Source organism: Hemiscyllium ocellatum, chromosome 44, assembly GCF_020745735.1.
Source record: "Hemiscyllium ocellatum isolate sHemOce1 chromosome 44, sHemOce1.pat.X.cur, whole genome shotgun sequence".
NCBI classification, from domain to species: domain Eukaryota; kingdom Metazoa; phylum Chordata; class Chondrichthyes; order Orectolobiformes; family Hemiscylliidae; genus Hemiscyllium; species Hemiscyllium ocellatum.
This window is the reverse complement of record NC_083444.1, coordinates 17,870,369-18,012,829: the sequence shown is the minus strand read 5'-3', so window position 1 is coordinate 18,012,829 and position 142,461 is coordinate 17,870,369. Positions and strand designations below refer to the sequence as shown.

General features: G+C 51.2%; 1 protein-coding gene across 1 annotated transcript; it reads left to right on the top strand.

Annotated features, from left to right (window-relative positions):
• The first annotated feature begins 53,541 nt into the window (after window positions 1-53,541).
• LOC132835334 (solute carrier family 2, facilitated glucose transporter member 4-like) lies at window positions 53,542-121,472 on the top strand. The gene is made up of 11 exons (XM_060854777.1): window positions 53,542-53,801; window positions 73,341-73,436; window positions 77,798-77,973; window positions 93,645-93,769; window positions 93,895-94,010; window positions 97,887-98,049; window positions 98,719-98,906; window positions 107,918-108,022; window positions 109,281-109,382; window positions 117,488-117,691; window positions 121,092-121,472. Exons 1-11 carry the CDS (start codon window positions 53,763-53,765, stop codon window positions 121,296-121,298), a joined length of 1,521 nt encoding a protein of 506 aa, XP_060710760.1. The 5' UTR covers window positions 53,542-53,762; the 3' UTR covers window positions 121,299-121,472.
• Window positions 121,473-142,461: the final 20,989 nt, after the last annotated feature.

The following is a 142,461-nucleotide window of genomic DNA, read 5'->3' as shown; positions in this document are numbered from 1 at the left end:
TGACATTTGATGTTGTCCACCCCGGTCCAACACCAGAACCTCTACATCATCTGTAATTCATCCTCTTGGTGACTCACATCCCCCTGCGTCCCAGAGCCCTGCAACCTCCCACCATTTTGTTCATGCACCTTTTTAAAATTCTTTCTGACAAAGCTGACCCTAAATGTCAATACTGAGAACAATCACAGAAGAACTCTGTACACTCTAGAGCACATGCGTTGGATTCAAAAGAAATACACACACACAATTCCAGTTCATCCCGGGTAAAGTCCACTGCATCCTGATGCGCAGAGCTTATTTTGTGATGCTAAAGCGAGCGTTTCGGATCCTAGCCACCTTACACAACAGCTTCCATCTAATCAAGGCTAAGTGATAAACTGATTATTTTAATGTAACTGACTCCAGAGGATTCTGTATTTTGAAAAGGTTCTAACGAGAGTTTAAGCAGCCTTTTAAAATAATCTACCACTGTACTTTAACCTTTTCTTTTGTTTAAGCCCTGCTTGAGTTTGAAGCCAATACACACTCCATTCAAGAGTTACAATTCCCTGGTTGTCAAATGCATGTAGCTTTTCTAGTATTCAATGTCTGTTATATTGGAGTCATGGAGTCATAGAGATGTACAGCATGAAAACAGACCCGTCGGTCCAACTCGTCCATATCGACCAGATATCCTGACTTAATATAGTCCCATTTGTCAGCATTTGGCCCATATCCCTCCAAATCCTTCCGATTCATACACCCATCCAGATGCCTTTTAAATGTTGCAATTGTACCAGCCTCCACCACTTCCTCTGACAGCTCATTCCATACTCTCTATGTGAAAAAGTTGTCCCTTAGGCCCCTTTTAAATCTTTCCCCTCTGACCTTAAATCTACGCCTTTTAGTTCTGGACTCCCCCACCCCAGGGAAAAGACCCTGCCTGTTTATTCTATCCATTCCCCTCAAGATTTTGTAAACCTCTATAAGGTCACCCCTCAGCCTCCAATGCTCCAGGCAAAACAGCCCCAGCCTATTCAGCCTCTCCCTGTAGCTCAAACCCTCCAACCCTGGCAAAATCCTTGTAAATCTTTTCTGAACCCTTTCAAGTTTTACAACGTCTTTCCGACAGGAGGGAGGGAGGGTGGGGAGTAGGATTCATGGAAACAAGATGTAATTAACTGCAGACAGAAACGTTACAGAGAGGGTAGCTGTCAGACACCTGACTGCAATTGGCTCTTTTGGCTTGGGAGGACTGGGAATGACGTGGGTGAGATTAGCAAAGGTCATGCGTAATCCTCTTTTGGTCTTTGTGAAAATGACAGAGATATTAACTCAATGAACCCAGATAGAATTACAGGGCAGCAAACTATCCAGTCATTAGAGCCCTTAGCTTTAACCCTTTCAACGTGTGGGACATGTCCTTCCCCTCCTCACTTACAAAGTCAATTGCAGCTCAGTGGGTGACATTGTAGTTTCTTCAGAAAGAAGCTCATGAATTCAATCCCCACTCCAGACCTGGAGTAGGGCAGAAATCCAGGCTGAGACTCGAATGCAGAGTGGGGGGAGAGAGCAGTGCAGTGCTAGACAACCAGTGCTGAGGGAGTGCCGCACTGTCAGAGGGTCAATACTGAGGGAGTGTCGCACAGTCGGAGGGTCAGTGCTGAGGGAGTGCCGCACTTTCAGAGGGTCAATACTGAGGGAGCACCACAGTCGGGGGGTCAGTGCTGGCGGAGTGGTCTCGCACAGTCGGAAGGTCATTTATTTAATTCCCAAATTCAGTAACAGTGACTGAGGCAGAGACACAGAGGGTCAGTGCTGAGGGAGTGCCACTCAGTCATAGGGTCAGTGCTGAGGGAGTGTCACTCTGTCATAGGGTCAGTGCTGAGGGAGTGTCACTCTGTCATAGGGTCGGTGCTGAGGGAGTGTCACTCTGTCATAGGGTCAGTGCTGAGGGAGTGTCACTCTGTCAGAGGGTCAGTGCTGAGGGAGTGTCACTCTGTCATAGGGTCAGTGCTGAGGGAGTGTCACTCTGTCATAGGGTCAGTGCTGAGGGAGTGTCACTCTGTCATAGGGTCAGTGCTGAGGGAGTGTCACTCTGTCAGAGGGTCAGTGCTGAGGGAGTGTCACTCTGTCATAGGGTCAGTGCTGAGGGAGTGTCACTCTGTCAGAGGGTCAGTGCTGAGGGAGTGTCACTCTGTCATAGGGTCAGTGCTGAGGGAGTGTCACTCTGTCATAGGGTCAGTGCTGAGGGAGTGTCACTCTGTCATAGGGTCAGTGCTGAGGGAGTGTCACTCTGTCAGAGGGTCAGTGCTGAGGGAGTGCTGCACTGTCGGAGGGTCAGTGCTGAGGGAGTGCTGCACTGTCGGAGGGTCAGTGCTGAGGGAGTGCTGCACTGTCGGAGGGTCAGTGCTGAGGGAGTGCTGCACTGTCGGAGGGTCAGTGCTGAGGGAGTGCTGCACTGTCGGAGGGTCAGTGCTGAGGGAGTGCTGCACTGTCAGACGGTCAGTGCTGAGGGAGTGCACACTGTCAGAGGGTCAAAACTGAGGGAGTGGCGCAGTCTGAGGGTCAGTGCTGAGTGAGTGCCGCACTGTCAGAGTGTCAATACTGAGGGAGGACCACACTGTCGGGGGTCAGTGCTGGCGGAGTGGTCTCGCACACTCGGAAGGTCATTTATTTAATTCCCAAATTCAGTAACAGTGACTGAGGCAGAGACATAGAGGTCAGTGCTGAGGGAGTGTCACTCTGTCATAGGGTCAGTGCTGAGGGAGTGTCACTCTGTCATAGGGTCAGTGCTGAGGGAGTGTCACTCTGTCATAGGGTCGGTGCTGAGGGAGTGTCACTCTGTCATAGGGTCAGTGCTGAGGGAGTGTCACTCTGTCATAGGGTCAGTGCTGAGGGAGTGTCACTCTGTCAGAGGGTCAGTGCTGAGGGAGTGTCACTCTGTCATAGGGTCAGTGCTGAGGGAGTGTCACTCTGTCATAGGGTCAGTGCTGAGGGAGTGTCACTCTGTCATAGGGTCAGTGCTGAGGGAGTGTCACTCTGTCATAGGGTCAGTGCTGAGGGAGTGTCACTCTGTCAGAGGGTCAGTGCTGAGGGAGTGTCACTCTGTCATAGGGTCAGTGCTGAGGGAGTGTCACTCTGTCAGAGGGTCAGTGCTGAGGGAGTGTCACTCTGTCATAGGGTCAGTGCTGAGGGAGTGTCACTCTGTCATAGGGTCAGTGCTGAGGGAGTGTCACTCTGTCAGAGGGTCAGTGCTGAGGGAGTGTCACTCTGTCATAGGGTCAGTGCTGAGGGAGTGTCACTCTGTCATAGGGTCAGTGCTGAGGGAGTGTCACTCTGTCAGAGGGTCAGTGCTGAGGGAGTGTCACTCTGTCATAGGGTCAGTGCTGAGGGAGTGTCACTCTGTCATAGGGTCAGTGCTGAGGGAGTGTCACTCTGTCAGAGGGTCAGTGCTGAGGGAGTGTCACTCTGTCATAGGGTCAGTGCTGAGGGAGTGTCACTCTGTCATAGGGTCAGTGCTGAGGGAGTGTCACTCTGTCAGAGGGTCAGTGCTGAGGGAGTGTCACTCTGTCAGAGGGTCAGTGCTGAGGGAGTGTCACTCTGTCATAGGGTCAGTGCTGAGGGAGTGCCACACTGCCAGAGGGTCAGTTCTGAGGGAGTGCTGAACTATCGGAGGGTCAATGCTGAACGAGTGATGAACTGTCAGAGGGTCAGTACTGAGGGAGTGCCGCACTGCCAGAGGGTCAGTACTGAGGGAGTGCGACATTGTCAGAGGGTCAGTACTGGGGGTGTGCTGCACTGTCAGAGGGTTAGTGCTGTGCGAGTGTTACACTGTCAGAAGGTCAGGGCATAGGGAGTGCCGCACTGTCAGAGAGTCAGTGCTGAGGGAGTGTTGCACTGTCAGAGAGTCAGGGCTGAGGGAGTGCTGCACTGTCAGAGAGTCAGTGCTGAGGGAGTGCACACTGTCAGAGGGTCACTGCTGAGGGAGTCCCACACTGTCAGAGGGTCAGTTCTGAGGGAGTCCCGCACTGTCGGAGGGTCAGTGCTGCGTGTGTGCTGCACTGTCGGAGGGTCAGTGCTGAGGGAGTGCTGCATTGTCAGAGAGCCAGTGCTGTGGGAGTGCTGCACTGTCAGAGGGTCAGTACTGAGGGAGTGCCGCACTGTCCGAGGGCCAGTAATGAGGGAGTGCCGCACTGTCACAGGGTCAGTCCTGTGGGAGTGCCGTCCAGTCAGAGAGTCAGTACTGAGGTAGTGCCGCACTGTCAGAGGGTCAGTGCTGAAGGAGTGCCGCACTGTCAGAGAGGCAGTGCTGAGGGAGTGCCACACTGTCAGAAGGTCAGTGCTGAGGAGTGCCGCACTGTCAGAGAGTCAGTGCTGAGGGAGTGCTGCACTGTCGCAGGGTCAGTGCTGCGTGTGTGCTGCACTGTCAGAAGGTCAGTGCTGACGGAGTGCTGCATTGTCGGAGTATCAGTGTTGAGGCAGTGCCGCACTGTCGGAAGGGCAGTGCTGAGGGATTGCTGCATGGTCAGAAGGTCAGTGATGAGGGAGTCCCGCACTGTCAGAGAGTCACTGCTGAGGGAGTGCCACACTGTCAGATGGTCAGTGCTGAGGGAGTGCCACACTGTCAGAGGGTCAGTGCTGAGGGAGTGCCGCACTGTCAGAGGGTCAGTGCTGAGGGAGTGCTGCACTGTCGGAGAGTCAGTGCTGAGGGAGTGCCGCACTGTCGGAGGGTCAGTGCTGAGGGAGTGCTGCTTGTCGGAGGGTCAGTGCTGAGTGTGTGCTGCATGTCAGAGGATCAGTGCTGAGGCAGTGCCGCACTGTCGGAAGGGCAGTACTGAGGGAGTGCTGCATGGTCGGTGGGTCAGTGCTTAGGCAGTGTGGCATATTCGGAGTGCCAGTGCTGAGGCAGTGCCGCACTGTCGGAAGGGCAGTGCTGAGTGAGTGCTGCATGGTCAGAGGGTCAGTGCTGAGGGAGTGCCGCAAAGTCAGAGGGTTAATGCTGTGCGAGTGGTACACTGTCAGAGGGTCAGTGCTGAGGGAGTGCTGCACTGTCAGAGAGTCACTGTTGAGGGAGTGCCACACTGTCATAGGGTCAGTGCTGAGGGAGTGTCACTCTGTCATAGGGTCAGTGCTGAGGGAGTGTCACTCTGTCATAGGGTCAGTGCTGAGGGAGTGTCACTCTGTCAGAGGGTCAGTGCTGAGGGAGTGTCACTCTGTCAGAGGGTCAGTGCTGAGGGAGTGTCACTCTGTCATAGGGTCAGTGCTGAGGGAGTGTCACTCTGTCAGAGGGTCAGTGCTGAGGGAGTGTCACTCTGTCAGAGGGTCAGTGCTGAGGGAGTGTCACTCTGTCATAGGGTCAGTGCTGAGGGAGTGTCACTCTGTCATAGGGTCGGTGCTGAGGGAGTGTCACTCTGTCATAGGGTCAGTGCTGAGGGAGTGTCACTCTGTCAGAGGGTCAGTGCTGAGGGAGTGTCACTCTGTCATAGGGTCAGTGCTGAGGGAGTGTCACTCTGTCATAGGGTCAGTGCTGAGGGAGTGCCACACTGCCAGAGGGTCAGTTCTGAGGGAGTGCTGAACTATCGGAGGGTCAATGCTGAACGAGTGATGAACTGTCAGAGGGTCAGTACTGAGGGAGAGCCGCACTGCCAGAGGGTCAGTACTGAGGGAGTGCGACATTGTCAGAGGGTCAGTACTGGGGGTGTGCTGCACTGTCAGAGGGTTAGTGCTGTGCGAGTGTTACACTGTCAGAAGGTCAGGGCATAGGGAGTGCCGCACTGTCAGAGAGTCAGTGCTGAGGGAGTGTTGCACTGTCAGAGAGTCAGGGCTGAGGGAGTGCTGCACTGTCAGAGAGTCAGTGCTGAGGGAGTGCACACTGTCAGAGGGTCACTGCTGAGGGAGTCCCACACTGTCAGAGGGTCAGTTCTGAGGGAGTCCCGCACTGTCGGAGGGTCAGTGCTGCGTGTGTGCTGCACTGTCGGAGGGTCAGTGCTGAGGGAGTGCTGCATTGTCAGAGAGCCAGTGCTGTGGGAGTGCTGCACTGTCAGAGGGTCAGTACTGAGGGAGTGCCGCACTGTCCGAGGGCCAGTAATGAGGGAGTGCCGCACTGTCACAGGGTCAGTCCTGTGGGAGTGCCGTCCAGTCAGAGAGTCAGTACTGAGGTAGTGCCGCACTGTCAGAGGGTCAGTGCTGAAGGAGTGCCGCACTGTCAGAGAGGCAGTGCTGAGGGAGTGCCACACTGTCAGAAGGTCAGTGCTGAGGAGTGCCGCACTGTCAGAGAGTCAGTGCTGAGGGAGTGCTGCACTGTCGCAGGGTCAGTGCTGCGTGTGTGCTGCACTGTCAGAAGGTCAGTGCTGACGGAGTGCTGCATTGTCGGAGTATCAGTGTTGAGGCAGTGCCGCACTGTCGGAAGGGCAGTGCTGAGGGATTGCTGCATGGTCAGAAGGTCAGTGATGAGGGAGTCCCGCACTGTCAGAGAGTCACTGCTGAGGGAGTGCCACACTGTCAGATGGTCAGTGCTGAGGGAGTGCCACACTGTCAGAGGGTCAGTGCTGAGGGAGTGCCGCACTGTCAGAGGGTCAGTGCTGAGGGAGTGCTGCACTGTCGGAGAGTCAGTGCTGAGGGAGTGCCGCACTGTCGGAGGGTCAGTGCTGAGGGAGTGCTGCTTGTCGGAGGGTCAGTGCTGAGTGTGTGCTGCATGTCAGAGGATCAGTGCTGAGGCAGTGCCGCACTGTCGGAAGGGCAGTACTGAGGGAGTGCTGCATGGTCGGTGGGTCAGTGCTTAGGCAGTGTGGCATATTCGGAGTGCCAGTGCTGAGGCAGTGCCGCACTGTCGGAAGGGCAGTGCTGAGTGAGTGCTGCATGGTCAGAGGGTCAGTGCTGAGGGAGTGCCGCAAAGTCAGAGGGTTAATGCTGTGCGAGTGGTACACTGTCAGAGGGTCAGTGCTGAGGGAGTGCTGCACTGTCAGAGAGTCACTGTTGAGGGAGTGCCACACTGTCAGAGGGTTAGTGCAGAGGGAGTGCCACACTGTCAGAGGGTCAGTGCTGAGGGACTGCCGCACTGTCAGAGAGTCAGTGCTGAGGGAGTGCCGCACTGTCAGAGGGTCAGTGCTGCGTGTGTGCTGCACTGTCAGAGGATCAGTGCTGAGGCAGTGCCGCACTGTTGGAAGGGCAGTGCTGAGGGATTGCTGCACTGTCAGAGGGTCAGTGCTGAGGCAGTGTGGCATTGTCGGAGAGCCAGTGCTGCGCTGTCAGAGGATCAGTGCTGACACAGTGCCGCACTGTCGGAAGGGCAGTGCCGAGGGAGTGCCGCACTGTCAGTCGGTTAGTGCTGAACGAATGCTACACTGTCAGAGGGTCAGTGCTGGGGGAGTGCTGCACTGTCAGAGAGTCAGTGCTGAGGGAGTGCAGCACTGACAGAGGGTCACTGCTGAGGGAGTGTCGCACTGTCACAGGGTCAGTGCTGAGGGAGTGCTGCACTGTCAGAGAGTCACTGCTGATGGAGTGCCGCACTGTCAGAGGGTCAGTGCAGAGGGAGTGCCACACTGTCAGAGGGTCAGTGCTGAGGGACTGCCGCACTGTCAGAGAGTCAGTGCTGAGGGAGTGCCACACTGTCAGAGGGTCAGTGCTGAGGGAGTGCCACACTGTCAGAGAGTCAGTGCTGAGGTAGTGCTGCACTGTCGGAGGGTCAGTGCTGCGTGTGTGCTGCACTGTCAGAAGGTCAGGGCTGACGGAGTGCTGCACTGTCGGAGGGTCAGTGCTGCGTGTGTGCTGCACTGTCAGAAGGTCAGGGCTGACGGAGTGCTGCATTGTCGGAGGATCAGTGTTGAGGCAGTGCCGCACTGTCGGAAGGGCAGTGCTGAGGGATTGCCACACTGTCAGAGGGTCAGTGCTGAGGGAGTGCCGCACTGTCGGAGATTCAGTGCTGAGGGAGTGCTGCACTGTCGGAGGGTCAGTGCTGAGGGAGTGCCGCATGTCGGAGGGTCAGTGCTGAGTGTGTGCTGCATGTCAGAGGATCAGTGCTGAGGCAGTGCCGCACTGTCGGAAGGGCAGTGCTGAGGGAGTGCTGCATGGTCGGAGGGTCAGTGCTTAGGCAGTGTGGCATTTTCGGAGTGCCAGTGCTGAGGGAGTGCCGCACTGTCACAGGGTCAGTGCTGAGGCAGTGCCGCACTGTCACAGGGTCAGTGCTGTGGGAGTGCCGCCCTGTCAGAGGGTCAGTGCTGAGGAAGTGCCGCACTGTCAGAGGGTCAGTGCTGAAGGAGTGCCGCAGTGTCAAAGAGGCAGTGCTGAGGGAGTGCCACACTGTCAGAAGGTCAGTGCTGAGGAGTGCCGCACTGTCAGAGGGTCAGTGCTGAGGGAGTGCCACACTGTCAGAGGGTCAGTGCTGAGGGAGTGCCGCACTGTCAGAGGGTCAGTGCTGAGGGAGTGCTGCACTGTCGGAGGGTCAGTGCTGCGTGTGTGCTGCACTGTCAGAAGGTCAGTGCTGACGGAGTGCTGCATTGTCGGAGGATCAGTGTTGAGGCAGTGCCGCACTGTCGGAAGGGCAGTGCTGAGGGATTGCTGCATGGTCAGAGGGTCAGTGATGAGGGAGTCCCGCACTGTCAGAGAGTCACTGCTGAGGGAGTGCCACACTGTCAGAGGGTCAGTGCTGAGGGAGTGCCACACTGTCAGAGGGTCAGTGCTGAGGGAGTGCCACACTGTCAGAGGGTCAGTGCTGAGGGAGTGCCGCACTGTCGGAGGGTCAGTGATGCGTGTGTGCTGCACTGTCAGAAGGTCAGGGCTGACGGAGTGCTGCACTGTCGGAGGGTCAGTGCTGCGTGTGTGCTGCACTGTCAGAAGGTCAGGGCTGACGGAGTGCTGCATTGTCGGAGGATCAGTGTTGAGGCAGTGCCGCACTATCGGAAGGGCAGTGCTGAGGGATTGCCACACTGTCAGAGGGTCAGTGCTGAGGGAGTGCCACACTGTCAGAGGGTCAGTGCTGAGGGAGTGCAGCACTGTCGGAGAGTCAGTGCTGAGGGAGTGCCGCATGTCGGAGGGTCAGTGCTGAGTGTGTGCTGCATGTCAGAGGATCAGTGCTGAGGCAGTGCCGCACTGTCGGAAGGGCAGTGCTGAGGGAGTGCTGCATGGTCGGAGGGTCAGTGCTTAGGCAGTGTGGCATTTTCGGAGTGTCAGTGCTGAGGGAGTGCCGCACTGTCACAGGGTCAGTGCTGAGGCAGTGCCGCACTGTCACAGGGTTAGTACTGTGGGAGTGCCGCCCTGTCAGAGGGTCAGTGCTGAGGAAGTGCCGCACTGTCAGAGGGTCAGTGCTGAAGGAGTGCCGCAGTGTCAGAGAGTCAGTGCTGAGGGAGTGCTGCACTGTCGGAGGGTCAGTGCTGCGTGTGTGCTGCACTGTCAGAAGGTCAGTGCTGACGGAGTGCTGCATTGTCGGAGTATCAGTGTTGAGGCAGTGCCGCACTGTCGGAAGGGCAGTGCTGAGGGATTGCTGCATGGTCAGAGGGTCAGTGATGAGGGAGTCCCGCACTGTCAGAGAGTCACTGCTGAGGGAGTGCCACACTGTCAGAGGGTCAGTGCTGAGGGAGTGCCACACTGTCAGAGGGTCAGTGCTGAGGGAGTGCCACACTGTCAGAGGGTCAGTGCTGCGTGTGTGCTGCACTGTCAGAAGGTCAGTGCTGACGGAGTGCTGCATTGTCGGAGTATCAGTGTTGAGGCAGTGCCGCACTGTCGGAAGGGCAGTGCTGAGGGATTGCTGCATGGTCAGAGGGTCAGTGATGAGGGAGTCCCGCACTGTCAGAGTGTCACTGCTGAGGGAGTGCCACACTGTCAGAGGGTCAGTGCTGAGGGAGTGCCGCACTGTCAGAGGGTCAGTGCTGAGGAGTGCCGCACTGTCAGAGAGTCAGTGCTGAGGGAGTGCTGCACTGTCAGAGGGTCAGTGCTGCGTGTGTGCTGCACTGTCAGAAGGTCAGTGCTGACGGAGTGCTGCATTGTCGGAGTATCAGTGTTGAGGCAGTGCCGCACTGTCGGAAGGGCAGTGCTGAGGGATTGCTGCATGGTCAGAGGGTCAGTGATGAGGGAGTCCCGCACTGTCAGAGAGTCACTGCTGAGGGAGTGCCACACTGTCAGAGGGTCAGTGCTGAGGGAGTGCCACACTGTCAGAGGGTCAGTGCTGAGGGAGTGCCACACTGTCAGAGGGTCAGTGCTGAGGGAGTGCCGCACTGTCGGAGGGTCAGTGCTGAGGGAGTGCTGCTTGTCGGAGGGTCAGTGCTAAGTGTGTGCTGCATGTCAGAGGATCAGTGCTGAGGCAGTGCCGCACTGTCGGAAGGGCAGTGCTGAGGGAGTGCTGCATGGTCGGTGGGTCAGTGCTTAGGCAGTGTGGCATATTCGGAGTGCCAGTGCTGAGGGAGTGCTGCACTGTCAGAGAGTCAGTGCTGAGGCAGTGCCGCACTGTCGGAAGGGCAGTGCTGAGTGAGTGCTGCATGGTCAGAGGGTCAGTGCTGAGGGAGTGCCGCAAAGTCAGAGGGTTAATGCTGTGCGAGTGGTACACTGAGGGTCAGTGCTGAGGGAGTGCTGCACTGTCAGAGAGTCACTGCTGAGGGAGTGCCACACTGTCAGAGGGTTAGTGCAGAGGGAGTGCCACACTGTCAGAGGGTCAGTGCTGAGGGACTGCCGCACTGTCAGAGAGTCAGTGCTGAGGGAGTGCCGCACTGTCAGAGGGTCAGTGCTGCGTGTGTGCTGCACTGTCAGAAGGTCAGGGCTGACGGAGTGCTGCACTGTCGGAGGGTCAGTGCTGCGTGTGTGCTGCACTGTCAGAAGGCCAGGGCTGACGGAGTGCTGCATTGTCGGAGGATCAGTGTTGAGGCAGTGCCGCACTGTGGGAAGGGCAGTGCTGAGGGAGTGCCACACTGTCAGAGGGTCAGTGCTGAGGGAGTGCCACACTGTCAGAGGGTCAGTGCTGAGGGAGTGCCACACTGTCAGAGGGTCAGTGCTGAGGGAGTGCTGCTTGTCGGAGGGTCAGTGCTGAGTGTGTGCTGCATGTCAGAGGATCAGTGCTGAGGCAGTGCCGCACTGTCGGAAGGGCAGTGCTGAGGGAGTGCTGCATGGTCGGTGGGTCAGTGCTTAGGCAGTGTGGCATATTCGGAGTGCCAGTGCTGAGGGAGTGCTGCACTGTCAGAGAGTCAGTGCTGAGGCAGTGCCGCACTGTCGGAAGGGCAGTGCTGAGTGAGTGCTGCATGGTCAGAGGGTCAGTGCTGAGGGAGTGCCGCAAAGTCAGAGGGTTAATGCTGTGCGAGTGGTACACTGTCAGAGGGTCAGTGCTGAGGGAGTGCTGCACTGTCAGATAGTCACTGCTGAGGGAGTGCCACACTGTCAGAGGGTTAGTGCAGAGGGAGTGCCACACTGTCAGAGGGTCAGTGCTGAGGGAGTGCCACACTGTCAGAGGGTCAGTGCTGAGGGAGTGCCACACTGTCAGAGGGTCAGTGCTGAGGGAGTGCCGCACTGTCAGAGGGTCAGTGCTGAGGGAGTGCCACACTGTCAGAGGGTCAGTGCTGAGGGAGTGCCACACTGTCAGAGGGTCAGTGCTGAGGGAGTGCCGCACTGTCGGAGGGTCAGTGCTGAGGGAGTGCTGCTTGTCGGAGGGTCAGTGCTGCGTGTGTGCTGCACTGTCAGAAGGTCAGTGCTGACGGAGTGCTGCATTGTCGGAGTATCAGTGCTGAGGCAGTGCCGCACTGTCGGAAGGGCAGTGCTGAGGGATTGCTGCATGGTCAGAGGGTCAGTGATGAGGGAGTCCCGCACTGTCAGAGAGTCACTGCTGAGGGAGTGCCACACTGTCAGAGGGTCAGTGCTGAGGGAGTGCCACACTGTCAGAGGGTCAGTGCTGAGGGAGTGCCACACTGTCAGAGGGTCAGTGCTGAGGGAGTGCCGCACTGTCGGAGGGTCAGTGCTGAGGGAGTGCTGCTTGTCGGAGGGTCAGTGCTGAGTGTGTGCTGCATGTCAGAGGATCAGTGCTGAGGCAGTGCCGCACTGTCGGAAGGGCAGTGCTGAGGGAGTGCTGCATGGTCGGTGGGTCAGTGCTTAGGCAGTGTGGCATATTCGGAGTGCCAGTGCTGAGGGAGTGCTGCACTGTCAGAGAGTCAGTGCTGAGGCAGTGCCGCACTGTCGGAAGGGCAGTGCTGAGTGAGTGCTGCATGGTCAGAGGGTCAGTGCTGAGGGAGTGCCGCAAAGTCAGAGGGTTAATGCTGTGCGAGTGGTACACTGTCAGAGGGTCAGTGCTGAGGGAGTGCTGCACTGTCAGAGAGTCACTGCTGAGGGAGTGCCACACTGTCAGAGGGTTAGTGCAGAGGGAGTGCCACACTGTCAGAGGGTCAGTGCTGAGGGACTGCCGCACTGTCAGAGAGTCAGTGCTGAGGGAGTGCCGCACTGTCAGAGGGTCAGTGCTGCGTGTGTGCTGCACTGTCAGAAGGTCAGGGCTGACGGAGTGCTGCACTGTCGGAGGGTCAGTGCTGCGTGTGTGCTGCACTGTCAGAAGGTCAGGGCTGACGGAGTGCTGCATTGTCGTAGGATCAGTGTTGAGGCAGTGCCGCACTGTCGGAAGGGCAGTGCTGAGGGAGTGCCACACTGTCAGAGGGTCAGTGCTGAGGGAGTGCCACACTGTCAGAGGGTCAGTGCTGAGGGAGTGCCGCACTGTCAGAGGGTCAGTGCTGAGGGAGTGCCACACTGTCAGAGGGTCAGTGCTGAGGGAGTGCCACACTGTCAGAGGGTCAGTGCTGAGGGAGTGCCGCACTGTCGGAGGGTCAGTGCTGAGGGAGTGCTGCTTGTCGGAGGGTCAGTGCTGCGTGTGTGCTGCACTGTCAGAAGGTCAGTGCTGACGGAGTGCTGCATTGTCGGAGTATCAGTGCTGAGGCAGTGCCGCACTGTCGGAAGGGCAGTGCTGAGGGATTGCTGCATGGTCAGAGGGTCAGTGATGAGGGAGTCCCGCACTGTCAGAGAGTCACTGCTGAGGGAGTGCCACACTGTCAGAGGGTCAGTGCTGAGGGAGTGCCACACTGTCAGAGGGTCAGTGCTGAGGGAGTGCCACACTGTCAGAGGGTCAGTGCTGAGGGAGTGCCGCACTGTCGGAGGGTCAGTGCTGAGGGAGTGCTGCTTGTCGGAGGGTCAGTGCTGAGTGTGTGCTGCATGTCAGAGGATCAGTGCTGAGGCAGTGCCGCACTGTCGGAAGGGCAGTGCTGAGGGAGTGCTGCATGGTCGGTGGGTCAGTGCTTAGGCAGTGTGGCATATTCGGAGTGCCAGTGCTGAGGGAGTCCTGCACTGTCAGAGAGTCAGTGCTGAGGCAGTGCCGCACTGTCGGAAGGGCAGTGCTGAGTGAGTGCTGCATGGTCAGAGGGTCAGTGCTGAGGGAGTGCCGCAAAGTCAGAGGGTTAATGCTGTGCGAGTGGTACACTGTCAGAGGGTCAGTGCTGAGGGAGTGCTGCACTGTCAGAGAGTCACTGCTGAGGGAGTGCCACACTGTCAGAGGGTTAGTGCAGAGGGAGTGCCACACTGTCAGAGGGTCAGTGCTGAGGGACTGCCGCACTGTCAGAGAGTCAGTGCTGAGGGAGTGCCGCACTGTCAGAGGGTCAGTGCTGCGTGTGTGCTGCACTGTCAGAAGGTCAGGGCTGACGGAGTGCTGCACTGTCGGAGGGTCAGTGCTGCGTGTGTGCTGCACTGTCAGAAGGTCAGGGCTGACGGAGTGCTGCATTGTCGGAGGATCAGTGTTGAGGCAGTGCCGCACTGTCGGAAGGGCAGTGCTGAGGGAGTGCCACACTGTCAGAGGGTCAGTGCTGAGGGAGTGCCACACTGTCAGAGGGTCAGTGCTGAGGGAGTGCCACACTGTCGGAGGGTCAGTGCTGAGGGAGTGCTGCTTGTCGGAGGGTCAGTGCTGAGTGTGTGCTGCATGTCAGAGGATCAGTGCTGAGGCAGTGCCGCACTGTCGGAAGGGCAGTGCTGAGGGAGTGCTGCATGGTCGGTGGGTCAGTGCTTAGGCAGTGTGGCATATTCGGAGTGCCAGTGCTGAGGGAGTGCTGCACTGTCAGAGAGTCAGTGCTGAGGCAGTGCCGCACTGTCGGAAGGGCAGTGCTGAGTGAGTGCTGCATGGTCAGAGGGTCAGTGCTGAGGGAGTGCCGCAAAGTCAGAGGGTTAATGCTGTGCGAGTGGTACACTGTCAGAGGGTCAGTGCTGAGGGAGTGCTGCACTGTCAGATAGTCACTGCTGAGGGAGTGCCACACTGTCAGAGGGTTAGTGCAGAGGGAGTGCCACACTGTCAGAGGGTCAGTGCTGAGGGACTGCCGCACTGTCAGAGAGTCAGTGCTGAGGGAGTGCCGCACTGTCAGAGGGTCAGTGCTGCGTGTGTGCTGCACTGTCAGAAGGTCAGGGCTGACGGAGTGCTGCACTGTCGGAGGGTCAGTGCTGCGTGTGTGCTGCACTGTCAGAAGGTCAGGGCTGACGGAGTGCTGCATTGTCGTAGGATCAGTGTTGAGGCAGTGCCGCACTGTCGGAAGGGCAGTGCTGAGGGAGTGCCACACTGTCAGAGGGTCAGTGCTGAGGGAGTGCCACACTGTCAGAGGGTCAGTGCTGAGGGAGTGCCGCACTGTCAGAGGGTCAGTGCTGAGGGAGTGCCACACTGTCAGAGGGTCAGTGCTGAGGGAGTGCCACACTGTCAGAGGGTCAGTGCTGAGGGAGTGCCGCACTGTCGGAGGGTCAGTGCTGAGGGAGTGCTGCTTGTCGGAGGGTCAGTGCTGAGTGTGTGCTGCATGTCAGAGGATCAGTCCTGAGGCATGCCGCACTGTCGGAAGGGCAGTGCTGAGGGAGTGCTGCATGGTCGGTGGGTCAGTGCTTAGGCAGTGTGGCATATTCGGAGTGCCAGTGCTGAGGGAGTCCTGCACTGTCAGAGAGTCAGTGCTGAGGCAGTGCCGCACTGTCGGAAGGGCAGTGCTGAGTGAGTGCTGCATGGTCAGAGGGTCAGTGCTGAGGGAGTGCCGCAAAATCAGAGGGTTAATGCTGTGCGAGTGGTACACTGTCAGAGGGCCAGTGCTGAGGGAGTGCTGCACTGTCAGAGAGTCACTGCTGAGGGAGTGCCACACTGTCAGAGGGTTAGTGCAGAGGGAGTGCCACACTGTCAGAGGGTCAGTGCTGAGGGACTGCCGCACTGTCAGAGAGTCAGTGCTGAGGGAGTGCCGCACTGTCAGAGGGTCAGTGCTGCGTGTGTGCTGCACTGTCAGAAGGTCAGGGCTGACGGAGTGCTGCACTGTCGGAGGGTCAGTGCTGCGTGTGTGCTGCACTGTCAGAAGGTCAGGGCTGACGGAGTGCTGCATTGTCGGAGGATCAGTGTTGAGGCAGTGCCGCACTGTCGGAAGGGCAGTGCTGAGGGATTGCTGAATGGTCAGAGGGTCAGTGATGAGGGAGTCCCGCACTGTCAGAGAGTCACTGCTGAGGGAGTGCCACACTGTCAGAGGGTCAGTGCTGAGGGAGTGCCACACTGTCAGAGGGTCAGTGCTGAGGGAGTGCCACACTGTCAGAGGGTCAGTGCTGAGGGAGTGCTGCTTGTCGGAGGGTCAGTGCTGAGTGTGTGCTGCATGTCAGAGGATCAGTGCTGAGGCAGTGCCGCACTGTCAGAAGGGCAGTGCTGAGGGAGTGCTGCATGGTCGGTGGGTCAGTGCTTCGGCAGTGTGGCATATTCGGAGTGCCAGTGCTGAGGGAGTGCTGCACTGTCAGAGAGTCAGTGCTGAGGCAGTGCCGCACTGTCGGAAGGGCAGTGCTGAGTGAGTGCTGCATGGTCAGAGGGTCAGTGCTGAGGGAGTGCCGCAAAGTCAGAGGGTTAATGCTGTGCGAGTGGTACACTGTCAGAGGGTCAGTGCTGTGGGAGTGCCGCACTGTCAGAGAGTCACTGCTGAGGGAGTGCCACACTGTCAGAGGGTTAGTGCAGAGGGAGTGCCACACTGTCAGAGGGTCAGTGCTGAGGGACTGCCGCACTGTCAGAGAGTCAGTGCTGAGGGAGTGCCGCACTGTCAGAGGGTCAGTGCTGCGTGTGTGCTGCACTGTCAGAGGATCAGTGCTGAGGCAGTGCCGCACTGTTGGAAGGGCAGTGCTGAGGGATTGCTGCACTGTCAGAGGGTCAGTGCTGAGGCAGTGTGGCATTGTCGGAGAGCCAGTGCTGAGGGAGTGCTGCGCTGTCAGAGGATCAGTGCTGACACAGTGCCGCACTGTCGGAAGGGCAGTGCTGAGGGAGTGCTACATGGTCGGAGGGTCAGTGCTGAGGGAGTGCCGCACTGTCAGTCGGTTAGTGCTGAACGAATGCTACACTGTCAGAGGGTCAGTGCTGGGGGAGTGCTGCACTGTCAGAGAGTCAGTGCTGAGGGAGTGCAGCACTGACAGAGGGTCACTGCTGAGGGAGTGTCGCACTGTCACAGGGTCAGTGCTGAGGGAGTGCTGCACTGTCAGAGAGTCACTGCTGATGGAGTGCCGCACTGTCAGAGGGTCAGTGCAGAGGGAGTGCCACACTGTCAGAGGGTCAGTGCTGAGGGACTGCCGCACTGTCATAGAGTCAGTGCTGAGGGAGTGCCGCACTGTCAGAGGGTCAGTGCTGCGTGTGTGCTGCACTGTCAGAGAGTCAGTGCTGAGGGAGTGCCACACTGTCAGAGGGTCAGTGCTGAGGGAGTGCCGCACTGTCAGAGAGTCAGTGCTGAGGGAGTGCTGCACTGTCGGAGGGTCAGTGCTGCGTGTGTGCTGCACTGTCAGAAGGTCAGGGCTGACGGAGTGCTGCATTGTCGGAGGAACAGTGTTGAGGCAGTGCCGCACTGTCGGAAGGGCAGTGCTGAGGGATTGCCACACTGTCAGAGGGTCAGTGCTGAGGGAGTGCCACACTGTCAGAGGGTCAGTGCTGAGGGAGTGCCGCACTGTCGGAGAGTCAGTGCTGAGGGAGTGCCGCACTGTCGGAGGGTCAGAGCTGAGGGAGTGCCGCATGTCGGAAGGTCAGTGCTGAGTGTGTGCTGCATGTCAGAGGATCAGTGCTGAGAGAGTGCCGCACTGTCGGAAGGGCAGTGCTGAGGGAGTGCTGCATGGTCGGAGGGTCAGTGCTTAGGCAGTGTGGCATTTTCGGAGTGCCAGTGCTGAGGGAGTGCCGCACTGTCAGAGGGTCAGTACTGAGAGAGTGCTGCACTGTCGGAGAGTCAGTGCTGAAGGAGAGCTGCACTGTCTGAAAGTCAGTGCTGATGGAGTGCCGCAATATCAGGGAGTCAGTGCTGAGGGAGTGCCGCAATGTCACAGGGTCAGTACTGTGGGAGTGCCGCACTGTCACAGGGTCAGTACTGTGGGAGTGCCGCCCTGTCAGAGGGTCAGTGCTGAGAAAGTGCCGCAACTTCGGAGGGTCAGTGCTGAGGAAGTGCTGCAATGTCGGAGGGTCAGTGCTGAGGGAGTGCCACACTGTCAGAGGGTCAGTACTGAGAGAGTGCTGCACTGTCGGAGAGTCAGTGCTGAAGGAGAGCTGCACTGTCTGAAAGTCAGTGCTGATGGAGTGCCGCAATATCAGGGAGTCAGTGCTGAGGGAGTGCCGCAATGTCACAGGGTCAGTACTGTGGGAGTGCCGCACTGTCACAGGGTCAGTACTGTGGGAGTGCCGCCCTGTCAGAGGGTCAGTGCTGAGGAAGTGCCGCAACTTCGGAGGGTCAGTGCTGAGGAAGTGCCGCAATGTAGGAGGGTCAGTGCTGAGGGAATGCCACACTGTCAGTGGGTCTATGCTGAGGGAGTGCTGCACTGTCAGAGAGTCAGTGCTGAGGTAGTGCCGCACTGTCAGAGGGTCAGTGCTGAAGGAGTGCCGCACTGTCAGAGAGTCAGTGCTGAGGGAGTGCCACACTGTCAGAGGTTCAGTGCTGAGGGACTGCCGCACTGTCAGAGAGTCAGTGCTGAGGGAGTGCCGCACTGTCGGAGGGTCAGTTCTGCGTGTGTGCTGCACTGTCAGAGGATCAGTACTGAGGCAGTGCCGCATTGTCGGAAGGGTAGTGCTGAGGGAATGCTGCATGGTCGGAGGGTCAGTGCTGAGGCAGTGTGGCATTGTCGGAGAGCCAGTGCTGAGGGAGTGCTGTGCTGTCAGAGGATCAGTGCTGAGGGAGTGCCACACTGTCAGAGGGTCTGTGCTGAGGGAGTGCTGCATGGTCGGAGGGTCAGTGCTGAGGGAGTGCCGCACTGTCAGATGGTCAGTGCTGAGTGAGTGCCGCACTGTCAGATGGTCAGTGCTGAGGGAGTGCCGCACTGTCAGAGGGTCAGTGCTGAGGAAGTGCGGAATGTCGGACGGTCAGGGCTGCATGTGTGCTGCACTGTCAGAGGGTCAGTGCTGAGGGTGTGCCGCACTGTCAGAGGGTCAGTGCTGAGGGAGTGCCACACTGTCAGAGAGTCACTGCTGAGGGTGTGCCGCACTGTCAGAGGGTCAGTGCTGAGGGAGTGCCACACTGTCAGAGAGTCAATGCTGAGGGAGTGCCGCACAGTCGGAGGGTCAGTGCTGCATGTGTGCTGCACTGTCAGAGGGTCAGTGCTGACGGAGTGCTGCATTGTCGGAGACCCAGTGCTGAGTGAGTGCTGCACTGTCAGAGAATCAGTGCTGAGGCAGTGCCGCACTGTCGGAAGGGCAGTGCTGAGTGAGTGCTGCACTGTCAGAGGATCAGTGCTGAGGCAGTGCCGCACTGTTGGAAGGGCAGTGCTGAGGGAGTGCTGCACTGTCAGATGGTTAGTGCTGTGCGAGTGCTACACTGTCAGAGGGTCAGTGCTGAGGCAGTGCTGCACTGTCAGAGAGTAAGTGCTGAGGGTTTGCCACACTGTCGGAGGGTCAGTGCTGAGGGAGTGCTGCACTGTCGGAATGTCAGTGCTGAGGGAGTGCTGTGTTTTCAGAGGGAGAATACTGAGGGAACGCCGCACTGTCAGATGGTCAGTGCTGAGGGAGTGCCGCACTGTCAGAGGGTCAGTGCTGAGGGAGTGCCGCACTGTCAGATGGTCAGTGCTGAGGGAGTGCCGCACTGTCAGAGGGTCAGTGCTGAGGGAGTGCTGCACTGTCAGAGGGTCAGTGTTGTGGGAGTGCTGCACTGTCAGAGAGTCAGGGCTGAGGGAGTGCCGAACAGTCAGAGGGTCAGTGCTGAGGGAGTGCTGCACTGTCAGATGGTCAGTGCTGAGGCAGTGCCGCACTGTCAGAAGGTCAGTGCTGAGGGAGTGCTGCACTGTCAGAGGGTCAGTGTTGTGGGAGTGCTGCACTGTCAGAGAGTCAGGGCTGAGGGAGTGCCGCACTGTCGGAAGGGCAGTGCTGAATGAGTGCTGCACTGTCAGATGGTTAATGCTGTGCGAGTGCTATACTGTCAGAGGGTCAGTGCTGAGGGAGTGCTGCACTGTCAGAGAGTCAGTGTTGAGGGAGTGCTGCACTGTCAGAGAGTCAGTGTTGAGGGAGTGCTGCACTGTCAGAGAGTCAGTGCTGAGGGTTTGCCACACTGTCGGAGGGTCAGTGCTGAGGGAGTGCTGCACTGTCAGAGGATCAGTGCTGAGGCAGTGCCACACTGTCGGAAGGTTAGTGCTGAGGGAGTGCTGTGTTTTCAGAGGGAGAATACTGAGGGAACGCCGCACTGTCAGATGGTCAGTGCTGAGGGAGTGCTGCACTGTCAGATGGTCAGTGCTGAGGGAGTGCCGCACTGTCAGAGGGTCAGTGTTGTGGGAGTGCTGCACTGTCAGAGAGTCAGGGCTGAGGGAGTGCCGAACAGTCAGAGGGTCACTGCTGAGGGAGTGCCGCACTGCCAGTGGGTCAGTTCTAAGGGAGTGCCGCACTGCCAGCGGGTCATTGCTGAACGAGTGATGTATTGTCAGAGGGTCAGTACTGAGGGAGTGCCGCACTGTCACAGAGTCAGTATTGAGAGAGTGCCACACTGCCAAAGGGTCTGAACTGAGGGAGTGCCACACTGTCACAGGGTCAATACTGAAGGAGCACCTTACGGACGGAAGGCCATTTATTTAATTCCCAAACTCAGTAACAGTGACTGAGGCAGAGACACGATATTTAAATCCCTAACTCAGTCACATTGAATGGGGCAGGGAGACTATTTAATTCACTGACTCAGTAATACTGACTGTAGCAGTGATGCTGCATTTAACTCAAAAACTTGGTCAAACTAACTGAGGTAGAGACACTTTATTGAATTCTGAGAGAGTGCTGCACTGTCAGAGGGTCAGTGCTGAGGGAGTGCTGCACTGTCAGAGAGTCAGTGTTGAGGGAGTGCTGCAATGTCAGAGAGTCAATGTTGAGGGAGTGCTGCACTGTCAGAGAGTCAGTGCTGAGGGTTTGCTACACTGTCGGAGGGTCAGTGCTGAGGGAGTGCTGCACTGTCAGAGGAACAGTGCTGAGGGAGTGCTGTGTTTTCAGAGGGAGAATACTGAGGGAACGTCGCACTGTCAGATGGTCAGTGTTGTGGGAGTGCTGCACTGTCAGAGAGTCAGTGCTGATGGAGTGTTTCACTGTCCCAGGGTCAGTGATGAGGGTGTGCCGCTCTGTCAGAGATGCAATACTGAGGGAGTGACGGACTGTCAGAGGGTCAAAACTACGGGAGTGATGCATTGTTAGAGGGTCAGTACTGAGGGGGCACTGCACTGTCGGAGGGTCAGTGCTGAGGGAATGGCGCAGTGTCGGAGGGTCAATGCTGAGGGAGCGCTGCACTGCCGGAGGGTCAGTGATGAGGAAGCGGTGTACTGTCGGAGGGTGAGTGCTGTGGGAGTGCTGAACTTTCAGATGGTCAATGGTGAAGGAGTGTCAATATGTCAGAGGGTCAGTACTGAGGGAGCGCTGAACTGTCGGAAGGTCAGTGCTGAGGGAGTGCCGCACTGTCGGAGGGTCAGTGCTGAGGGAGTGCTGCAGTGTTGGATGGTCAGTGCTGAGCGAGTGCCGAACAGTCGGGGGGTCAGTGCTGAAGGAGTACTGCACTGCCTCAGTACTGACTCTCTGACAGTGCTGCAATCCCTCAGCACTGACACTCCGATACTGCAGCATTCCCTCAGTACTGACCCTCTGAGGGAGTGCTGCACTGTCAGTGGGTCAGTGCTGAGGGAGTGCCACACTGTCGGAGGTCAGTGCTGAAGGAGTGCTGAACTGTTGTAGGGTCAGTGCTGAAGGAGTGCTGCACTCTCAGAGGGTAAGTACTGACTGAGTGCCACACTGCCAGAGGGTCAGAACTGAGGGAGTGCCGCACTGTCACAGGGTCAATACTGAGGGATCACCTCACTGACAGAAGGCATTTATTTAATTCCCAAACTCAGTAACAGTGACTGAGGCAGAGACACGATACTTAAATCCCTAACTCAGTCACATTGAATGGGGCAGGGAGACTATTTAATTCTCTGACTCAGTAATACTGACTGTAGCAGTGATGCTGCATTTAACTCAAAAACTCAGTCAAACTAACTGAGGTAGAGACGCTTTATTGAATACTGAGGAAGTGCCGCACTGTCAGAGTGTCAGTGCTGAGGGAGTGCCACACTGTCAGAGGGTCAGTGCTGAGGTAGTGACGCACTGTCAGAGTGTCAGTGCTGAAGGAGTGCCGCACTGTCAGAGAGTCCGCGCTGAGGGAGTGCCGCACTGTCAGATGGTCATCTGAGGGAGTGCCGCACTGTCAGAGTGTCAGTGCTGAGGGAGTGCTGCACTGTCAGTGGATCAGTGTTGTGGGAGTGCTCACTGTCAGAGAGTCGGGCTGAGGGAATGTTGCACTGTCCCAGGGTCAGTACTGTGGGAGTGCTGCCCTGTCAGAGGGTCAGTGCTGAGAAAGTGCCGCAACTTCGGAGGGTCAGTGCTGAGGAAGTGCTGCAATGTCGGAGGGTCAGTGCTGAGGGAGTGCCACACTGTCAGAGGGTCAGTACTGAGAGAGTGCTGCACTGTCGGAGAGTCAGTGCTGAAGGAGAGCTGCACTGTCTGAAAGTCAGTGCTGATGGAGTGCCGCAATATCAGGGAGTCAGTGCTGAGGGAGTGCCGCAATGTCACAGGGTCAGTACTGTGGGAGTGCCGCACTGTCACAGGGTCAGTACTGTGGGAGTGCCGCCCTGTCAGAGGGTCAGTGCTGAGGAAGTGCCGCAACTTCGGAGGGTCAGTGCTGAGGAAGTGCCGCAATGTAGGAGGGTCAGTGCTGAGGGAATGCCACACTGTCAGTGGGTCTATGCTGAGGGAGTGCTGCACTGTCAGAGAGTCAGTGCTGAGGTAGTGCCGCACTGTCAGAGGGTCAGTGCTGAAGGAGTGCCGCACTGTCAGAGAGTCAGTGCTGAGGGAGTGCCACACTGTCAGAGGGTCAGTGCTGAGGGACAGCCGCACTGTCAGAGAGTCAGTGCTGAGGGAGTGCCGCACTGTCGGAGGGTCAGTTCTGCGTGTGTGCTGCACTGTCAGAGGATCAGTACTGAGGCAGTGCCGCATTGTCGGAAGGGTAGTGCTGAGGGAATGCTGCATGGTCGGAGGGTCAGTGCTGAGGCAGTGTGGCATTGTCGGAGAGCCAGTGCTGAGGGAGTGCTGCGCTGTCAGAGGATCAGTGCTGAGGGAGTGCCACACTGTCAGAGGGTCTGTGCTGAGGGAGTGCTGCATGGTCGGAGGGTCAGTGCTGAGGGAGTGCCGCACTGTCAGAGAGTCAGTGCTGAGTGAGTGCCGCACTGTCAGATGGTCAGTGCTGAGGGAGTGCCGCACTGTCAGAGGGTCAGTGCTGAGGAAGTGCGGAATGTCGGACGGTCAGGGCTGCATGTGTGCTGCACTGTCAGAGGGTCAGTGCTGAAGGAGTGCTGCACTGTCAGAGAGTCACTGCTGAGGGTGTGCCGCACTGTCAGAGGGTCAGTGCTGAGGGAGTGCCACACTGTCAGAGAGTCAATGCTGAGGGAGTGCCGCACAGTCGGAGGGTCAGTGCTGCATGTGTGCTGCACTGTCAGAGGGTCAGTGCTGACGGAGTGCTGCATTGCCGGAGACCCAGTGCTGAGTGAGTGCTGCACTGTCAGAGAATCAGTGCTGAGGCAGTGCCGCACTGTCGGAAGGGCAGTGCTGAGTGAGTGCTGCACTGTCAGAGGATCAGTGCTGAGGCAGTGCCGCACTGTTGGAAGGGCAGTGCTGAGGGAGTGCTGCACTGTCAGATGGTTAGTGCTGTGCGAGTGCTACACTGTCAGAGGGTCAGTGCTGAGGCAGTGCTGCACTGTCAGAGAGTAAGTGCTGAGGGTTTGCCACACTGTCGGAGGGTCAGTGCTGAGGGAGTGCTGCACTGTCGGAATGTCAGTGCTGAGGGAGTGCTGTGTTTTCAGACGGAGAATACTGAGGGAACGCCGCACTGTCAGATGGTCAGTGCTGAGGGAGTGCCGCACTGTCAGAGGGTCAGTGCTGAGGGAGTGCCGCACTGTCAGATGGTCAGTGCTGAGGGAGTGCCGCACTGTCAGAGGGTCAGTGCTGAGGGAGTGCTGCACTGTCAGAGGGTCAGTGTTGTGGGAGTGCTGCACTGTCAGAGAGTCAGGGCTGAGGGAGTGCCGAACAGTCAGAGGGTCAGTGCTGAGGGAGTGCTGCACTGTCAGATGGTCAGTGCTGAAGCAGTGCCGCACTGTCAGAAGGTCAGTGCTGAGGGAGTGCTGCACTGTCAGAGGGTCAGTGTTGTGGGAGTGCTGCACTGTCAGAGAGTCAGGGCTGAGGGAGTGCCGCACTGTCGGAAGGGCAGTGCTGAATGAGTGCTGCACTGTCAGATGGTTAATGCTGTGCGAGTGCTATACTGTCAGAGGGTCAGTGCTGAGGGAGTGCTGCACTGTCAGAGAGTCAGTGTTGAGGGAGTGCTGCACTGTCAGAGAGTCAGTGTTGAGGGAGTGCTGCACTGTCAGAGAGTCAGTGCTGAGGGTTTGCCACACTGTCGGAGGGTCAGTGCTGAGGGAGTGCTGCACTGTCAGAGGATCAGTGCTGAGGCAGTGCCACACTGTCGGAAGGTTAGTGCTGAGGGAGTGCTGTGTTTTCAGAGGGAGAATACTGAGGGAACGCCGCACTGTCAGATGGTCAGTGCTGAGGGAGTGCCGCACTGTCAGATGGTCAGTGCTGAGGGAGTGCCGCACTGTCAGAGGGTCAGTGTTGTGGGAGTGCTGCACTGTCAGAGAGTCAGGGCTGAGGGAGTGCCGAACAGTCAGAGGGTCACTGCTGAGGGAGTGCTGCACTGCCAGTGGGTCAGTTCTAAGGGAGTGCCGCACTGCCAGCGGGTCATTGCTGAACGAGTGATGTATTGTCAGAGGGTCAGTATTGAGGGAGTGCCGCACTGTCACAGAGTCAGTATTGAGAGAGTGCCACACTGCCAAAGGGTCTGAACTGAGGGAGTGCCACACTGTCACAGGGTCAATACTGAAGGAGCACCTTACGGACGGAAGGCCATTTATTTAATTCCCAAACTCAGTAACAGTGACTGAGGCAGAGACACGATATTTAAATCCCTAACTCAGTCACATTGAATGGGGCAGGGAGACTATTTAATTCACTGACTCAGTAATACTGACTGTAGCAGTGATGCTGCATTTAACTCAAAAACTTGGTCAAACTAACTGAGGTAGAGACACTTGATTGAATACTGAGAGAGTGCTGTCCTGTCAGAGGGTCAGTGCTGAGGGAGTGCTGCACTGTCAGAGAGTCAGTGTTGAGGGAGTGCTGCAATGTCAGAGAGTCAATGTTGAGGGAGTGCTGCACTGTCAGAGAGTCAGTGCTGAGGGTTTGCTACACTGTCGGAGGGTCAGTGCTGAGGGAGTGCTGCACTGTCAGAGGAACAGTGCTGAGGGAGTGCTGTGTTTTCAGAGGGAGAATACTGAGGGAACGTCGCACTGTCAGATGGTCAGTGTTGTGGGAGTGCTGCACTGTCAGAGAGTCAGTGCTGATGGAGTGTTTCACTGTCCCAGGGTCAGTGATGAGGGTGTGCCGCTCTGTCAGAGATGCAATACTGAGGGAGTGACGGACTGTCAGAGGGTCAAAACTACGGGAGTGATGCATTGTTAGAGGGTCAGTACTGAGGGGTCACTGCACTGTCGGAGGGTCAGTGCTGAGGGAATGGCGCAGTGTCGGAGGGTCAATGCTGAGGGAGCGCTGCACTGCCGGAGGGTCAGTGATGAGGAAGCGGTGTACTGTCGGAGGGTGAGTGCTGTGGGAGTGCTGAACTTTCAGATGGTCAATGGTGAAGGAGTGTCAATATGTCAGAGGGTCAGTACTGAGGGAGCGCTGAACTGTCGGAAGGTCAGTGCTGAGGGAGTGCCGCACTGTCGGAGGGTCAGTGCTGAGGGAGTGCTGCAGTGTTGGATGGTCAGTGCTGAGCGAGTGCCGAACAGTCGGGGGGTCAGTGCTGAAGGAGTACTGCACTGCCTCAGTACTGACTCTCTGACAGTGCTGCAATCCCTCAGCACTGACACTCCGATACTGCAGCATTCCCTCAGTACTGACCCTCTGAGGGAGTGCTGCACTGTCAGTGGGTCAGTGCTGAGGGAGTGCCACACTGTCGGAGGTCAGTGCTGAAGGAGTGCTGAACTGTTGTAGGGTCAGTGCTGAAGGAGTGCTGCACTCTCAGAGGGTAAGTACTGACTGAGTGCCACACTGCCAGAGGGTCAGAACTGAGGGAGTGCCGCACTGTCACAGGGTCAATACTGAGGGATCACCTCACTGACAGAAGGCATTTATTTAATTCCCAAACTCAGTAACAGTGACTGAGGCAGAGACACGATATTTAAATCCCTAACTCAGTCACATTGAATGGGGCAGGGAGACTATTTAATTCTCTGACTCAGTAATACTGACTGTAGCAGTGATGCTGCATTTAACTCAAAAACTCAGTCAAACTAACTGAGGTAGAGACGCTTTATTGAATACTGAGGAAGTGCCGCACTGTCAGAGTGTCAGTGCTGAGGGAGTGCCACACTGTCAGAGGGTCAGTGCTGAGGTAGTGACGCACTGTCAGAGTGTCAGTGCTGAAGGAGTGCCGCACTGTCAGAGAGTCAGTGCTGAGGGAGTGCCACACTGTCAGAGTGTCAGTGCTGAGGGAGTCCCGCACTGTCGGAGGGTCAGTGCTGCGTGTGTGCTGCACTGTCAGAGGGTCAGTGCTGAGGGAGTGCTGCACTGTCGGATAGCCAGTGCTGAGGGAGTGCTGCACTGTCAGAGGATCAGTGCTGAGGCAGTGCCGCACTGTCCGAGGGCCAGTAATGAGGGAGTGCCGCACTGTCACAGGGTCAGTACTGTGGGAGTGCTGTCCTGTCAGAGGGTCAGTGCTGAGGGAGTGTCGCACTGTCAGGCGGTCAGTGCTGAGGAAGTGCTGCAATGTCGGAGGGTCAGTGCTGAGGAAGTGCCGCAATGTAGGAGGGTCAGTGCTGAGGGAATGCCACACTGTCAGTGGGTCTATGCTGAGGGAGTGCTGCACTGTCAGAGAGTCAGTGCTGAGGTAGTGCCGCACTGTCAGAGGGTCAGTGCTGAAGGAGTGCCGCACTGTCAGAGAGTCAGTGCTGAGGGAGTGCCACACTGTCAGAGGGTCAGTTCTGCATGTGTGCTGCACTGTCAGAGGATCAGTACTGAGGCAGTGCCGCACTGTCGGAAGGGTAGTGCTGAGGGAATGCTGCACTGTCGGAGGGTCAGTTCTGCGTGTGTGCTGCACTTTCAGAGGATCAGTACTGAGGCAGTGCCGCACTGTCGGAAGGGTAGTGCTGAGGGAATGCTGCATGGTCGGAGGGTCAGTGCTGAGGCAGTGTGGCATTGTCGGAGAGCCAGTGCTGAGGGAGTGCTGCACTGTCAGAGGATCAGTGCTGAGGGAGTGCCGCACTGTCAGAGGGTCTGTGCTGAGGGAGTGCTGCATGGTCGGAGGGTCAGTGTTGAGGGAGTGCCGCACTGTCAGAGAGTCAGTGCTGAGGGAGTGTCGCACTGTCAGAGGGTCAGTGCTGAGGAAGTGCGGAATGTCGGACGGTCAGGGCTGCATGTGTGCTGCACTGTCAGAGGGTCAGTGCTGACGGAGTGCTGCACTGTCAGAGGGTCGGTGCTGAAGGAGTGCTGCACTGTCAGAGAGTAACTGCTGAGGGAGTGCCGCACTGTCAGAGGGTCAGTGCTGAGGCAGTGCCACACTGTCAGAGAGTCAATGCTGAGGGAGTGCCGCACTGTCGGAAGGGCAGTGCTGAGGGAGTGCTGCACTGTCAGATGGTTAGTGCTGAGGGAGTGCTGCACTGTCAGAGAGTAAGTGCTGAGGGGTTGCCACACTGTCGGAAGGTCAGTGCTGAGGGAGTGCTGCACTGTCGGAATGTCAGTGCTGAGGGAGTGCTGTGTTTTCAGAGGGAGAATACTGAGGGAACGCCGCACTGTCAGATGGTCAGTGCTGAGGGAGTGCCGCACTGTCAGATGGTCAGTGCTGAGGGAGTGCCGCACTGTCAGATGGTCAGTGCTGAGGGAGTGCCGCACTGTCGGAAGGGCAGTGCTGAATGAGTGCTGCACTGTCAGATGGTTAATGCTGTGCGAGTGCTACACTGTCAGAGGGTCAGTGCTGAGGGAGTGCTGCACTGTCAGAGAGTCAGTGTTGAGGGAGTGCTGCACTGTCAGAGAGTCAGTGTTGAGGGAGTGCTGCACTGTCAGAGAGTCAGTGCTGAGGGTTTGCCACACTGTCGGAGGGTCAGTGCTGAGGGAGTGCTGCACTGTCAGAGGATCAGTGCTGAGGCAGTGCCACACTGTCGGAATGTCAGTGCTGAGGGAGTGCTGTGTTTTCAGAGGGAGAATACTGAGGGAACGCCGCACTGTCAGATGGTCAGTGCTGAGGGAGTGCCGCACTGTCAGAGGGTCAGTGCTGAGGGAGTGCCACACTGTCAGATGGTCAGTGCTGAGGGAGTGCCGCACTGTCAGAGGGTCAGTGCTGAAGGAGTGCTGCACTGTCAGAGGGTCAGTGTTGTGGGAGTGCTGCACTGTCAGAGGGTCAGTGCTGAGGGAGTGCCATACTGTCAGATGGTCAGTGCTGAGGGAGTGCCACACTGTCAGAGGTCAGTGCTGACGGAGTGCTGAACTGTCGGAGGGTCAGTGCTGATGGAGTGCTGCACTCTCAGAGGGTCAGTACTGACGGAGTGCCACACTGCCAGAGGGTCAGTGCTGAGTGAGTGCCGCACTGTCAGAGTGTCAATACTGAGGGAGGACCACACTGTCGGGGGTCAGTGCTGGCGGAGTGGTCTCGCACACTCGGAAGGTCATTCATTTAATTCACAAGTTCAGTAACAGTGACTGAGGCAGAGACACAGAGGTCAGTGCTGAGGGAGTGTCACTCTGTCATAGGGTCAGTGCTGAGGGAGTGTCACTCTGTCATAGGGTCAGTGCTGAGGGAGTGTCACTCTGTCATAGGGTCAGTGCTGAGGGAGTGCCACACTGCCAGAGGGTCAGTTCTGAGGGAGTGCCGCACTGCCAGAGGGTCAGTTCTGAGGGAGTGCCGCACTGCCAGAGGGTCAATGCTGAACGAGTGATGTATTGTCAGAGGGTCAGTGCTGAGGGGGTGCCGCACTGTCACAGAGTCAGTATTGAGGGAGTGCCACACTGCCAGAGGGTCAGAACTGAGGGAGTGCCGCACTGTCACAGGGTCAATACTGAAGGAGCACCTTACGGACGGAAGGCCATTTATTTAATTCCCAAACTCAGTAACAGTGACTGAGGCAGAGACACGATATTTAAATCCCTAACTCAGTCACATTGAATGGGGCAGGGAGACTATTTAATTCACTGACTCAGTAATACTGACTGTAGCAGTGATGCTGCATTTAACTCAAAAACTTGGTCAAACTAACTGAGGTAGAGACACTTTATTGAATTCTGAGAGAGTGCTGTGCTGTCAGAGGGTCAGTGCTGAGGGAGTGCTGCACTGTCAGAGGGTCAGTGTTGAGGGAGTGCTGCACTGTCAGAGAGTCAATGTTGAGGGAGTGCTGCACTGTCAGAGAGTCAGTGCTGAGGGTTTGCCACACTGTCGGAGGGTCAGTGCTGAGGGAGTGCTGCACTGTCAGAGGAACAGTGCTGAGGCAGTGCCACACTGTCGGAAGGTCAGTGCTGAAGGAGTGCTGCACTGTTGGAGTGTCAGTGCTGAGGGAGTGCTGTGTTTTCAGAGGGAGAATACTAAGGGAACGTCGCACTGTCAGAGGGTCAGTGCTGAGGGAGTGCCGCACTGTCAGATGGTCAGTGCTGAGGGAGTGCTGCACTGTCAGGGGTCAGTGCTGAGGGAGTGCGGCACTGTCAGAGGAACAGTGCTGAGGGAACGTCGCACTGTCAGATGGTCAGTGCTGAGGGAGTGCTGCACTGTCAGAGAGTCAGGGCTGATGGAGTGTTTCACTGTCCCAGGGACAGTGATAAGGGTGTGCCGCTCTGTCAAAGATGCAATACTGAGGGAGTGACGGACTGTCAGAGGGTCAAAACTACGGGAGTGATGCATTGTTAGAGGGTCAGTACTGAGGGGGCACTGCACTGTCGGAGGGTCAGTGCTGAGGGAATGGCGCAGTGTCGGAGGGTCAATGCTGAGGGAGCGCTGCACTGCCGGAGGGTCAGTGATGAGGAAGCGGTGTACTGTCGGAGGGTGAGTGCTGTGGGAGTGCTGAACTTTCAGATGGTCAATGGTGAAGGAGTGTCACTCTGTCAGAGGGTCAGTACTGAGGGAGCGCTGAACTGTCGGAAGGTCAGTGCTGAGGGAGTGCCACACTGTCGGAGGGTCAGTGCTGAGGGAGTGCTGCAGTGTTGGATGGTCAGTGCTGAGCGAGTGCCGAACTGTCGGGGGGTCAGTGCTGAAGGAGTACTGCACTGCCTCAGTACTGACTCTCTGACAGTGCTGCAATCCCTCAGCACTGACACTCCGATACTGCAGCATTCCCTCAGCACTGACCCTCTGAAGGAGTGCTGCACTGTCAGTGGGTCAGTGCTGAGGGAGTGCCACACTGTCGGAGGTCAGTGCTGAAGGAGTGCTGAACTGTTGGAGGGTCAGTGCTGAAGGAGTGCTGCACTCTCAGAGGGTAAGTACTGACGGAATGCCACACTGCCAGATGGTCAGAACTGAGGGAGTGCCGCACTGTCACAGGGTCAATACTGAGGGATCACCTCACTGACAGAAGGCATTTATTTAATTCCCAAACTCAGTAACAGTGACTGAGGCAGAGACACGATACTTAAATCCCTAACTCAGTCACATTGAATGGGGCAGGGAGACTATTTAATTCTCTGACTCAGTAATACTGACTGTAGCAGTGATGCTGCATTTAACTCAAAAACTCAGTCAAACTAACTGAGGTAGAGACGCTTTATTGAATACTGAGGAAGTGCCACACTGTCAGAGTGTCAGTGCTGAGGGAGTGCCACACTGTCAGAGGGTCAGTGCTGAGGTAGTGCCACACTGTCAGAGTGTCAGTGCTGAGGGAGTCACGCACTGTCGGAGGGTCAGTGCTGCGTGTGTGCTGCACTGTCAGAGGGTCAGTGCTGAGGGAGTGCTGCACTGTCGGATTGCCAGTGCTGAGGGAGTGCTGCACTGTCAAAGGATCAGTGCTGAGGCAGTGCCGCACTGTCCGAGGGCCAGTAATGAGGGAGTGCCGCACTGTCACAGGGTCAGTACTGTGGGAGTGCCGTCCTGTCAGAGGGTCAGTGCTGAGGTAGTGCCGCACTGTCAGAGGGTCAGTGCTGAAGGAGTGCCGCACTGTCAGAGAGTCAGTGCTGAGGTACTGCCGCACTGTCAGAGGGTCAGTTCTGCGTGTGTGCTGCACTGTCAGAGGATCAGTACTGAGGCAGTGCCGCACTGTCGGAAGGGTAGTGCTGAGGGAATGCTGCACTGTCGGAGGGTCAGTTCTGCGTGTGTGCTGCACTGTCAGAGGATCAGTACTGAGGCAGTGCCGCACTGTCGGAAGGGTAGTGCTGAGGGAATGCTGCATGGTCGGAGGGTCAGTGCTGAGGCAGTGTGGCATTGTCGGAGAGCCAGTGCTGAGGGAGTGCTGCACTGTCAGAGGATCAGTGCTGAGGGAGTGCCGCACTGTCAGAGGTTCTGTGCTGAGGGAGTACTGCATGGTCGGAGGGTCAGTGCTGAGGGAGTGCCGCACTGTCAGAGAGTCAGTGCTGAGGGAGTGTCGCACTGTCAGAGGGTCAGTGCTGAGGAAGTGCGGAATGTCGGACGGTCAGGGCTGCATGTGTGCTGCACTGTCAGAGGGTCAGTGCTGACGGAGTGCTGCACTGTCAGAGGGTCGGTGCTGAAGGAGTGCTGCACTGTCAGAGAGTCACTGCTGAGGGAGTGCCGCACTGTCAGAGGGTCAGTGCTGAGGGAGTGCCACACTGTCAGAGAGTCAATGCTGAGGGAGTGCCGCACTGTCGGAAGGGCAGTGCTGAGGGAGTGCTGCACTGTCAGATGGTTAGTGCTGTGTGAGTGCTACACTGTCAGAGGGTCAGTGCTGAGGGAGTGCTGCACTGTCAGAGGGTCAGTGCTGAGGGAGTGCCGTACTGTCAGATGGTCAGTGCTGAGGGAGTGCCACACTGTCAGAGGTCAGTGCTGACGGAGTGCTGAACTGTCGGAGGGTCAGTGCTGATGGAGTGCTGCACTCTCAGAGGGTCAGTACTGACGGAGTGCCACACTGCCAGAGGGTCAGTGCTGAGTGAGTGCCGCACTCTCAGAGTGTCAATACTGAGGGAGGACCACACTGTCGGGGGTCAGTGCTGGCGGAGTGGTCTCGCACACTCGGAAGGTCATTTATTTAATTCCCAAATTCAGTAACAGTGACTGAGGCAGAGACATAGAGGTCAGTGCTGAGGGAGTGTCACTCTGTCATAGGGTCAGTGCTGAGGGAGTGTCACTCTGTCATAGGGTCAGTGCTGAGGGAGTGCCACACTGCCAGAGGGTCAGTGCTGAGGGAGTGTCACTCTGTCATAGGGTCAGTGCTGAGGGAGTGTCACTCTGTCATAGGGTCAGTGCTGAGGGAGTGCCACACTGCCAGAGGGTCAGTGCTGAGGGAGTGTCACTCTGTCATAGGGTCAGTGCTGAGGGAGTGTCACTCTGTCATAGGGTCAGTGCTGAGGGAGTGCCACACTGCCAGAGGGTCAGTTCTGAGGGCGTGCCACACTGTCACAGGGTCTATACTGAAGGAGCACCTTACGGACGGAAGGCCATTTATTTAATTCCCAAACTCAGTAACAGTGACTGAGGCAGAGACACGATATTTAAATATCTAACTCAGTCACATTGAATGAGGCAGGGAGACTATTTAATTCTCTGACTCAGTAATACTGACTGTAGCAGTGATGCTGCATTTAACTCAAAAACTTGGTCAAACTAACTGAGGTAGAGACACTTTATTGAATTCTGAGAGAGTGCTGTCCTGTCAGAGGGTCAGTGCAGAGGGAGTGCTGCACTGTCAGAGGGTCAGTGTTGAGGGAGTGCTGCACTGTCAGAGAGTCAATGTTGAGGGAGTGCTGCACTGTCAGAGAGTCAGTGCTGAGGGTTTGCCACACTGTCGGAGGGTCAGTGCTGAGGGAGTGCTGCACTGTCAGAGGAACAGTGCTGAGGCAGTGCCACACTGTCGGAAGGTCAGTGCTGAAGGAGTGCTGCACTGTTGGAGTGTCAGTGCTGAGGGAGTGCTGTGTTTTCAGAGGGAGAATACTGAGGGAACGTCGCACTGTCAGATGGTCAGTGCTGAGGGAGTGCCGCACTGTCAGGTGGTCAGTGCTGAGGGAGTGCTGCACTGTCAGGGGTCAGTGCTGTGGGAGTGCGGCACTGTCAGAGGAACAGTGCTGAGGGAACGTCGCACTGTCAGATGGTCAGTGCTGAGGGAGTGCTGCACTGTCAGATGGTCAGTGTTGTGGGAGTGCTGCACTGTCAGAGAGTTAGGGCTGTTGGAGTGTTTCACTGTCCCAGGGACAGTGATAAGGGTGTGCCGCTCTGTCAGAGATGCAATACTGAGGGAGTGACGGACTGTCAGAGGGTCAAAACTACGGGAGTGATGCATTGTTAGAGGGTCAGTACTGAGGGGTCACTGCACTGTCGGAGGGTCAGTGCTGAGGGAATGGCGCAGTGTCGGAGGGTCAATGCTGAGGGAGCGCTGCACTGCCGGAGGGTCAGTGATGAGGAAGCGGTGTACTGTCGGAGGGTGAGTGCTGTGGGAGTGCTGAACTTTCAGATGGTCAATGGTGAAGGGGTGTCACTCTGTCAGAGGGTCAGTACTGAGGGAGCGCTGAACTGTCGGAAGGTCAGTGCTGAGGGAGTGCCGCACTGTCGGAGGGTCAGTGCTGAGGGAGTGCTGCAGTGTTGGATGGTCAGTGCTGAACGAGTGCCAAACTGTCGGGGGGTCAGTGCTGAAGGAGTACTGCACTGCCTCAGTACTGACTCTCTGACAGTGCTGCAATCCCTCAGCACTGACACTCCGATAGTGCAGCATTCCCTCAGCACTGACCCTCTGAGGGAGTGCTGCACTGTCAGTGGGTCAGTGCTGAGGGAGTGCTGAACTGTTGGAGGGTCAGTGCTGAAGGAGTGCTGCACTCTCAGAGGGTAACTACTGACGGAATGCCACACTGCCAGAGGGTCAGAACTGAGGGAGTGCCGCACTGTCACAGGGTCAATACTGAGGGATCACCTCACTGACAGAAGGCATTTATTTAATTCCCAAACTCAGTAACAGTGACTGAGGCAGAGAGACTATATTTAAATCCCTAACTCAGTCACATTGAATGGGGCAGGGAGACTATTTAATTCTCTGACTCAGTAATAAACTGTAGCAGTGATGCTGCATTTAACTCAAAAACTCAGTCAAACTAACTGAGGTAGAGACGCTTTATTGAATACTGAGGAAGTGCCACACTGTCAGAGTGTCAGTGCTGAGGGAGTGCCACACTGTCAGAGTGTCAGTGCTGAGGGAGTCACGCACTGTCGGAGGGTCAGTGCTGCGTGTGTGCTGCACTGTCAGAGGGTCAGTGCTGAGGGAGTGCTGCACTGTCGGATTGCCAGTAATGAGGGAGTGCCGCACTGTCACAGGGTCAGTACTGTGGGAGTGCCGTCCTGTCAGAGGGTCAGTGCTGAGAGAGTGTCGCACTGTCAGGCGGTCAGTGCTGAGGAAGTGCTGCAATGTCGGAGGGTCAGTGCTGAGGAAGTGCCGCAATGTAGGAGGGTCAGTGCTGAGGGAACACCACACTGTCAGTGGGTCTATGCTGAGGGAGTGCTGCACTGTCAGAGAGTCAGTGCTGAGGTACTGCCGCACTGTCAGAGGGTCAGTGCTGAAAGAGTGCCGCACTGTCAGAGAGTCAGTGCTGAGGGACTGCCGCACTGTCAGAGAGTCAGTGCTGAGGGAGTGCCGCACTGTCGGAGGGTCAGTTCTGCGTGTGTGCTGCACTGTCAGAGGATCAGTACTGAGGCAGTGCCGCACTGTCAGAAAGGTAGTGCTGAGGGAATGCTGCATGGTCGGAGGGTCAGTGCTGAGGCAGTGTGGCATTGTCGGAGAGCCAGTGCTGAGGGAATGCTGCGCTGTCAGAGGATCAGTGCTGAGGGAGTGCCACACTGTCAGAGGGTCTGTGCTGAGGGAGTGCTGCATGGTCGGAGGGTCAGTGCTGAGGGACTGCCGCACTGTCAGATGGTCAGTGCTGAGGGAGTGCCGCACTGTCAGAGGGTCAGTGCTGAGGAAGTGCGGAATGTCGGACGGTCAGGGCTACATGTGTGCTGCACTGTCAGAGGGTCAGTGCTGACGGAGTGCTGCACTGTCAGAGGGTCGGTGCTGAAGGAGTGCTGCACTGTCAGAGAGTCACTGCTGAGGGAGTGCCGCACTGTCAGAGGGTCAGTGCTGAGGGAGTGCCACACTGTCAGAGAGTCAATGCTGAGGGAGTGCCGCACAGTCGGAGGGTCAATGCTGCATATGTGCTGCACTGTCAGAGGGTCAGTGCTGACGGAGTGCTGCATTGTCAGAGACCCAGTGCTGAGTGAGTGCTGCACTGTCAGAGAATCAGTGCTGAGGCAGTGCCGCACTGTCGGAAGGGCAGTGCTGAGTGAGTGCTGCACTGTCAGAGGATCAGTGCTGAGGCAGTGCCGCACTGTCGGAAGGGCAGTGCTGAGGGAGTGCTGCACTGTCAGATGGTTAGTGCTGTGTGAGTGCTACACTGTCAGAGGGTCAGTGCTGAGGCAGTGCTGCACTGTCAGAGAGTAAGTGCTGAGGGTTTGCCACACTGTCGGAGGGTCAGTGCTGAGGGAACGCTGCACTGTCAGATGGTCAGTGCTGAGGGAGTGCCGCACTGTCAGATGGTCAGTGCTGAGGGAGTGCTGCACTGTCAGAAGGTCAGTGTTGTGAGAGTGCTGCACTGTCAGAGAGTCAGGGCTGAGGGAGTGCCGCACTGTCGGAAGGGCAGTGCTGAATGAGTGCTGCACTGTCAAATGGTTAATGCTGTGCGAGTGCTACACTGTCAGAGGGTCAGTGCTGAGGGAGTGCTGCACTGTCAGAGAGTCAGTGTTGAGGGAGTGCTGCACTGTCAGAGAGTCAGTGCTGAGGGTTTGCCACACTGTCGGAGGGTCAGTGCTGAGGGAGTGCTGCACTGTCAGAGGATCAGTGCTGAGGCAGTGCCACACTGTCGGAATGTCAGTGCTGAGGGAGTGCTGTGTTTTCAGAGGGAGAATACTGAGGGAACGCCGCACTGTCAGATGGTCAGTGCTGAGGGAGTGCCACACTGTCAGAGGGTCAGTGCTGAGGGAGTGCTGCACTGTCAGAGGGTCAGTGTTGTGGGAGTTCTGCACTGTCAGAGAGTCAGGGCTGAGGGAGTGCCGAACAGTCAGAGGGTCACTGCTGAGGGAGTGCTGCACTGTCAGTGGGTCAGTGCTGAGGGAGTGCCACACTGTCAGAGGGTCAATGCTGAACGAGTGTTGAACTGTTGGAGGGTCAGTGCTGAAGGAGTGCTGCACTCTCAGAGGGTAAGTACTGACTGAGTGCCACACTGCCAGAGGGTCAGAACTGAGGGAGTGGCGCACTGTCACAGGGTCAATACTGAAGGAGCACCTCACTGGCGGAAGGCCATTTATTTAATTCCCAAACTCAGTAACAGTGACTGAGGCAGAGACACGATATTTAAATCCCTAACTCAGTCACATTGAATGGGGCAGGGAGACTATTTAATTCACTGACTCAGTAATAGACTGTAGCAGTGATGCTGCATTTAACTCAAAAACTCAGTCAAACTAACTGAGGTAGAGACATTTTATTAAATTCTGAGGGAGTGCTGTGCTGTCAGAGGGTCAGTACTGAGAGAGTGCTGCACTTTCGGACGGTCAGTGCTGAGGGTTTGCCGCACTGTCGGAGGGTCAGTGCTGAGGGAGTGCTGCACTGTCAGAGGATCAGTGCTGAGGCAGTGCCACACTGTCGGAAGGTCAGTGCTGAGTGAGTGCTGCACTGTCGGAGTGTCAGTGCTGAGGGAGTGCTGTGTTTTCAGAGGGAGAATACTGAGGGAACGCCGCACTGTCAGATGGTCAGTGCTGAGGGAGTGCCGCACTGTCAGAGGGTCAGTGTTGTGGGAGTGCTGCACTGTCAGAGAGTCAGGGCTGAGGGAGTGTCGAACAGTCGGAGGGTCAGTGCTGAGGGATTGCCGCACTGCCTCAGTACTGACTCTCTGACAGTGCAGCACTCCCTCAGCACTGACTCTCTGAGGGAGTGCTGCACTGTCAGTGGGTCAGTGCTGAGGGAGTGCCACACTGTCAGAGGTCCGTGCTGAAGGAGTGCTGAACTGTCGGAGGGTCAGTGCTGAAGGAGTGCTGCACTCTCAGGGGGTCAGTACTGACGGAGTGCCACACTGCCAGAGGGTCTGTGCTGAGTGAGTGCCGCACTGTCAGAGTGCCAATTTTTTTTTATTTCAAAAATATGCTTTATTCGTAAATAGTCATAAAATAATTTGATACACTGTACATTACGTAATGCCATACATATGGTCACATTAACATACACAGCTTAGAATTTTCCTTTTTTACATACAGGTCTGTGCATTTCTCGCTCCTATGCCCATATATTGAGCTGAGGCGTCAGCAGAGCCCTAATGACTGCATGGGCCCCCTGTTCTTCTTTAGACAGGCAGATGTTACACAGTGGTCTTTCCCCACCGCGCCTTGGCGGCAGCTGCCCCAAGCTTCAGCGCGTCCCTCAACACGTAGTCCTGGATCTTGGAATGTGCCAGTCTGCAACACTCAGTCGGGGGCAACTCCTTCAGCTGGAAGATCAACAGGTTTCGGACCACCCAGAGAGCGTCCTTCACCGAGTTGATGATCCTCCAGGCGCAGTTGATGTTCGTCTCGGTGTGCGTCCCAGGGACGAACCTCGACAAATACCACTGCATTCCTCTCCAGACTTCCTCTGCATAGGCACATTCCAGAAGGAGGTGTGTGACAGTCTCTTCCCCCCCCGCAGCCGCTTCGAGGGCAGCGTGCGGTGCGGCTGAGAGTCCGGGCGTGCATAAAGGATCTCACAGGCAGAGCCCTTCTCACCACCAGCCAAGCCATGTCTTGGTGCTTGTTGGAAAGTTCTGGCGATGAGGCATTCTGCCAAATTGCTTTGATAGTCTGCTCAGGGAACAGCTCAATAGGATCCGCCCTCCCCTTTTCCCGAAGGGTCTCGAGGACACTACGTGCTGACCACTTCCTGATGGACTTGTGGTCAAAGGTGTTTTTCTTCAGAAATTTCTCCACGAAGGACAGGTGGTACGGAACGGTCCAACTACTCGGAGCGTTCCGCGGCAGCGAGGCCAGGCCCATCCTTCACAACACCGGGGACAGGTAGAACCTCAGTACGTAGTGACACTTGGTGTTTGCGTACCGGGGATCCACGCACAGCTTGATGCAGCCACACACAAAGGTGGCCATCAGGGCGAGGGTGGCATTGGGAGTGTTTTCCCCCCATTGCACTGGTCTTTGTACTGCGAGTCCCTTCGGACCCGGTCCATCTTTGATCTCCACATGAAGTGGAAGATGGCCCGGGTGACTGTGGCAGCGCAGGTTCTGGGGATAGGCCAGACCTGTGCCACATACAACAATACTGAGAGTACCTCGGACCTGAAGACCAGGTTTTTTCCCGCGATGGAAAGCGACCGTTGCTCCCATCTGCCTAGTTTCTGTCTCATCTTCCTGATCCGCTCCTCCCAGGTCTTGGCGCACGCCCCAGCACCCCCGAACCAAATACCCAGCACCTTCAGGTTGTCGGTCCTGATGGTGAAGGGGATCGAGGATTGGTCGGCCCAGTTCCTGAAGAGCACGGCCTCGCTCTTGCCTTGGTTTACCTTGACCCCCAAGGCCTGTTCGAACTGGTCGCAGATGCACAGGAGTCTGTGCACGGACAGCGGATCCGAGCAGAAAACGGCGATGTCATCCATGTACAGGGAGGCCTTAACCTGCAGGCCTCCGCTGCCAGGAATAGTCACCCCCCTCAGGCTCGCATCCTTCCTGATGGACTCGGGAAATGGCTCTCTGCAGCACACAAACAAGGCAGGAGAGAGAGGGCAGCCCTGCCTGACTCCAGATCTGACTGGGAAGCTATCTGATTCCCACCCATTGATTGAGACTGCACTGACAATGTTGGTGTAGAGCAGTCTGATCCAATTGCAGATTCCCTCCCCAAAGCCCATTTTGGAGAGAACATCTCTCATATACCTGTGTGATATCCTGTCAAAGGCTTTCTCCTGGTCCAGGCTGATCAGGCAGGCGTCCAACCCTCTGTCCTGCACGTAGGCGATCGTATCCCTGAGGAGTGCGAGACTCTCAGCGATCTTCCTGCACGGCACAGCACAGGTTTGGTCAGGGTGAATCACCGACCCCAGAGCAGACCTGACCCGGTTGGCGATGACCTTTGACAAGATTTTGTAGTCTGTGTGTAACAGTGAGATCGGTTTCCAATTTCTAAGTTCATCCCTCTCCCCCTTCTGCTTGTAGATGAGGGTGATGATGCCTTTCCTCATGGATTCACTCATGGTACCTGCCCGAAGCATACTGACATACACCTCCAGCAGGTCCTGGCCAATCAAGTCCCACAGAGCGGAATAGAGCTCGACCGGTAAGCCGTCGCTTCCGGGAGTTTTATTCTTTTCGAAGGACTCGAGGGCCTTGGTCAGCTCGTCCAGAGATAGCGGCTGGTCCAGCCTCTCGCGTGTTCCATCCTCTGGGACATCCGTGATAGAGGACAGGAACGACTGGGAGGCCGCGCTGTCGGTCGGCTTCGCGTCATACAGACTGGCATAGAAGGATTTACTGATCCTCATGACGTCAGCCTGAGATGACGTTATCGAGCCGTCTTCTTCCTTCAGGCTGCCGAGCACAGAGCTCTCTTTGTGCACCTTCTGGAAGAAGAAACGTGAGCACGTCTCGTCCTGCTCCACCGAGCGGACCCTGGACCGGAAGATTATCTTGGAGGCCTCCAAGGCAAAGAGCGAGGCTTGCTGGCCCTTCACCTCCTTGAGGTCCTCCGTGACATCGGCCCCCATCGTCTGCAGTCAGAGGGTCAATACTGAGGGAGCACCACACTGTCAGGGGGCCAGTGCTGATGGAGTGTCTCGCACAGTCGGAAGGTCAGTTATTTAATTCCCAAGTTCAGTAACAGTGACTGAGGCAGAGACATAGAGGGTCAGTGCTGAAGGAGTGTCACTCTGTCAGAGGGTCAGTTCTGAGGGAGTGCTGCACTGTAGGAGGGTCAGTTCTGAGGGAGTGCTGCACTGTAGGAGGGTCAGTGCTGAGGGAGCGCTGAACTGTGAGGGGGGGTCAGTCTTGAGGGAGTGTCGCACTGTGAGAGGGTCAGTGCTGAGGGAGCACTGCACTGTCAGAGGGTCAGTGCTGAGGGAGTGCCACACTGCCAGAGGGTCAGTACTGAGGGAGCACCTCACTGACGGAAGGCCATTTATTTAGTTCCCAAACTCAGTAACAGTGACTGAGGCAGAGACACGATATTTAAATCCCTAACTCAGTCACATTGAATGGGGCAGGGAGACTATTTAAATCACTGACTCAGTAATACTGACTGTAGCAGTGATGCTGCATTTAACTCAAAAATTCAGTCAAACTAACTGAGGCAGAGACACTTTATTGAATTCTGAGGGAGTGCTGTGCTGTCAGAGGGTCACTACTGAGGGAGTGCTGCACTTTCGGAGGGTCAGTGCTGAGGGTTTGCCGCACTGTTGGAGGATCAGTGCTGAGAGAGTGCCACATTGTCAGAGGGTCAGTACTGTGAGAGTGCTGCACTGTCAGAGGGTCAGTACTGAGAGAGTGCCGCATTGTCAGAAGATCAGTACTGAGGGAGTGCTGCACTGTCAGAGGGTCAGTGCTGAGGGAGTGCCACACTGTCAGAGGGTCAGTGCTGAGGGAGTGAGGCACTGTCGGACAGTCAGTGCTGAACGAATGCTGCACTATAGGAGCGTCAGTGCTGAGGGAGTGCTGCACGTCAGAGGATCACTGTTGAGGGATTGCCGCATTATCAGAGAGCCAATGCTAAGGGAGCACCGTAGTGTCGGACGGTCAGTGCTGAGGGAGTGTCATTGCGTCAGAGATTCAATACTGAGGGAGTGACACACTATCAGAGGGTCAAAATGGAGGGAGAGATGCACTGTCAGAGAGTCAGTGCTGAGGGAGTACTGCACTCTCAGAGGGTCAGTGCTGAGGGAGTGCCGCACTGTCGGAGGGTCAGTGCTGAGGGAGTGCCGCACTGTTGGAGGGTCAGTACTGAGGGAGTACTGCACTCTTGAAGGGGCAGTGCTGAGGGAGTGCCGCACTGTCAGAGGGTTAGTACAGCAGAAGTGCTGCACTGTTGGAGGGTCAGTGCTGAGGGAGTGCAGCACTGTCAAAATTCCTGAAGAAGGGCTCATGCCTGAAACGTCGATTCTCCTGCTCCTTGGAAGCTGCCTGACCTGCTGCGCTTTTCCAGCAACACATTTTCAACTCTGTCAGAGTAAATATAGAGGGAGTCAGAGAGTTGGTGCTGAGGGAGTGTCGGTAACTACCTCCTTCTTCTATTCTAGGATCTTGATGGTAGAGGTGGAAGTGTTCCAGATGCCTTCTAAACAGCCTTACGTACCAGTCCTGTGACCTCGAGGGATCTGCAGATACACCCACAAAGGTCCTTCATTTCCTGTGCACCATTGAGTATTCTCCCATTTCCCTTTACCTTTTTCAGTTCCTCCAATCACGCCCACCTCAACGTGTGAGAGAGCAGAATAAAGCTGAGGTAAACAGTCAAGTTACCACGGTCCCACTCTCTCATGAGTGACAGGTGGTGAGTTTAGCCTCAGTGTCCACGTGCCTTGGGCGATGGGAGAGGATGAAAAGATGGCCCTTTCTTGGTAACTTTAGCCGGCTGAATTGGAATGACTTTTGATGCCGCAGTTGAGGCAGGAATTGGAGAGCGGTGCGGGGTGGGGGGAAGTGGGCTCCTGCTTTGAAAATGGGGCATAAATAACGGGCCGACATCACAGCACATGTCACAGGGGTGGAAAGACGCCAACAGGTGAGGTGGAGAGTCAACCATTCTCACCATCAAACTCTGTCCTGTGGCCAGACCCGAGAGATGGCAGTGAAACAGAGTCAAGGCTGGGCTTTGGTCTGCGGCCAGCCTACCTCCCCACCACTGAAATAGACCTCCCCTTTGTCAGGCCTATATTTAGTCGGAGTGTAACTTATCCGTGTCACATGCCTGTCAGCTAGCACAGTGACCTTGATAACCGAGGCAGAGGCAAAGGTTAATTGGGACCCCCTGATGTGTTTGGAAACGGTCCCCTCGAAGTGGGGGTTTGGGATTGGGGTGGTGGGTGGTTGGAGTGCTCCACTCGGAGGGGGTGCGCATCCCCGGGCGCTGCGTCACCAAACCATCCAGGCTCCGGCCTGAATCAGGTGACCCGTTAACAGGGCGAAGGCACCCGCTGTCAGAGATGCCGCCCCCGGGTTTCAGGGTCTTGGGGTCGTACAACACGGAAACAGACCCTTCGGTCCATCTTGTCCGTGCCCAACAAGTTTCCCAAACCAAACTAGTCCCAGTTGCCTGCGGTTTGGCCCAGACCCCTCTAAACCTTTCCTAATCATCTACCTGTCCAAATGTCTCTGAAATGTTCCACCTGCATTGACCACTTCCTCTGGCATTTCACAGACAAAGCTCGAGAGAGCAGAATAGGGCTGAGGCAAAAGGACAAGTCGCCACTTGTTCATTGGAGACAGATGACTGGTGGTGAGTTTTAACCCGAGAGTCCCAATGCCTCAGCTCTCGGGCCTCTCTTAAAGCTTTCTCCCCTTAACTTGAACATACCCCCGCCAGTTCCGAACTCCCTTCCCCCAGGGAGAAGACCTTTAGTCTTTTCCTTATCCATGGCCCTCATGAATTTATAAACTTCTACAAGGTCACCCCTCAACCTCCTACACTCCAGGGGGAATAGGTTCCCAGCCTCCCTTGTTGCTGCAATAAAGCAACAAGGAGGGTCATTGCTGAGGGAGTGCTGCACTGTCGGAGGGTCAGTGCTGAGGCAGTGCCACACTGTCAGAGGGTCAGTGCTGAGGGAGTGCAGCACTCCCTCAACACTGACCCTCCGACAGTGTGGCACTCCCTCAGCACTGATCCTCTGACAGTGCAGCACTCCCTCAGCACTGACCCTCCGACAGTGTGGCACTCCCTCAGCACTGATCCTCCGACAGTGCAGCACTCCCTCAGCACTGACCCTCCGACAGTGCAGCACTCCCTCAGCACTGACCCTCCGACAGTGTGGCACTGCCTCAGCACTGATCCTCCGAAAGTGCAGCACTCCCTCAGCAATGACCCTTCCCCCTCAACTGTTACATGGTCAGTCCTTCCTAGTAAATTGCCAAGGGAATCCAAGAAGGATTTATTTTTAGATATACTAGATTCTCCACAGAGTGGAAACAGGCCCTTCAGCCCACACCAACCCTCCGAAGAGCAACCCACCCCCCTCTGACCAATGCACCTAAAACTACAGGCAATTGAGCACAGCCAATTCACCCTGACCGGCACATCTTTGTGACTGTGGGAGGAAACCCACGCAAACACAGGGAGAATGTGCAAACTCCACACAGTCGCCTGAGGCTGGAATCAAACCCGCGACCCTGATGCTGTGAGGCAGCCATGCTAACCACTGAGCAACCATCTCAAGTTGACTGAAGGGATATGTCCCCCTCATCAGCCTGAACACAGAGGCTGAAGAGAAAGGCTTGGCCAGTTCAGTCTGAGATGGGGAGGAACCTCTTCACTCAGAGACTGGTGACTCTTGGGATATCTCAGGGTGTCCTGGAGGCTTCGAAAAGGCGATCGCTAGATTTTGGGGGACAATGGAACGGAGAGAGAGAGAGATGGGGACTGCAAGGTAAATAGTTAGCTGGTGCAAAATGACCAGAAGCAAAATGGCCTCCTCCTAGTCTTATGAGCACTGAGGTCACTCAAACAGATTTTTGTGACAATCTGGTTGATCACTGCTTGTGGGAGCTTACTGAGCGCAGACTGGATGCTGCACTTCCTGCATTTACCATACTTCAGATTCACGTTCTTGCTGTGAAAGGCGTTAGATAAATGCAAGGTCACACACCATCCTCTCCCTTTGAGATCGAGCCCCAGGGTAGCCTTGAGGGATCAAACAAATGCATTTCCGAGGAACCTCCGCAGGAGTACGCGGTGTGGAAAATTCCTCGTCCCAATTATTCCTAATTCCTTCCTCATTTTCGGTGAACGTTAAGCAATGACCTCGGTTGGATGGGCCTGGGTGAGAGTGTTATGGGTAGGTGAGTGGGAGCAAACAGTGAAGCAGGAGCTGAAAGGAGGGGAGGGGGAGGGTGAGTCAGCTGACTTGCTGATTGGTTGAGGAAGGGGGCTCACCCATTGGATGGACATGTTGGGTGACCAATGGCAGGTGTGGTGTGGGCGGGACATTTGGAGGATACATGTTGAAACCAACTGGATGACATCCAACGCAACTCGGCAAGCCACTCTGATTTTCTTTCCCATTCCCTGTGATGGAGGGTATTCATTACACACCGGTCTCTACAGATGGAGATCTCAACACACAGTTCAGCACAGTGGCTCAGTGGTGAGCACTGCTGCCTCACAGAGCCAGGGACCTGGGTCTGATTCGAGCCTTGGGTGACTGTGTGCTGTTTGCACGTTTTCCCCTTTACATGTGGGTTTTCTCTCACAGTCTGAAGATGTGCAGGTTAGGGTGAATTAGCTATGCTAAAATGCCCATTGTGCCCAGGGATGTGCAGGTTAGGGTGGATTAGCCATGCTAAAATGCCCATAGTGCCCAGGGATGTGCAGGTTAGGGTGGATTAGCCATGCTAAAATGCCCATTGTGCCCAGGGATGTGCAGGTTAGGGTGGATTAGCCATGCTAAAATGTCCATAGTGCCCAGGGATGTGCAGGTTAGGGTGGATTAGCCATGCTAAAATGCCCATAGTGCCCAGGGATGTGCAGGTTAGGGTGGATTAGCCATGCTAAAATGCCATTAGTCCCCAGGGATATAAAGGTTAGGGTGGATTAACCGTGCTAAAATGCCCATAGCGCCCAGGGATGTGCAGGTTAGGGTGGATTAGCCGTGCTAAAATGCCCATAGTGCCCAGGGATGTGCAGATTAGGGTGGATTAGCCATGCTAAAATGCCCGTGGTGCCGAGGGATGTGTAGGTTAGGGTGGATTATCCGTGCTAAAATGCCCATAGTGCCTAAGGATGTGTACGTTAGAGTGGATTAGTCATGCTAAAATGCCCATAGTGCCCAGGGATGTGCAGGTTAGGGTGGATTAGCCATGCTAAAATGCCCATCCTGCCCAGGGATGTGCAGGTTAGGGTGGATTGGCCATGCTAAAATGCCCATAGTGCCCAGGGATGTGCAGGTTAGGGTGGATTAGCCATGCTAAAATGCCCATAGTGCCCAGGGATGTGTAGGTTAGGGTGGATTAGCCATGCTAAAATGCCCATAGTGCCCAGGGATGTGCAGGTTAGGGTGGATTAGCCATGCTAAAATGCCCATAGTGCCCAGGGATGTGCAGGTTAGGATGGATTAGCCATGCTAAAATGCCCATAGTGCCCAGGGATGTGCAGGTTAGGGTGGATTAGCCATGCTAAAATGCCATTAGTCCCCAGGGATATAAAGGTTAGGGTGGATTAACCGTGCTAAAATGCCCATAGCGCCCAGGGATGTGCAGGTTAGGGTGGATTAGCCGTGCTAAAATGCCCATAGTGCCCAGGGATGTGCAGATTAGGGTGGATTAGCCATGCTAAAATGCCCGTGGTGCCGAGGGATGTGTAGGTTAGGGTGGATTATCCGTGCTAAAATGCCCATAGTGCCTAAGGATGTGTACGTTAGAGTGGATTAGTCATGCTAAAATGCCCATAGTGCCCAGGGATGTGCAGGTTAGGGTGGATTAGCCATGCTAAAATGCCCATCCTGCCCAGGGATGTGCAGGTTAGGGTGGATTGGCCATGCTAAATTACCCATAGTGACCAGGGATGTGCAGGTTAAGATGGATTGGCCATGCTAAAATGCCATTAGTCCCCAGGGATATAAAGTTTAGGGTGGATTAACCGTGCTAAAATGCCCATAGCACCCAGGGATGTGCAGGTTAGGGTGGATAAGCCCTGCTAAAATGCCCATAGTGCCTAAGGATGTGTAGGTTAGAGTGGATTAGCCATGCTAAAATGCCCATAGTGCCCAGGGATGTGCAGATTAGGGTGGATTGGCCATGCTAAATTACCCATAGTGCCCAGGGATGTGCAGGTTAGGGTGGATTAGCCATGCTAAAATGCCATTAGTGCCCAGGAATATAAAGGTTAGGGTGGATTAACTGTGCTAAAATGCCCATAGCGCCCAGGAATGTGCAGGTTAGGGTGGATTAGCCGTGCTAAAATGCCATTAGTGCCCTGGGATGTGCAGGTTGGGGTGGATTAGCCATGCTAAAATGCCCATAGTGCCCAGGGATGTGCAGGTTAGGGTGGATTAGCCATACTAAAATGCAAATAGTGCCTAGGGATGTGCAGGTTAGGGTGGATTAGCCGTGCTAAAATGCCCATAGTGCCCAGGGATGTGCAGGTTGGGGTGGATTAGCCGTGCTAAAATGCAAATTATGCCCAGGGATGTGCAGGTTAGGGTGGATTAGCCATGCTAAAATGCCCATAGTGCCCAGGAATGTGCAGGTTAGGGTGGATTAGCCGTGCTAAAATGCACATAGTGCCCAGGGATGTGCAGGCTAGGGTGGATTAGCCGTGCTAAAATGCCCATAGTGCCCAGGAATGTGCAGGTTAGGGTGGATTAGCCGTGCTAAAATGCACATAGTGCCCAGGGATGTGCAGGTTAGGGTGGATTAGCCGTGCTAAAATGCCCATAGTGCCCAGGGATGTGCAGGTTGGGGTGGATTAGCCATGCTAAAATGCCCATAGTGCCCAGGGATGTGCAGGTTAAGGTGGAATAGCCGTGCTAAAATGCCCATAGTGCCCATGGATGTGCAGTTTAGGGTAGATTAGCCATGCTAAAATGCCCATAATGCCCAGAGATGTGCAGGTTAGGATGGATTAGCTATGCTAAAATGCCCATAGTGCCCAGGGATGTGCAAGTTAGGACGGATTAGCCGTGCTAAAATGCCCATAGTGCCCAGGGATGTGCAGGTTAGGGTGGATTAGCCATGCTAAAATGCACATAGTGCCCAGGGATGTGTAGGTTAGGGTGGATTAGCCATGCTAAAATGCCCATAGTGCCCAGGGATGTGCAGGTTAGGGTGGATTAGCCATGCTAAAATGCCATTAGTGCCCAGAGATGTGCAGGTTAGGATGGATTCGCCATGCTAAAATGCCCATAGTGCCCAGGGATGTGCAGGTTAGGGTAGATTAGCCATGCTAAAATGCCCATAATGCCCAGAGATGTGCAAGTTAGGATGGATTAGCCATGCTAAAATGCCCATAAAGTCCAGAGAAGTGCAGGGTAAAGTGGATTGGCCGTGCTCAAATGCCCATAGTGCCCAGGAATCTGCAGGCCAAGCAGATTGACCACTGTAAGTGTGGATTTATGGAGATCAGGTGGGATGCTCTTCAGAGGGTAAGTGCAGAGTGGATGGGCTGAATGGCCTGTACCTGCACTGCCGGGATTCTATGACACTCACATGGCTATGAGCCCCACTGTAGAACCTTCTGTGAGTATCCAGGGTTGACTATCATTTGCAGCAGGATATGTTTCGAAAGCCTGTTGTGCAAGGGAGGGATTGATGAGGTTTAATTTTGATTCCTGACCTGGAAAGTTGTCACAAATGCCTCCTTGGGGGTGAAACCAGGGGTTGATGCACCCCGTGTTGCTCTGAGGGAGGGCAGCACTGGAATAGGTATAATGTATCCCATCACCACCAGCGGAGAGAGGGCTGGTCTCAGTGAGACCATGGCTGATCTGTCTCAGTTCAGGCGAGGGTTTCAGATTGGCATGAAACATGCCTGTGTCCCTCTCGCCCATCCGGTCCAGAGTCAGGGACTTGCCGATACATGAGGTATCCCCCTGCATGATCCCATTCAACAAACCAACAAGGTGTGTGTCTGTGTTCTGAGAGCCGGTATTTTCAGACTAGATGGTCACAGATAGGTTCCTTAACCAAATGGCTCAAAGGAGTCTCCTAGGCCCAACCATCTCCAGCTGCTTCATCAACGACCTGCATAAGGTTGGAAGTGGGAATGTTTGCCGATGATTACACACTGTTCAGTACCATTCCTATCGACTCAGATACTAAAGCTGACAATGTCCACATGCAGTGAGACCTGGACAATATCCAGGTGTGGGTTGACAGATGGGAAGTAACATTCGTACCACATAAATGCCAGGCAATGACGGTCTCCAATAAAAGACAATTTAACCATGGCTCCTTGGCATCCCCTGGGATTACCATCTCTGAACTGCCCCACTATCAGCTTCATAGGGGTTACCATTGCCTAGAAATTGAACAGGACTGGCCATATAAGTACTATGGCTACAGGGGTAGGTCTAACACTAAAGGTGCAAGTTTAGAGTGAGAGAGGAAAGATTTAAGAGGGATCGAAGGGGCAACCCTTTCATGCAGAGGGGAATTGTGCAGGAGATAACTCACCTCCTGACTCCCCAAAGCCTGTCCACCATCTACAAGGCACAATACACTGACTGAGGTCATGTTTGGCATATTGCGGGCAATTCTGGTCTCCTTCCTATCGGAAACATGTTGTGAAACTTGAAAGGGTTCAGAAAAGATTTACAAGGATGTTGTCAGGGTTGGAGGATCTGAGCTATAGGGAGAGGCTGAACAGGCTGGGGCTGTTTTCCCTGGAGCGTCGGAAGCTGAGGGGTGACCTTATAGAGGTTTATAAAATCATGAGGGAATGGATAGGGTGAATAGACAAGGTCTTTTCCCTGGGCTCAAGGAGTTCAGAACGAGTGGGTATAGGTTTAAGGTGGGAGGGGAAAGCTGTAAAAGGGACCTAAGGGGCAACTTTTTCATGCAGAGGTGGCACGTGTCTGGAATGAGCTGCCAGAGGAAGTGGTGGAGGCTGGTATAGTTACAACATTTAAGAGGCATTTGGATGGGTATATGAATAGGAAGGGTTTGGAGGGATATGGGCCAGACACTTGCCCATAGTGCCCAGGGATGTGCAAGTTACGTGAATTGGCTGTGCTAAGTTATCCATAATGTCCAGGCATGTTAGGAGGGATAGCCGTTGGAAATGCAGGGTTACAGACATTTGGGAGGGGCGGTGGTGGTGGTGGAGTGGGGGTGGGTGTTATAAGTGGGATGCTGTTTGGAGGGTTAGAATGGGCCACTGAGCCTGCTTCCACACTGCAGCGATTCTGTACTCCGCTCTGCCTGCCATGTTGATTTTCAAGTCAGTGGTTTTTCCAAAAAAACATTCTAATGAGTTTTGGGAAATGTGTCAGCTCTCTCCGAGACAGAGCTCCCATGTTTGTTCGCTGGATCAAACCAATCTGTAAGACATTAAACGATCGCATGCACGTCAGCATTGTGTGATAGACGGACACTGACAAGGAATATGGCAGCAAAAACGCTGTTCAAGGACACTCGCAAGTGCGCCATGAAACTTCCGCATCTGGGGGTCATTAGTGACCCCAACCGAGTGTTACGGACTGGCACATTCCAAAGTCCAGGACTGTGTGCTGAGAGATGCACTAAAGTTTGAGGCAGCTGCCACCAAGGCCCAGTGGGGAAAGGCTGTCAGGTCATGCTGCTGAAGGTAAATGGGGGCCCCTCCAGTTATCAGACTCCCCCCATAGTGCCTCAAAGTATGTAAATTTGGTTTGTTGGTATGGGCAATTTAGAACAGCCAAACTGAAATGTTTGTTTGTTTACACGACATGCTCCTACACAGAACTAAACTGCATTTGTGACAACGTATACATACAAAGAGATTTAGGAATAAAGTATATTTTTGAAATTAAATAAAAGAGGTTCTCTATCCTAGTGTCTTAACTGTATGTAAATATAGTATTATAGGTGTGAAGAGATAGTGAGGACGGCAGATGCTGGAGATAGAGTCGAAAGTGTGGTGCTGGAAAAGCGCAGCAGGTCAGGCAGCATCCGAGGGGCAGGAGAGTGGACGATTTGAGCATAAGCTCTTCATCAGGTCTGATATATCTTCCTGATTATGCTCAAAACGTTGATTCTCCTGCTCCCCAGATGCCACCTGACCTGCTGTGCTTTTCCAGCACCACACTCTACTATTGTATGTGGAAATGAAATCTTTAGTACGTTTCGATAGAGTCAAACTATAACATTTGTTTGTCTCCTTAATATGCTACTGTACAGAACAGATGTGCATATGTAACTATGTATACATACAAAGATATTTTTATGAATAAATTATTTTATGAAATAGAAATATTCGCGGAGTCACCAGCGAAGGATCCCTCCTGTGGTTGGGTGGAAAATCACTCACTTGTAAAACGATCCATGGCTAATGTGACTGGGATACAGAGCCCACACAACTCTTGACAACTTCGCGCTTGGCAGAATCAACCTCTCAAAGATGCCACTAGCGATGTGTGCCAACATGAAGACGTTCCCAGTTTCCCCTTTCCCACGGAATGTTTGCTGTGACAATCCACCTTCGCTCCGTCACCCCCAGTCCCTAGTCTTCTCAAATCCCCAGCCTCAACGTTGTCGGTGACAGAAGTTCCAATTCTTCGCTTGCCTTTGTATGAAGGAAGTGTTTGCTGATCTTGCCCCTAGACGGCCTGACCTCAATCCTCAGCTTTTGCTGCCTTGACTCTCCCCTTCCGAGAAGAGAAAGATCTCACGGCTGCTTTTGCCAAAGAGCAAGGGGGTGTTTGGAGGTGGGTGGTGGAGTCAATGCTGAACCAGGACATCTGAGAAAGAAAGGTGAACTATTCAGTTGATGCTATGGGATCTTCCTGTGCACAAACCATTGATTGTGTTCCCTACTTCATTCCTATGATGCTACCTGGACTGGAAGTTTTGAGTTATAAGGAGAGGTTTGATAGGCTGGGACATTTCTTCCTTGGACTGTAGGAGACTGAGGAAGTGACCTTATAGAGGCAGACAAAATCATGAGAAGCATAGATAAGGTAGCTAGCCAGCAGCTTTTCCCCAGGGTAGGAGAGTCTGAAACTAGAGGGCATAGGTTGAAGGTGAGAGGGGAGAGGTACAAAAGAGTCCGGGGGGTAATGTTTTCCAAACAGAGGGGTGTATCTGGAACGGACTGTCAAAGCTTGTGGTGGAAGTGAGTACAATTTTGTCATTTAAGAAACATTTGGACAGGTTCATGGATGTGATAGTTATGGAGGGATATGGACCACACGCAGGCAAATGGGGCTAGTTTCCTTTAAACCCTTACAATGTGAAAACAGGCCATTCAGCCCAACAAGTCCACAGCAGCCCTCCGAACATCATCCTACCCAGACCTATCCCTACCCTTTCTCTGCAATTCCCATGGCTGAAGTACCTAACCTACAAATCCCTGGGCACTTTGGCATTGCCAATCCACCCTGACCATCTTTGGAGGAAACCAGAACACCTGGAGGAAACTCACACAGACACAGGGAGAATGTGCAAACTTCACATGAACGGTCACCCAAGGATGGGATGCAAACCCAATTCCCTGGCACTGTGAGGCAGCAATGCTAACCAGTAAGCCACCGTGAGAGCTGGGTGGCATTGGCAAGTTCGGCCAAAGGGCCTGTTTCCAAGCTGTGGACCTCTATGACACTACCTGCAAAGCACTCTGGAATGACCCAACTTTGGCAATGGGAGATAGAAACACAGGACCCCTGCACTGAGTGTGGCACTGAGCAAAAACCATCCCCTGACTGTATCAGCTCAGTTGAATCTCTAGGGGGTCACTATATTAGGCCTTGAGCCATCGAAGAGCAAAGCCTGTGCACCTGATTGGTCTCCAACAACCATCTTGCTCTCACCTTGGATCCCCAATCTGCCTCCTGTGACAGAGCAAGGCGTTGATGCTTCCACCAGTCGAACAGACCAGCCACACTGGGTAGCATTGGTTCCCAGGATGAGGATGACCACTTGGCGATGGAAACCAGCGTCCCCCAGCAAAAATGGACCCGAACAGTGATAGGACCAGGAAGTAGTTGGAAATCAGAGCAATTTCTCTCTGCCCCCTTCCCCTATCCCAGCTCTCCTTTGATCTCTGAAGCTAACAGACAGGAACAGAATGAAAAGAATTTAGGTGATGATATTTTGCAGGGTATTGAGTTGAGTTCCAACACTCAATGCTGTGAGCAGCTGACTATTCCATTTACGTATAGCTCACAAAGAGTCAGAGTTCTCCCTTAGTTGATCCTTGCCCTACACAATGTGAGCCGAGCTCTCGCTGCCCTGTTGTTCCCTCTCAGTGTCTCTGCCCAATCTTGCTACAGTCTGTCCTTCCTTCTCCCCACCCTTTGTCTCGCTGTAATATCTCAGCTGCCTCCTGCCACCATATTCCCCTCGCTACTCTCTGTTCCCCTGTTTTGTCCTTTTGAGTGATGGGAGATGATGCCCATCCCAAATTGCCCTTTGCCCATTTCAAAGGGCAGTTAAGAGCCAGGGTCTGGGGTCAAGGGTAGGCCAGACCCGATAAGGACAACTAATTCCCTTCCTTAAATGTCATTTGTAAACTAGATAGGTTATTACGACAAACATTGATGCTTTGGTTGTCTATTGTCGAGACTAATTTTCACTCTTTCAAAACTCAGTTGAACTAAAATGTCACCATGCACAGAGCTCAAAGCTCTGCGACCTTGTAATCGCTGCATCTAACTCCGTGGGCCCTCGATGTCACTCTCTCACTCTCATCTAAATTCCTCTCCCTCTTTTGGTTCCTCTAGCTTGCCTCTTTGTGTGTCCGTCTCCCCTTATCCATATCTGTCTCCATGTCTCTCTCTCTCTGGTCTCAGAACACTTCTGCCTCTGTCATGTTCGATGTTGGACCTGGAATATTCTGCGTGCACCCCAAGTCAGCAAGGTGTGGGTTGAAGCTGCACATCAGGGAGGGAGGAATAGAGAATGATTGATAGATAGGAATATAGTAAGGGATTGCTACACTGTCTCGATGTCTCTTTAACCTTATTTATCTCCTTTACTAATTGCACGGTCTCTCCCTTTCCCTCTGTCTCCCCTTCACTTCCTACATGTCTATTGGTCTCCCCTCATCTTTCTTCCCCATTTCTCTATCCGTGCATCTCCGCTTGCTTCAGAGTATCAAAGAGGCCTGACAATGTGGAAGCAGGCCATTCAGCCCACTGAGTCCATACTGACCCTCTAAGATGAAGGGCTCATGCCCGAAACGTCGAATCTCCTGTTCCTTGGATGCTGCCTGACTTGCTGCGCTTTTCCAGCAACACATTTTCAGCCCTGATCTCCAGCATCTGCAGGCCTCGCTTTCTCCTCTAAAGAGCATCCCATCCAGACCCATCTCCCTACATTTCTCGTGGCTTTCCCACCGAGCCTGCACATCCCTGGACACTATGGGGTGATGTAGCTTGGTTGATCCACCCTCACCTGCATGGCGTTGGACTGGAGCACTGGGACGAAACCCAAACAGACATGGGGAGAAGGTGTCCTACTTTAATATCTCCTTCCCTCTTCTCTCACTCTGTCTTCCCACCTCTTTCTTTCCTCCTTTCTATCTCCCAGTTTTTCTCTCTTCACTTCTATCTATCCCCCCTCTCTCTCATTTGATCTCTATCGCTGCTTGGCCATTTCCATCCCTCTCTCACTTCCCATTTCCCTCTCGTTCTGTTTTTCTCTGGCTCTCAGTCTCCTTTCTGTCACAGTTCTCTCTCCCAAACTCTCGCTGCGTTTCTCTCTGTCGCTTCCCACGTCTCTATTTATTTCTCTCTCTCTCGTTTCTCTACATCTCTTCCCAACCTCCCTCTCTGTTTTTATTTTCTATTCTCCTACCCGTCACTGCTCTCTCTCTCCCCTCCATATCTCTTTTCACCCTTCTGTCAATGTTCTATTCCTGTTTCCACCTCCCTCTCCCCCATTTCTCTCTCTCTCGCTCTTCCTCTTTCTTTCTTTCTTTCTTTCTTTCTTTCTTTCTTCCTTCCTTCCTTTCTCTTTCTCTCTCGCCCTCTCTGTGCCCTGTTCTTCCACTTTATTCCTGACGCTGAACCACACCTCCCGGCCCAGCCAATGACAAGTTCCCCCCGGGGTGTGAACTCACTGCCCCCCGCCCAGAGTCAGTGCCAGGAACCGGCGCCTCCCCGACACCGGCGGCCGGGAGCTGCAGCCAGAGCCGGGGAGCGGAGGCAGTGAGAGAGAGAGAGAGCGAGCTCCGAGCACACTGTAACCCGCTTCACCCACAGCATGATGTCTGATGGCTTCCAGCAACTTGGAGGAGCCGAGGTAAGAAATCACAGCCACTTCACTCCGCTTTGTTCGAGTCCTGCAAAAACAATGTCGGGCTCCAGCCTTGCTAATGCACTGCCCTGTCACACAACACTGTCCTGCAATATAACATACCCTCCTCAACACTATCTCATCATACACCAGACTGACCTGAAATAGTGTGCTGCCCGATAAAATAACACGCTGTTCTGTCCCACAGTATACTCTCATATATACCATAGTGAGCTCTGACACAATATACTACACACTCTCCTGTAATACAGTGTGCATTCTGATAAAATAATATGCTTATCTGTAAAATAATATCCTGTCTCATAACTCACCATCTTCCCCTGTAACAGTGTGATGTCTGATAATTAACATGCTGCCCTGTCTCACAACACTCTCCTGTTAACACACCACACTCTGCTAGAACAAAGCACAATGCCCTGTACCACAAAGCTGTCCCATTACACAGTATGCTGTCTGATGTTATACCTAACTATTCTGGAGCACAGTACACCATCCTGAAACACAATGCTATACCATAACACTGCACTGTCTGGGATTGTGTCGCGCTGTCCTGGAACACACTGCACTGTCTGAGATTGTGTCGCGCTGTCCTGGAACACACTGCGCTGTCTGAGACTGTATCGTGCTGTCCTGGAACACACTGCACTGTCTGAGATTGTGTCGCGCTGTCCTGGAACACACTGCACTCTCTGAGACTGTATTGCACTGTCCTGGAACACACTGCGCTGTCTGAGATTGTGTCGCGTTGTCCTGGAACACACTGCGCTGTCTGAGATTGTGTCGCGCCGTCCTGGAATACACTGCACTGTGTGTGATTGTATCGCACTGTCCTGGAACACACTGCACTGTCTGAGATTGTGTCGCGCTGTCCTGGAACACACCACGCTGTCTGTGATTGTGTCGCGCTGTCCTGGAACACACTGCACTGTCTGAGATTGTGTCGCGCTGTCCTGGAACACACTGCACTGTCTGAGATTATATCGCGCTGTCCTGGAACACACAATCCCAGACAGCGTGATGTGTTCCAGGACAGCGCGATATAATCTCAGACAGTGCAGTGTGTTCCAGGACAGCGCAACACAATCACAGCCAGTGCAGTGTGTTCCAGGACAGTGCGATACAATCTCAGACAGCGCAGTGTGTTCCAGGACAGCACGACACAATCTCAGACAGCGTGGTGTGTTCCAGGACAGCGCGATACAATCTCAGACACTGCAGTGTGTTCCAGGACAGTGCGATACAATCCCAGACAGCATGGTGTGTTCCAGGACAGCGCGATATAATCTCAGACAGTGCAGTGTGTTCCAGGACAGCGCAACACAATCACAGCCAGTGCAGTGTGTTCCAGGACAGCGCAATATAATCTCAGACAGTGCAGTGTGTTCCAGGACAGCTCAATACAATCCCATACAGCGTGGTGTGTTCCAGGACAGCGCGATATAATCTCAGACAGTGCAGTGTGTTCCAGGGGTGCGATACAATCCCAGACAGCGTGGTGTGTTCCAGGACAGCGCAATATAATCTCAGACAGTGCAGTGTGTTCCAGGACAGCGCAACACAATCACAGCCAGTGCAGTGTGTTCCAGGACAGTGCGATACAATCCCAGACAGCGTGGTATCGCACTGTCCTGGAACACACTGCGCTGTCTGAGATTGTGTTGCGCTGTCCTGGAACACACTGCACTGTCTGAGATTGTATCGCACCATCCTGGAACACCGTATACTGCCTGATCTTACAGCACAATGCCCTGTCACAGAGTATGCTGCCTCATAATACAACATGCTGTCCTTAACACAGTATGCTGTCCTATACCAAAGCGCAGTGCCCTCTCTAACATGATGCTGTCCTGTAAGCTGGTTTGGACATGCTAAATGGCCCCATAGTCTCCAGGAATGTGCAGGCTTTGGCAAATTAGCAATGGTAAATGTAGGGATACAGGGATAGGGATACAGGGATGGATCTGGATGGGATGCTCTTCAGACGGTTGGTGTAGACTTTATGGGCCAAATGGCCGAGTTTCACACTGCAGGAATTTTATGATTCTTTAATAACACCGCACACCGTCTAATATTACAGCACCCCGTTCTGTAACACAGCACACTGTCTTATATTACAGCACCCCATTCTGTAACACAGCGCACTGTCTGATATTACAGCACTCCGTTCTGTAACACAGCACACTGTCTTATATTACAGCACCACATTCTGTAACACAGCGCACTGCCTGATATTACAGCACTCCGTTCTGTAACACAGCACACTGTCTTATATTACAGCACCCCATTCTGTAACACAGCGCACTGCCTGATATTACAGCACTCCGTTCTGTAACACAGCACACTGTCTGATATTACAGCACACCATTCTGTAACACAGCACACTGTTTGATATTACAGTACACCGTTCTGTAACACATTATCCTGTCTGATATTACAGCACACCATTCTGTAACACATTATACTGTCTAATATTACAGTACACCATTCTGTAACACATTATACTGTCTGATATTACAGCACACCGTTCTGTAACACAGTATACTGTCTGATATTACAGTACACCATTCTGTAACACATTATCCTGTCTAATATTACAGTACACCGTTCTGTAACACATTATACTGTCTGATATTACAGCACACCGTTCTGTAACACATTATACTGTCTGATATTACAGCACACCGTTCTGTAACACATTATACTGTCTGATATTACAGTACACCGTTCTGTAACACAGTATACTGTCATGGAGGATGGAACAGTCCAATTTGTCAGTGCCCGCTGGGTTTCCTAAACTGTACTTGACCAATTTGCCTGCATTTGGCCCATATCCCTCTAAACTTTTCCGGTCCATGTACCTTTCCAAATGCCTTTTAAATGTTGTAATTGTACCCTCCTCAACCACATCCTCTGGCAGATAGTTCAAATACGCACCATCCTCTGAGTGAAAAAGTTGCAACACAGATTCCTTTTCCCTCTCACTTTTCAACCTATGCTCTCAGGTTTTGGATCCCCTTATCCTGGGGAAAAGACCTTGGCTAATAATGCTTCTTATAATTCTATAAACCTCTATAATGTCACCCCTCAGTATCCAGAGAAAATGTCCCAGCCCATGCAGCCTGTCCTTACAACTCCGACCCTCCAGTCGCGATGCCATCCTTTCCAGTTTAATAACATCCTTTCTGTAGTAGGGCAACCAGAATTGTACGCAGCACTCCAAATGTGGCCTTAACAATGCCTTGTACAGCCGTAACATGAGGTTTGAAATCCTATACTCAGTGTCTGACTGCTGAAGGTCAGTATGCCAAATGCATTCTTCACTGGTCTGTCGTTCCCTGACTAGTCCTTGTAGCCTTTCTTACAACACTAGCCACAATTCAGTCTTTGAGCAATTAATCTGTGGTTGTCAAAGAGTCACAGAGATGTACAGCACAGAAACAGACCCCTCGGTCCAACCTGTCCACGCCGACCAGATATCCCAACCCAATCTAGTCCCACCTGCCAGCACCCGGCCCATATCCCTCCCAAACCCTTCCTATTCATATACCCATCCAAATGCCTCTTAAATATTGTAATTGTACCAGCCTCCACCACTTCCTCTGGCAACTCATTCCATACACGTACCACCCTCTGCGTGAAAAAGTTTTTCCTTAGGTTCCTTTTATATGTTTCCCCTCTCACCCTAAACCTATGCCCTCTAGTTCTGGACCCCCCTACCCCAGGGAAAACACTTTGTCTATTTACCCTATCCATGCCCCTCATGATTTTGTAAACCTCTATAAGGTCACTCTTCAGCCTCCGACACTCCAGGGAAAACAGCCCCAGCCTGTTCAGCCTCTCCCTATAGCTCAAATCCTCCATCCCTGGCAACATCCTTGTCAATCTTTTCTGAACCTTTTCAAGTTTAACAACATCTTTCCGATAGGAAGGAGACCAGAATTGCACGCAATATTCCAACAGTGGCCGAACCAATATCATGTACAGCCGATACATGACCTCCCAACTCCTGTACTCAATACTCTGACCAATAAAGGAAAGTATACCAAACACCTTCTTCACTATCCTATCTACCTGCAACTCTACTTTCAAGGAACTATGAACCTACACTCCAAGGTTTCTTTGTTCAGCAACACTCTCCAGGACCTTACCATTAAGTGTATAAGGCCTGCTAAGATTTGCTTTCCCAAAATGCAGCACCTCGCATTTATCTGAATTAAACTCCATCTGCCACTTCTCAGCCCATTGGCCCATCTGATCAAGATCCTGTTGTAATCTGAGGTAACCCTCTTCAAGTCCACTACATCTCCAATTTTGGTGTCATCTGCAAACTTACTAACTGTACCTCTTGTGCTCGCATCCAAATCATTTATGTAAATGATGAAAAGTAGTGGACCCAGCACCGATCCTTGTGGCACTCCACTGGTCACAGGCCTCCAGTCTGAAAAACAACCCTCCACCACCACCCTCTGTCTTCTAACTTTGAGCCAGTTCTGTATCCAAATGGCTAGCTCCCCCTGTATTCCATGAAATCTAACCTTGCTAACCAGTCTCCCATGGGGAACCTTGTCAAACGCCATACTGAAGTCCATATAGATCACATCTACTGCTCTATCCTCATCAATCTTCTTTGTTACTTCTTCAAAAACCTCAATCAATTTCGTGAGACATGATTTCCCATGCACAAAGCCATGTTGAGTCAGTACAAATCAGTAACCACTGATTCTTGGAATATTTTTGAATATTTTGGAATATCCCCAATCAGTCCTTGCCTTTCCAAATTCATGTACATCCTGTCCCTCAGGATTCCCTCCAACAACTTGCCCACCACCGAGGTCAGACTCACCGGTCTATTGTTCCCTGGCTTGTCCTTACCACCCTTCTTAAACAGTGGCACCACGTTTGCCAACCTCCAGTCTTCCGGTACCTCACCTGTGACTATTGATGATACAATATCTCAGCAAGAGGGCCAGCAATCACTTCTCTAGCTTCCCACAGAGTTCTCGGGTACACCTGATCAGGTCCTGGAGATTTGTCCACCTATGTGCATTTCAAGACATCCAGCACTGTCTCCTCTGTAACCTGGACATTTTTTAAGATATAACCATCTATTTCCCCACAGTCTATATCTTCCATATCCTTCTCCACAGTAAACACCGATGCAAAATACTCATTTAGTATCTCCCCCATTTTCTGTGGCTCCACACAAAGGCTGCCTTGCTGTTCTTTGAGGGGCCCTATTCTGTCCCTAGTTACCCTTTTGTCCTTAATGTATTTGTAAAAACCCTTTGGATTCTCCTTAATCCTATTTGCCAAAGCTATCTCATGTCCCCTTTTTACCCTCCTGATTTCCTTCTTAATTATAGTCCTACTTCCTTTATACTCTTCTAAGGATTCACTCGATCTATCTTGTCTATACCTGACATATGCTTCCTTCTTTTTCTTCACCAAACCCTCAATTTCTCCAGTCATCCAGCATTCCCTATATCTACCAGCTTTTCCTTTCACCCTCATAGGAATGTACCATCTCTGGACTCTCGTTATCTCATTTCTGAAGGCTTCCCATTTTCTAGCCGTCCCTTTACCTGCGAACATCTGCCCACAATCAGCTTTTGAAAGTTCTTGCCTAATACCGTCAAAATTGGCCTTTCTCCAATTTAGAACTTCAATTTTTAGATCTGGTCTATCCTTTCCCATCGCTATTTTAAATTTAATATTTAAAATTTGGTCACTGGCCCCAAAGTGCTCCCCCACTGACACCTCAGTCACCTGCCCTGCCTTATTTCCCAAGTCTAGGTCAAGTTTTGCACCTTCTCTAGTTGGTATATCCACATACTGAATCAGAAAATTTTCTTGTACACACTTAACAAATTCCTCTCCATCTAAACCTTTAACGCTATGGCAGTCCCAGTCTATGTTGGGAAAGTTAAAATCCCCTACCATAACCACCCTATTATTCTTACTGATAACTGAAATCTCCTTACAAATTTGTTTCTTAATTTCCCTCTGACAATTAGGGAGTCTATAATATAGTCCCAATTAGGTGATCATCCCTCTCTTATTTCTCAGTTCCACTCAAATAGCTTCCCTGGATATATTTCCAGGAATATCCTCCCTAACTACAGCAGTAACCTTATCCTTTATCTAAAACGCCACTCCCCCTCCTCTCTTGCCTCCCTTTCTATCCTTCTTGTAGCATTTGTATTGTGGAACATTAAGCTGCCAGTCCTGCCCATCCCTGAGCCACATTTCTGTAATTGCTATGAAATCCCAGTCCCATGTTCCTAACCATGCCCTGAGTTCATCTGCCTTCCTTGTTAGGCCCTTTGCACTGAAGTAAATGCAGTTTAATTACCGGTCATATCTTGTTCTCTGCTTTATCCTTGCCTGCCCTGACTGTTTGACTCACTTCTGTTCTCAACTGTACCAGTCTCAGATTGATCTCGTTCCTCACTATCTCCTTGGGTCCCACCTCCTCCCACCTTACTCAGAACATGCTGTCCTTGAACTCTCATATTATCTCACTTTTACCTGCAAACAGCCTCCCCGAATCAACTTTCCAGAGTTCCTGTCTAACACTATCAAAATTAACCTTGCCCCAATTTGGAACTCTATCTTGTCTCGTTTTCCATAATGTTCTTAAAACTAATAGAATTGTGGCCACTTGTCCCAAAGTGCTCACCCACCAATACCTCGGTCACTTGCCTGGCCTTATTTCCCAAGAGGAGGTCAAGTTTTGCCCCTTGTCTGATCAGACCACGACATGTCGATTGAGAAAGTTTTCCTGAACACACTTAACAAATTCCTCTCCCAGCAAAGCAGTTAACACTATGACAGTCTCAGTCTCTGTTTGGAAAGTTAAAATCCTCGACTGTTACAGCCTTATTATTCTTATCGCTATCCTTCCTATAGCACCGTACCCTGCAACATTGACCTGTCAGTCCTTAGTCATGTCTCTGTAATAGCTATGATATAGACCATAGAACAGTATAGCACAGTACAGGCCCTTCGACCCTCGATGTTATGCTGACTGTTTATCCTACTCTAAGATCAAACTAACCTACATACCCTTCATTGTACTGTCACCCGAGTGCCTATCCAAGAGTTGTTTAAATGTCCCGAATGTATCTGACTCTACTGCTGGCAGTGCATTCCACTCACCCACTACTCTCTGTGTAAAGAACCTACCTCTGACATCTCCCCTAAACTTTCCTCCAATCACCTTAAAATTATGCCCCCTTGTGATAACCATTTCCATCCTGCGAAAAAGTCTCTGTCTATCCACTATATCTATGCCTGTCATCATCTTGTCCACTAGGAGAAAGTGAGGACTGCAAATGCTGGAGATCAGAGCTGAAAAATGTGTTGCTGGAAAAACGCAGCAGGTTAAGCAGCATCCAAGAAGCAGGAGAATCGATGTTTCGGGCATAAACCCTTCTTCTGAAGAAGAAGGGCTTATGCCCGAAATGTCGATTCTCTTGCTCCTTAGATGCTGCCTGACCTGCTGCACTTTTCCAGCAACACATTTTTCAGCAGCGATCATCTTGTCCACCTCTATCAAGTCACCTCTCATCCATCTTCACTCCAATGAGAAAAGCCCTAGCTCCCTCAATGTTTCTTCATAAGACATTCCTTCCAGTCCAGGCAGCATCATGGTGAATCTCCTCTGCACCCTTTCTAAAGCTTCCGCATCCTTCCCATAATGAGGCAACCAGAACGGAATACAATATTTCAAATGTGGTCTAACCAGGGCTCTATAGAGCTGCAGTATTATCTCACATCTCTTAAAGTCAGTTCCCTTCCTAATGAAAGCCAACACACCATACTTCTTAACAATCCTATCAACTTGACTGGTAACTTTGAGGGACCTATGGATGTGGACACCAAGATCCCTCTGTTCCTCCACACTGCCAAGAATCCTGCCTTTAACCCTGTATTCTGCATTCAAATTCACCTTCCAAAATGAATCACTTCACACTTTTCCAGGTTGAGCTCTATCTGCCACTTCTCAGCCCAGTTCTGTATCCTGTCAATATCCTGTTGCAACCTCCAACAGCCCTCCACACTACCCACAACTCCACCAAGCTTCATGTCATTAGCAAACTTACTAACCCACCCTTCCACTTCCTCATCCAAGTCAATCATAAAAATCACAAAGAGTAGAGGTCCCAGAACAGATCCCTGCAGGAACACCACTGGTCACCGAGCTCCAGGCTGAATACTTCCCATCTACTACCACCCTCTGTCATCTATGGGCCAGCCAATTCAGGATCCAGACTGCCAAATTTTCCTGTATCCTATGCCTCCTTATTTTCTGAATTAGCTTAACATGGGGAACCTAGCCAAATGCCTTGCTAAAATCCATATACACCACATCCACTGCTCTACCTTCATCAATGTGTTTTGTCACATCCTCAAAGAATTCAATAAGGTTGGTGAGGCATGACCTGCTCCTCACAAAGCCATGCTATCTCTAATCAAACTATGCTTTTCCAAATACTCTTAAATCCTGTCTCTCAGAATCCTCTCAAATACCTTTCCCACCATTGATGTAAGACGGACTAGTTTGAAATTCCCAGGATTATCCCTATTCCCTTTCTTAAACAAGGGAGTAACATTTACCATCCTCCAATCATCTGGCACTACTCCAGTGGACAGTGAGGATGCAAAGGCACAGCAATCTCTTCCCTCACTTCCTTTAGAAACCTTGGGTATATCCTGTCTGGCCCAGGGGACCTATCTATCCTCATGTTTTTCAAAATTTCCAGTTCATCCTCCTTCTTAATATCAACCTGTTCGTCCATGTGAGCCTGTTTCATGCTGTCCTCACAAGCAACAAGGTCCCTCTCATGAGTGAATACTGAAACAAAGTATTCATTCAGAACCTCCCCTACCTCCTCTGACTCCAGGCATGAGTTCTTTCCACTATCCCTCATCGGCCTTACCCTCACTCTGGCCATCCTCTGGTTCCTCATGTAAATGGAGAATGCCTCGGGATGTTCCTTAATCCTACCTGCCAAGGCTTTTTCATGCCCCCCTCTAGGTCTCCTAAGTCCATTCTTCAGTTCCTTCCTGGCTACTTTGTAATCCTCTAGAGCCCTGTCTGATCCTTGCTTTCTCAACCTTAAGTAAGCTTGCTTCTTCCTCTTGACTAGATGTTCCACATCTCTTGTCATCCAAGGTTTCCTTCACCTTGCCATCCCTTCCTTGCCTCAGGACAAACCTATCTCACACTCACAGCAAGCGCTTCCTAAACAACCTCCGTATTTCTGTCATCCATTTCCCTGAGAATATCTATTCCCAATTTATGCTCCACAGTTCCTGCCTTACTGTCATTCCTCCGGCCCCAATTATATATTTCCCATACTGACTGCTCCTATCTCTCTCCGTGACTACAGTAAAGGTCGGGGAGTTGTGATCACTATCACTGAAATGCTCTCACACCGAGAGATCTGACACCTGACCTGGTTTGTTGCCAAGCACCAAATCCAAAATGGCCTCCCCTCTAGTCGGCCTATCTACATATTGAGTCAGAAATCCTACCTGGACACACCTGACAAAAATCTGCTCCACCCAAACTGTTTGCACTCAGGAGGTTCCAATCAAATTCGGGCAGTTAAATTCACCCATTACAGCAACCCTGTTACATTTGCACCTTTCCAAAATCTGCCTCCCGAATCTGCTCCTCCATGTCTCTGTTGCTATTGAGGGGTCTATAGAAAACACCCAATAAAGTGACTGCTCCTTTCCTGTTTCTGACTCCCACCCAGACTGACTCTGTCGACAAAGCCTCCTCGGTGACCTCCCTTTCTGCAGCTGTGATACTATCCCTGATCACCAATGCCACTCCCCTACATCCTTTACCTCCCTCTTTATTCTTTTTGAAACATCTAAACCCCAGAGTACCTAACAACCATTCCTGCTCCCCTCCCCCCGTCCCCCAAGTCTCTGCAATGACTACAACATCCAAGTACTGATCCATGCTCTAAGTTTCATCACGCTTATTCCTGACACCTCTTGCGTTAAAATAGACACACTTCAATCCATCACACTGATTGCAATTTTGTCCTCTCCCTATCCTATGTTCCCATCCATGCCCTGAGTTCATCTGCCTTACCTGTCAGGCCTCTTGCATTGAAATAAACGCGGTTTAATTCATCAATCTTCTCTTGTTCCCTGCATGCTCTTATTTGTCTTGTGTATATAACTTGCCCTCTTAACTTCTGTCCCAACCACAACCTTCTCTCTTGTCCCACTACTGCTTCAGGTCCTCTCTACCCCCCCTCCCTGGGTATGGAATACCCTGCCTGCACACTAGCAGACTCGCCAACTTTAAGGGCATTTAAATGGTCATTGGATAAACATATGGATGAAAATGGAATAGTTTAGGTTGGATGGGCTTCAGATTGGATTCACAGGTTGGCACAACATCGAGAGCTGAAGGGCCTGTTACTGCGCTGTAATGTTCTATGTGTTAACACAGTGTGCTGTCTGATGTTACAGCACACTGTCCTGTCACACAGCACCTGTCTGAGAATAGAACACACTGTCCTGTAAATTGAGTCTGACAGTACAAAATGCTGTTTTGTGTCACAGGATACTCTTTATGTCCAATAGTACAACATACTTCCTTGTAACATAGAACACAGCCGATGCAGTTCTGTTTTGGAAGTTTAGTTATTGTAGCAATGTTGAAAACACTGCAGCTAACCTGTTCATAGCATGATCAGAGAAACAGCAATGTGGTAACGAACTTCAGTCATCTTTTCATGGTGATGCTGATGGAGAGATGGCTGTTGGTCTCAGGGCATTGGGGAAACAAACTGGCATTTTTTGTTCATTACTGGCCATGAAACCTGTTGCATCCCCCGGCAGTATAGAGAGTTTCTGTAGGGGCCTTCAACAGGCATGTAACCGTGGATCAGTTTGGTTTGGACTAAACTTTGAGGAGATCAAACAAATACAAAATGCAGCAGAGGAAACACACTGTATTCTGTCACATTTTGCTGTGACATAAAGTACATTTTTAAAAGCCAATTTCTCTGTGAAGATAACACAGATAGACCAATGCTGTAAATAATAGCATATTTGGTCAGATCTCCAAATTCCTCCAGCATCGACCATCTCGTTTGCTCGGCAGTTATGGAATCCAAATGGCCAAAAGGTTAGATTAGCTTACTTACAGTGTGGAAACAGGCCCTTCGGCCCAACAAGTCCACACCGACCCGCCGAAGCGCAACCCACCCATGCCCCTACATTTACCCCTTGCCTAACACTACGGGCAATTTAGCATGGCCAATTCACCTGACTCACACATCTTTGGACTATGGGAGGAAACCCATGCAGACACAGGGAGAATGTGCAAACTCCACACAGTCAGTCACCTGAGGTGGGAATTGAACCCGGGTCTCTGGCACTGTGAGGCAACAGTGCTAACCACTGTGCCACCGTGCTGCCCACTAGTTCCCTGTTTCTCCTTGTGATTGAGAAGGAGAATTTCAATACCTTTAGCAACTATCATTGAAAACTTGACAAATTCTCTTTTCATGATAGAGCACCATGATTATAAAACTCCCATGCCTTGATAAGTGCTTTGTTTAGCATTGTATGTAGATGGGGGTCTGTTAGCGGGATAGCAGGTTTACAGTGCCAAGTGAATTGACTCAATTCCCACACTAGCTCAGCTTAATTTCACAGAATCCCTACAAGCCACTTGACCCAATAAGTCCATACCAACCCTCTGAAGAGTATCTAACCCTAAATCCCCACCCTATCACATTTCCCCTCACTCACCCACCTTACATACACATCCCTGACACTATTATCGTGGCCAATCCACCCTAATCTACACATCATTAGACTGCGGGAGGAAACCCATGCAGATACAAGGAGAATGTGCAAACTCCACACAGATTGTCACTCAAGGGTGGAATTGAACCCAGGTCCCTGGCGCTGCGAGGCAGCAGTGCTAACCACTGAGCCACTGTGAGGATAACAGAGTTTGGCGGATAAAATCAACGGGTCTGGCAGCATTTTGTGAGTTCTGAAAAAGTGTCACTGGACCCAAGACATTGACTTTGCTTTCTCTCCACAGCTGCGGCCAGACCCTCTGAGTTTCTCCGGCAATTTCTGTTTTTGTTTTAGATCCCCAGCATCCACAGTACTTTGTTTATTACAAAGGTCCTGCCTTCTCAACCTTTCGCCTTCCCTGAGGCGTGGTGAACATCTGACGTTCCTCTCGAATGAGAGCGTGGGGCGATGGTGACTCTCCCTCTTGTATGTCTGAAAATGCAACTGTTTCTTGATCTGGAAAGGAAGCTATGTCGCATCTTCCACCATGTCACATACTGGGGAGACAATGAAGCACCATAGAAATGTAGCCACCATGGTATGAAAGCTGAAAGCTGATTTACGCATTGCAAGATCTCAAATGGCAATGTGACTTTGGCCCAGACAGCTTTCCTTCTTTGACCTCAATAAATATCAGCTTCAGGAAGAACGCATCCTGAAACCCATGGGAACTTGCATAACTGCCTGAGAGAGCAGGAAGACCGCTTGGTGGTCATGTCACATCAAAGGTCAACAGCACTGACCCTGCAGTGCCCCGTCAATCAGGTGATAGCCTTGATTTTATAGAGCTTGGGCCCCGGGTGTGGCACACAAACCCAGAGTTGACAGTCCTACCCACTGAGGTAAAAACAATGACTTCAGATGCTGGAAACCAGATTCTGGATCAGTGGTGCTGGAAGAGCACAGCAGTTCAGGCAGCATCCAACAAGCAGCGAAATTGACGTTTTGGGCAAAAGCCCTTCATCAGGAATAAAGGCAGTGACTGGAGGAAGAACACCTCATCTTCCGCCTCGGAACACTTCAACCCCAGGGTATCAATGTGGACTTCAACAGCTTCCTTATTTCCCCTTCCCCCACCTCACCCTAGTTCCAAACTTCCATCTCAGCACTGTCCCCATGACTTGTCTGGACTTGCCCTACCTGCCTGTCTCCTTTTCCACTCCACCCTCTCCTCCCTGACCTATCACCTTCACCCCTCCCCCACTCACCCATTGTACTCTATGCTACTTTGTCCCCACCCTCCTCTAGCTTATCTCTCCACGCTTCAGGCTCACTGCCTTTATTCCTGATGAAGGGCTTTTGCCCGAAACATCGATTTCGCTGCTCTTTGGATGCTGCCTGAACTGCTGTGCTCTTCCAGCACCACTGATCCAGAGTCCTACCCACTAAGCCATGGCCGGTACGCCAATGAAATGGGAAGTAATTCCAATGAAAACATGAACACAGTAGATCAATACTTTTCCAACTCAGCTTGCTACGTTTTGCAGGACGTTGTCGTGGGTGTGGGCTGGTGTTGGGGGTGTTCTCTCTGACGTTGTGAAAGGAATGTTAAATAGACTGGAGATGTTTGGACTGAGCTGCTGGAGGTTGGGAAGGCTGAGAGAAGATTTGAATGAGGCAGATCAGGAGAAGTTGCTTTCTACTTGCAGAAGGATCAGAAGGATTAGTGGGCGGCACGGTGGCACAGTGGTTAGCACTGCTGCCTCACAGCGCCTGAGACCCGGGTTCAATTCCCGACTCAGGCGACTGACTGTGTGGAGTTTGCACGTTCTCCCCGTGTCTACATGGGTTTCCTCTGGGTGCTCCGGTTTCCTCCCACAGTCACAAAGATGTGTGAATCAGGTGAATTGGTCATGCTAAATTGCCCGTAGTGTTAGGTAAGGGGTTAATGTAGGGATATGGGTGGGTTGCGCTTCGGTGGGTCGGTGTGGACTTGTTGGGCTGAAGGGCCTGTTTCCACACTGTAAGTAATCTAATCTAATCTAATGCCCTGAGGGTACACATTGAAGGCGATTGGTGAAAGAACCAACAGCTAGATGGCCAGAAATCTTCTTACACAGTAAAGTCTCACCATCTGGATTGTGCTGTGTGAGAGTGACCGGTGGTGTCCCTCAGTACTGGGATTTTAACCCAACTAAGAATCCTCTTGCAAGGATGCCTGCCTTGAAGAAGTCTTCCTCCTCTCTATTCCTGATGAAGAGCTTTTGCCCGAAACGTCGATTTTCCTGCACCTCGGATGCTGCCTGACCTGCTGTGCTTTTCCAGCACCACTCTAATCTAGACCCCACTTTTGTTTGTCATTTGTATCAATGATTGATATGAGAATATAGAAAGTATGGTTTGTAAATTTGCAGATGGCGCCAAAATTGGTGGCTTGGGAGACAATGAAGAAGGTTAGCTGCAATTACAAAGAGATCGGTTGGGTCAATGGGAAAATGGAGTTTAATTTGGATAAATGTGAGGTATTGCATTTTAGTCAAACAAACAAGGAACAGCTGAAAATGTGTCGCTGGTTAAAGCACAGCAGGTTAGGCAGCATCCAAGGAATAGGAAATTCGACGTTTCGGGCATAAGCAGGGCTATCCTAACCCTTGGATGCTGCCTAACCTGCTGTGCTTTAACCAGCGACACATTTTCAGCTGTGATCTCCAGCATCGGCATACCTCATTTTTTACCTGAAGTTTTTAAACAAGGAACAGAACTTATACGATTAAAAGTAGGGCCTTGGCTAGTTTTGTTGAACAGACAGTCATAATTCTTTGAAGTTTGTATCACATGTAGTTAGGTTGGTTAAGAAAGTAATTAACACATTTGCCTTAATTGCTCAGATCTCAGAGTATCGGAATTGAAACGTTTAGTTGAGGTTGTACAGGATGTTGGTGAGATGTGGAATGCCTTGTGCAGTTCTGTTCATCCTGTTATAGGAGGCTGGAGAGGGTTCAAAAGAGACTTACCTGGGTGTTGCTGGGAATGGAGCTATATAGGCTGGAACGTTTTTTATTGGAACATAGGAGAGGTGACCTTATAGAGGTTAAAACATCATGAGAGGTATTGATAAGGTGAATGGCAGGGATCTTTTCCCTAGGGTGGGGGATTTTAAGAGGAGGGGCCATATTTTTAAGGTGAGAGGAGAAAGATTTAAAAAGACATGGCTACAGATTTTTTCGCACAGGGTGGTTCATGTGTGTGGAATGAACTTCCAGAGGAAGTGGTAGATGTGAGTACAACACTGAAAAGACATTTGGATAAGTACATGAATAAGGAATGTTTGGAGGGAAATGGGCCAAGGGTAGGCAGCTGAGGCGAGTTTAGTTTGGGATTATGGTTGGCAGGGACTGGTTAGACCGAAGGGTCTGTTGCCAAGTTGTCTGACTCTATGACCCTATGACCCTGGTGGGGACAGTTACAATCGGGAGCGATTGTGAAGGGACAGGATTGGAACTAGAAGAATGTTAAGGCTAACTGGGTAGCAGGAAGGTGAGTGGCGCTGAACATCACCAGCTGGCTCAGCCCAGACACAATGGACAGAACGGCCTCAATCTCTGCTGTAACTGTTGTGTAATTGTAACCTAATCCTGGTCTGCAGTTTACAGCAGCTAATTTTAAGGTGTTGGTCAGTCAGTACACAGGGGGCACTGCATTGTCAGAGGGTCAGTGCTGAGGGAGCGCCGCACTGTCAGAGGGTCAGTGCTGAGGGAGTGCCGCACTGTTAGAGGGTCAGTGCAGAGGGAGCACCGCACTGTCAGAGGGTCAGTGCTGAGGGAGTGCCACACTGTCAGAGGGTCAGTGCAGAGGGAGCACCGCACTGTCAGAGGGTCAGTAAAGAGGGAGCACTGCACTGTCAGAGGGTCAGTGCAGATGGAGGGCTGCACTGTCAGAGGGTCACTGCTGAGGGAGCACCGCAGTGTTGGAGGGTCGGTGCTGAGGGAGTGCCATACTGTCGGAGGGTCAGCGCTGAGGGAGTGCTGCACAGTCGGAGGGTCAGTGTTAAGGGAGCACTGCACTTTTAGAGGGTTTTTACTGAAAGAGCACCATACTTCCAGAAGGCCAGCACTAAGGAAGTCCTACATTGTCAGAGTGTCAGTGCTGAGAATGTGCCACACTCAGAGGGTCAGTGCTGAGGGAGTGCCTCACTGTCAGACGGTCAGCGCTGAGGGAGTGCCACACAGACAGAGGATCACTGCTGTACAGTCGGAGGGTCAGTACTGAGGGGGTGCTGCACTGTCGGGAGGGTCAGCTTGAGGTGACATTGCACTGTTGGCGGGTCAGTGTTAAGGGAGCCCTGCACTTTTCGAGGGTTATTACTGAAAGAGCACCATAGTGTCAGAAGGCCAGTGCTAAGGAAGTCCTACATTGTCGGTCAGCACGGAGGCAGTGCCACACTGTCAGAGGGTCAGCACTGAGAGTGCGCAGCACTGTCGGAGGGTCAGTGCTGAGGCAGTGTTGCAGTGTTGAAGGGTCAGTACTGGGGGAGCACTGCACTGTCGGGAGGGTCAGTACTGACGTGATACTGCATTATTAGAGGGTCAGTGCTGAGGTGATACTGCACTGTTGGAGGGTCAGCGCAAAGGAGGTACTGCACTGTTGGAGGGTCAGTGCTGAGGGTGCGCCACACTGTCAGAGGGTCAGTGCTGAGGGAGTGCTTTGTTGCCAGAAGGCCAGTACCAAGGGAATACCATAATGTTCTAGAGTCAGTGCTGCAGAAGCACCACACTGTCAGAGGATCAGTGCTGAGGGAGAGGGTACTGTTGGAGACTTAGAGCTGAGGGAGTGCTGCAGTGTTGTAAGATCAGTGCTAAGGGAGTGCTGCGCTGTCAGACGGTCAGTAGTGAGGGAGTGCTGTGCAGCTGGAGGGTCAGTGCTGAGGGAGAGCAGCACTGTCAGGGGGTTATTACCCAGGGTATCAAGATAGGGTCGATTTCTCCTCAGTTGGCCTGGGTCAACATTTTTCCTTCAATATCTTTCTCTGGTGAATATCATGCAGTCCATTTAGAATGCTGTGAAAGGTCCTACAGCATTTGTCTTTGCATTTTTGTTGTGATCAGACAAGGTTGCCATAGAGAGAGACTGCTTCCCCCCCTCCCCCCTCACTGGGCATGCTCCGACAGAGGGACAGCCTTTGGCTGACTGTGAGGAGCAGAGCTCAGTATTTCAACTCCTCCGGCCTGTTCTGGAATTTAATAAGGTCAATTCACTGCTGTGGGGGGGTGAGGGGGGTGGGGTGGGGGGTGGTAGGGGAGGAGTTTGTGTTTGGGTTTGACTGGCTTTAAAGGGGTATGTGGGTTCAGGAGATGGTGGCACCAGGGTTTTAAGCACTGTCTGGGCTCTTGGGGCATTATAGCTCAGATGCCCCCTCATCACAGACACTGAATTTAATCCTAAGGGCTCCCAAAACTGAATTTCACTAAAGGCTAACACAAGAATTTAAGCCACTCACGAGGGAAATCTGAACGTCTCTTTGAAGATTTTTGATTTTTCTCCAATCAAAGACTGGGCACTGAGGGTGGCAGTACACAGGGAGCCAGGGTGGATTTATGCCCGAAAATGATGAGATATGGGGCAAAATGTGGGTGAATGCGTGAGTCGAGTAACAGGATCTCACTGATTGGCCAGCGAGTTTTCACACCTTCTTTATTCTCTTCTCCAGTCTCCGTGGAATACCCTTCCACAACTCACACCAACTGATTTTAATGTAAATGTGTCACGCTGTAATTACACCCTCCGCCACTGGTGCGGAGGGGGGCAGTGTGGGGCAGCACCCTATCGTTTCCTCGGTGATTCCACTCTCCTGAATCCCTCTGCTAATGTCAATCTTGTAATGTCGTGTGGAAGTATTTTTTTCAATGTTATTGCTAATTTTAATTGAAGTCCTATCTGTGACCTGCCGGAAGAGAAGTGCTACGATAGCTCGTGATTTCAAATAAATCAATTGGACTATAACCTGGCGACCTCTGACCTTGTCCACTCCAGTCTAACTCTGGCCCCTCCACATCATGGCTTTCAAACTGTGTCCATTTACAAGGGGGAACAGTTTCTCCCTGTTCGCTCTGTCTGGATCCCTCACTGTTCTGAAAATCTACGCAAACCCCAACTTGTCCAATCCATTCTGAAGTTTCTCATTCTTAGAGCCGTTCTTGTAAATTGTGTCTGCATTCTCTCCAAGGTGTTCACATCCTTCCTAAAGTGTGGAGCTCTGGAACTGTACAGAGCACTCCCCCGCAGAGGTCTCATCAGTGATCTGTAAAGATTCAGCATTTCTCCGGCACTCCCTGCTCCCGCACAGTTTTGAGGAATCCACGCTCTTTCCTTTTCACCCTTGTCCCTAAGTGGACTGACAATGAGTCAGTTGGATCTCACTGGCTGTGTTATCCTGACCCACCCACTCCCCCACTGAATATACAACCCCCTCAATGTATAAACATCCCCCAGCATAGAATCCCACAATCAAGGGAAACCCATTCAAACCATCGTGTCTTCTGATGGTTCTCCTACGATGCCAGACATGGACCTCCCCTCCTCCACCCTCTCCCCACATTCCTCTTTGTCGGAAATTTAGGATGTGAAGAAACATTGGCAGGTAGTGAGTGAGGTCACTCGGGAGCTGGGCGCACTCTGACTCCCTGAGGAATGATATTTTAATTTACGTTTATGTTGTTGTTCGGGAAATTTCCGACTTGGTTACCGGGAGTGGTGGGGGGGGGGCACTGACCTCTCTGCTGAGGGAAGTCGGTCTTTCCCCACGCCATTTCCTTCGCTTCCCCTGTTCCAAGGGGATCAAACTCAGCCTGTCGCATTTTTTCTCCATTTCTCAGGCCAATGTGACCGTTGATTTCCTCTGTTGGTTCTCTCATGTAACTGTGTCCTTGCGATGGATCCCTTCAGGCCCGGGGGACTTACCTACTGTGATGTTTTTGAAACCCCCTCCTGCCTAATACAGCATACCTTCGAGTACCAACAAACCCCTCTCTGAACGTCCCATCATTCATGTCTTACTCCTTGGGGACCTCACCCACTTTTTCTGGCTCCACACATAAATTCCGTCCTTTGTCCTTTAGTGGATCTACCCTTTCCCTAGTTACTCCATCGCTCCTAATAGATGGATTAAAAGCCTTAAGCTTTACCATGATGCTGCTTGCCAAGGATATTTCATGGCCCCGTCAACCTCTCCGAATTTCTTTTTTTAAGTTCTGTGTCCTGGGAGGGTTTGATGGGGTCAGTGTAGAGGGAGCTTTACTCTGTATCTAACCCTCTGTCCTGGCAGTGTTTGATGGGGTCAGTGTAGAGGGAGCTTTACTCTGTATCTAACCCTCTGTCCTGGCAGTGTTTGATGGGAGACAGTGTAGAGGGAGCTTTACTCTGTATCCAACCCCGTGCTGTCCCTGTCCTGGAAGTGTTCGATGGAGGACAGTGGGGAAGGACTTATTCCCGTGATTTCAAAAACCTACTGAGTTTGTGCATTGTCTGATGTGGGGGGTGGTTTGCGATAGGGAGCCTGGTCTCAGTTCAAGCTCAGTCACTCTGTGGGGGCAAGGTGCCAGTGCAGCGGTGGGGTTTGGAGGGGGTTCTTGAGGGAGGGATGGGAGCTGGGGAGTTTTGTGACTGTGGGAGGGCGGGTTGGAGGACAAAACCAAGTTTTGAGTTGTTCTTTCTATAGCTCCTGCATTTGTCTCTTTACAGCGTGTCACATGCACCCTTATCCTGTCTGTGTTCACTGCAGTACTGGGATCCTTGCAGTTCGGATATAACATCGGGGTTATCAACGCACCCCAGAAGGTAAGAGCACCAGCGAGGGAGAGGCCAAGTGTGAGGGAAGAAGGGCACAGACAAACAGAGAGCGCGCGCGAGAGAGAGAGAGAGATGGGGGTAAGAAAGGAGGGAGAGAAAGCAGCTAGAGAGAGAGAGAGAGAGAAGAGTGAAGGGAGCGCGGGGAGAGTGAATTAAGAGAGAAACAGTGGGAGAGAGATGGTTGGGAGAAAGGTAGGGAGAGTTGGGAGTTAGAGGCTGTTGGAGAGAGACAGCGAGGAGAGAGGCAGCAGGCAGAGAGAAATGGGAGGAAAGAGAGACAAGGAGAGAGAGAGAGAGAGCGATGGGGTAAAGAGAGAGGGAAAAAGCAATGGGGGGGCAAGGTAGAGAGTTCAAGGGAGGTGAGAAGAGAGGATGAGAGAGAGGAGAAAAAAAAGATGCGAGAGAGAGGTTGGGGAGTGAAGGGGGAGTCAGCGAGTGAGACGTGGAGGAGAGAGGGAAGGAAGAGCTGGAGAGAGAGTGAGTGAGATTGGGACTGGGAACAAAATGGCTGAAAGAGAAATGGGGGAAGACAGATTGTCAGGCGAAAGCAGGGAACGGGGAGAGTTGGGAATGGGCAGAGAGCGGGACAGTGTGTGGAAAAGAGATGGAAAGGGTGGAGAGAGCAGAGAAAGAAAGAGAAAGCGAAGGTGATGAAAGATAGAAAGGCAGTGAGAGCAAGCAACAAGAGGGGAGAGAAGAAAAAAAACAGAGGGGAGAGAGAGAGAAACGATAAGGACGAGGGGGAGGCACAATGTGTGTCAGTGAAACAAAGGGGGGAGAACTAAAATGGGCGAGAAACAGCGAGACTGGAGCAGCAGACAGAGCGAGATCGAGGGATGGAAGCAGGGAGCAAGAGATTCCAAACAGACAGGTGGGAAGACAGGAGCGGGGAGAGATCATGAAGGATCGAGGGAGTGAGCAAGGCAAAAAGAACAGCAAAAGTAGTGAGAAGAGAGAGCAAAAAACGTCAAAACGAAGAGGGAGCATGGGACAAAGGAGCCACCCCCCGCGGGGTTGATTGGCATTAAATCCACAAGCATTCCACTCCCTCCACCACTGACACTCAGTAGCAGCAGTGTGTACCGTCTACAACACGCACTGCAGTAAGTCACCAAAGATCCTCAGACAGCACCTTCCAAAGCCAGAATTACTACCAGCTAGAGCAGCAGGTAGATGGGAACATCACCTCATGTAAGATCCCTTGGCAGCCACTCAGCATCCCTGACGTGGATATATATCACTGTTCGTTCACTGTCACTGGATCAAAACCCTGGAATTCCCTCCCTGAGGGCATTGTGTGTGTCTACTGATAGCACACAGACCACAACAAACGTCTCCAGGCAAGAAATACTGGCCTAACGGACAATGCCCACATCCCATTGATGAGTAACAAAATGCACACATGCTCACAGAGACATCGAAACACACTGACTGCGAAAGTCTGGCACATGCACACGCTGTGAAAAGCGCATCCACTCTGCAGCACAGACACAGACAAACACGCACCCTGACGCACAGTCAGACGTCACACCACACCAGGCTACAGTCCAACAGGTTTACTTGAAGTCACAAGCTTTGGGGGCATTCGCCTGATGAAGGGGCAGCACTCTGAAAGCTTGTGATTTCAAATAAACCTATTGGATTATAACTTGGTGTCATGTGACTTCTGACCTTGTCCACCACAGTTCAACACCGGCCCCACCTCCACATCAATCTGAAACACAGAGACAAAGACGCTCTGAAACACACATACAGGCAGCCAGACCCACACTCTGATTCACACAGCTCCACACACTCTGAAACATACACACAAATATATATGTCGATATGTACACACACAGAGAAACACACAGATTCACTCAAACATGTACACAAACACAAAAACACACAGGCATCACACGCATGGAAGTATACATACTCATGTAGACAGAGATACACACACACAGACAGAAACACACATGGAGACGCAGACATGAGCACATACAGACACAGACACATGCGCGCACACACGCACACACAGAAAAACACACATGGAGATGCAGACATGAGCACATACAGACACAGACACACGCACGCACACACGCACACACAGAGAAACACACATGGAGATGCAGACATGAGCACATACAGACACAGACACGTGCACACACACGCACACACACAGAGAAACACACATGGAGATGCTGACATGAGCGCGCACACAGAAACATACATGGAGACACAGAATGAGCGCGCACACACACACACTCACACACTCACACAGAAACGCACACATAGAAACACACACAGAAACATACATGGAGACCCAGAATGAGCACACACACACACACACTCACACAGAAACGCACACATAGAAACACACACACAGAAACATACATGGAGACACAGAATAAGCACACGCGCGCACACACACACACACAGACACACAGAAAATACGCATGGAGACACAGAATGAGCACACACACACACACACACACACAGCTGATATAACTAAAACACACACATAAGGGAGTAACTTTAACTCTGTGGGATGACGTCACCATTGGTTATAGCTGTAAATTGGAAAGGAGTTATTAGAAACAAACACCTTGCCTAATTTCTCCTCAACCAGGCCTAACTTTGGAGGATCTGATCACAAGAGGGCTGACGAGACGTGGACCGTCTCAGAGTGTGTGGGGACAGAGAGAGGGGGGGTGGGGTGGAGGCTGGCAGACAGCTGCTGGCGTCTCTGACAGCACAGGCCCCTCAGAAGGCAGCGTTCCTCCCAGCCTCCTGACTAAAAATAAACAGCGGCGGGAATCAAATGTCCCACAGCCTTGTGATGGAGAGGGATAAAGCTGCTGAAGAATTTCCCCAGCGCTCACATGCACCAGGCAGGGGACGGAGAGGGAGTCAGAAAGCTGGCCAAGGATTCCTTCAGCTTTTGACTGAAGGGTTCCCGGTTCAAAACCCCAGTCCACAGGCTTCAACACCGGAGGTCAAGCAGGCCGGGTGGAGGGAGGGGGTGCTGTGACAGTTCAAGGAGCAGACAGTGAGCACTGACCTTGGCAGCAAGGTCCCTGTAACCTTGACAGAGATTCTCATACAAGGCTGACACTCCCAGTTCGAGTACTGAGGGAGTGCAGCCCTGTCAGAGTTGCGTTGGGCTCTCAGCCGGAACATTAAACCGTGGAAGTGCTTCCAGGCCGAGAAAGATCCCACAGCCACTGCAATACAAACAGGAAGGTGCAGGGGTAGTGGTCCTGTCACTGGATCTCACAGATAGCAGCCCTACAGTGCCCATGTGGCTTCTCCGAAGAGCATCCCACCCAGATTCCTCCTCCCTACCCCCTATAGCCACCCATTTCCTGTGGCTAACCCACCCCCATCAGCCTGTGGGAGGAAAATGGAGCACTCAGAGGGGACCCGGGCAGACAGTGGTCCGAGGGCAGAATCGGGCCCTGGTCCCTGGCACTGTGAAGCAGTGTTGCTAACCACTGTACCACACTCAGGCTTGCTGTCTGTGGGAATCTTACTGTGCACCAATAGGTACAGCCACCCCAACCGAACAGTGACCACCCGCCTTAATACGGTCCTTTGCAGGCGAGAAGCTTTGGGATGATGTGTGCCAGCATTTAGGTGCTACGGGAATGCAGATTTCTTTCTTTAAAAGCCGGGGTGGGGTTGTGGGAGGGGTTGTTGCCTCCATTGGGATGTGAGGAGCTGAGGGTGAGTGCAGCTCCAATAACCCTCAAAACAGCCCCCGGCCTGACTGGCACCACATCCGCAAACATTTGCCCCCTCCACTGCTGGCGTTCAGTAGCAGCGGTGTGTACCATCGACAAGGCGCCCTGCAGAAACTCACCAAAAATCCTCTGACAGCACTCTTCAAACCGACAACCATTTCCAACTTGAAAGACAAGGGCAGCAGACACATGGGAAAAGCAAGTTCCCCTCCAAGCCATTCCCCAGCCTGACTTGGGGAATGTATCGCCCGTTCCCTCGGTGTCGCTGGGTCACAACCCTGGAGCTCCCTCCTAAAGCCATTCAGGGTCAAGCTGGACTGCAGCGGTACAAGAAGACAGCTCAGCATCACCTTCAGGGGCAATTAGGGACGGGTAATGAAGTCTGGGCAAGCCAGCGATGTCCACCTCCAATCGGAGGGGCTGAAGGTGCCCACCTCTCCCCCAGGCTGTTGAGGAGAGGGAGATGGGCTGGTGGCACCATGGAGGTGGGGGGAGTGTAATCGTGAGCTGGGCATGTGCCCTTCCCCATTGTGGGCTGGGCGTGACAGTGGGACATAGAGACACAAACTGAAAAATTCATCGTTATCTCTGTTCCTTGCTCATTTGTGCCTGTTTTGGCCACAGATCATCGAACAGAGCTACAATGAGACATGGATGCGGAGACAGACGGGAGGAGAACAGCCACAGCCCATTGACCAGGCCACCCTCACCACTCTCTGGTCCCTGTCCGTGGCCATATTCTCCATTGGAGGGATGGTCTCCTCTTTCCTGTTGGGGACCCTGGCCGAGTGGCTGGGCAGGTAAGGCTGAGGGAGCGGGCTAGGAACGCGTGGGATTTGGGAGAAGAGAGGGATTTCTGGTCTTGGATTGGCTGCCACAGGAATATCATCTGTGACAGAACGAGTTCAATCCCCCCATCATCCTCAATGTGACCAGGGATCAGGTGTTTAAGTTGGCCTCAGGATCTCTGGACTGGAGCAAGGAAGGGTGCAGTTCATTCAGAGGGGGTGTGTGGCCGAAATTTCCCCAGTGAGGCCGAGAGGATCCCAGAAGGATGGGGCCTCTTCCTTTCACAAGATCACTCTGACCAGGTGAAGAATCCACTCCAACCAATGCGATTATTAAAATGTCAAATGGATCCCGTCTCACAGGATACCTCTCCGCTTTGATGCCTCTATCCGTGATAAAGAGAGACTCACAAAAGCGGGCACCAAAAATTGTCACATTGAAGGAAAATCCATAGCCTTAGTTGAAGGCCTCACCGCACACCTACCACACACTCACCAACAAACGAAGACAACTCTGTAAACACTCAATCCCAAACTCAGGGAGGTGTGTAAACACTCAATCCCAAACTCAGGGAGCACTGTGTAAACACTCAATCCCAAACTCAGAGAGCTCTCTGAAAACACTCATTCCCAAACTCAGGAAGCTCTGTGTAAACACTCAATCCCAAACACAGGGAGCTCTGTAAACACTCAATCCCAAACTAAGGGAGCTCTATGAATGCACTCAATACCAAAATCAGGGAGCTGTGTAAACATTCATTCCCAAACTCAGGGAACTCAGGAAACACTCAATCCCAAACTCAGGGAGCACTGTGTAAACACACAATCCCAAACTCAGGGAGTTCTGTGTAAACACTCAATCCTAAACTCAGACAGCTCTGTAAACACTCATTCCCAAACTCAGGAAGCTATGTGTAAACACTCAATCCCAAACTCAGGGACCTCTGTAAACAATCATTCCCAAACTCTATAAACTCTGTGTAAACACTCAATCCCAAACTGAGGGAGCTCTGTTTAAACACTCAATCCTAAACACAGGTTGCTCTGTAAACATTCATTCCCAGATGCAGGAAGCTCTGTGTAAACACTCAATCCCAAACTCAGGGAGCTCTGTAAACAATCATTCCCAAACTCTATAAGCTCTATGTAAACACTCAATCCCAAACTCAGGGAGATCTGTGTAAACACTCAATCCCAAAGTCAGGGAGCTCTGTAAACATTCATTCCCAAATGCAGGAAGCTATGTGTAAACACTCAATCCCAAACTCAGGGAGCTCTGTAAACAATCATTCCCAAACTCTATAAGCTCTGCGTAAACACTCAATCCCAAACTAAGGGAGCACTGTTAACACTCAATCCCGAACTCCTGGAGCTCTGTGTAAACACTCAATCCCACACTCAGGGAGCTGTGTAAACACTCAATCCCAAACTCAGAGAGTTCTGTGTAAACAGTCATTCCCAAACTCAGGAAGCTCTGTGTAAACACTCATGGAACATAGAACATAGAAAAATACAGCGCAGTACAGGCCCTTCGGCCCTCGATGTTGCGCCGACCGAAGCCTACCTAACCTACACTAGCCCAATAACCTCCATATGCTTATCCAATGCCTGCTTAAATGACCATAAAGAGGGAGAGTCCACCACTGCTCCTGGCAGGGCATTCCATGAACTCACAACCCGCTGAGTAAAGAATCTACCCCTAACATCTGTCCTATACCTACCACCCCTTAACTTAAAGCTGTGTCCCCTAGTAACAGCTGACTCCATTAGCGGAAAAAGGTTCTCACTGTCAACCCGATCTAAACCCCTAATCATCTTGTACACCTCTATCAAATCTCCCCTAAACCTTCTTTTCTCCAATGAGAACAGCCCCAAGTGCCTCAGCCTTTCCTCATACGATCTTCCTACCATGCCAGGCAACATCCTGGTAAACCTCCTCTGCACTCGTTCCAATGCCTCCACATCCTTCCTATAGTATGGCGACCAAAACTGCACACAATACTCCAGATCAGGCCGCACCAGAGTCTTATACAACTGCAACATGATTTCAGGACTCCGGAACTCAATTCCTCTACCAATACTCAGTCCCAAATTCAGGGAGCTCTGTGAAAACACTCAATCCCAATCTAAGGGAGCTGTGAAAACATTCAATCCCAAACTCAAGGAGCTCTGTTCAAACACTCAATCCCAAACTCAAGGAGCTCTGTTCAAACACTCAATCCCAAACTCAGGGAGCTGTGTAAACACTCAATCCCAAACTGAGGGAGCTCTGTTCAAACACTCAATCCCAAACTCAAGGAGCTCTGTTCAAACACTCAATCCCAAACTCAGGGAGCTGTGTAAACACTCAATCCTAAACTCAGGAAGCTCTGTGTAAACACTCAATCCCAAATTCAGGAAGCTCTGTGTTAACACTCATTCCCAAACACAGGGAGCTGCGTTTAAACACTCAATCCCAAACTCAGGGAGCTATGTTAACATTCATTCCCAAACTCTGGGAGCTCTGTGAAAACCCTCAATACCAAACTCAGGGAGCTCTGTGTAAACACTCAATCCCAAACTCAGGGAGCGCTGTGTAAACACTCAATCCCAAACTCAGGGAGCGCTGTGTAAACACTCAATCCCAAACACAGGGAGCTGCGTTTAAACACTCAATCCCAAACTCAGGGAGCTATGTTAACATTCATTCCCAAACTCTGGGAGCTCTGTGAAAACCCTCAATACCAAACTCAGGGAGCTCTGTAAACACTCAATCCCAATCTCAGGCAGCTGTGTAAACACTCAATTCCAAACTCAGGAAGCTCTGTGTAAACACTCAATTCCAAACTCAGAGAGCTCTGTGTAAATACTCAATCCCAAACTCAGGAAGCTCTGTGTAAACACTCATTCCCAAACTCAGGGAGCTGTGTTAACACTCATTGCCAAACTCAGGGAGGTGTGTAAACACTCAATCCCAAACTCAGGAAGCTCTGTGTAAACACTCATTCCCAAACTCAGGGAGCTGTGTTAACACTCATTGCCAAACTCAGGGAGGTGTGTAAACACTCAATCCCAAACTCAGGAAGCTCTGTGTAAACACTCATTCCCAAACTCAGGGAGCTGTGTTAACACTCAGTCCCAAACTCAGGGAGATCTGTAAACACTCATTCCCAAACTCAGGAAGCTCTGTGTAAACACTCAATCCCGAACTCAGGGAGCTCTGTGTAAACACTCAATCCTAAACTAAGGAAGCTCTGTGTAAACACTGAATCCCAAACTGAGGGACCTCTGTAAACACTCAATCCCAAACTCAGGAAGCTCTGTGTAAACACTCAATCTCAAACTCGGGGACCTCTGGAAACACTCGAGCGCAAACTGAGGGAGCTCTGTGTAAAGACGCAATCCCAAACTGAGGGATCTCTGTAAACACTCAATCCCAAACCCAGGGAGCACTGTGTAAATAGTCAATCACAAATTCAAGGAGCGCAGTGTAAACAGGCAATCCCAAACCAAGAGAGCTCTGTGTTAACACTCAATCCCAAATTCAGAGAGTTCTGTAAACACTCATTCACAAACTCAGGCAGCTATGTGTAAGCACTCAATCCCAATCTCAGGGAGCTCTGTAAACAATTATTCCCAAACTCAATAAGCTCTATGCAAACACTCAATCTCAAACTCAGGGACCTCTGGAAACACTCAGTCACAAACTGAGGGAGCTCTCTGTACAGACGCAATCCCAAACTGAGGGATCTCTGTGAACACTCAATCCCAAACTCAGGGAGCTCTGTGTAAACACTCAGTCCCAAACTCAGGGACCTGTGTAAACAATCAATCCCAAACTGAGGGAGCTCAGTGAACACTCAATCCCAAACTCAGGGAGCTGTGTAAACAATCAATCCCAAACTCAGGGAGCTCTGTGAAAACACTCAATGCCAAACTGAGGGAGCTCTGTAAACACTCATTCCCAAATTCAGGAAGCTCTGTGTAAACAGTCAGTCCCAACCTCAGGTAGCTCTGTGTAAACACTCTATCCAAAGTGAGGGATCTCTGTAAACACTCAGTCCCAAACTCAGACAGCTCTGTGTAAACAGTCATTCGCAAATTCAGGGAGCGCTGTGTAAACACTCAACCCTAAACTGCGGGAGCTCTGTAAACACTCAATCCCAAACTCAGGGAACTGTGAAAATACTAAAACACAAACTAAGGGAGCTCTGTGAATACACTCAATCCCAAACTCAGGGAGCTCTGTGAAAACACTCAATCCCAAACTCAGGGAACTGTGAAAATACTAAAACACAAACTAAGGGAGCTCTGTGAATACACTCAATCCCAAACTCAGGGAGCTCTGTGAAAACACTCAATCCCAAACTCAGGGAACTGTGAAAATACTAAAACACAAACTAAGGGAGCTCTGTGAATACACTCAATCCCAAACTCAGGGAGCTCTGTGAATACACTCAATCACAAACTCAGCGAGCTCTGTGAATACACTCAATCACAAACTCAGGGAGCTCTGTGTAAACCCTCAATCCCAAACTGAGCGACCTCTGCATAAACACTGAGTCCCGAACTCAGGGAGCTCCGTGTAAACACTCAATCCCAAACTGAGGGAGCTCTATAAACACTCAATCCCAACCTCAGGAGCTGTGTAAACACTAAATCCCAAACTAAGGGAGCTCTGTGAATACACTCAATCACAAACTCAGGGAGCTCTGTAAACACTCAATCGCAAACTGAGGGAGCTCTGTGTAAACACTCAATCCTAAACTAAGGAAGCTCTGTGTAAACACTCAATCTCAAACTCAGAGAGTTCTGTGTCAACAGTCAATCCCAAACTCAGAGAGCTCTGTAAACACTCATTGCCAAACACAAGAAGCTATGTGTAAGCACTCAATCCCAAACTCATGGGCCTGTGTAAACAATCATTCCAAAAACCAATAAGCTCTGTGCAAACACTCAATCTCAAACTAGGGGACGTCTGGTAACACTCAATCGCAAACTGAGAGAACTCTGTGTGAACACACAGTCCCAAACTCAGGGAGCTCTGTGTAAACAGTCATTTGCAAATTCAGGGAGCGCTGTGTAAACACGCAATCCCAAACTGAGGAACCTCTGCGTAAACACTCAGTCCCGAACTCAGGGAGATACGTGTAAACACTCAATCCCAACCTCAGGGAGATACGTGAACCCTCAATTCCAAACTCAGGATGATCTGAGAATACACTCAATCCCAAATTCACGGATATCTGTGTAAACACTCAATCCCACACTCAGGGAGCTGTGTAAACACTCAATCACAAATTCACGGAGCTATGTGTAAACATTCAATCCTAAACTCAGGAAGCTCTGTGCAAACACTCAAACTCAAACTCGGGGACCTCTGGAAACACTCAATCCCAAACTGAGGGAGCTCTGTGTAAAGACGCAATCCCAAACTGAGGAATCTCTGTGAACACTCATTGCCAAACTCAGGGAGATCTGTAAACACTCATTCCAAAACTCAGGGAGCTCTGTGTAAACACTCAATCCCAAACTGAGGGAGCTCTGTAACCACTCAATCCCAAACTCAGGGAGCTCTGTGTAAACACTCAATCCCAAACTCAGGGTGCTATGTAAACCATCATTCCCAAACTCGGGGAGATCTGTAAACACTCAATCCCAAACTCAGGTAGCTCTGTGTAAACAGTCATTCCCAAACTCTGGGAGCTCTGTGTAACCACTCAATACCAAACTCAGGGAGATCTGTGTAAACACTCATTCCCAAACTCAGGGAGCTATGTAAACACTCATTCCCAAACTCAGGGAGATCTGTAAACACTCATTCCAAAACTCAGGGGGTGCCGTGTTAACACTCAATCCCGAACTCAAGTGGGTCTGTGAAAACACTCAGTCCCAAACTATGGGAGCTCTGTGAATACACTCAATCCCAAACTCAGGAAGCTCTGTGTAAACACTCAATCCTAAACTCAGGAAGCTCTGTGCAAACACTCAATCTCAAACTCGGGGACCTCTGGAAACACTCGATCACAAACTGAGGGAGCTCTGTGTAAACACTCAATCCCAAACTGAGGGATCTCTGTAAACACTCAATCCCAAACTCAGGGAGCTATGTGAAAGCACTCAATCCCAAACTCAGGGAGCTCTCTAAACAATTATTCCCAAACTGAGGAAGGTCTGTGCAAACACTCAATCTCAAACTCGGGGATCTCTGTGAACACTCATTCCCAAACTGAGAGAGCTCTGTGTAAACACTCAATCCCAAACTCAGGGAGTAAAAAATGAGGTCTGCAGATGCTGGAGATCACAGCTGCAAATGTGTTGCTGGTCAAAGCACAGCAGGCCAGGCAGCATCTGCAGAAGGGCTTATGCTCGAAACGTCGAATTCTCTATTCCTGAGATGCTGCCTGGCCTGCTGTGCTTTGACCAGCAACACATTTGCAGCCCAAACTCAGGGAGCTGTGCAAACACTCAATCCCAAACTAAGGGAGCTCTGTGAATACACACAATCCCAAACTCAGGGAGGTCTGTAAACACTCATTCCCAAACTCAGGAAGCTCTGTGTAAACTGTCAGTCCCAAACTCAGAGAGCTCTGTGTAAACACTCAATCCCAACCTCAGGTAGCTCAGTGTAAACACTCAATACCAAACTCAGGGAGCTGTGTAAACACTCAATCCCAAACTCAAGGAGCTCTGTTCAAACACTCAATCCTAAACTCAGGAAGCTCTGTGCAAACACTCAATCCCAAATTCAGGAAGCTCTGTGTAAACACTCATTCCCAAACTCAGGGAGCTCTGTGTAAACACTCAATCCCAACCTCAGGTAGCTCAGTGTAAACACTCTATCCAAACTGAGGGATCTCTGTAAACAGTCCGAAACTCAGGGAGATCTGAGTAAACAGTCATTCGCAAATTCAGGGAGCGCTGTGTAAACACTCAATCCCAAACTGCGGGAGCTCTGTAAACACTCAATCCCAAACTCAGGGAGCTCTGTGAATACACTCAATCTCAAACTCAGGGAGCTCTGTGAATACACTCAATCTCAAACTCAGGGAGCTGTGTAAACACTCATCCCAAACTCAGGGAGGTATGTGAACCCTCAATCCCAAACTCAGGGAGCTCTGTGTAAACACTCAATCCCAAACTGAGGAAGCTTTGTAAACACTCAATCCCAAACTCAGGGAGCTCTGTGTAAACACTCAATCCCAAACTGAGGAAGCTTTGTAAACACTCAATCCCAAACTCAGGGAGCTCTGTGTAAACACTCAATCCCAAATCAGGGACGTATGTGAACCCTCAATCCCAAACTCAGGGAGATCTGTATAAACACTCAATCCCAAACTAAGGGAGGTATGTGAACCCTCAATCCCAAACTCAGGGAGCAGTGTAAACACTCAGTCCCAAACTAAGGGAGCTCTGTAAACAATCAATCCCAAACCCAGGAAGCTCAGTGTAAACACTCAATCCCAAACTAAGGAAGCTCTGTGTAAACACTTAGTCCCAAACTCAGAGAGCTCTGTGTAAACACTCAACCCCAACCTCAGGTAGCTCTGTGTAAACACTCTATCCAAAGTGAGGGATCTCTGTAAACACTCAATCCCAAACTCAGACAGCTCTGTGTAAACAGTCATTCGCAAATTCAGGGAGCGCTGTGAAAACACTCAATCCCAAACTGAGCGACCTCTGCATAAACACTGAGTCCCGAACTCAGGGAGCTCTGTGTAAACACTCAATCCCAAACTAAGGGAACTCTGTGAATACACTCAATCACAAACTCAGGGAGCTGTGTAAACACTCAATCCCAAACTGAGGGAGCTCTGTGTAAACACTCAATCCTAAACTAAGGAAGCTCTGTGCAAACACTCAATCTCAAACTAGGGGACGTCTGGTAACACTCAATCGCAAACTGAGAGAACTCTGTGTAAACACACAGTCCCAAACTCAGGGAGCTCTGTGTAAACAGTCATTTGCAAATTCAGGGAGCGCTGTGTAAACACGCAATCCCAAACTGAGGAACCTCTGCGTAAACACTCAGTCCCGAACTCAGGGAGCTCCGTGTAAACACTCAATCCCAACCTCAGGGAGATACGTGAACCCTCAATCCCAAACTCAGGATGATCTGAGAATACACTCAATCCCAAATTCACGGATATCTGTGTAAACGATCAATCCCAAACTCAGGTAGCTCTGTAAACACTCAATCCCAAACTCAGGGAGATCTGTAAACACTCAATCCCAAACACAGAGAGCTGTGTTAACACTCATTCCCAAACTCAGGGAGATCTGTAAACACTCAATCCCAAACTCAGGGAGCTCTGTTTAAACGCTCTGTCCCAAACTCAGAGAGTTCTGTGAAAACACTCAATCCCAAACTCAGGGCGCTATGTAAACACTCAATCCTAAACTCAGGGAGCGCTGTGAAAACACTCAATCCTAAACTCAGAGAGCTGTGTAAACACTCATCCCAAACACAGGGAGGTATGTGAACCCTCAATCCCAAACTCAGGGAGATCTGTATAAACACTCAATTACAAACTAAGAGAGCTCTGTGTAAACGCTCAAACCCAACCTCAGGATGATCTGTGTAAACACTCAATCCCAAACTCAGGGGGGTCTGTGAAAACAATCAATCCCAAACTCAGGGTGCTCTGTGTAAACACTCAATCCCAAACTCCGAGAGCTCTGTAAACACTCAATCCCAAACTCAGGAATCTCTGTGTAAATACTCAATGCCAAACTCAGGGAGCTGTGTAACCACTCAATCCCAAACTCAGGGAGCTGTGTAAACACTCATTTCCAAACTCAGGAAGCTCTGTGTAAACATTCTTTCCTATACTTAGGAAGCTCTGTGCAAACACGCAATCCCATACTGAGGGATCTCTGTAAACACTCAATTGCAAACTCAGTGAGCACTGTGTAAATAGTCAATCACCAACTCAGGGAGGGCTGTGTAAACACGCAATCCCAAACTGATGGAGCGCCATGTAAACACTCAATTCCAAACTCAGGGAGCTCTGTGTAAACACTCAATCCCAATCTCAGGGAGCTGTGTAAACACTCATTCCCACACTCAGGAAGCTCTGTGTAAACACTCAATCCCTAACTCAGGGATCTCAGTGTAAACAGTCGATCCCAAACTCAGACAGCTCTGTGTAAACACTCATTCCCAAACTCAGGGAGCTCTGTAAACCGTCAGTCCCAAACACAGAGAGCTGTGTTAACACTCATTCCCAAACTCAGGGAGATCTGTAAACACTCATTCCCAAACTCAGGAAGCTCTGTTTAAACACGCAATCCCAAACTGAGGGAGCTCTGTGTAAACACTCAATCCCAAACTGAGGGAGCTTTGTAAACACTCAATCCCAAACTCAGGGAGTTCTGTAAACCATCATTCCCAAACTCGGGAAGCTCTGTGTAAACACTCAATCCCAAACTCAGAGAGCTCAGTAAACCCTCAATCCCAAACTCAGAGAGCTGTGTTAACACTCATTCCCAAACTCAGGGAGATCTGTAAACACTCAATCCCAAACACAGAGACCTGTGTTAACACTCATTCCCAAACTCAGGGAGATCTGTAAACACTCAATCCCAAACTCAGGGAGCTCTGTGTAAACACTCAATCCCAAACTCAGGGAGATCTGTAAACACTCAATCCCAAACTCAGGGAGCTCTGTGAAAACACTCAATCCCAAACGCAGGACCCCTGTGTAAAAACTCAATGCCAAACTCAGGGAGCTATGTAAACACTCATTCCCAAACTCAGGAAGCTCTGTGTAAACACTCAATCCCGAACTCAGGGAGCTCTGTGTAAATACTCAATCCTAAACTAAAGAAGCTCTGTGTAAACACTCAATCTCAAACTCAGAGAGCTCTGTAAACACTCATTCCCAAACACAAGAAGCTATGTGTAAGCACTCAATCCCAAACTCAGGGACCTGTGTAAACAATCATTCCCAAACTCAATAAACTCTGTGCAAACACTCAATCTCAAACTCAGGGACGTCTGGTAACACTCAATCGCAAACTGAGGGAGCCCTGTGTAAAGAGGCAATCCCAAACTGAGGATCTCTGTGAACACTCAATCCCAAACTGAGGGAGCTCTGTGTAAACACTCAATCCTAAACTAAGGAAGCTCTGTGCAAACACTCAATCTCAAACTAGGGGATGTCTGGTAACACTCAATCGCAAACTGAGAGAACTCTGTGTAAACACACAGTCCCAAACTCAGGGAGCTCTGTGTAAACAGTCATTCACAAATTCAGGGAGCGCTGTGTAAACACGCAATCCCAAACTGAGGAACCTCTGCGTAAACACTCAGTCCCGAACTCAGGGATCTCCGTGGAAACACTCTATCCCAAACTGAGGGAGCTCTGTAAACACCCAATCCCAACCTCAGGGAGATACGTGAACCCTCAATCCCAAACTCAGGATGATCTGTGTAAACACTCAATCCCAAACTCAGTAAACTGTGTAAGCACTCAGTCCCAAACTGAGGGAGCACTGAGAATACACTCAATCCCAAATTCGCGGATATCTGTGTAAACACTCAATCCCAAACCCAGGTAACTCTGTAAACACTCAATCCCAAACTCAGAAAGTTCTGTGTAAATACTCAATACCAAACTCAGGGAGCTGTGTAAACACTCAATCCCAAATTCATGGAGCTATGTAAACACTCATTCCCAAACTCAGGAAGCTCTGTGTAAACACTCAATCCTAAACTCAGGAAGGTCTGTGCAAACACTCAATCTCAAACCCGGGGACCTCTGGAAACACTCAATCGCAAATTGAGGGAGCTCTGTGTAAAGACGCAATCCCAAACTGAAGGATCTCTGTGAACACTCAATCACAAACTCAGGGAGCTCTGTAAACTCTCATTCCCCAACTCAGGAAGCTCTGTGTAAACACTGAATCCCAAACTCAGGGAGCTGTGTTAACGCTCATTCCCAAACTCAGGGCACTCTGTGAAAACACTCAATCCCAAACTAAGGGAGCTCTGTAAACACTCAAACCCAAACCCAGAGAGCTCTGTGTAAACACTCATTCCCAAACTCAGGCAGCTCTGTGTAAACACTCAATCCCAAACTCAGGGAGCACTAAGCAAATAGTCATTCACAAAGTCAGGGAACGCTTTGTATATACGCAATCCCAAACTGAGGGAGCTCTGTAAACACTCAATCCCAACCTCAGGTAGCTCTGTGTAAACACTCTATCCAAACTGAGGGATCTCAGTAAACACTCAATCCCAAGCTCAGGGAGATCTGTGTAAACACTCTATCCAAACTGAGGGATCTCAGTAAACACTCAATCCCAAGCTCAGGGAGATCTGTGTAAACAGTCATTCGCAAATTCAGGGAGCTCTGTGTAAACACTCAATCCCAAACTGAGGGAGTTCTGTGTAAACACTCAATCCTAAACTAAGGAAGCTCTGTGTAAACACTCAATCCCAAACTGAGGGATCTCTGTAAACACACAGTCCCAAACTCAGGGAGATCTGAGTGAACAGTCATTCGCAAATTCAGGGAGCGGTGTGTAAACACTCAATCCCAAACTCAGAAAGTTCTGTGTAAATACTCAATCCCAAACTGCGGGAGCTCTGTAAACACTCAATCCCAAACTCAGGGAGCTGTGAAATCACTAAATTCCAAACTAAGGGAGCTCTGTGAATACACTCAATCCCAAACTCAGGGAGCTCTGTGTAAACACTCAATCCTAAACTGAGGGATCTCTGTAAACACACAGTCCCAAACTCAGGGAGATCTGAGTGAACAGTCATTCGCAAATTCAGGGAGCGGTGTGTAAACACTCAATCCCAAACTCAGAAAGTTCTGTGTAAATACTCAATCCCAAACTGCGGGAGCTCTGTAAACACTCAATCCCAAACTCAGGGAGCTGTGAAATCACTAAATTCCAAACTAAGGGAGCTCTGTGAATACACTCAATCCCAAACTCAGGGAGCTCTGTGTAAACACTCTATCCCAAACTGAGGGATCTCTGTAAACACGCAATCCCGAACTGAGGGATCTCTGTAAACACGCAATCCCGAACTGAGGGAGCTCTGTGTAAACACTCAATCCCGAACTGAGGGAGCTTTGCAAACACTCAATCCCAAACTCAGGGAGCTCTGTGAATACACTCAATCCCAAACTCAGGGAGCTGTGTAAACACATCCCAAACTCAGGGAGATATGTGAACCCTCAATCCCAATCTCAGGAAGATCTGTATAAACCCTCAATCCCAAACTCAGGGAGCTGTGTAAACACTCAATCCCAAACTGAGGGAGCTCTGTGTAAACACTCAATCCGAAACTAAGGAAGCTCTGTGAATACACTCAATCCCAAACTCAGGGAGCTGTGTAAACACTCATCCCAAACTCAGGGAGATCTGTGAACCCTCAATCCCAATCTCAGGAAGATCTGTATAAACCCTCAATCCCAAACTCAGGGAGCTGTGTAAACACTCAATCCCAAACTGAGGGAGCTCTGTGTCAACACTTAATCCCAAACTCAGAGAGCTCTGTAAACACTCATTCCCAAACTCAGGAAGCTATGTGTAAGCACTCAATCCCAAACTCAGGGACCTGTGTAAACAATCATTCCCAAACTCAATAAGCTCTGTGCAAACACTCAATCTCAAACTAGGGGACGTCTGGTAACACTCAATCCCAAACTGAGGGAGCCCTGTGTAAAGAGGCAATCCCAAACTGAGGGATCTCTGTGTAAACACTCAGTCCCGAACTCAGGGAGCGCTGTGTAAACACGCAATCCCAAACTGAGGGAGCTCTGTGAATACACTCAATCCCAAACTCAGGGAGCGCTGTGTAAACACGCAATCCCAAAATGAGAAAGCTCTGTGTAAAACTCAATCCCGAACTGAGGGAGCTCTGTAAACACTCACTCCCAACCTCATGGAGATCTGTGAAAACACTCAATCCTAAACTAAGGAAGCTGTGTATAAACACTCAATCCCAAATTCAGGGAGCCCTGTGTAAAGACTCAATCCTAAACTAAGGGAGCTCTGTGTAAACACTCATTCCCAAACTCAGGAAGCTCTGTGTAAACACTCAATCCCAACATCAGGTAGCTCTGTTTAAACACTCTATCCAAACTAAGGGATCTCTGTAAACACTCAATCCCAAACTCAGGGAGATCTGTGTAAACAGTCATTCGCAAATTCAGGGAGCGCTGTGTAAACACTCAATCCCAAACTGAGGGATCTCTGCGTAAACACTCAGTCCCAAACTCAGGGAGCTCCGTGTAAACGCTCAATCCCAAAATGCGGGAGCTCTGTAAACACTCAATCCCAAACTAAGGGAGCTCTGTGAATACACTCAATCCCAAACTCAGGGAGCTCTGTGAAAACACTCAATGCAAAACTAAGGAAGCTCTGTGTAAACACTCAACCTTAAACTCAGGGATCTCTATGTAAACACTCAATCCCAAACTGCGGGAGCTCTGTAAACACTCAATCCCAACCTCAGGTAGCTCTGTGTAAACACTCAATCCAAACTGAGGGATCTCTTTAAACACTCAATCCCAAACTGAGGGAGCTCTGTAAACACTCAATCCCAAACTCAGGGAGCTCCGTGTAAACGCTCAATCCCAAAATGCGGGAGCTCTGTAAACACTCAATCCCAAACTAAGGGAGCTCTGTGAATACACTCAATCCCAAACTCAGGGAGCTCTGTGAAAACACTCAATGCAAAACTAAGGAAGCTCTGTGTAAACACTCAACCTTAAACTCAGGGATCTCTATGTAAACACTCAATCCCAAACTGCGGGAGCTCTGTAAACACTCAATCCCAACCTCAGGTAGCTCTGTGTAAACACTCAATCCAAACTGAGGGATCTCTTTAAACACTCAATCCCAAACTGAGGGAGCTCTGTAAACACTCAATCCCAAACTCAGGGAGCTCTGTGTAAACACTCAGTCCCGAACTCAGGGAGCTCTGTGAATGCACTCAATCCCAAACTGAGGGAGCTGTGTAAAGACTCAATCCCAAACGCAGGGCGCTGTATAAACATTCAATCCCAAACTCAGGGAGCTCTGTGTAATTTCTCAATTCCCAACTCAGGGAGCTCTGTGTAAACACTCAATGCCAAACTCAGTGAGCTCTGTGCAAAACCTACATTCCATTCTCAGGGAGCTCTGTAAACGCTCAATCCCAAACTCAGGGAGCTCTGTGTAAACACTCAATGCCAAACTCAGGGCGCTCTATAAACATTCAATCCCAAACTCATGGAGCTCTGTGTAATTTCTCAATTCCCAACTCAGGGAGCTCTCTGTAAACACTCAATCCCAAACTCAGTGAGCTCTGTAAACGCTCAATCCCAAACTCAGGGCGCTCTACAAACACTCAATCCCAAATTCAGGGAGCTGTGTAAACTCTCAATTCCCAACTCAGGGAACACAGTGTAAACACTCAATCCGAAACTCAGGGAGCTCTGTGTCACCTCGCAATCCCAAACTGTGTGATCTTTGTAAACACACATTCCCAAACTCAGGGAGCTCTGTGTAGACACTCAATCCCAAACTCAGGAAGGTCTGTGTAAACACTCAATCCTGAACTCAGGGAACTGTGTAAACACTCTATTCCAAACTCATGGATCCCTGTAAACACTGAAGTCCCAACTCAGAGAGCTCTGTAAACAGTGAATCCCAAACTCAGGAAGCTCTGTGTAAACACTCAATCCCAAACTCAGGGAGCTCTGTGTAAACACTCAATCCCAAACTCAGGGAGCGCTGTGTCACCTCGCAATCCCAAACTGTGTGATCTTTGTAAACACTCATTCCCAAACTCAGGGAGCTCTGTGTAAACACTCAATCCCAAACTCAGGGCGCTCTACAAACAGTCAATCCCAAACTCAGGGAGCTGTGTAAACTCTCAATTCCCAACTCAGGGAACACAGTGCAAACACTCAATCCGAAACTCAGGGAGCTCTGTGTCACCTCGCAATCCCAAACTGTGTGATCTTTGTAAACACACATTCCCAAACTCAGGGAGCTCTGTGTAGACACCCAATCCCAAACTCAGGAACGTCTGTGTAAACACTCAATCCTGAACTCAGAGAGCTCCGTGTAAACACTCAATCCCAAACTCAGAGAGCTCTGTAAATACTGAATCCCAAACTCAGGAAGCTCTGTGTAAACATTCAATCCCAAACTGAGGGAGTTCTGTAAACACTCCATCCCAAACTCATGGAGCTGTGTAAACACTGAATCCCAAACTCAGGGAGCTCTGTAAACACTGAATCCCAAACTCAGGGAGCTCTGTAAACACTCAATGCCAAACCCAGGAAGCTGTGTGTAAACACTCACTTCCGAACTCAGGGAGCTCTGTGTAAACACTCAATCCCAATCTCCGAGAGTTGTGTGTAAACACTCAGTCCCAAACTCAGGGACCACTGGAAACTCTCAACCCCAAACTCAGAGAGCTTTGTGTAAACACTCAATCCCAAATTCCTGGAGCTCTGTATAAACACTCAGTCCCAAATTCAGTGAGCTCTGTGTAAATACTCAATCCCAAACTCAGAGTGCTCTGTATAAACACTCAGTCCCAAATTCAGTGAGCTCTGTGTAAATACTCAATCCCAAACTCAGAGTGCTCTGTACTGAAGCACCATCCACTTGATGCATGTCCTCTCCAGTGAATAAGCTGCATTTGCAGCAGTGATTCGCTTTGACTCTCCCATTCCCTTTTGATTCAGGAAGAAGGCCATGCTGGTGAACAACATTCTCGCTGTGACTGGAGGCATTCTCATGGGCTTGTCTCGATACTGCCAATCCTACGAGATGTTAATCCTAGGTCGCTTCGTGATTGGAGCTTATTGTGGTGAGATCCTCTCAGAATTCTGTGTTTGGCTTACCCTGCACCCCTGTCCCCTCCTCACACAGGCTTTACAAGCCCCGTTCTTGATAGGTTAATGCCATTAGTTACAAGGTTCTTTTATCCGGCAGGTATCTCCTCCGGTTTAGTTCCGATGTACGTGGGAGAAATTTCGCCCACGAGACTACGAGGGACACTGGGAACGTTACACCAATTGGCCATTGTGTCAGGCATCCTTATCGCTCAAGTAAGGCATGGGAAGCATACGATTTAAAGCAGAAACCCTGCAGATGCTGGAAATCTGACAGCAACACTGAGCATGCCGGAGAAACTCAACAGGCCTGTGGAGAGAGAAACGGAGTCAATGCTTCGCAGCCAGTATGACTTTGTCAGAACTAAGACGTGGGTTGGAAAATGATTTCTTTTACACTTCTAGCAAAGGTGGAGGAGGGGAGAGTGGAGCACATGGCGTGGAGACCCAGTGTAAAAGGAAAATGTTGCCACTTGTGGTGGGTGAGAAATAGAGATGTAAAATTCATGTTTGGAAGGGGGGCAATGCATCCTCTCTATTGAGTGAGAAGGAAACAAGGCCAGACGGTACTGGGGGTGGAAGGTGAAAGACAGATGTCATGAAGTCAGACATTCACATTGTGGAATGCACAGCCAAGCCTGAGAAGTTGGAACTGAGCATAAACAATATGGCGATAAAGGATGTAACTAGATTGCAGAAAGAACAGAGAAGGTTGACTGGATTAGTACCAGAGATGAGGGTCTCCCCTCATGAAAAGCAGTTTAGATTCCCTACAGTATGGAAACAGACCCTTCGGCCTAACAAGTCCACACCGACCCTCCGAAGAGTAGCCCACCCAGACCCATTTCCCTACCCTACATTTACCCCTGAATAAATGCATCTACCACTATGGGCAATTTAGCATGGCCAACTCACATAACCTGCACCTCTTTGGACTGTTGGAGGAAACCCACGCAGACACGGGGAGAATGTGCAAACTCCACACAGATAGTCACCCAAGGCTAGGATTGAACCTGGGTCCCTGATGCTGTGAGGCAGCAGTGCTAACCACTGAGCCACTAGTTAGACCTAAGCTCTGTGGAGCTTAGAAGGCTGAGAGGAGATCTTATTGAGGTGTACAAGATGCTGAAGAGGATTGACAGAGTAGGTGTCGAGAAGATGGTTCGTCATGTGACCCAGTCTAGTACAGAAGGTCATAGCATTAGGATAAGGGGTGAGGAGGAATTACTGCTGCCAAAGGGTCATGGACCTCTGGAATTGTAGTGCAGTGGATGCTGGGACATTGAGAAAATTTAAGCAGGAGACAGATTTTTAATTAGCTACTGGTGGAAGGGTAATGGAGCTTGGGCAGGAAAGTGTAGTTGAGTCCAGGATTAGATCAGCCATGACTGAATTGAGTGGTGGGACAGGCTCAAACCTGAAGGGCCTCCTCCTGTTTCGAGTTCTGGCCTAAGTGGGAACTGAGGCCTTGTTCCTCGAGTTTGTGTTGTCCTTCATTGGATCATTGCCCAGGATGGACATGTTAACATGGGAGCAAAATGGCGTAGTGACAGGGCAAGCAACTGGAAAGGCAGGGTCAGTGCGATGGACAGAGTGAAGGTATTCTGCAAAGCAGTCACTGAGTCTGAGTGTGGTCTCTCCAACGTAAAGGAGAGTGCATTGGTAGAAGCTTGCTTGCATTTAGCTCAGTTGGCTGGATTGCTGGTTTACAGAGCAGTGGGATGCCAACAGCATGGGTTCAATTTCCATCAGTGCTTTGCGGTTACCATGAAGGGCTCAAGTTCTTACTTTGCCTGAGGTCTGGTGGCCCTCAGGTCAAATCACCACCAAGTTGTTTCTCTCTAATGGGAGAGCAGCCCTTGTGGCCTGGTAAGACTATGGTGACACAACGACAACATTTGAGAGTGACTTTGACAATGAACCTTCCTACTGTCTGTCAGCATTCCCTTCCTCCATGTTGTAGCGATATAAATAAAGCGTTTTGCAACACCTCTCTGAATCCTCCGAAGAGGACTCTTACCAGACTCAGAACATTAACTCCATTTCTCTCTCCATGGATACGGCTGGACCTTTCGAGTTCCTCCAGCATTCTCTGGGTTCGGGGAAGCCTGGGGCTGAGTTGGAAAACTGTGTGCAAAGGGAACGGGACACACCAAACTGATTCCTGGAATGGCAGGAACTGACTTGCGAGGAGAGATTGGATCCATTAGGACTCTACTCACTGGAATGCAGAAGAGTGAGGGGGGATTACCACAGAGATTGATAAAATTTGAACAGGACAAGGCTTGGAAAAGGCAGGAAAGAAGTTTCCTTGATGGCAGGAAGCAGAGAGTAATAGTGGAAGGATGCTTGTCAGACTGGAGTGCCTCAGGGGTCGGAGCTGGGCCCATTGCTGTTTGTTATTAATATCAATGTTTTGGATGAGAATGTACAAGGGCATGATTAGTAAGTTTACTGATGAAACTAAAATAGGCAGATTCATGGACAGTGAGGAAGGTGATCAGAAATTGCAGCAGGACCTTGATCAGCTGGGGAGGTGGGCTGAGAAATGGCAAATGGAGTTTAATATTGATAACTGTGAGATCTTGCCTTTTGGAAAGTCAAATCAAGGGAGGAGTTTCATAGTGGATGGTAGGGCCTTAAGGAGTGTAGTGGGAGAGAGGGACCTTGGGGTTCAAGTGCACGGTTCTCCAAAAGTGGAGTCCTAGTTAGACAGGGCAGGGAAGAAGGCCTTGGACACACTGACCTTCATCAGTCAGGGCATTGTGTATAGAAGTTGGGAGTTATGTTGCAGTTATACAGGACGTTGTTGAGGCCACATTTGGAGTATTGTGTTCAGTTTTGGTCACTTTGTTATAGGAAGGATATTATCATTAAACTGAAAAGAGTTCAGAAGAAATTTGCAAGGATGTTGCCAGGACTCAAGGGTCTGAGTCACAGGGAGGGGTTGGATAAGCTAGGACTTTTTTCCTTAGAGTGTAGGGGACTGAGGAGGGCATCTTATAGAGGTGTATAAGCTCATGAGAAGCGTGGATAGGTGAATGCAGTCAGTCCTTTCCCCAGCATTGGGGAATCGAAGACTAGAGGGCATCAGTTTAAGGTTAGAGGGGAAAGAATAAAAGGAAACCTGAGGGTTAACATTTTTACGCAGAGGGTGGCACGCATACGGAATGAGCTGGCAGCTGAAGTGGTTGAGGCGGGTACATTAGCAACATTTAAAAGGCATTTGAACAAATACATGGATAGGAAAGGATTAGAAGGATATGGGCCAAGTGCAGGGGCATAGGGTGAGCGGGGATGAACGTTTTATTCGGGATGGACCAGTTTGGACCAAAGGACCTGTCTCCTTGCTGTCGGACTCTTTGAATATATTTCTGATGATCTCTGACCAGGGAGTCCAGAACCAGGGCCAAAGGATAGGGGCTAAGCCATTGAGGACTGAGATGAGGAGAGATATCTTCACCCTGAGAGTAGTGAGCCTCAGATGGAAATTGATTGAGACCAAAACATTCAATGTTTTCAAGAAGGAGCTAGATATCAAGGTTTGTGCGAAGATTTGTAGCTCGGGTGCTCGTTGTTGTGGTTCTGTTCGCCGAGCTGGAAGTTTTTGTTGCAAACGTTTCGTCCCCTGGCTAGGCGACATCATCAGTGCTCTGGAGCCTCCTGCGAAGCGCTTCTTTGATGTTTCTTCCGGTATTTATAGTGGTCTGTCCTTGCTTTTAGTTCTTAGATATCGTTTAGTTCTTAGGGCTAAAGGGATCAAAGGGTGAAGGGGAGAAAGCAAAAATAGGGTACTGAGTTGGCTAATCAGCAACGATCATATTGAATGGGGGAGCAAACTCAAAGGACTGAAATTGCCTACTACTACTGCTATTTTCAATGGGACACCCATGAAAAAGAACAGGGCTAATGCGATAGATGTTTAATATTTGAGTACATTTAACACAAGGTTGGTGAGTTGAAATAAATGGATTCAGATAGAGAGAGAGAGAGAGAGAGCATAGCATAGCAACTTGTTGTCATGGAAACGGGCCTACTAGCAGCCCTGGCTTAAAGCCTAATGGACAAGTTTCCCTTGTGTATCTTGTTCAGATCTTCGGCCTGGACGTCATCCTGGGGACGGATGAACTTTGGCCTCTACTGCTGGCTGTGACAGTGTTCCCTGCCGTTCTGCAGGCCATGCTCCTGCCACTGTGCCCGGAGAGTCCGCGCTACCTCTACATCGTCCGCAACCAAGAGGGCAAGGCCAAAAAGTGTGAGTGATCTCTGGCCTCCCAGGAGGCCTCCTTCTGTCATAACCCCCCGCCATCGCCACACCACTCCGGTATGCGGCTTTTGTCAACCCGCGTCAGCGTGATGTGCCAACCTCTGATGGGCTTGCATGTCCAAGGCATCTCCACTGGGTGTCCATTATGACACTGTTGACTCTTAACTGCTTTCAGGGCAATTTGGGACGGGAAATAAATCCTGGGCCTACCCACACCATGTTGAATAAATAAAATAAACCCCTTCCCGGTCAATAGCTGTTTTGTGCGTGGCATAGTCACCATTGAAATAAAGGGAATGCAGCAAGATCCCACCAGCAGTGATGGTGTTTGAACGATGCTGGTTGAGGGATCAATACCAGGGCTAGGACCTGAGGGCTACTCTTTCAGGAGTGACTGTGGGAACCTAAGTCCATCTGAAATGGCATACAAGTTACCCAGTTTAACATCTCAGCAAGAGGTCAGTGCGTCCGACAGTGCAGCCCTCACTCGGTATCACTCGGGAACATGTTGGACTGAGGCCTTATGCTGAAATCTCCAGAGTGGGATTCGAACCCACTTCCCTCCGATTCAAGAACATTTGAAGTCCACTAAACATGCCCAAAAAAGAAGATGACAAAATGTTTTCCTTTCTCTTACATCTGCCCTCTCCCTTGCAGGTTTGAGGATGTTGACAGGGAGACAGGATGTTACTAAGTCACTGATGGAGATGAAGGAAGAAAAGAGGAAAATGGACATGGAGCCCAAGGTTACCATAGCTCAGCTGTTCAAGATGGCGTCGTATCGCCAACCCATCTTCATCGCAATTATTCTTCAGCTCTCCCAGCAACTGTCTGGAATCAATGCCGTAAGTGTGACTGCCCCAACTTGACAAAATTTGGCATCGACTGCTGCAAATTCCAGCCTCATAGCCCCAACTGTGTTGTATTTGGGACTTGGCTGAGCTTTGTTACCATGACAACAGTGTCGTGATCCAAGAACAGCTGAACTCCGTGTTGTGTGCAGATCGATGACCCAACACTCGGCCAATCAGGGAGTCTCGACATTGTGTCTTAATCATAGAGGGTGGGAGCTTAGGGGAGGGGGAGAGAGAGACAGAGAGAGAGAGAGAGTGAGCCTTGCAAGAGTAGGGAGCCGAGGGAGAGAGAGACTCTGATGGAGAGAGAGGAAATCTGGCAGAGAGAGAGAAGGACCGTGGAGGGAGAGAGTCTGGGGGGAAAGAGGGAATCTGGGAGAGATAGAGGGAGCATGGCAGAGAGAGAGGGAATCTGGGGGAGAGAGGGAATCTGGGGGGAGAGAGAGGGAGCCGGGAGGCAGAGAGAGGGAATCTGGGGGAGAGATAGGGAGCCTGGAAGCAGAGAGACCCTGGGCGGAGAAAAGGAATGTGTGGGAGAGAGGGAATCAGGAGGGGCAGAGAGGGAAGCTGGGGGAAGAGAAAGCCTGGGGGGGTGGGGGGGGAGAGAACCTGAGGGGAGAGAGAGGGCCTGGGGGGAGAGAGGAAGCCTGGGAGGAGAGAGAGCCTAGGGGGAGAGAGGGAGCCTGGGGAGAGAGGGAGCCTGGCAGGAGACAGAGAGCCTGGCGAGAGAGAGAGTCTGGGGGGAGAGAGGGAGCCTGGGGGGAGAGGAAGCCTGGAGGGAGAGAGAGCCTGGAGAGAGAGAGAGTCTGGGGGGAGAGACAGTCTGGGGGGAGAGGGTGAATCTTTCACAGAGAGAGGGAGCCTGACAGAGGGAATTTTTGGGAGGGAATTCTGGAGGTGGTTACAGGCATAGAGAGTGTTTTAGGGGCTGGAGGAGGTGACAGAGATAGAGAAAGTTTTAGGGGTTGGAGGAAGTTACAGAGTTAGTGGATGGTGTTGGGGCTGGAGTAGTTACAATGAAAAAGGGCGATGTGCAGGAACTGGAGGAGGTTACAGGGATAGTGGATGGTGTTGGGGCTGGAGGGGGTGACAGGGATAGTGGATGGTGTTGGGGCTGGAGGAGGTGACAGGGATAGTGGATGGTGTTGGGGCTGGAGGGGGTGACAGAGACAGTGGATGGTGTTGGGGCTGGAGGGGGTGACAGGGATAGTGGATGGTGTTGGGGCTGGAGGGGGTGACAGAGATAGTGGATGGTGTTGGGGCTGGAGGGGGTGACAGGGATAGTGGATGGTGTTGGGGCTGGAGGGGGTGACAGAGACAGTGGATGGTGTTGGGGCTGGAGGGGGTGACATGGATAGTGGATGGTGTTGGGGCTGGAGGGGGTGACAGAGACAGTGGATGGTGTTGGGGCTGGAGGAGGTGACAGAGACAGTGGATGGTGTTGGGGCTGGAGGGGGTGACGGATAGTGGATGGTGTTGGGGCTGGAGGGGGTGACGGATAGTGGATGGTGTTGGGGCTGGAGGAGGTGACAGAGACAGTGGATGGTGTTGGGGCTGGAGGGGGTGACAGGGATAGTGGATGGTGTTGGGGCTGGAGGGGGTGACAGAGACAGTGGATGGTGTTGGGGCTGGAGGGGGTGACGGATAGTGGATGGTGTTGGGGCTGGAGGAGGTGACAGGGAGAGTGGATGGTGTTGGGGCTGGAGGAGGTGACAGGGATAGTGGATGGTGTTGGGGCTGGAGGGGGTGACAGAGACAGTGGATGGTGTTGGGGCTGGAGGGGGTGACAGGGATAGTGGATGGTGTTGGGGCTGGAGGGGGTGACAGAGATAGTGGATGGTGTTGGGGCTGGAGGGGGTGACAGGGATAGTGGATGGTGTTGGGGCTGGAGGGGGTGACAGAGACAGTGGATGGTGTTGGGGCTGGAGGGGGTGACATGGATAGTGGATGGTGTTGGGGCTGGAGGGGGTGACAGAGACAGTGGATGGTGTTGGGGCTGGAGGAGGTGACAGAGACAGTGGATGGTGTTGGGGCTGGAGGGGGTGACGGATAGTGGATGGTGTTGGGGCTGGAGGGGGTGACGGATAGTGGATGGTGTTGGGGCTGGAGGAGGTGACAGAGACAGTGGATGGTGTTGGGGCTGGAGGGGGTGACAGGGATAGTGGATGGTGTTGGGGCTGGAGGGGGTGACAGAGACAGTGGATGGTGTTGGGGCTGGAGGGGGTGACGGATAGTGGATGGTGTTGGGGCTGGAGGAGGTGACAGGGAGAGTGGATGGTGTTGGGGCTGGAGGAGTTACAGTGAAAAGGGGAGCTATGCAGGAACTGGATGAGGTTCCAGAGATAGGGAGGGGTGAGGCCATGATATGATTTGAAAATATGGATGAAAATTTTCAATATTAAGCCATTGGGAGAAATGGGTCACTTTTCAGATATTGACCTCTAATCCCTGCTGCAGGGGTCAATGCTGTGGCCTGGGAAACCTCAAAATGGGTTTGGTGGGGATGCATTGGGCAAAATGCCAGCCTTCAGTGTGTCAAAGATTCACCCACCCAACTGTTGTTCCCTCACATCTCCTCAGCCTTTTAGCCAATCCCCATGCCCTCTCATACCTTCTGTGCCTACTGAGAGTACTGTGCCCACCTATGACCCTATCAAACCTCCAAGAGCACTTAGTGCCACTTCATACTGGCCAGCATTTGTTCCTGCATCGGCCCCGCACATTCATCTGCTATCCACTTTGGATGAGCCCTGTACATACAGTATACCCTGTCCACTGAGGGTCACATTAGCACTGAAAATCACACACCACGTTATTCTGATGGCTTGATGGCAGGGTACCGAGAGTGGTGAACACCACCATGTTGCATCCAGTTTAGGATTGTCATTGTTCTCAGTGAAGGTCTCACATGAGGCTCTGTTTCTCACAGATAGAAAATAAAAGCATGAACACACACTGAACCCATTTGAACTCAACAAAATTCTTTGCCTCATTTCTCAGGACAATGCCTTCACCAATCAGAATCAGCTTGGTTGAAAAGACACCTTGGCAGTCAATTGTCTGTCATCATCAACTGGTGCACTCTCCATGGTCGTGCCTCTACCAATCCGAATTGCCAACCTTCAGCACTCTTGGACAGTATGAATAATACTTTTCATCAACTTGTGCGGTTTAGCTAAGTTAGCTGGATTGTTGGTTGACAGAGCAGTATGATGCCAGTAGCACGCATTCATTTCCCATCACAGCTTTGAGGTTACCATGAAGGGCTCCCCTTCTCAACCTCTTCCCTTGCCTGAGGTCTGGTGGCCCTCAGGTTAAATCACCACCAGTTGCTCCTCTCTCTAATGACAGAGCAGCCCCTATAGTCTGTAAGACTATGACAACATAACAACGGATGGATTCTGCAATGAACTCTACATTCAAGTGAAGGCTCCATCGTGCCATTTCAGAGCCTGTAATCACAGGAGCGCTCCAAGGATAATCAGTGCCTGAGGATGCAGCACTGCTCAGTAATGGAAGCACTAAGGCTTACGTCAACAGACAGCATTAAATAGCAAACAGTGATTGTTTTTTGAAAAACACATTTTTCAAATATTCAAAGAGCAGGACTTTTAAATACGTTGACAGTTGATTTTTCTGAACAGCTCATTTTTGACTGTTCTGCTGCACTCAACAACATTTTACACACATCTGAAGAAAGTGAGGGCGGCAGATGCTGGCGATCCGAGTCGAGAGTGTGGCACTGGAAAAGCACCGCAAGTCAGGCAGCATCCGAGCAGCAGGAGAACCGACGTTTTGGACATCATACTGAATTTGTAGTAGGTGCTGGTTGTCCTGTTCAGATGCAAATTGCGCTGGTCTGAATGTGATCCGGAGTCCATGTGGGATCAGTCAGTTCTACAGGCAGGCACTGAGGAAGGAGATGTGGCTGCGGGAGCAAGTCTGCTTCAGGACGGAGCTGAAGAGCTTCAGGGCAGAGGAGAGGACTTGGGGAGTACAGTGAGAGAGGAGATCCTTGTAGAGAGAGGAGGAGAACTTCGGAAGAGGCATTTATGCCCGAGACGTCGATTCTCCTGTTCTTTGGATGCTGCTTGACCTGCTGTGCTTTTCCAGCACCACACTCTCGACCCCCAACACTTTACACGCACTCATATTTACGTTATTGATTTCAAAAGGAGCTTTACCATCTCCAATGATGCCATATCCTCATGGATGCACCACTTTCCCAAAGGCTGCTGTAATAGAACATAGAACATAGAACATAGAAGGATACAGCGCAGTACAGGCCCTTCGGCCCTCGATGTTGCGCCGACCGAATCCTACCTAACCTATACTAGCCCAATAACTTCCAAATGCCTATCCAATGCCCGCTTAAATGACCATAAAGAAGGAGAGTTCACCACTGATACGGGCAGGGCATTCCATGAACTCACAACCCGCTGTGTGAAGAATCTACCCCTAACATCTGTCCTATACCTACCACCCCTTAATTTAAAGCTATGTCCCCTAGTAACACCTGACTCCATTAGCGGTAAAAGGTTCTTAGTATCTACCCTATCTAAACCCCTAATCATCTTATACACTTCTATCAGATCTCCCCTAAACCTTCTCTTCTCCAATGAGAACAGCCCCAAGTGCCTCAGCCTTTCCTCATAAGATTTTCCTACCATTCCAGGCAACATCCTGGTAAACCTCCTCTGCACTCGTTCTAAAGCTTCCACATCCTTCCTATAGTATGGCGACCAAAACTGCACACAATACTCCAGATGAGGCCTCACCAGAGTCTTATACAACTGCAACATGACCTCAGGACTCCGGAACTCAATTCCTCTGCCAATAAAGCCCAGTACACCATATGCCTTCCTCACAGCACTATTTACCTGGGTGGCAACTTTCAGAGATCTGTGTACATAGACACCAAGATCCCTCTGCTCATCCACACTACCAAGTAGCCTACCATTAGCCCAGTAATCCATCATCTTGTTATTCCTACCAAAGTGAACGACTTCGCACTTAGCTACATTGAATTCCATTTGCCACATTTCCGCCCAGCTCTGCAACTTATCTATATCCCGCTGTAACCTACCACTTCCTTCCTCACTATCCACAACTCCACCGACTTTTGTGTCATCCGCAAACTTGCTTACCCAGCTTTCAAGTCCTTCCTCTAGATCATTTATAAAGATAACAAAAAGCAATGGTCCCAAAACAGATCCTTGTGGTACACCGCTAGTAACTGCGCTCCAAGATGAACATAATCCATCAACTACTACCCTCTGTCTCCTTCCAGCCAGCCAATTCCTAATCCAAACCTCTAATGTATCCTCAATGCCATACCTCCGAAGTTTTAGCATTAGCCTACCATGGGGAACCTTATCGAACGCCTTACTAAAATCCATATACACAACATCTACAGCTTTACCCTCATCCACCTCCTTAGTCACCTTCTCAAAGAACTCAATAAGGTTTGTGAGGCACGACCTGCCCTTCACAAAACCATGCTGGCTATCCCTGATCACGTTATTCCTACCCAGATGTTCATAAATCTTATCCCTTACCATTCTCTCTAAGACTTTGCCCACCACTGAAGTCAGACTCACTGGCCTATAGTTACTAGGGCTATCCCTACTCCCTTTCTTGAACAATGGGACCACATTCGCTATCCTCCAGTCCTCTGGTACTATTCCTGTTGACAACGACGACATAAAAATCCAGGCCAATGGCTCTGCTATCTCCTCCCTAGCTTCCCATAGGATCCTGGGGTAAATGCCATCAGGCCCAGGAGACTTATCTATATTCATCCCTTCCAATATTCCCAAAACCTCTTCCCTGCATATTTCCAGGGCATCCATTCTAATTATTTGTGATTCCATATTCACATCAGCAACAGTGTCCTGTTCCTGAGTGAATACTGATGAAAAGTACTGATTTAATGTCTCTCCAATCTCCTCTGCCTCCACATACAACTTCCCACTACTATCCTTGACTGGACCGATACCTACCCTAGTCATCCTTTTATTCTTGACATACCTATAGAAAGCCTTTGGGTTTTCCCTAATCCTACCAGCTAAAGACTTTTCATGTCCCCTTCTCGCTTCTCTTAGCTCCCTCTTTAGCTCCTTCCTGGCTACCTTATAACTCTCAATCGCCCCTACTGAACCTTCACGCCTCATCTTTACATATGCCGCCTTCTTCCCTTTCACAAGGGACTCCAATTCCTTACTAAACCACGGCTGCCTCACAAGGCCCTTTACACCATGCCTGACTGGTACATACCTATCGAGGACACGCAGTAGCTGCTCCTTGAACACTCCCCACATCTCATTAGTGTTCTTCTCTTGAAGCCTGTTTTTCCAATCCACACATCCTAAGTCATGTTTTAATCCTGCACCGACCAGGACGAATCCGTGCACTTCATGCTTGGGATCCTCAGATCGACAGAATCGGATGGGAGTAGAAACAACGGCGGATTTATTTGGGAAGTTGAATGCAAGGAACATGGATGCATGATGCATGACCCTCCCCTCCCTCAACCCCATGAGAAAACTAAATCCCACGTTTGTGGGAGGCTAGGCTTCTGGATTTCAGCTTCCTGCCATTGGGAAAACCCAGGGCAAACATTCTCCAAAGGAATACGTGTTAAGCGAGTGGGTGAAAAGTTGGGAATGTGTGAGGGTGACCACTTAGTTGGGCAGAGTTGAAAAGCAGCACCAGCTTTGGATGGGAAGAGGCTGAGAAATACTGGGTGTCCTTGGATATTTATCACAAAAAGTTAACATGAAGATACAGTGAATAGCTTGGAGATCAAACGGCCTCTACTGCAAGGACAATAAAGATTGCAAACTATAACTGTACTGAGCATTGGTGAGATCACACCTGAAGTAGTGTGTACAGTTTTGCTGTCTTTACCTGAGGAGGAACAGAGTCCGGCACTGGAGAAATACAGCAGGTCAGGCAGAATCCGAGAAGCAGGAAAATCGACGTTTTGGGCACAAGCCCTTCATCAGGATGAAACGTGGATTCTCCTGCCCCTCGGATGCTGCCGGACCTACTGTGCTTTTCCAGCGCTACGCTCTCGACTGGTCGCCAGCATCTGCAGTCCTCACTTTCTCCTGAGAAGCAATACACTTGCATTGGACGCAGTTCAGAGAAGATGCTTTCAACCGAAACCTCGGGTGTGGGGGTGTATGTTATGAGGAAAGTTTGAGCAGGTTGGAGTTTGGAAGAAAAAGGCAGTACAAGAACATAAGGACGAGGGGCAGGTGCAGACCATTCAGCCCCTCAAGGCTGCTTTGCCACTTCATACAATCATGGCTGATCCCATCTCAACCTCAACTCCACTTTCCTGCCCATTCCCTGTATCCCTTGATCCCAACACTGACTCAATGTCCCAGCATCCGCCACACCGATTCCACAGATTCACAACTCTCTGAAAGAAGCAATTCCTCCTCATTTCCTTATCCTGTTCCAAATTGCCCCACAAGAGGAAATCTCCTCTCTCCATCTCCTTTCTCAATCCCCTTCAGCATCTCATTTCCCTCAATTACGCCCACTCGCATTATTCTGAACTCCTGAGAGGATAGGCCTAAACTGCTCAATGTCTCTTCACAGGACAACTCCCTCGCCTCTGGAAGCAATCTAGTGAACCTCCTCTGCACTGTCTCTAATGCAACTACACTCCTCTTCAGCTCAGACATCAAAACTGGGCACCATTCTCCAGAGGCTGTCCCATTAATGCCTAGTGCAGTGGCAGCAACTCCTCCCTACTTTTATACTCTATTCCTTGAGCAATAAGTGACAGGGTATGAGTAGCGAGATTATTGAGGGGATGCACGGGCTGGATACTGAGAGGATCTTGCTTCTCCTGGGCAAATTCTTTTTATTATTCATTCACAAGACGTGGGTGACATTGCCTTTATTGCCTGTCCCTAGTTGCCCCTTGATTTGGTGGCAGTGAGCTGCTTTCTTGAACTGCTGCATGGGTTGATCTCCAGTGTGCCATGAGTTGTTCCTCAATGTGCCATGGGTTGATCCCCAATGTGCCATGGGTTGTTCCAATGTGCCATGGGTTGATCCTCAATGTGCCATGGGTTGATCCTCAATGTGCCATGGGTTGTTCCCCAATGTGCCATGGGTTGATCCTCAATGTGCCATGTGTTGATCCTCAATGTGCCATGTGTTGATCCTCAATGTGCCATGGGTTGTTCCCCAATGTGCCATGGGTTGATCCCCAATGTGCCATGGGTTGATCCCCAATGTGCCAAGTGTTGTTCCTCAATGTGCCATGTGTTGTTCCTCAATGTGCCATGTGTTGTTCCTCAATGTGCCATGGGTTGATCCACAATGTGCCATGGGTTGTTCCTCAATGTGCCAAGTGTTGTTCCCCAATGTGCCATGGGTTGTTCCTCAATGTGCCAAGTGTTGTTCCCCAATGTGCCATGTGTTGTTCCTCAATGTGCCATGTGTTGTTCCTCAATGTGCCATGGGTTGTTCCCCAATGTGCCAAGTGTTGTTCCCCAATGTGCCATGTGTTGTTCCTCAATGTGCCATGTGTTGTTCCCCAATGTGCCATGGGTTGTTCCCCAATGTGCCATGTGTTGTTCCTCAATGTGCCATGTGTTGTTCCTCAATGTGCCATGTGTTGTTCCTCAATGTGCCATGTGTTGATCCCCAATGTGCCAAGTGTTGATCCCCAATGTGCCATGGATTGTTGAAAAATAATGTAGGCTGAAGGTGAAGATAAATGCTGTCTGTCAGAGGGTCATTGGCAACAGTCTTCCCCAGTGAAGCTGGGTCATCAAGGCTGAGAGAGACCGATCTCTGATTGACAAGTAAGTCAAAGAGTATTTGGTGGATTCAAGGCCAAATCGGGTCAACCATTGAAGGGCTGAATGGCTTTTTCCTGCTTCTCTTGCTGATCATCTTGCGTTCTTTGAATCACCAAATGATTTTGATCAAATGGTTAATGCCTCTCTTTTTCACCTCTCTCTTTCTCCCACAAGGTTTTTTATTACTCGACCAGCATCTTCACTGGTATGGGCATCCAGCAGCCGGTCTACATCACCATTGGTGTTGGGATTATCAACACTGCTTTCACGGTGGTCTCTGTGAGTATACGAGGTGCTACTGATTCCGTGGAGAACACCCCCTAGTGGCCAACATCAGCCCTGAACTGGGACTTTCTGAAATGCCATTCCATTTAATCCTGGGACCTGGTGGGGGGTGGGGGTAAGAGGGAGCAGAGGGCTGCCTTCCTGCCGAGACTGGCCTTCCTGTGCCCCTCTCGGCACAAACCCAAAGGGTTTTCACTGACGCAGCGCTTTCTGCCTCAGGGTGGGAAGGTAGTGGTCACTGCAGCTCATCGTACCCAGCAAAGTCACACAAACTACAATGCGTTAATGACCTCCTGAATTTACAACAGTTAGGTGATAACTATTGCCCAGGACTTGAGATAATGAACCATAGAATCCCTACAGTGCAGGGAGAGGCCATTCGGCCCATCAGGTCTGCACCAATCATCTGAAGAGCATCCCACCCAATCCCAGCCCCAGCCCCAGCCCCAGCCCCAGCCCCTCACTCTTGCCACGTAACCTTGCACTTACCACAGCTAAACCACCGAACCTGCACATCCCCTGGACAGGATGACCAATCCACCTAACCTGCACATCCCCTGGACAGGATGACCAACCCACCGAACCTGCACATCCCCTGGACAGCATGACCAACCCACCGAACCTGCACATCCCCTGGACAGCATGACCAACCCACCGAACCTGTACATCCCCTGGACAGCATGACCAATCCACTGAACCTGAACCTCCCCTGGACAGGATGACCAATCCACCTAACCCGCACGTCTCTCGATAATCCACCTAACCTGATGATTCCTGGAAAACATGACCAATCCACCTCACCTGCACATCTTTGCGCTGTGGGAAGAAACCAGAGTCCCCTGACAGAATGTGCAAACTCCACACAGACAGTCACCCGAGACTGGAATCAAACCCGGGTCCCAGGCGCTGTGAGGCAGTGGTGCTAACCACTGATCCACCGTGCCTCCCTGCTGGGCAGGGGGTGTATTAGATCGGGGATGATTTGGGGAGAGGTTTATTTTCAGTTTTAAAGAGTAGAGATAGATTTACCAAAAGTGTAGAGTGTGCTTCACTCTGTACCTATCGCCCTGCTGTGAACATTGTACTACACAGTGATCCTGGGACTGAGGGAGGGAACATTAGTTTGGGTTCCTGCTCTGGACTATGGTTCCTCTGCTCCCACCCTCAGTGCAGTGACCTGTTCTCTGGTTAAAGTTTGGAAAGCTTCCAGGATTTGAACTGAAGCTGTCTCCCTGTTTTTCCTGCTGGGTAGTTATTCCTGGTGGAGAGGATGGGACGTCGGACACTCCACCTGCTGGGATTGGCTGGAATGAGCGGTTGTGCATTCACCATGACCATTTCCTTGGCATTGCTGGTGAGTAACTGTCCGTTCACCATCTGGCAGTTTGTACGGGTAGTTCTGGGATAATGGCGCCTTCCGGCTGCGTGATTTGGCTATCCCGTCGCTGAAGAATTACGGAACGGTGTTCCGAAGAGCGTTCAGCTCCATTGGCAAGACCGCATTTCCGGAAGGGATCGGTTTGTGCGCTTCATTCTGTGCATGCGCTGATGTGCGCGCGTGAACGCAAGCTGCTGGCAGATCTACTTCCTGCGGGAGGTACTGTACAGAGAGCAGCTTTCCTGCATTTCTTTTAAAATGTACTGTGTTAAATATACTTGGGCTTCTTTAATAAATAGGCATTGGACAGTTGGGTGGTTTATGAGCGACCGTGAGTAATATTTTCTGCTGGTCTGCCCCAACCCCCTTCTCCAATCGGCCCAGTTATTTCTATTTAGCGATTTTCTACGAAGCGAGATTTCAGTGGAACGCAGCTACAGCAGTATCGGAGAACCATCTGCTGCTGCTCAGTGTTAATTCCTTTACTTATCAGCTCCCAGCATGGGAGGGGGGCCATTCAGCCCACAATGCCTCTTCTTCCCCTCACTCTCTCAATTACTCTCCATTTCTCCTGCTTCCCTACAATAACCCGCCAAAACATTTCTTCTGCACGAACCTATCTGTTCCCCCTTTGGGAACACTTTGAGAAGTCCACCCTCTAGTGCTCCTCATCCCAGCCTCTACCGCTGCTGCAGGTTCTCTTTTCAGACACATCTGTGAGTGGATTCCCTTGGATCTGTTGGACATTCACTCTCTCCCACCAATGTTTAGCATTCTCACTCTCTTCTATCCTTCTCTCTTGCTCTCTCTCTCTTTCTGTCTCCCTTGTGTTTGACCTTCTTTCTCTCTTTCCCCTATGTTTGAGCTTTACTCCCTTTCACTGTTTGACCTTCTCCCTCTGTCTCCATGTGTTTGACCATCTCTCTCTGTCTCTGTGCCCCCGTGTTTGACTCTCTCTCTGTATCCCTGTGTTTGACCTTCTCTCTCTGTCTCCCTGTGTTTGACTCTCTATATCTCTCTGTCTCTTTCTCTCTCTCTCTCTCTGTTTCCCTGTGTTTGACCATCTCTGTTTCCCTGTGTTTGACACTCTCTGTCTCTGCCTCCCTGTGTTTGACCCTCTCTCCCTGTCTCCCTGTGTTTGACCTTCTTTCTGTCTCTGTCTCTATCTCCCTGTGTTTAACCCTCTCTCCGTCTCCCAGTGTTTGATCCTCTCTGTCTCTGTCTCTGTCTCCCTGTGTTTGGCTCTCTCTCTCTCTAATTCCCTGTGTTTGACCTTCTCTCTGTCTCTGTCTCTGTCGCCCTGTGTTTAACCCTCTCTCTCTGTCTTCCTGTGTTTGACCCTCTCTCTCTCTGACTCCCTGTGTTTCACCTTCTCTCTCTGTCTCCCTGTGTTTGACCATCTCTATCTCCCTGTGTTTGTCCCTCTCTCTCTATCTCCCTGTGTTTCACCTTCTCGTCTCTGTCTCCCTGTATTTGACCCTCTCTCCCTCTATCTCCCAGTGTTTGAACTCTTTCCCTGTCTCCTTGTGTTTGAGTCTTTCTGTCTCTGCCTCCCTGTGTTTGACCCTCTCTCTCTCTCTGTCTCCCTGTGTTTGACACTCTCTCTCTGTCTCCCCGTGTTTGGATCTCTCTCTCTCTAATTCCCTGTGTTTGACCTTCTCTCTGTCTCTGTCTCTGTCTCCCAGTGTTTGACCCTCTCGTCTCTGTCTCCCCGTGTTTGACCCTCTCTCTCTGTCTCAGTCTCCCTGTGTTTGACCCTCTCGTCTCTATCTCCCTGTGTTTGGCTCTCTCTGTCTCTCCCAGTGTTTGACCCTCTCGTCTCTGCCTCCCTGAGTTTGACACTCTCTCTCCGTCTCCCCGTGTTTGACCCTCTCTGTCTCTGTCTCTGTCTCCCTGTGTTTGACCTTCTCTCTGTCTTTGTCTCCCTGTGTTTGGCTCTCTCTCTCTCTCTCTCTCTCTCTCTGACTCCCTGTGTTTCACCTTCTCTCTCTCTCTCTCTATCTCCCTGTGTTTGTCCCTCTCTCTCTATCTCCCTGTGTTTCACCTTCTCGTCTCTGTCTCCCTGTATTTGACCCTCTCTCTCTCTATCTCCCAGTGTTTGAACTCTTTCCCTGTCTCCTTGTGTTTGACCCTCTCTCTCTGTCTTCCCGTGTTTGACCCTCTCATCTCTGCCTCCCTGTGTTTGACCCTCTCTCTCTGTCTCCCAGTGTTTGACCCTCTCGTCTCTGCCTCCCTGAGTTTGGCTCTCTCTGTCTCTTTCTGTGTTTGACCCTCTCGTCTCTATCTCCCTGTGTTTGACCCTCTCGTCTCTGCCTCCCTGTGTTTGACCCTCTCTCTCTCTCGCTCTCTCTCTCTCTCTCTCTCTGTTTTCCTGTGTTTGACCCTCTCTCTCTCTCCATCTCCCAGTGTTTGAACTCTCTACATGTCTCCCTGTGTTTGACCCTCTCTGTCTCTGTCTCTCTATGTTTGACTCTCTCTCTCTCTCTCTCTCTCCTGTCTCCCTGTGTTTGACTCTCTCTCTCTCTCTCCCTCTGTCTCCCTGTGTTTGACCCTCTATCTCTCTATCTCCCTGTGTTTGACCCTCTCTCTCTCTCTGTCTCCCTGTGTTTGACTCTCTCTCTCTCTGTCTCCCTCTGTCTGACACCCTCTCTCTCTCTCTGACACTCTCTCTCTCTCTCTCTCCCTGTCTCCCTGTGTTTGACCCACTCTCTCTCTCTTTCTCTCTGTCTCTGTGTGCTTGACCCTCTCTCTCTGTCTCTGTCTCCCTGTGTTTGACCCTCTCTCTCTCTATCTCCCAGTGTTTGAACTCTTTCCCTGTCTCCTTGTGTTTGACCCTCTCTCTCTCTCTGTCTCCCTGTGTTTGACTCTCTCTCTCTCTGTCTCCCTCTGTCTGACACTCTCTCTCTCTCTCTGACACTCTCTCTCTCTCTCTCTCTCCATGTCTCCCTGTGTTTGACCCTCACTCTCTGTGTCCCTGCGTATGAGCTATCTCTTTCGGTCTCCCTGTGTTTGACCCACTCTCTCTCTCTTTCTCTCTGTCTCTGTGTGCTTGACCCTCTCTCTCTGTCTCTGTCTCCCTGTGTTTGACCCTCTCTCTCTCTATCTCCCAGTGTTTGAACTCTTTCCCTGTCTCCTTGTGTTTGACCCTCTCTCTCTCTCTGTCTCCCTGTGTTTGACTCTCTCTCTCTCTGTCTCCCTCTGTCTGACACTCTCTCTCTCTCTCTGACACTCTCTCTCTCTCTCTCTCTCCATGTCTCCCTGTGTTTGACCCTCACTCTCTGTGTCCCTGCGTATGAGCTATCTCTTTCGGTCTCCCTGTGTTTGACCCACTCTCTCTCTCTTTCTCTCTGTCTCTGTGTGCTTGACCCTCTCTCTCTGTCTCAGTCTCCCTGTGTTTGACCCTCTCGTCTCTATCTCCCTGTGTTTGGCTCTCTCTGTCTCTCCCTGTGTTTGACCCTCTCTCTCTGTCTCCCCGTGTTTGACCCTCTCTCTCTGTCTCAGTCTCCCTGTGTTTGACCCTCTCGTCTCTATCTCCCTGTGTTTGGCTCTCTCTGTCTCTCCCTGTGTTTGGCTCTCTCTGTCTCTCCCTGTGTTTGACCCTCTCGTCTCTGCCTCCCTGAGTTTGACCCTCTCTGTCTCTGTCTCTGTCTCTGTCTCCCTGTGTTTAACCCTCTCTCTCTAATTCCCTGTGTTTGACCTTCTCTCTGTCTCTGTCTCTGTCTCTCTGTGTTTAATCCTCTCTCTCTGTCTCCCTGTGTTTGACCTTCTCTCTCTCTCTGACTCCCTGTGTTTGGCTCTCTCTCTCTCTGACTCCCTGTATTTCACCTTCTCTCTCTCTCTGTCTCCCTGTGTTTGACCTTCTCTATCTCCCTGTGTTTGTCTCTCTCTCTCTCTATCTCCCTGTGTTTGTCTCTCTCTCTCTCTATCTCCCTGTGTTTCACCTTCTCGTCTCTGTCTCCCTGTATTTGACCCTCTCTCTCTCTATCTCCCAGTGTTTGAACTCTTTCCCTGTCTCCCTGTGTTTGGCTCTCTCTCTCTGTCTCCCCGTGTTTGGCTCTCTCTCTCTCTAATTCCCTGTGTTTGACCTTCTCTCTGTCTCTGTCTCTGTCACCCTGTGTTTAACCCTCTCTCTCTGTCTTCCTGTGTTTGACCCTCTCTCTCTGTCTCCCTGTGTTTGACCATCTCTATCTCCCTGTGTTTGTCCCTCTCTCTCTATCTCCCTGTGTTTCACCTTCTCGTCTCTGTCTCCCTGTATTTGACCCTCTCTCTCTCTATCTCCCAGTGTTTGAACTCTTTCCCTGTCTCCTTGTGTTTGAGTCTTTCTGTCTCTGTCTCCCTGTGTTTGACCCTCTCTCTCTCTGTCTCCCTGTGTTTGACCCTCTCTCTCTGTCTCCCTGTGTTTGACCCTCTCTCTCTGTCTCCCCGTGTTTGACCCTCTCTCTCTGTCTCTGTCTCCCTGTATTTGACCCTCTCTCTGCCTCCCTGTGTTTGACTCTGTCTCCCTGTGTTTGACCCTCTCGTCTCTATCTCCCTGTGTTTGGCTCTCTCTGTCTCTCCCTGTGTTTGACCCTCTCGTCTCTGCCTCCCTGAGTTTGACTCTCTCTCTCCGTCTCCCCGTGTTTGACCCTCTCTGTCTCTGTCTCTGTCTCCCTGTGTTTAACCCTCTCTCTCTAATTCCCTGTGTTTGACCTTCTCTCTGTCTCTGTCTCTGTCTCTCTGTGTTTAACCCTCTCTCTCTGTCTCCCTGTGTTTGACCTTCTCTCTCTCTCTGACTCCCTGTGTTTGGCTCTCTCTCTCTCTCTCTGATTCCCTGTATTTCACCTTCTCTCTCTCTCTGTCTCCCTGTGTTTGACCTTCTCTATCTCCCTGTGTTTGTCTCTCTCTCTCTCTATCTCCCTGTGTTTCACCTTCTCGTCTCTGTCTCCCTGTATTTAACACTCTCTCTCTCTCTATCTCCCAGTGTTTGAACTCTTTCCCTGTCTCCTTGTGTTTGACCCTCTCTCTGTCTCCCCGTGTTTGACCCTCTCGTCTCTGTCTCCCCGTGTTTGACCCTCTCGTCTCTGCCTCCCTGTGTTTGACCTCCTCTCTCTGTCTCCCTGTATTTGACCCTCTCTCTCTCTGTCTCCCAGTGTTTGACCCTCTCTCTCTGTCTCCCAGTGTTTGACCCTCTCGTCTCTGTCTCCCCGTGTTTGACCCTCTCTCTCTGTCTCAGTCTCCCTGTGTTTGACCCTCTTGTCTCTATCTCCCTGTGTTTGGCTCTCTCTGTCTCTCCCTGTGTTTGACCCTCTCGTCTCTGCCTCCCTGAGTTTGACACTCTCTCTCCGTCTCCCCGTGTTTGACCCTCTCTGTTTCTGTCTCTGTCTCCCTGTGTTTGACCCTCTCTCTGTCTCTGTCTCCCTGTATTTGACCCTCTCTCCCTCTATCTCCCAGTGTTTGAACTCTTTCCCTGTCTCCTTGTGTTTGACCCTCTCTCTCTGTCTCCCCGTGTTTGACCCTCTCATCTCTGCCTCCCTGTGTTCGACCCTCTCTCTCTGTCTCCCAGTGTTTGACCCTCTCGTCTCTGCCTCCCTGAGTTTGGCTCTCTCTGTCTCTTTCTGTGTTTGACCCTCTCGTCTCTATCTCTCTGTGTTTGACCCTCTCGTCTCTGCCTCCCTATGTTTGACCTTCTCTCTCTGCCTCCCTGTGTTTGACCCTCTCTCTCTCTCGCTCTCTCTCTCTCTCTCTCTCTCTCTCTGTTTTCCTGTGTTTGACCCTCTCTCTCTCTCCATCTCCCAGTGTTTGAACTCTCTCCATGTCTCCCTGTGTTTGACCCTCTCTGTCTCTGTCTCTCTATGTTTGACTCTCCCTCTCTCTCCTGTCTCCCTGTGTTTGACTCTCTCTCTCTCTCCCTCTGTCTCCCTGTGTTTGACCCTCTCTCTCTCTCCCTCTGTCTCCCTGTGTTTGACCCTCTATCTCTCTGTCTCCCTGTGTTTGACTCTCTCTCTCTCTGTCTCCCTCTGTCTGACACTCTCTCTCTCCCTGTCTCCCTGTGTTTGACCCTCACTCTCTGTCTCCCTGCATATGAGCTATCTCTTTCGGTCTCCCTGTGTTTGACCCTCTCTTTCTCTCTGTCTCTGTGTGCTTGACCCTCTCTCTCTGTCTCTGTCTCCCTGTGTTTGACTCTCTCTCTCTGTCGCCCTGTTTTTGACCTTCTCTTTGTCTCCCTGTGTTTGACCCTCTCTCTCTATCTTCCTGTGTTTGACCCTGTCTCTCTGTCTCCCTGTGTTTGACCCTCTCTCTGTCTCTATCTCCCTGTGTTTGACCCTGTCTCTCTGTCTCTGTCTCCCTGTGTTTGACTCTCTGTCTCTCTCTATCTCCCTGTGTTTGACCCTTTCTGTCTCTATGTCTCTGTCTCCCTGTGTTTGACCTTTTCTGTCTCTGTCGCCCAGTGTTTGACCCTCACTCTCTGTCTCACTGTGTTTGATCTTCTCTCTCTCTCTCTGTCTCACTGTGTTTGATCTTCTCTCTCTCTGTCTCCCTGTGTATGACCCTCACTCTCTGCCTCTCTGTGTTTGACCCACTCGTCTCTGTCTCCCTGTGTTTGACCTTCTCTCTCTCTGTCTCCCTGTGTTTGGCTCTCTCTGTCTCTCTCTCTCTCTCCTGTCTCCCTGTGTTTGACTCTCTCTCTCTCTCTCTCTCTGTCTCACTGTGTTTGATCTTCTCTCTCCCTGTCTCCCTGTGTTTGACCCTCACTCTCTGTCTCCCTGCATATGAGCTATCTCTTTCGGTCTCCCTGTGTTTGACCCTCTCTTTCTCTCTGTCTCTGTGTGCTTGACCCTCTCTCTCTGTCTCTGTCTCCCTGTGTTTGACTCTCTCTCTCTGTCGCCCTGTTTTTGACCTTCTCTTTGTCTCCCTGTGTTTGACCCTCTCTCTCTATCTTCCTGTGTTTGACCCTGTCTCTCTGTCTCCCTGTGTTTGACCCTCTCTCTGTCTCTATCTCCCTGTGTTTGACCCTGTCTCTCTGTCTCTGTCTCCCTGTGTTTGACTCTCTGTCTCTCTCTATCTCCCTGTGTTTGACCCTTTCTGTCTCTATGTCTCTGTCTCCCTGTGTTTGACCTTTTCTGTCTCTGTCGCCCAGTGTTTGACCCTCACTCTCTGTCTCACTGTGTTTGATCTTCTCTCTCTCTCTCTGTCTCACTGTGTTTGATCTTCTCTCTCTCTGTCTCCCTGTGTATGACCCTCACTCTCTGCCTCTCTGTGTTTGACCCACTCGTCTCTGTCTCCCTGTGTTTGACCTTCTCTCTCTCTGTCTCCCTGTGTTTGGCTCTCTCTGTCTCTCTCTCTCTCTCCTGTCTCCCTGTGTTTGACTCTCTCTCTCTCTCTCTCTCTGTCTCACTGTGTTTGATCTTCTCTCTCTCTGTCTCCCTGTGTATGACCCTCACTCTCTGTCTCCCTGTGTTTGACCCACTCGTCTCTGTCCCCCTGTGTTTGACCCACTCTCTCTCTCTCCCTGTGTTTGACCTTCTCTCTGTCTCTGTCTCCCTGTGTTTGACCTTCTCTCTGTCTCTATCTCCCTGTGTTTGACCCTCTCTCTCTGTCTCCCTGTGTTTGACCTTCTCTCTCTGTCTCCCTGTGTTTGACCCCCCCCTTTCTCTCTCTCCCTGTGTTTGACCCTCTCTCTCTATCTCCCTGTGTTTGACCTTCTCTCTGTCTCTGTCTCCCTGTGTTTGACCTTCTCTCTGTCTCTGTCTCCCTGTGTCTGACCCTCTCTCTCTGTCTCCCTGTGTCTGACCCTCTCTCTCTGTCTCCCTGTGTCTGACCTTCTCTCTCTCACACAATGTTTGACTTCTCTTTCTCCCCCAGTGTTTGACCTTCAGTCTTTCCCTCTGTAGTTCCATGTGCAACACTCTCTCTCTATCCTGTCTTTGACTTTTTCTCTCTCTCCTGCGTTTAACCTTTTCCTTCTACCTCTCTTGTGTTTGAAGGTCTTTCCTGAGTGTTTCATGTTCTCTCTCTATCACTTTGGTTGACCTTCTCTCTTTAACCTCTGCCCATTAACGTTCTCTTTCTCTCCTCCTTTCCCGCTCCCTGCACACCCACAGGAGAAGCTGCCGTGGATGAGCTACATCAGCACAGTCGCCATCTTTGGTTTTGTGGCCTTCTTTGAAGTGGGCCCAGGTCCAATCCCATGGTTCATTGTGGCTGAACTCTTTAGCCAGGGGCCACGGCCAGCAGCGATGACCATTGCTGGATTCGCCAACTGGACCTCGAACTTCATCGTGGGGATGACCTTCCAATACATTGTGGTACGTCCGGGAGGGAGTGTGTGTGCGTGCATTTGTACTGGTGTGTGGTCTAGGCCCAACCATCTTCCACTGCTTCATCAATCACCTCCTCTCCATCACAAACTCAGAAGTGGGGATGCTCGCCAATGACTGCACGGTGTTCTGCAACTCCTCAGATACTGTTCAGATGCAGCAAGATCTGTGCAATATCCAGGCTGAGCAAGTGGTAAGTAAACTTTGCGCCTGGCAATGACCACCTCCAACAAGACAAACGTGAGGACTGCAGATTCTGGATATTAAAGTCAAGGTTAGAGTGGTGCTGGAAAAGCACAGCAGGTCAGGCAGCATTCGAGGAGCAGGAAAATTAACGTTTCGGGCAGGAGCCCTTCACCAGGCACCTGGAACGGCGATGTTCCTGCTCCTTGGCTGCTGCCTAACCTGCTGTGCTTCATCTCCAACGAGACAACCACTGCCCTTTGACATTCAATAGCATTACCATCACTGAATCACTACTATTGACATCCTGGGGATTATTATTAACCAGAAGCTTCAACTGGACTTGCCATATAAATACAGTGACAACAAGAGCAGACCAGAAGCTAGAAATCCTGCAGCAAATAGTGTTAAAGTTTTAGATGGAGAGGATCTTCTTAAATGCGTACAAGACAATTTTCTGATTCAGTATGTGGATGTACCTACTAGAGAAGGTGCAAGGTACTCTTGGGAAATAAGGCAGGGCAGGTGACTGAGGTGTCAGTGGGGGAACACTTTGGGGCCAGTGACCATTATTCTATTCATTTTAAAATAGTGATGGAAAAGGAAAGACCAGATCTAAAAGTTGAAGTTCTAAATTGAGGAAAGGCCAATTTTGATGGTATTAAGCAAGAACGTTTGAAAGCTGATTGGAGGCAGATGTTCGCAGGTAAAGGGACGGCTGGAAAATGGGAAGCCTTCAGAAATGAGATAACAAGAATCCAGACAAAGTATTTTCCTGTCAGGGTGAAAGGAAAGGCTGATAGATATAAGGAATACTGGATGACTAAAGAAATTGAGGGTTTGGTTAAGAAAAAGAAGGAAGCATATGTCAGGTATAGTCAGGATAGATCGAGTGAATCCTTAGAAGAGTATAATGAAAATAGGAGTATATATAAGAGGGAAATCAGGAGGGCAAAACGGGGACATGAGATGGCTTTGGCAAATAGAATTAAGGAGAATCCAAAGGGTTTTTACAAATTCAGAAAAGATTCACAAGGATGTTGCCAGGGTTGGAAGATCTGAGCTACAGGAAGAGGCTGAACAGGCTGGGGCTGTTTTCCCTGGAGCGTCGGAGGCTGAGGAGTGACCTTATAGAGGTTTACAAAATTATGAGGGGCATGGATAGGATAAATAGACAAAGTCTTTTCCCTGGGGTCTGGGAGTCCAGAACTGAGGTGGGCATAGGTTTAGGGTGAGAGGGGAAAGATATAAAAGAGACCTAAGGGGCAACTTTTTCATGCAGAGGGTGGTACGTGTATGGAATGAGCTGCCAGAGGATGTGGTGGAGGCTGGTACAATTGCAACATTTAAGAGGCATTCGGATGGGTATATGAATAGGAAGGGTTTGGAGGGATATGGGTCAGGGTGCTGGCAGGTGGGACTAGATTGGGTTGGGACATCTGGTTGGCATGGACAGATTGGACCGAAGGGTCTGTTTCTGTGCTGTACATCTCTATGACTCTATGACAAAAGGGTAACTAAGGAGAGAATAGGGCCCCTCAAAGATCAGCAAGGCGGCCTTTGTGTGGAGCCACAGAAAATGGGGGAGATACTAAATGAATATTGGAAAAGGATATGGAAGATGTAGACTGTAGGGAAATAGATGGTAACATCTTATAAAATGTCCAGATTTACAGAGGAGGAAGTGCTGGATGTCTTGAAACTGTTAAAGGTGGACAAATCCCCAGGACCTGATCAGGTGTACCCGAGAACTCTGTGGGAAGCTAGAGAAGTGATTGCTGGGCCTCTTGCTGAGATATTTGTATCATCGATAGGCACAGGTGAGGTGTTGGAAGACTGGAGGTTGGCAAATGTGGTGCCACTGTTTAAGAAGGGAGGCAAAGACAAGTCAGGGAACAATAGACCGGTGAGCCTGACCTCAGCAGTGGACAAGTTGTTGGAGGGAATCCTGAGGGACAGGATGGGGAAAGGAACCAACGTACTGGCATGGAATTAGGATTGGCTAACAGTTAGGGAGTAGGAATAAATTGTGTTGGCAGGGCAAGGATGCACACTTGGGCCCCACACTTGCTGTCAATATAGAGCAGTTTTGGGGTCCAAATGGAATATTTCCATTCTTGCAGATGGCGCAAAACGAGGTGGGAAAGTATGCAAATGGCGAATAATGCCAAGTGGCTTCAGGATATTTGGGACAGGTGAATGAGTGGGCAAGACATAAGCAAGGAATGTCAGCAGAGACCCACTCTCTCAGCAGACAGTGATGACAGTCGAGATTAGAGTGGTGCTGAAAAAGCGCAGCAGGTCAGGCAGCATCCGAGGAGCAGGAAAATCGACGTTTCGGGCAAAAGCCCTTCATCAGGATTCATTCCTGCTGAAGGGCTTTTGCCCAAAATGTTGATTTTCCTGTTCCTCAGATGCCGCCTGACTTGCTGTGCTTTTCCAGCACCACTCTAATCTTGACTCTGATCTCCAGTGCTCCCTTTCGCCTAGAGAGCAATGATAGGTGGGTTAACCAAAGCATCACTGTGTCTCAGTTGAGTCCCTCACAATAATCAGAGCCGGTGTGGGTCGGACCGATGCTATTGGCACTGTATCCCAACTGCTCAGCTGGATACACTAACTGAGCCCCACAGTGAGGGGGCAGGAATGTAGCAGTTGGAATGGTATGGAGGGAATGGGCCCACAGACGGAAACTGTTATTTGCACTATGCTGTAGATTCACCATAAAACCTTGGCAAATCTCTGCACGTCTTTTGATGCCAAATACAATGGACGGATAGCAGTCTGTTAAACAATTTTGAAAAAATACATTTCTGTTCTCTGTGAAGCATGCTGGGATATCCATGTGGACGGCACGGTGGCACAGTGGTTAGCACTGCTGCCTCACAGCGCCTGAGACCCGGGTTCAATTCCTGACTCAGGTGACTGACTGTGTGGAGTTTGCACGTTCTCCCCGTGTCTGCGTGGGTTTCCTCCCACAGTCCAAAGATGTGCGGTTCAGGTGAATTGGCCATGCTAAATTGCCCGTAGTGTTAGGTAAGGGGTAAATGTAGGGGTATGGGTGGGTTGCGGGTCGGTGTGGACTTGTTGAGGTCTGTTTCCGAAGGGCCTGTTTCCACTCTGTAAGTAATCTAATCTAATCCTCGGGTGGTGACAAGTGATACTGCAATGTAAGTCTCTCTGTCTTCCTCTTTCCCATTGCCAGGAGCTGTGTGGTCCGTTCGTTTTCCTTATCTTTGCCTTCCTGCTGATCGGCTTCTTTGGCTTCACCTACTTTAAGGTGCCGGAGACTCGGGGAAAGACATTTGATGAGATTGCCGCCTCTTTCCGCAGAAACCCTTCTCTCCTGGACCAGGAATTCAAGCAGAACAGCACTGAACTCGAATACCTTGATGATGACTCCAGTGTGTGAGAGCATGAGCGCGAGAGTGAGAGAGAAAGGGAAGGAGTGAACGTGAAAGTGAGGGAGCGAATAAGAGGCGAGAGTTTAAACTCAGCCTCACGGTTCACTTTAAATGGACGCTTTAGCAGCTGTTGTGGCTCTCCACTGTTAAATTAAAAAGTGTTGTGTGTCTTTTTTTTTAAATCTATGATTGTATTTTAAGGGGCAAAGGAGGTAAAAGAAGGAGAAAGGGTTTCCAGGAATCTGGCTCTGTCCAATCTAAATAAAATAAAGACAGGGACAGTCACAATAAACAAGAAGGTGGCCATTCTGTTGTGCCCGTGAGATAGCAAAGGCTGGGCTTTGTGACTTTGTGTCTTCTCAAAGGAGATCCACTTCTCAAGCTTCGGACTTATTTGTCAGCTGCAGCGAACCCACCCTCCTGCACCAGGCCGCTTTCCCTTTCAGACATGGGAAAGTAGGCCTGAGGCTTCAAGGCACCAGGGCAGGAGGACGGCGTTGTCATGGGGACCATCAGGTGAGGCAGAGGGCAGGAGGAAGATATCGTGATTGAAAGGGTAGTGAAGGGTGGAGGAGGTGGAACAGATAGAAATAGAGGAACAGGAGGAGGATGCATGGTGAAATTACCCCACAGAGGCCAGAATCCCGTCACCAAGACACCCTTTATTTACACACGTACAGACATGGGGTCTGACCAATTCGCTCAGAGTCAGACCCTAGAGTGAGGAGATTCCCTGAGACTCTTGTTTATTCTTTTCTTTTTTTTCCTAACTGCGGTAGTGCTTATTTTCCCCAGCACCCATGTTGTGTGTGTGCAGGTGTGAGACACAGTGAAAGACACAAAGTGTACGAATCTTTTATTCAGTTCCCACCACCAGGAAGAAAGGAAACACCCGAGTGGCCTGTGACAAGCAGTGCCCTTCACATCAAACAGTGAAGGGGAGGGCAGGGATTAAATCAAAATAGAGTTGGAGGGGGAAATAATGCACTCCACTCCCTGCAGCACACACCTCTCCCTGAACAACTCCAGGGTGTTGGTGGACACCGCGTGCTCCTTCTCCAGAGACACCCGGGCTCTAACGTAACCATGGAAGAGGGGCAGGCAGTCGGCCCTAACGACCCCCACCACAGCCCACTGCCTGGACCTGCTTATGGCCAGTTTGGCCAGGCCCAGGAGCAGACCCACCCACGAGGAGATCCTCCGACCTGGAGACTCCTGTTGTTTTTTTAAAAATTTGATTAAGCAATTCACAGTAACAGCTGGACACAGAGAAACAGCAATTTTACGAGTGAGAGGAGCAGCAAAGCCAGGCCCCAAGCCTTACCATTCAACCAGTTTTCAGGGAAATCAGGAACCTCAAATCCCAGTTTCAATCACTACAAAACGGTATAAACGACATTTATACATACAAGACAGTCCAACGATATAAAAAACAGTGCATGTGATACAGACTTCCGGAAAGCCAGCAAGCCTCCCAACCACCGGCCACTCTAAAGCAGCCCGCCCCGACACACCTTCCTGCTCTCCGTCCACCCTATGCCCCTTCCAGTTTGCAGTCCGCCCTGACACACCTTTCGACCACCTCTAGGACGGCGAGTTTTGAGAACATTTGTAGCACAGGTTGAGGTTTTGGATGTAGGTTTTGCTCACTGAGCTGAAAGGTTCACTTCCAGATGTTTCGTTACCTTACTAGGTCCCATCTTCAGTGGACCTCAGGCGAAGCAACGCTGAAAATTCCTGCTTTCTATTTGTATGTTTGGGTTTCTTTGGGTTGGTGATGTCAGAACATCACCACAGGAAATGACATCACCAACCCAAACATAGAAATAGAAAGCAGGAATATTCAGTATTGCTTCGTCTGAGGTCCACTGAAGATGGTATCCAGTAGGGTAATTAAATGTCTGGAAATGAATCTTTCAGTTTAGTGAGCAAACCTCCATCCAAAACCTCTAGGACAGCCCGCCCTGGTTCCCGCCTGGGGTGACAGCGGTCAGGATGGCCTACCCACCTTCCAGTTTCACTAACTGCCCTCAGCACCTTCTAACCACCTCTAGGTCAGCCCGCTCCCAGTGCCCGTCCAGGGTGACAGCACTGAGGACAGCTACCCACCTTCTGGCTCTCGGTCTGCCCCTACATACCATTGGACTCTCACCCATCCCGATGCGTTGTCCGGCCAGTGGGACAGCCTACCAGCCCTCAGGTTCACAGGATGGCCTACCTACCCTCCGGATCTCAGACTCCTGTTTTTTTTTTAAACTTTATTAAGCAATTACAAAACAGTTTACAAAACACAGTTTGCAAAAAGCAGTTAACACAGCTGTATACAACAGCAATTTTACGAGGGAGAGGAGCAGCAAAACCAGGCCCCAAACCCTAGCATTCAACCAGTTTTCAGGGAGATGAGGACAAACCTCAAATCCCAGGTTCACATATGACAAGACAGCGACAATGACGTTTGTACATAAAAAGCTGATCTAGTTACAGAAAAAACAGTGCATACAATACAGACCCAGCAAGTGCCCTGTCCCTCCCACCTTCCGACCACTCTAAGGCAGCCCGCCCCTACAGACCTTCCGGCTCTCAGTCCACCACATGCCCCTTCCAGTTCTCGGTCCGCCCTGACACACTTTTCGACCACCTCTAGGACAGCCCGCCCCGGTACCCACCCGGGATGACAACGGTCAGGACGGCCTACCCACCTTCTGGCTCTCTGTCTGCCCCTGCATATCATCGGGCTCTCACCCACCCCGATGCGCTGTCTGGCCAGGGGGCTATGCTGACACACCTTCCGGCCACCTCTAGGACAGCCTGTCCCCTTCCCTGGGACGACAACGTACAGGGTAGCCCACAAGCCTTCCAGATCTCAGCCTGCCCTTTCGCGCCTTCTGGCTCTCGGCTGCTCTGACACACCTCCGACCACCTCTAGGACAGCCTGTCCCGATTACCCCTTCTCAGGACAACAGCGCTCAGAACGGCCTACCCACCTTTTGGCTCTCAGGGCAACTGGCATCAGGGTGGCCTACCCACCCTCCGGCTTTTGGGGTGAGACTCCTGGTTATTTTTTTAAAGTTTATTAACGAATTACAAAACAATTTACAAAAAACAGTTAACATTAACAGCTGGACACAGAGAAACAGCAATTTTACGAGGGAGAGGAGCAGCAAAGCCAGGCCCCAAGCCTGACCATTCAACCAGTTTTCAGGGAAATCAGGAACCTCAAATCCCAGTTTCAAACATTACAAGACAGCAACAATGACATTTGTACATAAGGTAAAAACAATGACTGCAGATGCTGGAAACCAGAGTTTAGATTAGAGTGGTGCTGGAAAAGCACAGCAGGTCAGGCAGCTTCCGAGGGAGCAATAAAATTGACTTTTCGGGCAAAAGCCCTTCATCAGGAATTCCTGATGAAGGGCTTTTGCCTGAAACATCAATTTTCCTGCTCCTCGGATGCTGCCTAAACTGCTGTGCTTTTCCAGCACCACTCTAATCTAAACATTTGTACATAAGACAATCCAATTACATAAAAAAACTCTGCATACAATACAGACCCATCAAGCCCCCGTCCCTCTCACCTTCCGGCCACTCTAAGGCAGCCCGCCCCTACGCATCTTTCGGCTCTTGGTCCACCCTGTGCCCCATCCTTCGGACACAAAGATGACCACCTACCCTTCGTTCTCTATCTGGGGCTGTTTGTGCTCTGTAACAGCCAAAGCCGGGGAACCATATGCTGTTGGGCATTCCTCTCCATTGGTCCACCAGTGAGGCAACACTCCCCCGATACCATCAAACGTCAGCACTACTTCTCGTTCGGATCGTAACGGGCCAACACCTTAGATGACGAGAGCTACTGTTTCACTTGTCTGAAGGTGATCTCATGGCCATGGGTGCATTTCCAAGGCTACCCCTTTCTCAATAGCAGGAGTCAGGGTTGGCAGGATGGAGGCCGGGTTACCGCTGAACTTTCTGGAACAATTTAGTCCCCAGTGTCCAGGTATGTGCAGGCTCGGTGGATTAGCCATGGGAAATGCAGGGTTACAGGGATGGGGAAGGAGGGCGGTTGTGTCTGTTTGGAATGCCCTTTGGAGAGTCAGTGGAAGTTTTGGGCGGAATGTCGTGCTTCCATGCTGCAGGACGTCGATGATGATTCTAAGATAAATCTGCAAGCCAAGGAAAGACCTAAGCTCCAGTACAAAGCTGGGAGCCGGAACTCCTTTTATCATGATCTCCCAATGGGTGTTACCCAGTTTTGTTGACTCTGTAACCCAGGTAGGTAACTTGGGTTGTGTGGAACACGCATTATTCCCGTCTAGAGTGTACACCCACCTCAGAGAAACATTGAAGCACTATGTCCAAGTAGTTGTTAAATTGTCAGCCGGATAAATGGGGTAGACCTTGTCAAGTGTTCCCCATTGTCCACTGGAGAAGGCCTCAGGCTGATGGTTCCCCAGATGGCAGTCTTGTATATTGGTACAAATCCTGGTGGGTATTAGCTGCGGCATACGTCTGGAAGTCCTCATCCAGTCGCAATTGCAGGTGCACATGGCTTATGCCCAGTTTCGAGGGGAACTCACCACCCCCCGCCACCTTGCCAGATTTATGTCTGAGTCCTCTCTGTGAGGGATGAGGTATTTATCCAGCTGTTTACCATTTGCTTCCAACCCACTCGAAGGTAAACAGACCCATCAGGCTCAGTCCAGTCAGTGCTGCCCATTCCCAACCTGCACTGGCTTGATGGTTCCTTCATTCTCCAGCCTCCTCGTTTCTGCCTCTACTTTCTCACTTTAGTGGCAGGCGCTTTTGTTACGTCGTTAATCCCATGTACCAAACGGTATCTCAGCATCTCATCCAGATTCCAAAAGCACATCCCACTCTCCTCATGCTGAAATAATTCCCCAGAGGGCGGTATTCCCTCACCAAGTCGCCCCAGGTATTCACCGGCACAGTAGGTGCATTCTGACCAGCCAACTCAGAGCCACTCCCTCGAGGGAGGAGAATCCCTGCGACTCCTGTCGCTACCTGTCAGCCAGATAGGGAGGGGGGGTAGGGGCTGGAGGGGGTTACAGAGACAGGGAGAGGGGGTAAGGGCTGGAGGGGGTTACAGAGGTAGGGAGGGGTGTAGGGCCTGGAAGGGGTTACAGAGGTAGGGAGGGGGGTAGGGCCTCGAGGGGATTACAGAGGTAGGGAGGAGGGTAGGGGCGGGAGGGGGTTACAGATGTAGGGAGGGGGTTAGGGGCTGGAGGGGGTTACAGAGATGGGGGGGTAGGGGCTGGAGGGGGTTACAGGCATAGGGAGGGGGAGGTGGAGCTGGAGGGGGTTACAGAGACAGGGAGAGGGGGTAAGGGCTGGAGGGGGTTACAGAGGTAGGGAGGGGTGTAGGGCCTGGAAGGGGTTACAGAGGTAGGGAGGGGGGTAGGGCCTCGAGGGGGTTACAGAGATAGGGAGGAGGGTAGGGGCGGGAGGGGGTTACAGATGTAGGGAGGGGGTTAGGGGCTGGAGGGGGTTACAGAGATGGGGGGGTAGGGGCTGGAGGGGGTTACAGGCATAGGGAGGGGGAGGTGGGGCTGGAGGAGGGGACAGAGACAAGGAGGGGGTGTAGGGACTGGAGGAGTTACAGAGATATGGAGGGGATCGGGGCTGGAGGAGGGAAGAGAGATAAGGAGGGGGTGTAGGGACTGGAGGAGGTTATAGAGATAGGGAGGGGGTGTAGGGGCTGGATAGGGTGACAGAGATAGGGAGGGGGTGTAGGGGCTGGAGGTGTTTACAGAGATAAGGAGGGGTGTAGGGGCTGGGGGGGCTACAGAGATAGGCAGGAGGTGTAGGGACTGGAGGAGGATACAGAGATAGGGAGGGTAGGGGCTGTAGGAGGTGACAGAGATAGGGAGGGGGTGTAGAGGCTGGAGGTGGGGACAGAGATAGGGAGGGATTATAGAGGCTGGAGGGGGTGACAGAGATAGTGAGGGGGTGTAGGGGCTACAGGGGGCTACAGAGTAGGGAGGGGGTGTAGGGGCTGGAGGTGGGGACAGAAAGGGAGGAGGGGATTAGGGGCTGGAGGAGGGAAGGGAGATAAGGAGGGGGTGTAGGAACTGGAGGAGGTTATAGAGATAGGGAGGGGGTGTAGGGACTGGAGGAGGTTATAGAGATAAGGAGGGGGTGTAGGGACTGGAGGAGGTTATAGAGATAAGGAGGGGGTGTAGGGGCTGGAGGAGTTTACAGAGAGAGGGAGGGGATTATGGGCTAGAGGAGGGGAGAGAGATAAAGAGGGGGTGTAGGAACTGGAGGAGGTTATAGAGATAGGGAGGGGTGTAGAGGCTGGATAGGGTGACAGAGATAAGGAGCGGTTGTAGGGGCTGGAGGGGGCTACAGAGATAGGGAGGGGGTTAGGGGCTAGAGGAGGGGAAAGAGATAAGGAGGAGGTTATAGAGATACAGAGGGGGTGTAGGGGCTGGATAGGGTGACAGAGATAGAGAGCGAGTGTAGGGGCTGGAGGGGGTTTCAGAGATAGGGAGGGGGTGCAGGGGCTGGAGGGGGCTACAGAGATAGGGATGGGGTGTAGGGGCTGGAGGTGGGGACAGAAATAGGGAAGAGATTAGGGGTTAGAGGAGGGAAGAGAGATAAGGAGGGGGTAGGGACTGGAGGAGGTTATAGAGATAAGGAGGGGGTGTAGGGGCTGGAGGGGTTTACAGAGATAGGGAGGGGATTAGGGGCTAGAGGAGGGGAGAGAGATAAGGAGGGAGTGTAGGGACTGGAGGAGGTTATAGAGATAGGGAGGGAGTGTAGGGACTGGATAGGGTGACAGAGGTACGGAGCGGTTGTAGGGGCTGGAGGGGGTTACAGAGATAGGGAGGGGGTGCAGGGGCTGGAGGGGGCTACAGCGATAGGGAGGGTTGGTAGGGGATGGAGGTGGGGACAGAGATAGGGAGGGAGTGTAGGGACTAGAGGAGGGGACAGAGATATGGAGGTGTGTAGGGGCTGGAGGGGGTGACCGAGATAGGGAGGTGGTGTAGAGACTGGAGGTGGGGACAGAGATAGGGAGGGGGTGTAGGGGCTGGAGTGGGTGACCGAGATGGGGAGGGTGTGTAGGGGCTAGTGGGGGCTACAGAGATAGGGAGGGGGTGTAGGGGCTGGAGGTGTGGACAGAGATAGGAGAGGGTGTAGGGGCTGGGGGGGTAACAGAAATAGGGAGGGGATGTAGGGGCTGGAGGAGGGGACAGAGACAAGAAGTAGGGTCGGGAGTGGGTGCAGAGGCTGGAGGAGGGGGCAGAGACAAGAAGGGGGTGTAGAGACTGGAGGAGCTACAGAGAAAGGGAGGGGATTAGGGGCTGGAGGAGGCGTCAGAGATAGGGAGGGGGTGTAGGGACTGGAGAGGGTTAAAGAGATAGGGAGGAGATGTAGTGGCTGGAGGGGGTTACAGAGATAAGGAGGGGGTGTAAAGGCTGCAGGAGTTGACAGAGATAGTGAGGGGGTGTAGAGGCTGGAGGAGGGGACAGAGACAGGAAGGGTTGTAGGGGCTGGACGAGGTGACAGAGATTGGGAGGGGTTGTAAGGGCTGGAGGAGGGGTCACAGATAGGGAGGTGGTGTAGGGACTGCAGGGGGCTAAATAGATTGGGAGGAGTTGTCGGGGCTGGAGGAGAGGATAGAGATAAGGAGGGTGTGTAGGGACTGGAGGGATTTACAGAGATAGGGAAAGGTGTCGGGGTTGGAGGAGGGAACAAAGATAGGGAGGGGGTGTAAAGGCTGGAGATGGGGACAGAGATAGGGAGGAGGTGTGGGGGATGGAGGGGGCTTATACAGAGATAGGGAGGGGGTGTAGGGGCTGGAGGAGGTGACAGAGATAGGGAGGGGGTGTAGGGGATGGAGGGGGCTTATACAGAGATAGGGAGGGGGTGTAAAGGCTGGAGATGGGGACAGAGATAGGGAGGAGGTGTGGGGGATGGAGGGGGCTTATACAGAGATAGGGAGGGGGTGTAGGGGCTGGAGGAGGTGACAGAGATAGGGAGGGGGTGTAGGGGATGGAGGGGGCTTATACAGAGATAGGGAGGAGGTGTGGGGGATGGAGGGGGCTTACAGAGATAGGGAGGGGGTGTAGGGGCTGGAGGAGGTGACAGAGATAGGGAGGGGGTGTAGGGGCTGGAGGAGGGGACAGAGATAGGGATGGTTTGTTGGGGCAGGAGTGGGTTACACAGATGGGGGGTGTAGGGACTGGAGGGGGTAACAGAAAAAGGGAGATGGTGTCAGGGCTGGAGAGGATTACAGAGAAAGGGAAGGGGTGTAGTGGCTGGAGGGGGTGACAGAGATAGGGAGTGGTTATAGGGGCTGGAGGGGCTTACAGAGATTGGAAGGCGGTGTAGGGGCTGTAGGAGGTTTCAGAGATAATGAGGGGTTGCAGGGACTGGAAGAGGGGAGGGGGTGTAGGGGCTGGATGGGGGGGACAGGGATTGGGAGGGAGGGTACAGGCTGATGGAGGTGACAGAGAAAAGGAGGGGTTGTAGAGGCTGGAAGAGGGGACAGAGATAGGGAGTGGGTCGGGGGGCTGGGGAAGGGGACAGAGATAGGGAGGGTGTGCAGAGGCTGGAGGAGGTGACAGAGATAGGGAGGGAGTGTAGGGGCTGGAGAAGAGGACAGAGATAAGGTGGGAGTGTAGGGGCTGGAGGAAGTTACAGGGATAGGGAGGGGTGTAGGAGCTGGAGGGGATTACAGAGATAGGGAGGGGGTGTAGGGGCTGGAGGGGATTACAGAGATAGGGAGGGGTGTAGTGACTGGAGGAGGGGACAGAGATAGGGAGGGGTGTAGTGACTGGAGGAGGTGACAGAGATAGGGAGGGGATATAGAGGCTGGAGGGGGTGACAGAGATAGTGAGGGGGTGTAGGGGCTAGAGGGGGCTACAGAGTAGGGACGGGGTGTAGGGGCTGGAGGTGGGGACAGAAAGGGAGGAGGGGATTAGGGGCTGGAGGAGGGAAGGGAGATAAGGAGGGGGTGTAGGAACTGGAGGAGGTTATAGAGATAGGGAGGGGGTTTAGGGACTGGAGGAGGTTATAGAGGTAAGGAGGGGGTGTAGGGGCTGGAGGAGTTTACAGAGAGAGGGAGGGGATTAGGGGCTAGAGGAGGGGAGAGAGATAAGGAGGGAGTGTAGGAACTGGAGGAGGTTATAGAGATAGGGAGGGGTGTAGGGGCTGGATAGGGTGACAGAGATAGAGAGCGAGTGTAGGGGCTGGAGGGGGTTTCAGAGATAGGGAGGGGGTGCAGGGGCTGGAGGGGGCTACAGAGATAGGGATGGGGTGTAGGGGCTGGAGGTGGGGACAGAAATAGGGAAGAGATTAGGGGTTAGAGGAGGGAAGAGAGATAAGGAGGGGGTAGGGACTGGAGGAGGTTATAGAGATAAGGAGGGGGTGTAGGGGCTGGAGGGGTTTACAGAGATAGGGAGGGGATTAGGGGCTAGAGGAGGGGAGAGAGATAAGGAGGGAGTGTAGGGACTGGAGGAGGTTATAGAGATAGGGAGGGAGTGTAGGGGCTGGAGGAAGTTACAGAGATAGGGAGGGGTGTAGGAGCTGGAGGGGATTACAGAAATAGGGACGGGGTGTAGGGGCTGGAGGAGGGGACAGAGATAAGGAGGAGGTGTAGAGGCTGGAGGTGGGGACAGAGATAGGGAGGGAGTATAATGGCTGGAGGGGGTGACAGCGATAGGGAGGGGTGCAGGAACTGGAGGGGATTACAGAGATAGGGAGGGGGTGTAGATGCTGCAGGAGGAGACAAAGATAGGGAGGGGGTGTAGATGCTGGAGGGGGTTACAATGATAGGGAGTGGGTGTAAGTGCTGGAGGGCGTGACAGCGATAGGGAGGGGGTGTAGAGCTGGAGGGGGTTACAAAGATAGCGAGGGGGTGTAGGAACTGGAAGAGGGGACAGAGATAGGGAGGGGTGTAGTGGCTGCAGGAGGTGACAGAGATAGGGAGGGGGTGTAGGGGTTGGACGAGGTGACAGAGATTGGGAGGATGTGTAGGGGCTGGAGGAGGGGACAGAGATAGTGAGGGGGTATAGAGGCTGGAGGGGGTTACAGAGATAGGAAGGGAGGTAGGAGCTGGAGGGGGGGACAGAGATAGGGAGGTGTTGTAAAGGCTGGAGGAGCTGACAGAGATAGGGAGGGTGTGTAGGGGCTGGAGGAGGGGACAGAGATAGGGAGGAGGTGGAGGGGGTGGAGGAGGTGACAAAGATAGTGAGGGGGTGTAGTGGCTGGTGGGGGTGACAGAGATAGGGAGGGCGTGTAGGGGCTGGAGGAGGGGACAGATTTAGGGAGGGGGTGCAGGGGCTGGAGATGGGGTGACAGAGATTGGGAGGGAGTGTAGAGGCTGGAGGTGGTGACAGAGATAGGGAGGGGGTGTAGGGTCTGTAGGAGGGGACAGAGAATAGGAGTGGGTCTAGGGGCTGGAGAAGGGGTCAGAGATGGGGGGGTGCAGAGTCTGCAGGAGGTGACAGAGATGGGGAGGGGTGTAGGGGCTGCAGGAGGTGACAGAGATGGGGAGGGGTGCAGAGTCTGCAGGAGGTGACAGAGATGGGGAGGGGTGTAGGGGCTGCAGGAGAGGACAGAGATCGGGAGGGGTGTAGGGGCTGCAGGAGGGGACAGAGATAGGGAGGGGGTGTAGGGGCTGGATCGGGTGACAGAGATCGGGAGGAGGTGTAGAGGCTGGAGACGGTTATTGAGATATGGAGGGATTAGAGGCTGGAGGAGGTGACAGAGATAGGGAGGGGGTGTGGGGCTGGAGGAGGTGACAGAGACAGGGAGGGGTTGTCGGGGCTGGAGGAGGTGAAGGAAATAGAGAGGGGTGTAGGGGCTGGATGAGGTGACAAAGATAGGGAGAGAGGATAGGGGCTGGTGGGGGCGACAGAGACAGGGAGAGTGTGAAGGGGCTGGAGGAGGTTACAAAGATAGAGATGGGGTGTAGGGGCTGGAGGAGGTTACAGTGATAGGGAGAGGATGTAGGGATGGAGGAGGGGACAGAGATAAGGAGGGAGTGTAGGTGCTGGAGGGGGTTATAGATATAGGGAGGGAGTGTAGGGAAGGGAGGGGGTTAGAGAAATAAGACGGGGGTGTTGGGGCTGGAGAGGTTACAGAGATTGGGATGGTGTGTAGGTTCTGGAGGAGGTGACAGAGAGAAGGTGGGGGTATCGGGGCTGGTGCTGTTACAGAGATAGGGAGGGGGAGTTGGGGCTTGAGTGGATTACAGAGATAGGGAGGGAGTGTAGTGGCTAGAGGAGGTGAAAGAGGTAGGGAGGGGTGTTCTGGCTGGAAGAGGTGAAAGCGATAGGGAGGAGGTATAGGGGATGGAGGAAGTGACAGTGATAAGGAGGGGGTGTAGGGGCTGGAGGAGGTTGCAGAGATGGAGCTGTATGGGGGCTGGAGGAGAGGACAGAGATATGGAGGAGTAGTAGCAGCTGGAGGAGGTGACAGAGATAGGGAGGGGTGTAGGGGCTGGTGGAGGTTACAGAGATTGGGAGGGGGTGTAGGGACTGGAGGAGGGGAAAGAGATAGGAAGGGGTGTAGAGGCTGGAAGAGGTGACAGAAATAGGGAAGGGGTGTGGGAGCTGGATGAGGGGACAGAGATATGGAGGGATTTAGAGGCTGGGTGAGGTGACAGATATAGAGAGGGATGTAGGGGCTACAGGGTATTACACAGATAGTGAGGGGTATAGGGGCTGAATAAGGTACAGCGATAGGTGGGTGCTGTAGGGACTAGAGGAGGTGACAGAGATAGGGAGGGGGTGTAGGGGCTGGAGGGGGTTACAGAGATAGTGAGGGGGTGTTGGGAGCTGGAGGGGGTTACAGAGATAGGGACGAGCTGTAGGGGCTGGTGGGGGTTACAGAGATAGGGAGGGGATGTAGGGACTGGAGGAAGTGACAGAGATAGGAAGGGGGTGTGGGGGCTGGAGGAGGGGCCAGAGATAGGGAGGGAGGTGTGGGGGCTGGATGAGGTGACAGAGATAGAGAGGGGTTGTTGGGGCTTGAACAGGTGACAGAGATTGGGAGGGGTGTAGGGGCTAGTGGGGGTTACAGAGATAGAGAGCGGGTGTAGGTACTTGAGGGGTTACAGAGATCGGGAGGGTGTGTAGGGGCTGGAGGTGGTTTCAGAGATAGGAAGGAGTTGTACGTACTTGAGGGGGTTACAGAGATAGAGAAGGGTTGTAGGGGCTGGAGGAGGTTACAGAGATAAGGAGGGGGTGTAGGGATGGAAGAGGTTTCAGAGATAGGGCGGGGTTTTGGGGCTGGAGGAGGTTACAGAGATAGGAAGGGGGTGTAGGGGCTTCAGAATGTGACAGAGATATGGAGGGGGTGTAGGGGCTGGAGAGGGTTACAGAGATAGGGAGTGGTTGTGGGGGCTTGAGGGATTTACAGAGACAGGGAGGGGGTGTCGGGTCTGGAGGTGGTAACAGAGATAAGGGACTGGGGGGGTTACAGAAATAGGGAGAAGTTGTAGGGGTTGGAGGGTGTTACAGAGATAGGGAGGGAGTGTAGGGGCTGGAGCAGGTGACAGAGATAGGGAATGGGTGTAGGGGCTGGAGGAGGTTATCGAGACTTGGAGGAGTGTAGGGGCTGGTGGGGGTAACAGAGATAGGGAGGGAGTGTGGGGGCTGGTGGAGGTAACAGAGATAGGGAGGGAGTGTAGGGGCTGTTGGTGGTAACAGAGATAGAGAAAGGGTGTAGAGACTTAGGGAGGGGGTATATGGGCTGGAGGAAGTGACCGAGACAGGGAGGGGGTGTAGTGGGTAGAACTGGTGACAGAGATAGGGAGGGGTGTAGGGGCTAGAGGGGGTTACAGAGATAGGGAGGGGTGTGGGGGCTGGAGGTGGGGACAGAGGTATGCAGGGGTGTAGGGGCTGGAGGAGGAGACAGAGATAGGGAGGGATGTAGGGGTTGGAGCAGGTGACAGAGATAGGGAGGGGTGTAGGGGCTGGTGAGAGTTGCAGAGATAGGGAGGGGTGTAGGGGCTAAAGTGGGTTACAGAGATAGGGAGGGAGTTTAGGGGCTGGAAGGGTGGGAAGATAAAGGGAAGGGTGTAGGGGCTGGAGGGGCAGGGAGTGTAGGGGCTGGAGGGTGTTACAGAGGTAGGGAAGGAGCGTAAGGGCTGTAGAAGGTGACAGAGATAGGGAGGGATGTAGGGGCTGGAGGAGGTGACAGAGATAGGGAGCGGGTGTAGGGATTGGATGAGATTACAGCAATAGGGAGTGCTATAGTGGCTGGAGGGGGTTACAGAGATAGTGAGGGGTGTAGGGGCTGGAGGAGGTGACAGAGATAGGGTGGGGGTATGGGGGCTGTAGGAGGTTACAGTGAGAGGGCGGGTGTGTAGGTTCTGGAGGGGGTTACAGAGATGGTGAGGGGTGTAGGGACTGGAGGGGGTTACAGAGATAGGGAGGGGTATAGGGACTGGAGGAGATCACAGAGATGGGAGTGTATACATGCTGGAGGGCGTGACAGAGATAGGGAAGGGATGTAGATGCTGTAGGAGTTTACAGAGATAGGGAGGAATGTAGGGAGTTTAGAAGGCTACAGAGATAGGGAAGGAGTGTTGGGGCTGTAGGAGGGGACAGAGAAAGGGATGGGGTGTAGGGGCTGAAGGAGGCGACAGAGATAGGGAGGGGGTGTCGGTGCTGTAGGAGGTTACGGAGATATGGAGGGGGTATAGGGGCTGGATGAGGTGACAGAGATAGGGAGGGATGTAGGGGCTGGAGAAGGGAACAGAGATAGGGAGGGGGTGTAGGTGCTGTATGAGATTATAGAGATAGGTATGGGGTGTAGGGGCTGGAGGGAGTTACAGAGATGGGGAGGGGACTGGAGGAGGTATAGGAGTGGGTGTAAGGTAGGAGTTGCTGACATGATTGGGAGAGTTGGGAGATTGTTGTCGAGATAGGGAGATTTACAGTGAGAGGATGTGGGGTCAGAAGTTGGGGTCTAAGGACCCTCAGTGAGTTTCTATAGAGCAACTTGTGAATGGTGCATCATGCTGCAGGTCATGGAATCACAGAGATGTATAGCACAGAAACAGACCCTTCGGTCCAACCTGTCCATGCCGACCAGGTATCCCAATCCAATCTAGTCCCACCTGCCAGCACCTGGCCCATATCCCTCCAAACCCTTCCTATTCATATACCCTTCCAAATACCTCTTAAATATTGCAATTGTACCAGCCTCCACCACTTCCTCTGGCAACTCATTCCATACACGTACCACCCCCTGCATGAAAAAGTTGCCTCTTAGGTCTATTTTATATCTTTCCATGCCCCTCATGATTTTGTAAACCTCTACAAGGTCACCCATCAGCCTCTGACACTACAGGAAAAACAGCCCCAGCCTGTTCAGCCTCTACCTGTAACTCAAATCCTCCAACCCTGGCAACATCCTTGTAATTCTTTTCTGAATCCTTTCAAGTTTCACAACATCTTTCTGATAGGAGGGAGACCAGAATTGCACGCAATATTCCAACAGTGGCCTATCTCTGTAACCTCCTCCAGTCCCTTTAGCCCTCCCTATCTTAGTAACCAGTGGCCTAACCAATGTCCTGTACAGCCGCAACATGACCTCCCAACTCCTGTACTCAATACTCTGACCCTTCAGCTATTTGTCACTGAGTGAAAATACTGGTGAACAGGAGAGAATGCTGTAAATACGGAGCAGCCTCTGTAAAGAATGAACATAGTCCCCTTTTGGAAGATTTCTCTTAAGGTACAGTTACACTCAGCCAGTTCTCTCCATTCCCCACTCCCCAACATAAAGGACGAAGCTTCTGGTGAGAGGCTGATCTTTCTGGCGATGAGCCACTTTGCCAGCGAGGGGATTCAGGGCAGTGGTCATACATTGGAAGATTCGGGTTGAAGACCCACCTGCAATGGAGCAGAACATGTCCAAAAAGCAGGTTTATTTTTTAAAGACAATAATTAAAATGGAGTTTGATCACTGAGTGTGGCTGGTTTGGTTTGCAGCTAAAACACATGAAGGAACACCAAGAGCACAGCTGTAAATTTAAGTTCATTATCTCCGTCATGTGGAAACACTGGTACTTTTGCTAACTTCAAGTCGTGTCCGTTGAGATTTTCAGCTAATCTGTTTCTATAGTTACTGCAAGTATGACACAAACAGCTTAATTGCCCATCAAGGGAGTTCCTGCTGTAATATATGTCCGACCTTGAATCTAAAGTTGTCTCAGTGGATGCACTGAGCTCGGCACGGCCAGCCACTGGGACGTTTTGTGAGCATGTATGAATATTTTGTCGACTACATCTACGCTTTTTATTACCCACTCCTCGCAGCTGTTGGAGTTCCTGGTGAGTCTGAGTTGGAATTAGTATGAGACAGAGTTATTGTTTCAAGTCCAGGATGACTCTTCTTCCAAGTCCCACTGAGTTTCTCCTGGATTTCTGTTCCTAGCTTCAGCTTTCCAGCAGGGCAAAGTTTCTGCATTTATTTTGCAGCTCACTCGAAATTATTTGATAATGATTATCTTTTTTTTATGAAAAATGTCATGGTTTATTGAAGCTTTTCACCTTGCACTTTGTCAGGACCATTTGCAAGAATACCATTTTAGGGCAAAGCCACCATGTACACTTCGTAAGAACATGCAGTATAGATGTTGGTGATCCCCTTGAATTGATATTCTTGCCAATAGACTTGATGACAAGATAAAAACTTGGATACTTGCAACAATACAAAGTTACACCTAATGGCAATACAGCAGCTGCTTGGTCATGTCTCAGTGACAATATGGGCAGCATGGTTGCTCAGTGGTTAGCACTGCTGCCACACAGCACCAGGGACCTGGGTGCGATTCCATCCTCAGGTGACCGTCTGTGTGGAGCCTGCATGTTCTCTCCATGCCTGCATGGGTTTCCTCCTATTCTCCAAAGCTATGCAGGCTAGGTGGATTAGCCACAGTAAATTGCCCCATCGCATGCAGGCTAGGTGGATTGACCATCGGTAATGCAAGGTTACAGGAATAGGCTGGGTCTGTTGCTCTTCAGAGGGTTGATGTGGTCCTGTGGGCCAAATGGTCTGTTTCCACTGTGTCGGGATTCTAAGAATCACTTTTTATTATTGAATTTGTCTACTCCTGTCTGTGAAACGCAACATGAGAGATTATTAGATAACTCTCAATTCTGCCAAGCTGAATGCAGCTTGAAGCAATGGGAGGATCTGTCCGATTTAGTGTCATGACATTTCTCCTCATTTAAGCGAGGACCCTCCAACTTGCTGCTGGGATCTTCCAGTGCTCATTCTACAACCCTGCATAAAAATGTCTGCTGATGGGAATGAGTGAGCAACAAGAAACCCATTTTCTCACCAGTTTCCACAACGCTAGATTTATGACTTCTTGTGACCATCCATAAGTTTTGAAAATAGTCATGTGTAACCCCTCCAGGAAAGTTCCTCTGTGGATAGAGTTGGCTTTGTCTGATTTGCTGGCTTGAGGTGAATCATACAAACTCAGGGATGGAAGCGAAATTTAATCCACTAAAAGTGAAAGATGCTATAGATGATGCTGCAATTGCCATTTTGATAACAGTCTTTCCTTTGCTTCTTACAGTGAACTTGGTGACGATCTGGATTCTATCTCAGGGAAGGTGCGGTCTCTCCAAATGCATCACTCTGTACTTAGTGGCCATGGCAGTGGCAGATCTGTTGGTGGCGATTACTGAAGTGATACTGAATCGCTCTATTTCCTTTTATTTCCCAAACAATATCCTGAAAACGACCCCAGGGTGCAGCACTCTCATTGTCCTGATCTGTGCAGTGAGGGACACTTCTGTCTGGTTAACAGTGGCTTTCACTCTCGATCGATTCATAGCAATTTGTTGCCAGAAACTGAAAGTAAGATATTGTGTCCCGATGACGGCTGCTGTGGTAATTGGAGTGGTGACTCCTCTGTTTTTTCTGAAGAACATCCCCTGGTTTTTCAGCTTTGAATCTGTCTACATCATTGACAATGTACCATGGAAGTGCCAGTCCAAACCCATATTCTACACATCATCTTGGTGGATTACATATGATTGGCTCCATCGGATCCTAAACCCATTCCTACCTTTTTTCTTTATTCTGCTTTTCAACGCTCTGACAGTCAGACACATTTTACAGGCCAACAAAGTACGGAAAGGATTGTTGTCCAAGCAAGGAGGGGATCAGGTGGATTCGGAAACAGAGAACCGAAGGAAGTCCATGATTTTACTCTTTGCCATATCGGGCAGCTTCATCGCCCTGTGGATGCCCTACGTCATTAATTTCCTTTACTACCGCATCGCAAAGACGTATTATTACACTGATGCAAATGCCCCTGCCTACATTCTACAGCAGATGGGTTACCTGTTCCAATTGTCCAGCTGCTGTGTAAACACTTGCATTTATGTTGTAACTCAGGCCAAATTCAGAGAGGAACTGAAGAGAATGTTCAGAACTCCGTGTCGGCTCTGTGTTAAGTAACCTGAATAAATTACGAGAGTCATTTGAGAGCTAATTTGTTTGGTGAGATGTGGCATATTCTCTCTGTGACAAAGTCTGCAAACAAATATATTTTGCAATTATAGGGTCTGTTTATCAGGCACTGATGTTGACATTGTCACTGGAAAATCAATTGTCATAGCAGCATGGAAGCAGAGAGCACAGAGAAAGACCCTTCAGTCGATCAAGTCTGCACTGGTCAAGAAACAAGCACCTGAGTATTCTAATCCATTCTGTGATTCCTTTTCTAACCTTGGTTGCCATCTGCACTAACATCAAATGCATCTTATTCAAAGCCCAAGCAAAACTCTTTCATGACACGGAAGAACTTTCTGTGGTCACAGAATTTAGAATGGTTTTAGTGCAGTGCAGGGAATCCACACCAATGACATAGCACTGAAGACGGTGCAGAGGAGATTTACCAGGATGTTACCTGGGCTGGAGAGTTCCTCTAATGAAGAGAGATTGGACGCACCGGGGTTGTTTTTCTTAGAGCACTGGTGATTGAGAGGGGTATGATTGAGATTTATCAAATTACAAGGGGCATGCATAGCGTAGTCAAGAAGGAACCTTTTCCCTGGGTGGAGAGATCAATGATCGGGGTGGGGGCAACAGGGTGTAGATTTAAGGTGAGGTGCAGGAGAATTAGAGAGGATGTGAGGAAAGAGTTTCAGCCAAGATAGGGAGGAAAATCTGGAGCTCACTGTCTGCAAGAGGGTAGAGGCAGGAGGCCTGATTACGTTGGAAACATATTTCGTCGTACAGTTGCAATGTCAATGCATTCAGTCCAGGGGCCAAGTGTTGAAAGTTGGGATTAGAACAGTTAGCCGATCGTTTATGACCAATACAGATTTGATGGGCTGAAGGGCCTCTTTCTGTGCTGCAGACACAGCAGAAAGTCCATTGCTTCTTGATCCCCTCTCTGCAAGAGCAACGAGAGCAGTTTGTTATTTGTTATTTACAGCAATGATCTGGATGTGAATGTACAAGGCATGATTATAAGTTTGTGGATGATACAAAATTATGAGGAATTTTTGATAGCGAAATTACAGATGGATCTTGATCAGGTAGTGAAGTGGACTGAGGATTGGGAAATGCAATTCAGTACAGATAAATGGGAGGCATCACACTTTGGAAAGTCAAACCAAGGTGGGATTTATACGGTAAATGGTGAGGTCCTGAGGAGTGTTGTGGAACAGAGGGACTTAGGAGTAGAAGTACATAGTTTGTTGAACACTGTGTGGTGAAGAGGGTATTTGGCATGCTGGCCTTCATTGGTCGAGGCACTGAGTCTCAGAGTTGGGATGTTATGCTACAGTTTATAGTTCATTGGTGAGGCCACACTGGGAGTATAGTGCACAGTTTTGGTCACCATGTTATAGGAAAGACCTAATTAAACTGAAAGGAAAAGTGCAAAGAAGATTTCCGAGGATGTTGCCAGGACTAGTAGACTTGAGTTCTCGGGAAAGATCAGCCATGATAGGACTTTAGTCTTTGGAATGTAGGGGTGACCTTATTGAGGTGTATAAAAATCACTGAAGGGTTTAGATAGAATGAATGCAGAAAAGTCTTTTCCCAATTTGTAGAATTGAAGACTAAAGGTGATAGGTTTAAGGTGAGAGGGGAAAGATTCAGGAAGGAGCTGAGGGGCAACTTCTTCACACAGAGAGTGGTGTGGGTATGGAATGGGCTGCCAGAGAAAGTGGTTGAGGCAGGTACAATAGCAACATTTGAAACACTTGGAGAGGTGCAAAAGCGAATTACTGCGGATGCTGGAATCTGAAACCTAAAGAGAAAATTCTGGAAAATCTCAGCAGGTCTGACAGCATCTGTAAGGAGGGAAAAGAACTGATGTTTCGAGTCTAACTGACCCTTTGTCAAAGCTGGCAAAGGGTCAGTTAGACTCGAAATGTCAGCCCTTTTCTCTCCTTATAGATGCTGCCAGACCTGCTGAGATTTTCCAGCATTTTCTCCTTTGGTACTTGGATAGGTACATTGGATGGGAAGGGTTAGGAGGGATATGGATCAAATACAATTGGAACGAGCTGTGTGGGCACTATGGTCAGCACAGGCCAGTTTGGGCTAAAGGGCCTGTTTCCATGCTGCATTACCTTACGACTCTCCCCCACCTTTTCTCAACAGCCCTGCATTTTTTTAAAACAAACTTGTGTTAAGCATCCATTACATTTCTGAAGTCTATAAATCAGCCCATCCCATGGTCTAGGCAGCAGCATCTACACTTTATCCAGTTGCTGGGTAGAAATGATTTTCCCTCGTGTGGAACTGTGTTTCCTTCCCTTCTCCTGAAATCAGGCAGGTCTAGTTTTCCATTTCTCCCCTACAGGGAACAATGTTTCCCCCAACTATTCTCCCCTGAACCTGCTTGAATTCGGAATACCTTGATCAAATCTCCTTCCAGACTTCTCCGCTCCCAGGAAAATAGCTCCATCTTCTCCAATCTATCCAGGAACCAATTCTCATGAAAACCTCATTATACACTCTCAAATCACTTCACATTGTTCCCGAGATGTTTCGCCCTGATTGAGACACAATACTGCAGTTAAGGTGGTTTTTGATACAAGTTACTTGTAAAGTTCTTGCTTTCTGTTCCCTACACACTTAACGTCAAAGCACAAGATGCTGCAAACTTTATTCACTGCTTTCCCAACATGCCATGCCACCTTCAATGATTTGTACTCAGATCCTCGGAGTTCTCTGACACCTTGGAATTGCAGCCATTTCTTTTATATTGCCTCTCCCCGCACCTGCTGCCAAAATGACACCAAGGAGACACCATTGGACCAGGAGATGAGGCACGACTGAATCCGACCACTGCATTGAGAGAAACCACACTTGGATTCAGGATATTCATGAAGTGATTAGCAATGTGCAAGGAGATACTCACTCAGCGAGGAACGCCATCAGGCTGTTTACCATCTACTCCGGGAAACAGCAGGTTTCTGAAGAGTTTGAGACAATGACTTTTTGCATTGCTTTAAACTAAACCAGGGCAGAGTTTCAGCTCTTCAGGCTGGAAGGTAACAAGCACCAGGCCCAGTGATAGTCATAGAGTAAGTCGGAAAGGTTACTTGTCTCATTGACTGGGCCTCCCTACCCTCACCCAATCACAGCATTAACCACAGAACAGTAGGAACAGGCAGAGGCCATTCAGCCCCGCCATTCTAGATCGTGACTGAGCATCTCTTAAATGTCACTTTCCTGCAGTCTCCCTCAGTCTCATTAGTTTCCAGAACCTGTTGTCTTTCTGTCTTGAAACTGCTCAATGAGATTCCACAGCCCTCTGGGGATAGAGAATTCCAAAGGTGGAACAAATCCGGTGGGTGGGTATGAACAAGGCTGATCGTTTCCCTCTTGTGAGAAGGTTATTGTGGAGCTGGATCTCCGACGTACTCCTGAAACCACGTCAGCTTCTCCAAAACGCCTTGGTGCCAGTGGGGGAGAAGCTGCTGAGGCATTGTGTTCAAGTTCCAATTCCATATGAACAGCATTCTTACCGCCATTATCCCAGGAGAGGTGGGCATGGCAAGGTCATTGCACTCACATCCCAGACTCACGTTCTGGATCTGACCAAGCCTGGAACTTCGGTGAGAATCCATGGGAAATGGTGAAGTTCAAATTCAAAGACTATCTGAAAATCTCGAACTCAAAACTAATCCAGTTGCAACCTCTTAACAT

What these genes read in the sequence shown, in the direction of transcription:
- LOC132835334 (XM_060854777.1), top strand. Translation starts at nt 53,763, where the DNA reads ATGATGTCTGATGGCTTCCAGCAACTTGGAGGAGCCGAG. An exon ending in CGTGATTGGAGCTTATTGTG is followed by an intron (nt 93,770 to 93,894) that starts GTGAGATCCTCT and finishes TTTATCCGGCAG; the next exon opens with GTATCTCCTCCGGTTTAGTT. An exon ending in CAGGCATCCTTATCGCTCAA is followed by an intron (nt 94,011 to 97,886) that starts GTAAGGCATGGG and finishes TATCTTGTTCAG; the next exon opens with ATCTTCGGCCTGGACGTCAT.